The sequence below is a fragment of the Xiphophorus maculatus genome, chromosome 18, assembly GCF_002775205.1.
Source record: "Xiphophorus maculatus strain JP 163 A chromosome 18, X_maculatus-5.0-male, whole genome shotgun sequence".
Classification (NCBI taxonomy): domain Eukaryota; kingdom Metazoa; phylum Chordata; class Actinopteri; order Cyprinodontiformes; family Poeciliidae; genus Xiphophorus; species Xiphophorus maculatus.
In genome coordinates, this window is record NC_036460.1 from 2,896,748 (window position 1) to 3,016,852 (window position 120,105).

Genomic DNA, 120,105 nt, shown 5'->3' on the forward strand with positions numbered 1-120,105 from the left:
GGGGTGCACAAACTTTATTCACCTCGCCAACAATAAACTGAGGATTAGATTTGTTGTTGGAAAGCGTCTAGATTAAAAAACCTTTGTAGAAATCAAAATGATTTAGCAGGTTTTCTAGGTGTAAATTGGAAAAACAGAACTAAATTTAGTCAATTCTGGACAGTAAAATCTGGATGTTTGACCAGGTTTAGTAAATGGATTAAAAGGAGATTAAGTTAAAGTCACTGGACTGATGTGGAGCTTAAAGACAAGGAAAAAGTTTACAGATAAATCATTTATATTGTTAATAATTTCTGTAGTAAGATTTGACTCTGTAATTTTAATCTACCTAAAAATGGAAAGTCTTTTTTTTAAAATAAAATAACAAAATTAAGAGTTTTAAAAAAAACCTATAATAATAAAATGTTTTAAATACAATAAAATAATACAGTTAAATACTTTCTAAATAACAATAATATTGATAATACATATGATTATTAATAAAAATATTTACTAATACATAATAAATATTTAAATAATATTTAAACATTTATTTACTTGTTTACTTGACGAAATAATGTTTAACTACGTAAATATTATTTAAATATCTATTTAAATAAATACATTTTAAATCTTTAAATGTTATTTATACATTTAAATAAATAAATCGTTTCCGTCTACATATCTGTAAAGTTGCATCATGCTTGAGTTGAAGTCAGGGGCCAGACGCAATTAGTCCAGGGGCCACAAATGGCCCCCGCTCCCCCCTTTGGGAACCTCTGCACTATACTGCCTGCCGGCCTGCAGGACGCTGTCAGCAGAGTAAACCCAAATAAAGCCGTTACAAAACATCTAACGAGTTGGGATTTTACTATAACGACTTTCAGGATAAAAAAAATCAATTTATTTTGATTCTTCACTAGTTAAATCCGATGATTTTTTAAAAAAGTTTCATTTAATGTGAATAAAAAAGTTATATCAGCTGATATTCCAAGCAGTGCCGGTCCAAACTTATTAGAGGCCCGAAGAAAATTTCATTTGGGGGCCAACTTTTATTTAAACCCACCGAAAACCACAGTCTTTCCAAAATTTCAGTTGTTTTGTGATTTTGTTGTTGTTGTTGCAATAAAACAGCAAAAACATTCAACCTTTCCAAGTATTTCTGGTCTAGTTTGTAGTGTAAATATTTTATTTAAACGTTAAATAAGGCAAACCTAACTTACAAGTAACCTTTCAGCAAGATATAGGAACTTGTTTTAAGTTAATAGTTTCTTAATATTCATAAGAAATGATCAGTTTCACTTTCAGATTATTTCATTTATAACATTTTGTTCATGTTATATTTTAATCAATATTAAGGAATTATTTACTGAAAACAAGCTCCTGTATCTTTATGAAAAGATATGTAAATTAGTTTTATTTTATTTTAAGTGCACAAAGATATTTGTAATAAAAACTATATCAAAAATACTTTGTGTTTTTGCAGTAAATTCCTAATTTTATTGAAGTATTTTGTGATATTTTTGCAATAATTTGTCCCAACTCTAGTGGAGAACAGAGGATTATCGATTGCTGTGTTGTTTGTGTTTATTTGTGACGGTTAATGTGACTTTTTGTTACTCACCATATTGATCATGGATAATAACTTAACAACTAGTAAAACTGAGGCAGCAGCAGGAGAAGAAAGAAATACTGCCCCCAGCTGGTGGGAGTTAGCATCAATAACTGAGTGATTTTGACAATGTTTTGCTGATAAACTCAAAAATCACAACTCAAAACGTTTCCTGAGACCAGATAGGATATTTTTTAATCCTTCTTTGTTTTTAATTCATGACCATATAATTACACAGAAAAAAAAACATTCAGCAAATTTATTGACAAATTAATGGAATCATGCAAATCCAAGTTTGCATGAATACAGGAAAACTTGGATTCAGTTTGCATGTTTGTTTCTACATGTGCACATGATTTGATTTTATTCAGTTGTTTGTTTCTTTATTGCTCCTCAGTTTTCCAGACTTTTCTGGTCACAAAGTTTTCCTTACACTGCAAAAACAAAACAATCTTGCCAAATATTTGTAGTTTAGCTTCTGGTGCAAATTTCTTAATACACTTGAAAATAAGACAAAACTAACTTACAAGTAGCTTTTCAGTAAGAAATAGGAGCTTGTTTTCAGTCAATAGTTCCTTAATATTGATGAAAAAATATTAGAATGATCCACTGCGCCGTTACCTAGCAACCCCAGAAAACGCCCAGCCCGTAACCTAGCAACCCAGTTCTAGTTCCACTGGCAGATTATTTCACTTATAAGTGAAATCCTTAATATTGTCATCAGTATTCAGGAGTTATTGACTTGAAACAAGCTCCTAAATGTTTCTGAAAAGTTACTTGTCAGTTAGTTTTGTTTAAATTCAAGTGAACTAGAAACTAGACCAAAAATACTTGGTAAGATTCTGTGTTTTTGCAGTGTACCTCATCACAAGTTAATTAAATCAACACATCTGTCCCTGACTCATTTCTTAATTTCTGCTGTAGTTTATTTTTATAAAATTTTTTGTTATGTTTTGGCTGCTGATTTCTCATCAGTCCCATGGAAACAATGGGGAGATGCTGGGATCTCAGACGCGCTGGCCCTTTAAGAGTGTCTCTGTGGACTGTGTTGTGTTCCCAGGGTCTTTAATGGAAACACAGAGGGACTGAGAAAGACCCCATTGTATATTTTCTTCCTTTCATGAGGAGCCGGAGCCGCGCTTTCTGATAGGAGCCCGGAGACAGAGCCGGGGCGGGGGGAAGGGTCGCGGAGGGGCTCCCGTCCCAGAAAAGAGGGCTCCTCCACTCAGAAACACAAACTTTGAAGCTGAACGCGGCTGCAGGCAGGAGTAGATGTCTGGCTTTGGGAAGAGGGGGATGGGCATCAGAATCACCAGAATCCAGCTTACCTGTCTGCAACCCGGCAGGTCAAGGTCAATCAGATAAACACACTGCAAAAACACGAAATCTTACCAAGTAGTTTTGGTTCACTTAAAATAAGACAAAACTAACTTACAAGTAACTTTTGTGCAACCCGTTAGGAGCTTGTTTTAAGTAAATAACTCATTAATATTGATGAAAAAGTGTAAGTATAACTGGATAAAATGTATATAAGTGAAAAAATTGGCCAGTGAAAGTAGAACTTTAAAAAAAAATCAATATGAAGGAATTATTGACTTAAAACAAGCTCCTATATGTTGCTGAAAAGTTACTTGTAAGTTTGTTTTTACTTATTTCAAGTGTACTAGGATATTTCCACTAGAAACTAGACCACAAATACTTGGTAAAATTTGTGTTTTTGCAGTAAAGGAAATAACCAAGTGTCTTAAAATATCTACAAACTAAGCCTACACTGCAAAAACACAAAATCTCACTAAGTATTTTTGGTTTAGTTTCTAGTGGAAATATCTTCATTCACTTGAAGACAAAACTAACTTACAAGTAATTTTTCGGCAACACAAAAAAATAAAAATAAAGCAGGAGCTTGTTTTATGTAAATAATTACTCAATATTCATTAAAAAGTTCTAGTTCCTCTAGATGATTATTTCACTTTTAGCAAGAGATTTTCCCCCATATTATAAGGATAATAATCTGCCAACTTTTTAAAATCAATATAAAAAACTTACTGACTTAAACCAAGCCGCTGAAAAGTCACTTGTAAGTTAGTTTTGTCTTATTTCAAACGTAATAAGATATTTACACCAGAAACTAGACAAAAACATCTTGGTGAGATTTAAAATCCTGCTCTGTCAGGATCAAGTTCAGGTGGATTTTTGGAAGCAAACAAAGAAATACTTTGTTGTTGTTAAACAGTAGATTCCCCGATTCAGCGTGCGCTGCTGCCCTCTGCTGGTCATACAACAGAACTGTAAGAGAGAGAAAATGGCGATCAGAATAAAATAATGTAAAAATAAAGAACTTTATTATTAATATTGGCATAAAATTTTATAAAAACTGTATTTATTTATTTATTACTCTTAATTGAGTACAATTTTAGGTACTCTGTCCTGATTGTTACTTATTAACTCTTTTTTTTAAGTTGGCTCACTTGGTTTATTTTTTTCAGTGCATTGTAGAGATTTAGTTGTTTAAATAGGAACAATTTAAGGTAATTTAGCTTAATTTTAACATGAACATGAATAAAAATGTCCTTTTAGTACAACATAATTAACATGAGTTTATTGAGTCTTTAGAATCTAAAATAAAATATAAAATAGTTTTTGTTATAAACCTTTAAATCAACTGGTGCAGTCGGTTTCCATTTAACTTAACTTGTCCGGTTTTACAGTGCTCATATTCAGAAGCTCATTGGTTATCATCGCTTTTATTTATCGCTATTGTTCTCCATTTCCCCGTCTGTCTGAATGCAATTATCCTCCAACCCATTTAGGAGTGAGCATGACACTTGTCGGACTGACGCATGAATGCGCCTCACTAACTCTCATCCGCTTACGTAACGCAGTTTTAGCGCCATTTTACTCAACAATTCAACGCGACGCGCTGCGATTAATCGATCGCTGGGAAATAGGACATCTCTTTAGAGCTAACATGTGAAATGATGCACTCAGATTTGAAAACAATAACTTGTCTATCCGCAGTTTTGGGGCAGCAGACGTGCAGTCCAGCTGCGCGGGAATAATAATCCCTGTTTTAATCTGCTTTAGCAGGAGGTAATCCGAACCTCTGGTTCTGAGGCCAACCGAGGCCAGGAGGCGTGACACAGTCCACCTTTGATTTATTTATTCAAATCTATCGTCCCCTTCTGTGTAGTGAAAAATATATCCTTAAATTTGCGTATTATGCGCTGTGAGAAAAGAAAGTGACGCAGTTTGTCCAGCTGTGATTACTGGAGCCTCTTGTGCTTATATGTTGTTCCTGTGAGGAGAGGCAGGCTGGGTTTAGGTGATGAAGGCCTAAATAGTGCGGATTATTGCCCCACTCTCCCTCTCTTAGCCTATTTTCCAGCTTCAGCCTCGTTTCGTTTCAGTCTCTGCTGCGGAAAACATGAGCACAGCGGGCGTTCACCGAGGATTCCTCCGGAAATATGGTACGATTCCCACCGTTTCCATTACTTTCTGTTTAATTTGATGCATTTTTCCTTTAATCGATTTAACTCTCATTTACGATGCCGCTGGTTTATTTAAATACAGACACATATTGTAGCTGAAGTGCGTACTGCTTACCAAATCCAGCAGCATTTTTTTCTAAGACTCTGCTGATACAGAGTTGGTTGGTTGGTTGGTTGGTTGGTTGGATGGATGGATGGATGGATGGATGGATGGTTGGTTATTTTTCTTTTAGGGATTTAAAAAGGAGGAATAGGATCAAATTTCTGACAAAATATCTACAAAATGTTGAGATATCTCAGAAATTGTCTAGAAAAATCCTTGGAAATGTTTAAGTTTGAAGAGTCAAAAATTGGTAAAAATTATTTATTTTTTATATTTCTGAGTTTTCAAAGTATAAAATTTGCCAGCAAAAATTCAGAAAGTTTGAGATGAAACGTGGAGATTTCTGAGTTTAAAAAGCTTGGATTTTGTTTACTTTTGGTTCTTAAAAGTTGAAAATTGTAGACAATTTTGGAAAAGTTTGTTTTTCTACAAAATTTCAGAGATTAATTTTGTTCTGTGTGCATCTTTTTATTTGATATATTTCTCTTTCATGGATTTAAGTCATAGAAAAAAAAGAGGAATAGGAGCAAATTTCCAACAAATATCTAAAAAAAACCATTTAGATTAATCTCAGAAAATTTCTAGAAAAGTCTTGACTCCTGTGGGAAGTCAAAAATTAGCTAGACATTTTTAGAGTAATCTAGGAAATTTTCTAGAAAAAACAGTGACATATTTTGGAGATTTGAACCTCAGATAGCAGTTTGTATCCGGTTTGTGTCGCTGTCCCTCTGCAGGAGGCTTCATGTTCAAGCAGTGGAAGGAGAAGTACCTTGTGCTCACCATGGAGGGGAGCCTGCTGGTGTGCCGGGACGCTGAGTCTCCACCGGACCAGGTGGTGGCGCTACAGTCCAACTGTGAGTCGATCGCGGAGGGACGGGAAATCCTGGACCTGCCCAGGCTGCCCCCGGGGGGCAGAAGGGACTGCTGCTTTGCCCTCATCCTGCCCCAGAACAAGTTCCTGCTGCTTCTGTCGGACAACCCCGACGACTGCATGTGGGTGCCAGATGTTCTTTGTCCCACTTTTTATCAGACCTTATCTCCACATGCAGGAACATCGATAAACTGAGGTTCTCTCCTCCTTTGTCCCACTGACTATCAGACTCTGTTTTTATTGCACATGTTTGTCAGACTGACACAGTTCCACCTCTGTGAATGTTTTCCAGCCTGGATGTGTGTCAGAGTTAATAACACGTCTTTTCTTGCCTTTCACAGTCTTTGGCTGAAGCTAATCAGGAAAGTGAGAGAGGTCAGTCGCTGTAAAGTTTTATTTGTCCTGTTTCCTCATTAAACCGGTTTTATGGCAGGTTTGATTATAAGATGTAGACGTCCAAAAAATAATGAAAACACGGGAGGGTAGAGAAGCCAAAACTTTTGCTAAACTAAAAGTAGCAACATATTTTTTACTTAAGTAAAAGTGAGAAGTAGCCGTCCAAGTATTTGGTAAGAAGGCGACTCAATTAACTGACCAAATCATCAATCATTTAATATTTAAGAATTATATCATAAGACTGACCAAAATATAAAGTTATGTGGAAATTTTGATATTTAAAAAATCAAAATGAAAGCAATTAGTATAAAAAATATAAAACTACAAGAATGGATTCATAATATCATAATAAAGTCGTACAAGAATAACGTCAAAATAATGCAAGAATAAACTAATCAAATAATTCACTCATTCTTTGTTACCTAGCAACAACTTTTTTGAGTAACTTGTGGTTACCTAGCAACGATGTGTTGAGTAACTTGCGCAGCAGTTTACGGTTCCTCATAACTGCTTAAAAACAAAAACGTCGTCGTGAAAAAACCCATAAAAGGTCATAAAATCAAGTTTGGCAGCATGTCAGTTATTTAAAACAAAAAACTCACTAATAATTACAGATACAGACTGACATGAAATGTTTACATTGTAATGCGTTTTCCAGTCGTAACATAAGGGGTGAGCATGAAATACATTTGCTGATTAGTGGATACTAAAATATTAAACGTGAACTGGACTCTATACTTTAGCATTTTGAACTTCACAGGGTCAAATCTGATTATTAACTATCTGGTTTTATCCTTTTTCACTTTAACAAAGTTTGTAAGTTGCATAGCTCTACTTTTCTTAATATAAGTAATGTTTATTTTCTTTCATTTCTAGGGTGTGATGTCACCTTTGACCCTTCAGAGACAACAAAGCCTCACTCCTTGCATCACAGACAGAGAGCCGCTGCCGGACTCTTCCAGTGATAAGGAGCCCGGATCACCCAGGGTTGCTGGTGCGCCGCCGCCTCTGAGCCGCGTCATTGAGAGAGGAGGCTCGTTCAGAGACAGACAGACAGGTCAGCGACCTCTGAAAAACAGAAAAAATATCAAAATAACAGCTGAAGAGCTCAAATCAGCCATTTCTTCTACAAATAAATGAATAAAAATAAAGGAGTAACAGCAGACATTTAGACACTCCACCAAGCCGAAAAACTGTTCATTCATCCAGCCACCGGGGGCGCTATTACAAAAGTAACTGTCTTTGTCCGGGTTTTCCAGGGTTAAAGTACTATGGAGCATAAGGATCACACTAAAAAAATACAATTATGAAAATAAAGTTGAAATATTACGAGACAGTTTTAATGTTATAACTTTATTCTCATAATGTTTAAACTTTATTCTCTTGAAATATTATAACTTTATTCTTGAAATATTATGACTTTATTCTCATAATTTATTTATTTATTCTTAGCAGAAATAAATAAATAAATAAGAGCTCTAATCCTCCTTAAGAAACAGTTCTAGATTTTATTTTTATAATTCAGATGTCTTGTCGTTTTGTGTTTTGCAGCGCCCGGACCGAGGCAGCCTCTGCGGAGCAACTCCGTCGCCCCGCCTCATCGCGTGTCTGACTGCCTGCGCCATGGCAACAGCAGCGATGCGCGGGCGGTGCGGGCGGTGTGTCTGCTGATGGGCGGGGCAGCGGCCTCCTCCGCGTTGGGCTACCTCAGCTCCTGCTCCCCGTCCTCGCCGCTGGCCAGCAGGGCCCCGGACGTGGCCCCAGGCTCCGGGGCCTTCTCCGATCTCCCCGCCGGCGGCTCCTTCCACGCCTGCAGCCAGGACGTCGACTCCCCGCATTTCAACACCTTCGACTTTGAAGGAGACTCCGACTTTGACGCATTTGACTGCGGAGGATTTGCCTTTTAAAAGGAACTGCAGTGACTGGTTCTCTTAGCACACTGCAAAAACAAACTGGTCTTTTATCTGGTTTCTAGTGGAAGCATGTTAGTACATGTGAAATAAGACAGAACTTACAAGTTACTTTTCAGCAAGATTTAGAAGCTTATTTTAGATAAATAATTCCTAGTATTACTGGCAGGTTAGTTCACTTATGAGGGAAATATCTTGCTTTAAAGTTGAACTTTTTCAATCAATATTGAAGGAATATTGACTTAAAGCAATCTCCTAAAGATTTACCCATAAGTTACTTTTGTCTTATTTCATGAGTACAAAAACATTTGCAGTAAAAACCAGACAGAAACACATGGTCAAATTTTGTTCTTCACTGCAAAAACACAAAATCTTAGAAAGTATTTTTGTTCTACTTTCTAGAAAACTAACTTAGAAGTTACTTTTTACGAACTCGTTTTAAGTCAATAACTTCTTAATATTGATAAAAGGTACTAATTCAACTGACTGATTATTTAATTTCTAACAAGACATTTTTCCCACGTTATGAGTGAAATAATCTGCCAGTGGAACCAGAAGTGGGTCGCTAGGTAACGGGTCGGGGTTGCTAGGTAACAGCGCAGTGGAATATTCTACCAGTGGAACTAGAAACTTTTTCATCAGAAACGAGTTGTTATATCTTGCTTAAAAGTTACTTGTTTATTAGTTTTGTCTTATTTCAAATGTAATAAAACATTTCCACTACAAACTAGACAAACATATTTTGTGTTTTTGCAGTGCAGAATCTCTTCATCAGTGTTCTTTTGTTATAAAAGGTCGTTGCTAATGAATTATTAAGTCATCTATACATCTGATGTATGAATGAATGAAGGCGTTCTTCCTGGCTTCATGCCCGCACTCCCACAGTGAATAACTGATCACCTTGACTCCTCTGAACATAAACTGTGTTTGTTGTTCCACAGTTTCCACGCCACAGGATGGCCTGACAGTAACTGCACTGCAAAAACACAAAATATTACCAAGTATTTCTGGTGTCGTTTCTAGTGCAAATATCTTAGTGCACATGAAATGAGACAAAACTAACTTACAAGGAACTTTTCAGTAACATATTGTTTTAAGTAAACAATTCCTTAATATTGATGAAAAAATAAGTACTAGTTCCACTGGCAGATTAATACATGTATAATGTAGGAAAAATATCTTGTTATAAGTGAAATAATCCGCCAGTGAAACTGGAACTTTTTTTCCCATCAACAATAAGAAATTATTTACTTAAAACAAACTCCTATATTTTGTTTTATTTCATGTGTAGTAAGACATTTGCACTACAAACTCCATCAAAAATACTTGGTAATATTTTGTATTTTGCAGTGTGGGATCATTTTATCTCACATTTCTGTCCTTTTTCCTCTTGTTTTCTTGTAACTGTGCTAATGTTCCTCTGTGTTGATGTAATGTAAAAACTTTGATTTACATTTTCACCTGATCTGAGAAGACGAGCCTTTTCCTACACTTGGCACAGAGATTTATGACTGATTGTTAAAGAACTGTAAATAAATCCTGCAGTGACTCTGTGGCTTTTACTCCAGTTCAATGTTTGCTCTGTTTGCGTCGGATCAGAGCAAAGAGACAGCGGTTAGGTAATCGGAGCGCAGGGATGATGCTGCAGATTTACACATAAGAGTCCTATCTAAATGAGCCATACATTTTTTTTAACAAGGCACTTTGGGATCGAGATCAAAGTAGAGATATTTACCCACAATTCATGGCGCATCTCAGAACTAGTTACTCATTCAAACTGTTATGCATGATGGTAGAGGAGTGATGATACGGGGTTTCTGCAGCACTGGCAGCTGTGTACCTTTCAGTCACTCATCAGCTTCACTGTGAAAGCAGTAAAATACTAAAATAAGCAAATTAAACAGTTATAGATTAGGAGTTAGCTTTGAAATAAGACAAAACTAACTTACAAGAAACTTTTCAGCAAGATATAAGAGCTTGTTTTAAGTCAATAACTCCTAAATACAGATTAAGAAGTTCCAGTTCCACTGGCAGATTATTTCATTTTCCCCTAAATTATAAGTGAAATAATCTGCCAGTGGAACTAGAAGTGGGTTGCTAGGTAACGGGCTTTCCTGGCGTTGCTAGGTAACGCCACAGAAGAATATTATACTAACTAGTGGAAATATAGTAACTTTTTCATAAAATAGATTCTCCAAATCCAGAACAACTAATGTCTTTTTTAAGTCTTACATGTGTAAGATTTCCCTTCTGTTCAATTCAAATGCAAACATGAAACTATACTTTAAAAAATGTTACAAACTCTGCAGGATTAATAATCTACAACTCTTATAAAGTTGCTTATGATTTTTGAGTGTTAAAAGTCATTTATGAAGAGACTAAACAGAAAATGGCCGAGTGTAGAGCCTTGTGGGATGCCCCCAGACATGTCTTCACTGCAAAAACACAAAATCTTAATTTTTGTCTAGTATCTTGTGTAAATATCTTAGCACACTTGTAATTAGACAAAATTAACTTACAAGTGTCTTTTCAACAAGAAATTAAAGTTTGTTGTAAGTCAATAATTCTTTAATATTGATGAAAAAGTTCTAGTTAAACTGGCAGATTAATTCATTTATAATGTAGGAAAAATTAGAAAAATCCTGCAGATTGAACTAGTTACTTTTTCATATTGTTAAGGAATTGTTTGCTTAAAACAAGCTCCCATTTCTTGTTGAAAAGCTACTTGTAAGTTACTTTTGTTTTATTTGTGGAAACGAGACCAAAATATTTGGTAGAATTTTGTGTTATGAAGCCTAGGCGTAAATTGGACTCTCCAGCCCCACCTGCAACATCCAATCGGTGCGTCCCGCTCATCATGGACGACCTGTCAACGTTGGACCAAGCCACGTCACGGCCAATCACCGACCAAGCCCCTGTTGATAAGGAACTCCATCCTTGGCATCTTCCGCTTTCTGGCTGCACTCAACCCACCTCCACCCCTTCTCCACCTGTCTCTGCCTGAGTCTCTCCAGATTAATTTTGCAGTGTAGTGTTGGTTCCAAACCTGCTTCTCTTGAAATCCACCATCAACACTTGGAAAGAAACTAACATTCCCTCAGTTTTAACTCACCATAAATAGAAAACAATCTTCTTCTATTGTAGCATTTTTTCTAGTCAGGAACTCAACAAAAATCTGCCCAAACTTCATCATTTGTGACAAAATCCTTTTGTTTACTGAGCATTTTGAGCGCGTTTGTCTAGGCAAAACTGCCAAACAGCTTGTCACTGATAATCAGGTGAAAGTACACTCTGTGGGATCACATGGGCCTCACCGCTCCCTGTTAAATATAAACAACGTATCAGACAGGAAAACCAATCGGTTTGATCCAGAGAGACGCCTGCTAACCACAGAGAGAGTTATGGAGTTTTATGCAACTCTGCTGCTGGCAGGGCTGATCGGTCTGCTTTGGTTCATCTCTGTTAGAAACAACCAGAAGTACCGTCTGCCCCCAGGGCCCAATCCGCTGCCGCTCATAGGAAACCTGCTGCAAATAAACAAGAATGCACCTTTTAAAAGCTTCCTGGAGGTGAGTTGGCTGAGTAGTGGGGCAAGGAAGTGACCGGAGTGATTTAGTAAAAAAACGCAAAAACATAAATTTTTACCAGGTTTCTAGTGCAAATATCTTGGCTCACTGAAACAAGACAAAACTACCTTACAAGTCAGGGCCGGCCCAAGCCTCCATGGGGCCCTAAACAAAATTTGGTTTTGAGGCCCTCTAGTTCTGCTAACAATGTAAATTGCTTTAATCAACAGTCAGATGATTGGATCATTCACACACCTGCTTTAAACTTATTGCTTCGCTGATAGTGCTGTTTATCTTACATCCTATGCATGTATAATATAGGTTATATTTATCGGCCAGTCAATTTCTAGACGCCAATTTTGGTCGCTCACTGCTCGACAGCTCATGTAACCGGCGAAGCGTTCGGTGAAATTCTGTGTTTTTGTTATTATAATGAAGTAGAAATCGTTACTAAAAAACTAAATTAAAAAAAATCTGCTCCATTGAGGGGGCCCTTTGGTGGCCATGGGGCCCAAGTGGCTGCTTAGTTTGCTTATGCCTTAGGGCGGCCCTGTTACAAGTAACATTTTAGCAAGAAATAGATAATTATTTCACTTATAACAAGAGAAAATATCTTGATAAATGAAATAATCTGCCAATATTAAGGAATTATTTATGTAAAACAAGCTCTAGATTTTTCTGAAACGTTTCTGTGAAGTACATTTTGTTTTATTTCAAGTGAACTAAAATGTTTGCAGTACAAAGAAGACCAAAGATTTTGGTAAGATTTTGTGTTTTTGCAGCTAAATGTGGTTGAAACATGTCTGTTGTAACCAAAGACATTCTGCATGCAGGTTTTGTGTATTCTGTTCTTTAAAACTAATTTGTTATTAAAATGAATACTTACTTTAAAACACTGATTTATTTGGTAGTGCAAATTATGATGGTACACTGCAAAACATTTGAATTAATAAAAAAATACCTTTCACTTAACTTTTCATCCAGATAGGAGGTCATTTAAAGTCTGTAAGCCTTAAATATTGATTTAAAAAGTACAAGTTTCACTGGCAGATTATTTCACTCACTGCATCACGTTTTTCCATGTTCTAAGTCAAGTAATCTGGGAATGAAACTAGAACCTTTTCATCAATATTAAGGAAATATTTACTTGAAACAAGCTGTTGTATCTTTCTGAAAAGTTACTTGTAAGTTAGTTTTGTCTTATTTCAAGTGTACTGAGATATTTGCCCTAGAAATTAGATCAAAAATACTCTAATATTTGGTTTCTGAAACAAATCCACAGTTTCTGTTGACTTCTGCACAAAGTTAAATTAGTTTTCCTGGAATTTTCTCAAATGTTTTGTTTTGCTGTTTAAATAATCATCTGTTTTTACATTCAGTTCAGTAAAACCTACGGTCCTGTGATGACCTTTAACCTGGGCTGGCAGCGGGTCGTTGTTCTGGTCGGATACGACGCGGTGAAGGAAGCTTTGGTGGACCAAGCAGACGACTTCACAGGCAGAGCGCCGCTGGCATTTTTGTACAAAGTCACCAGAGGATACGGTAACCGCTAACATCCGCTGCTGATGGTCTTCCTGCCTGTCGCAAAAACCAATTAATCAATTAATCGCATGATAGCTAAAAATGAGCCAGAATTTCCACACCACGAAAACACTGAATTTGACCAAGTATTTTTTGTCTCGTTTCTAGTGAAAATATCTTAGTACACTTGCAATAAGACTTTTCAGCACAATGTAGGAGTTTGTTTTAAGTCAATAATTGATGAAAAAGTTCTAGTTCCGCCAGCAGAATGTTCCACTGAGCCGTTACCTAGCAACCCCAGCCAAGCCCAACCCGTAACCTAGCAACCCAATTGTAGTTCCACTGGCAGGTTATTTCACTTGTAATATTGCTAAAATGTCTTGTTATAAGTGAAATAATCTGGCAATGGAACTAGTACTTTCTTACTTGTAAGAGTTTTGACTTATTTCAGCAGTAAGAAGATACATGCACTAGAAACTATACAAAAATACTTGGTAAAATATTGTGTTTTTGCAGTGCATTCTGATGAGTAATATTTTTTAAAGGCAATTTTGTTGACAGCGACTTCATAATCCATTTCAGTTAAGGTTTTGGTTGTGTTTGGCTTTAAATTCCATTTTCTTCATGTTTTTTTTTTATTTAGGATATTTAGAAGATCTTCCAGGTTCAGTGTTCTTTACAAAATTGAGGTTTATTGGTTTTTGAGAAGAGGAATTTGAATTTTCATGCCATTATTACAAAATTATTTACAATTTGCCTGGATGTCTGCTTCTGTTTGGCAGGCATTGGGATCAGTAGGCCTGTCACGATAGCAAATTTCGCTGAGCGATTAATTGTCTCAAAAATTATTGCGATAAACGATAATATTGTTTGAAGACCTTTTTACACTGATGTAATGGAAATGACGTAATAATGCATGTGATTTCCTGCCAAAGTTAGATACACTTTATTTTCAAAAGAACACTAAACACTGGAACTGATAAACAAAATAAACAAAACAACCAAAAATGAAAATAAAATGGTCTCCATTAACAAAAAACGCACTTGAAAAAAAAACTAAACAACATAAAGTAAAAGTGGAAATAAATACTGCCTTCAACCAAAAGAGTGCAGGTTATGAAGTCTGTATATTATGTTGCCCTTCAGTAATAATTAGATTTAAATAGAGAAGATGGGCACATCGACTACCTGATGCAATAATTCACACTACATGATTTTTTGCTGCTATTTTTCCCCTTACAACAATCTTAGAACGTTGGTCTTTCTAAGATTGTGTGGTGTGTTACGGTAGATTGTCTTGGCCGCTCCGATCCAAATCAGGGTTTCCCCACTGGGAGTTTAACGCAGCCTGTTGAATGTGACAGGTAGCCAATCAGAAAGCGAGGATTCTCCTCCGAGATTTCTGAGGGGAAATTATGGAGGGGAATCCCAAACAGCTGACACGGCGCAACCCGAAGTCCAGCGGACATCGGAGATGATATGTGGAAACAACATTAATGTTTATTCAACATGCAAAGAATAGAAATGACAAGGGGAGGAGTTGGAGTGAAATTGCTACCGCAGTTGATAAACCCGGTAACTTTTCAGCTGTTCTTCGTTAACGTGACGTAAACAGGTTCTAATGATTTTCATTCAGTCAGGACTTTACGCTGACACTAGCCACATGCATTGCAGGTAGATTGTAGTAAAGCATTGATTAATGCCTGGTTTTAAAATTAGTTAACTGAACTTGTAGCCATTATTTTGTGCCCATTGTTGGACACCACACGGCAGGACCGAACCCGATAGAACCGTTATACCTAGGATTTCTGTCGGCTAATGTGTGGTCTGTCAGGTTTTGAAAATGGGCCGATAATCGGCCGACAGCTCTAAGATCGTGTCGTGTGCGCTGGGCTTTACACTAAGGAAATGAGGAAGGAGGGTCAGTGGAGAGCACCGGAGTTGAGCCTTTTTTCATTCAGTGTCATTAACAGAAAGAGAAAAAGGCCGGAAGAGATAATGCCGATAATTAAAATGATGTCCATAGTTTTAATTTATCGTACGATTAATTGATTTATCAGGCCTAGGGATCAGCAATGGGAACCGCTGGCGTCAGCTGCGGCGCTTCACTCTGTCGACTCTACGAGACTTTGGGATGGGAAGGAAAGGGATGGAGGAGTGGATCCAGGAGGAGAGCAAACACCTGAGGACTCGCATCCGCAGTTTCAAAGGTAAGGTGTCTACTTATTGAAATGAGGGCTAAAACATTTATTTACACATTTTTACATTTAAATATTCCTTCTTCACTGCAAAAACACAATCTTACCATGTATTTTTGGTCTAGTTCCTACTAAAAATATCTTGGTATAATTAAAATAAGACAAATTTAACTTTCAAGTAACTTTTCAGCAAGATATAGAAGCTTCTTTGAGTCAATAATTTCTTCATATTGATAAGAAGTATTAGTTCCTGACAGTTTTTTTTCAATTAAAAGATGTGTGTCAAAGTTAATTTAAAAGAAATTCTAGCAAATTTGCAACTTTTCCCACTCAAAAGCTTACTTCTTTTTCTAGAAAACTTCTGAGACATTCTGGGAGAAAATTACACCTTCATTTCTCAGTAATATATAGGAGCTTAATTTAAGTTAATTATTTAAAGTGTACTAAGATATTTGACTAGAAACTAGACCAAAAATACATTTTATGTGTACACATGAAAACTCAGTGCAAAAATCTAAAAGTAAATAAAATAAATTCAGCAAAAATTAACAGGCTAAAAGCTATTGTGAGATCTTGGAAATATCTGCAGTTCGAATATATTTCTGTCAAATCATGAATGTGAGGTCAGTTTTTCTGAAGTCATAAAGTGAACCAAAACCACATCTGAAATTTGCGTATATTTAAATTTTCTATTGCTATCGAATCAATAACTTAATCCATCAGATTGAAAATCTTGTCATAATTTAGAGACATGAAGGAGTTTGAATGAAATGCAGTTTTATAATCTAGTGTAAGTTAATGATTTATTATAATCCTGACTGTTTTGGCACAACGACTGGTGCAACATGAAACTGAATGATGGTGTAAACAGGTTTTTTTGTGCCACACCTCAAACGCACAAGTCCAGAGTCTGCAGGATAAAACCTGCTCCGCTGTTCAAGCAGTTAAAAACTGAGCAAACGTTTTACATAATGCGCCTTTTTGAGAACCTTTGTAAAACAAGTCTATTGTGTTGCTGTTTCTGCCTCCAGGCAAACCTTTTGACCCCACAATCCTTCTGAGTCGCACCGTGTCAAACATAGTCTGCTGCCTGGTGTTCGGCCAACGCTTCAGCTATGAAGACAAGCAGTTTCTGGAGCTTCTCAACGTCATTTCCAGCTTCATCAGGTTCAACAGCAGCCCTATGGGTGCGGTAAGTGGGAGGCGGCCCTCTACACTGCACAAAAACAAAATCTAACCAAGTTGTTTTTATTCTAGCTTCTAGAGCATCCATCCATCTTCTTCCACTTATCCGGGGTCGGGTCGCGGGGGTAGCAGCTTCAGAAGGGAGGCCCAGACTTCCCTCTCCCCGGCCACTTCTTCCAGCTCCTCCGGGGGAATCCCGAGGCGTTCCCAGGCCAGCCGAGAGACATAGTCCCTCCAGCGTGTCCTGGGTCTTCCCCGGGGCCTCCTCCCGGTGGGACGTGCCCGGAACACCTCACCAGGGAGGCGTCCAGGAGGCGTCCTGACCAGATGCCCGAGCCACCTCAACTGGCTCCTCTCGATGTGAAGGAGCAGCGGCTCTACTCTGAGTCCCTCCCGGATGACTGAGCTTCTCACCCTATCTCTAAGGGAGAGCCCAGCCACCCTACGGAGAAAACCCATTTCGGACTCATGTATCCGCGTGCATAGCAGGAGTGGTCTCTAAGGCAGGAGCTCGGCTTCAGTCAGGCAAAAATTAATCAATCAACGTTAGAAATGGATGTGGAAGTTAAAGCACAACATTGTTCAACGAAGTATTGGTTTAAGATTTGTATATTTATGCAAAATAATGTCTTTCTCTGTAAAACTTTCACAATGTTAGTTTACTATATTCTGGGAAACAAAGATGCAGTTTTTTCTTCCACAGATGTACAGCATCTTTCCGTGGGCCATGGAGCAGCTTCCTGGACAGCATCACACTGTCTTCAACAAGTTCGAAGAGATCCGAGATTTTGTGGAGATGAAGATCCAGGAGCACAGAAAGACGGTGGATCCCAGCTCACCGAGAGATTTCATCGACTGCTTCCTCATCCGAGCTCATCAGGTTGGGGACATTATCAAGATTACTTGTTCTTATTAAATGAAATCAGCAAAAGAATTAACATACAGATTGTCTTATTGATGAAAATGTTACAAGTTCCACTGGCATAATATTCTACTGCACCGTTACCTAGCAACCCCAGCCAAGCCCAGCCCGTTACCTAGCAACCCAGTTCTAGTTCCACTGGCAGATTATTTCATTCATAACATGGGAAACATTTCTTGTTATAAGTGAAATAATTTGCCAGTAGAACGAGTACTTTTTCATGAAAATAAAATCATTTATTGACTTAAAACAAGCTCCTGCATTTTGCTGAAAAGTTACTTATAAGTTAGTTTTCTCTTATTTCAAGGGTACCAAGATATTTTCACTAGAAACTATAGTAAAGTTTCTTGGTAAGAATTTGTATTTTTGCAGTGCAGCACCCCTACCACTGGGTTGAGCAGGTTTTCTGGTGGAAACAATGAAATATTTTTGAATTAATATTAAAAATCTGCCCTTTTTTCTCTCAGGAAAAAGACAATCCCTCCACTGAGTTCCACTATGACAACCTGTTTGCTACCGTGATTAATTTATTTGTAGCAGGAACAGAAACCACCAGCTCCACCATCAGATACGCTCTCAGTGTGCTGATCAAGCACAAGAACATTCAGGGTCTGTAGATATACACTATAAATACAGTTTGTTGCTGACACAACAAACTGAGTTTAACAGGCGTCCATTTTGCATCGTCTTCTCCAGAAAAAATGCAGGAGGAGATTGACTCTGTGGTTGGACGGGAGCGGTGCCCCAACATGGAGGATCGGAAATCCATGCCGTTCTCGGACGCCGTCATTCATGAAATTCAGCGTTTTCTGGACATCGTCCCCTTCAGTCTCCCTCGCTACGCTCTGGAAGACGTCTCATTCAGGGGTTACACGATTCCCGAGGTACTGTTTTGAAAACGCCAAGTTTTTTCCTCAGTAAATGTGTTTGTAAAAAGTCTTTAGTAGGCAGAGGATGTCAGAGTACTGAAAATTGTACTCAAGTAGGATTTAGTAGGAACTAGGTAAAATATAAAGTAGCTGTCCAAGAAATTAAAGTAAAAAAGTATTTGGTAAAAAGGTTATTCAAGTACTGATCAAAACATTGACCATTTAATATTTAAAAATTACATAAACAGACCAAAATCTAAAGTTATGTGGAAATATTGGCTTTTTAAAGATCAAAATTCAAATAATTCATATAAATAACCAACAAAATCAAAGAAAATCGAATCAACTTCTTTCAAAATAAAATGCATGGAACTGTAGATTCTGTGTCTGGTGAGTAACGCTTCAGGATTTATTCAGAAAAGAGCGCTAAACATTTTCAAAATTAGCAAATTAGCGCTAAATAAAAACTCTGCTAGAGGAGGTTTGTATCAAAGATTTAGCAAGGAACACTTGGTTGTGGCTTGTTTATAACTTATTTTCCCTCTATAGACAATACAGTCTACTGTACACCATAACAGTGACGATATATTCTTCAGATTCTGGTTGTACTGTTCTTGAATATTGCTTCTGCTGTTGTGTCTATGTAGGGAACGTCGATTATACCGCTGCTGCACTCCGTTCTTAAAGACGAGAAGCAATGGGCGACTCCGTATTCCTTCAACCCGCAGCACTTTCTAGACCAGAATGGCAACTTTAAGAAAAACCCAGCATTCTTCCCTTTTTCTGCAGGTAAATCCGTCACCTCAGAGTTCATTAAACACGTGTTTTTCATAGAGGGCGGCAGGGGGCGCTGTAGAGGCCTCAGAAAGTTGGAGGGGAAATAAAACAAAAAACAAAAAATAAAAGAATCCCATGAATATTTAATCTTACATTTTTCATTATTATTTTTTTTACTTTTATTCAATTTTTTTTTTAAATGCAAGTTAAAAATAATTGTTTTACATATTTAACTGTCAGTCAAATTGATCCAGCTGCTGAGCTTGTCAAGTTTCTGGGAAGAAACAGTACAGCTGCAAAAAACATAAGAAATGTGGGTCTAAAATAAAATTTGACGTGATTAATATAAAATATTACACATTTCTTATCATCAAAAAGTTGATTTTGCTGGAAAATTGTATTATCTGGTGTTAAATTCATGGTCACCTACAATCTGAAGGTATGACGTAGCATTTAAGCTAAATTAATGAAACAATTAAGGAAAAGTGAATAAAAGACATTCTGAAAGTTGACATTTGTTTACATATTTTCTATAATTTTATGTAGATTTGCAGGGTTAATGCTCTTTGGGGGGGATCATGCACGGAGAAGTTTAGGATTTCCTGGATTAAACATTCAGTTAGCATTCACTATAACATCACTGAATGCTTATATTCTGTTTCCTCAGGGAAAAGAGCCTGTGTGGGCGAGTCTCTGGCTCGTATGGAGCTTTTTATCTTCATAGTGACTCTCCTGCAGGACTTCACCTTTACCTGCCCTGAAGGTCCCGACAGCATCAACCTCATTCCAGAGTACAGCAGCTTTGCCAACCTGCCTCGTTCTCACAAAATCATCGCGACGCCAAGATGAAAGGGAACAGCTGCTCTGAGGCAAACTGAAAATATCTCAATTCAACTTCAATGATAATTAAATTTTAACTGCATTCATTTCACTAATATGTTGATCCAACTTACAAGATTGAAACAATGATCTATGTCATTTTTTGTCAAAAGTGGTTTTGACAAAAAAACAAACAGCAACACCTCTTTCCTTCCAAAAAATGAATGAATAAATAAATAAATAGGTTTTGCCAAAAAATGACTTGGGTACTTATTTTAGGAAGGTGATGATGTTGGAAAACCATGTTATGATTACTATATATTTTTTATGCCTGTTTTTCTGTAAATATTAATTCTTTTTTGTTACAAAATTGTTAGGATAAATATTAAAAATAAAGAATTTATACTGTGATTATGTGCCATAATTGTCATCTTTTTTTAAGTGATTTTCATCAAATAAAACCAAGGAAGTTAATATTCTGAGGAACCCCCACAAAAACACAACATCAAATCTTAAAATCTGACCATGGCGTGGTATTAGTACCAAATTAATATGTTTGTGCATCCAGCGGTGGCTACTTCCTTGTTGCAGGAGGCTAACTCTATTCTGTTTAGTGTGTTCACAATTAAGAAGGTAGAAGGAAACAAACACTGCAAACAATCAGATCAAACACAGCAGCTGCCTTTGCTTGTTAATCACAGCAGGACGCTGAACTGACAAGCAAAAAATAAATAAATAACAATCGAGCTACCACATCTACCATTAGCATAACTTTGGATCAATAACATTAATCATTTAGCAAATAATATATTAATCTAATACTTAGGTTTAGGTAATAACACAAAATAAACGTATATAAAGTAGTATTAATTGTTAGAAAAAAATCAAATACAAGGTTTCCTCCAGAAAACTTGCTAAGCCTGGTGGTTGGGCGCTAGGTCAGTCATTTATCCGGCGGCCCGTCGTCTTTTGGAGTAAAAAAATGTTTAAAGTTGACAGGGAATTTGAAAATATCACTTGATAACGATGTGTTATTGGAAGATTAATACCTGAACACCAACTATAAAGTCTTTAAAAAATGCAAACATTTAAAAAAAGACTTAAATACATAAGTAATGGTTAGCCTGGTGGGTGCACAAGTAAAGCCTGGAGGCCCGCAGGGCTTATAATACACTGGGGGAAACCCTGAATTAAAATAAAACCACTTTTTAAAATCCACAGCACTATTAGCATATCTGCCTTAGTATTTGCTACAGAGCATGCTCACTACCCCTAGCAACAGTTGCCATGGTGCAGACACTAAGGCTTCTATGCCAAGTGGAATTAATTTATGTTTGAGGCCAATCAAAGGGCGATTGGTGATGTCACAGAGTCTGTGACAGAGTCTGTGACATCACAAACTCCGACTCCTAGAATAGAGCAGAATATACTTTATGACTAGCTGCTAACTGCTTGCAATCTTTGGACACAGAATCCATTATCAGAGTTCACGTCAGAGACACAGACATGGCTGAGTTAACCTGGATTGAGAAATTAGCTAACGCTTGTGAATCTGTTGGTAAAAAAATCGCAAAACGCTACAGAAAAAAACAACCCTGGAGCCCTGATTATTCAAAGAAGAGATTTGTCAGTGACCTTCTTTGGAAGGTGATTGAGAAGGTTGCAGATGAATCGACTCTGTATATTGTCAGAGACACCTTTGAGGTGGCCCACATTCAGCTAGTACGCCAAATTATGAAAAAAACTGGGAAACTAGAGATGTCCCTTGTGATAGAAATGTCAGACGAGCTAAGCGAAAGGATCTTCCAAAGCATCGCCAGCGATTCTTTCCACATTGCTAGCGAGTTGCATTTGTTCGCGATACTTTTCTACCCAGATACGTATCCGAGGATTGTGAAAGAATTCAAGTATCACCTAGAGAACCCCATTCTTCCAGAGCCTACAAAAAAGGAGAGATTTCTCTCATCTGTAAGAACAGTGCTCAAAGATGCTTTGTTTGACACTGAGAGCTTGTATTCAGATGAAAACTGTCTGACCGACACTCAGACCATTGCTAGTAAAAGGAAAAAATCACTGATAGGGGAAGTAGAAGTCATCAAGCATGGAACAGAAGAGGAACGTCACAAAATGGTCAATCTAGTTCTTTGGAAACTGATTTGTAAGGCTAGTTATAGATCTGTCACCCAGTACAAACTTAAACACACTATACCAGTCTACAAAAGGCTTTCTGTCATACTGTGGGAGGAACTAAAGGAACAGGATTTTCTAATTTTCTACCATATGGAGAAAAAACTCAGCAAAGACATCTTCCAACTGCTAACTGGAAACGAGGATGTGACAAGGGATAGACTTTTCTATCTCATGAGAATGGACCACCCAATTGTAGATTACAAGGTTATATGTTGTTTCAAAAGAGTCTTCACACATCCCAGAAAAGTGAATCTCCCACAATCCACTCTGAAAACTGCTTGGAAAAACACCAAAAGCTCTGTCTATAAGTTGTGCTGTCGTGGAGTTAAAGTTCATCCAGTCCCACAAAGTTCGGAGAATGAAGAAAGTGAGGAAGAAGGCGAAGGCGCAATTGAACCCCCATCTTCTCGCAGACAGTCTGAAGACGTAGGGGGTTCAGATTTCCGTCGACAGTCTGCAGACGTAGGGGGTTCGGATTTCCGTCGACAGTCTGCAGACGTAGGGGGTTCAGATTTCCGTCGACAGTCTGCAGACGTAAGGGGTTCAGATTTCCGTCGACAGTCTGCAGACGTAGGGGGTTCAGATTTCCGTCGCCAGTCTGTAGACGTAGGGGGTTCAGATTTCCGTCGACAGTCTGTAGACGTAGGGGGTTCAGATTTCCGTCGACAGTCTGTAGACGTAGGGGGTTCAGATTTCCGTCGCCAGTCTGTAGACGTAGGGGGTTCAGATTTCCGTCGCCAGTCTGTAGACGTAGGGGGTTCAGATTTCCGTCGACAGTCTGCAGACGTAGGGGGCTCAGATTTCCGTCGACAGTCTGTAGATGTAGGGGGTTCAGATTTCCGTCGACAGTCTGAAGACGTAGGGGGTTCAGATTTCCGGCGACAGTCTGTAGATGTAGGGGGTTCAGATTTCCGTCGACAGTCTGAAGACGTAGGGGGCTCAGATTTCCGTCGACAGTCTGTAGACGTAGGGGGTTCAGATTTCCGTCGACAGTCTGTAGACGTAGAGGGTTCAGACGTAGGGGGTTCAGACGTAGGGGGTTCAGACGCCCATCGACAGTCTTTAGATGTAGAGGGTTTGGTTTGTTGCACAGACATGTCCCCTTGTGATCTAATTTCAGAAGGTGAATCAGTCGAACAGGAAGACCAGGGTGCAACTCAACCGCCAGTCAGTGAAGACACAACCCCAGAGTTAATACGGAAAACATACACAGAATTTCGACAGTCATCTATGACACCTGTGGAGTGTTTTACACAATCATCAGTAAAAAGCGCAGTCTCCAAGATGTCCTACAAAGTGTATTCTGACCAAACTGTAGAGATGGCTGAGTGCCATCCAGTTTTTGTACAGGTGCATTCTTACAATCTTGTGTCGGAAGATCAGAAACCAGAGAACCCTGGAAGCCAACAGCCAGATAAACACCTGACAAATGTGAACCTCTGATCTGGTTTTGGAAGATCTGGAATGAAGCACGCAATGCTAATCCGCTGACTGGTGCTTCATTTTGACGTTTGGCAAACGTCTGCAAACATTCACTGAACTTTCTGGACAACGTTCAATTAAATTTAAAGCTTTATTGTCATTTCACTAAAACAGTGAAACTAAATTAGGAATGCAACTCATTGGGACTAGTTAAAACACTAAAAGAAATTGGGTCAGTAAAAGGGATGTTGTCTGAATATTCCTTGCCAGCAAAGCCCAAAATCACAAATTCGGTTCAAATGATTACTCCAAATTCCCCCTACACGGATGGATGGATGAACTGATGGATGGACGGTTAAAAAGTAGGGCCGCACAGTGGGGCATTTCTTCATTACACAAATGTTTTGCTCCCTGTGCATGTGTGGGTTCCTCCTGGAGACAGGCTTCCCCCACAAGATCCAAAATCTCACATGTTAGTTCAATTGATTACTGTAAATTGCCCCAAATGGATGGATGGTTGGTTAAAAAGTAGGGCTGCACGGTGGGGTCTTTCTGCATTAGATCTGCATTTTGTCCCTTGTGCATGCGCGGGTTCACTCCGGGTCCTCCGGCTTCCCCCGCAACCCAGCTAGCAAGCGAACGTTCAGACGACGTTCAATGAACGTCAAATCAGGAGTTCAGGAACAGACGTTCCCTGAACGATGACAAAATATTTAAATGTTGCGGAAAACAAAATTAAATCAGTTTTTATATTTTATAATTCTTTATGGCTGTTATTATTTTTATTTTTTTTTACCAAATCTTTATGTGTTTGTCTTGTTATAAATTGTGTGGTCTTCGTCTGTTGGACACTGTGACTACTACTTCCCATCAGGGCTGGACAATATGACCTAAAATAAGTATAATTTGATAAATTGAGCAGTCTACCTATATAACGATAAATGGATGATAAAAGTGTTAATGTGGAGTTTTGGGGGACATTGGCCACCCATTGGCCAAAAAAGCTGTTTCTTTGGTGACTGTATGTTGTTTTCATGACTTATTTTTATGTTTTTATGATGTAAGGAACTTTAAACTGCCTTGTTGCTAAAATGTGCTATAAAAATAAACTTAATTGATTGTTTTTACCTATCAATGGTCAACTTCCTATTATTCCTATATTGATTCGTAGCAATAGGAGCTTCTGCACTTCCTGTATCCTTGTCCTCTGTCTTTTGCACTTTATTTCCACCGTTAAAACAGTTTAATCTGTTAACATGTCATAATGAGTTTTTCCAAGCTGCCTATAAACGCAACATGATCACGAAGCTCCCACCGGTTTTACAGCTGTGAGGCAGAGAAACGTTGCTGCTCGCCATGTGTTAGACTCGTAGCAGCAAACTAGCAAAAGGCAAAGAACTTTGTAAGTAATTTGAGTAACGCTATTTGATCAAGATAAATAAAAATAAAAGTAAAAGTAATTTTATTTATATAGCACATTTTCAGCAACAAGGCAATACAAAGTGCTTAAACATGAAAATATAAACTAAATGGTTACATCCAGGCCAACATGATTTCCCCTTGTGTTTTATAAGCCTGGTGGGCCACCAGGCTTTATTTGCACCACACCAGACTAAGTATTGTTAGTTTATTTAATATAGTTTTTTTTATATGCCAGTAACAGTGATAGCAAAGTCGGACTGAAAAGTCTCTTTGTCCTGATACTGGTTTTTCTCTGAGTTTCTTGTTAATTTCCTCTCCCTTTGGTGTGAAGTATTATCCTTTACTGCTGCAGCTGTTTTTGGTTTCTTGATTTTCTCCCCTTGTGTATTTAAATTCACCTGTGTTTCTTTGTTTCCGTGGGATCCTTCTGTCACGAGACACCATTGGTAGGACGAGGAAGAGCAGACAGATGAGCTGGTAAGTCAGAAAGGTTCTTCTTTAATGAAACCAGGACTGTTAGCACCACCATGTGGGAGAGTTCTGGTTTCATTGAAAAAGAATCTTTTAGACTTACCTGGTCGTCCATCTGCTCTTCCTCATCCTACCAATGGCGTCTTGTGACACTCTTTGGTGAAACATAGTATTGTCAGCATGTGAACACAAGCTAACAACTTCGTAGAACAAAGTGACAATTCGTGGATGAAGAATGAAAACATCTTGGACGCTTTAATTAGGATGAAACATCTGAAGTGCAAAAAAATTTACTGAATGAAAAACCTGAATTGTATTTTTTTTAGGACTCTTAATGTCTTCCAGTAACAAGTTGAATTGTCAACTTTAAAAAACAAAATTCACATAAAAACATGGTAGGACGCTGGACAATTATCCGAGGGACATCCTGCACCATATATCATGTTACGCTTGTTAGGCAACTAATTTTGTTGTTTTTTATGTTGGTATTTGTGATTACATTTACTTGACTAACTTTTTGGGGGGGAAAAGTATGCATAGGAGTACTTTTACTGCATTGTACTTTTTAATTTTACTTCAATAATATTATGAACCATTGCTATTCTGACTTTAGCAGATTTATTTTGCATTGAAAGAAACAGACTTCAAAGATCTTATCGATTTCTGCAACCAATGAGCTGATATTTATGCTAATCTTAGCTACTCGACATTTTCTACACGTCACTGTTTACATCATTATTTATTATTTTGAATTAATTAACATGGCTATTTTATTTGAAAGGTCACAAGTAAAACCTTTTGCTTATGCCCTCCTAGCTTCCTCTGGTCTGGCTAACACTAGTTTTAGCAGTTAAAAGTTATTGAATTAATAAGTTAAACTGAACAAACTTAGAAGTATAAAACAACTTAACTTCCGTTGCTGATTCAACAAGCCAAACAACTGATGACGATGAACTTCTCCTCTTCCTCCTGGACCGAGATGGTCATCTCATGATGGCCGCTCCTTAATTTAAGCCACGCCCCCCCGTCCATTTACTTTTCAAAAATAAAAACTGACGTCATGTATTATCATAATCTCGTGTTTCTCCTTTCCTCGGGTGACGAAATGTCCGGTTTTTAACTATTCCTCACAGAAGTCATTGGTTAAACAGACTTGCCGTTTGCAAACGTCGCTTCTTCTTTCACTTCCTGTTACAGACTAGATAAGGGTCACGTGACTACAGTCTGTACACGTAACGCAGCGTCTTAAAGGGACATGAGCATAGCCTAACGTTACGTAGTCAGCGCAGAGAAAAACGACGTTTCTTTCCATTATTTTAAACACCGAAAATATGATACATGTCAGTTATGGTTGATATATATGATGTTTAATAATAATAATTTTTAAAAAACAGCCTCAGATTACTGCACAAAAAACTCTTCATGAAGGGGTAATTAACATTTGTTTAAAATTTATAGTCTATAATAGTTCAATAATGTCTTATAACAAGTCAATTTCCCCATGTTATGCGTGAAATAATTTGCAAAATATATATATATTAATTTACGTAACAAAAGCTTCTACATCTTGCTGAAGAGTTATGAGCTGGTTTAGTCTTATTTCAAAGTGTAATAATTACACTAGAATCTAGGTCAAAAGTACTTGGTAATATATTGTTTTCGCAGTGAAGGAAGTGTCTTAAATAGTTACAAATTAAGCTGCAAAGACACAGAATCTTACCAAGTATTTTGGTCTAGTTGCTGAAATATTGCAATGTACTTGAAATAAGATAAAACTGACTTACATTGATTTAAGTCAATTTTATTGATTAAAAAGTACTAGTTCCATATAGGAAATACATTTTTAACATGTTATAAGTGAAATAATCTAGGAACTAGTACTTTTCCTTCTATTTCAAATAGTTATTTATCAGTTTTGTCTTATTTCAAGTGTCAGATATTTGAAGCTGCTAGAGCAAAACTAGGCAATACTTTGTGTTTTGAAGTGAAAATGGGTTTTTGTTCGGACTAGAAATGAACAGGACTGTCCAGGTGAACGTGCGCTGTGCTAAAGGTGAATCACGTGGTTCAGTGTGGAAAACAAAAACCCCACTCTGCTATAAAAACCCCTCAGAGAGGCAGAGCTCAGAGTCTTGGCTGCAGGTGTTGCAGAGAGTCATGGAGGTTTCTGCAACATTTCTCCTGTCGGTGCTGATCGTGGCTCTCCTCTGGTTCTTCTCTGGTAAAAACACCCAGAAGTACCGTTTGCCTCCTGGACCCAGTCCGCTGCCTCTCATAGGAAATCTGCTGCAAATGAAAAAGACGGCGCCGTTCAAAAGCTTCCTGGAGGTGAGTTAGTGATTAAAAATCTCCTGCACTGCGCGCACAGGGCTTGTAAAAGCGTTCGGGTTTTTTCCACAGTTGCAACATAAAAATGTTCATGTATTCTGTTGGGAGTTTAACTAGTGTCGTATAATCAGTTAGGACATTCCCATAGGTTTCCGTAATGGATTGCGAAAACCACGCAACTATTTCTACAAACAGCGCACAAACTGCAACACTTAGATTAAAAATGGGACACTTTGCACTTAACAGCAATATAAAAATGTCAATAATGTGCAGGAAAAGAGACAAAAGATCATATTATTCTAGTTTGTGGATAGAAAGGAGATTAATATTGGAGGAATTTGGAAAAGAAATGACATTTAATTTAATTTTATAAGTATTTCACAGGGAAATTCAGATGATAAAATTGTCCACATTTTAATTAGTGTTTTAGAAACTCTACCTTGTCAGTAGGTTTCTGGCAGTAATGCAACATTATCGTTTCTCCCCAAACGCAGAAACAAATCAAGAAAACGAAGAAGAACTGCAACAGTTCGAGCATCGGTCAAAGTTCATCCTCTGTGTTTGGAGTCATTTTTTAAAATCTATTTTCCAAGTAAACAACACAAGAATGACTTCAGTGAACTGCTGAATCATGTTGCATATTTATTTATTAATACCCTGGTGAAATACACACTTATTTTGTCATATAATGTTATTTTAACCAAAAATAGTTTCATTTAAATATTTGAATCAACAAATTGCAATTTTACAAGTTGTCCAGCTACAAGCACAATAAACGGTTATAGCTCCAAGCAAAGATTTCAGTATTCTGAGAAAGAGTCAGAAATGTGGGATTAAAATGTCATCAAAAATACATATTACACACTGCAAAAATACAAAAAGCATTCTGATAATAAGTAATAAATTTCAAGAGGAGAAGTTACCAGTACCAGAGAAGTCAGCGCTGGAGTGCAAGGGTCACGTTAACAGCTAAAAAGAGTCAAACCACAATAAGAATGTATAATTTATATGTCGTTTTTTTATTCAGTTCAGTAAAACCTACGGTCCTGTGATGACCGTCTACCTGGGCTGGCAGCGGGTCGTTGTTCTGGTCGGATACGACGCGGTGAAGGAAGCTTTGGTGGAACAAGCAGACGACTTCACAGGCAGAGCGCCGGTGCCGTTTCTGCACAAAGCCACCAGAGGATACGGTAACACCTTCAAAAATCATCTTAAATCGCACGTAAAGGCTCTGGCAGCATTTTGCGCGACTTTTCAGCTGAACATTTCTGTTTGACAGGAATTGGTATCAGTAACGGTGACCGCTGGCGTCAGCTGCGGCGCTTCACTCTGTCGACTCTACGAGACTTTGGGATGGGAAGGAAAGGGATGGAGGAGTGGATCCAGGAGGAGAGCAAACACCTGAGGGCTCGCATCCGCACCTATAGAGGTCTTTATTGATCACATTAATTAAAAAATGATCAAGAGAACGGAAATGTCACCAAAAATACATATGACACACTGCAAAATCACAAAATCTTTCCAAGCACTACCAAGTGTCTTAGTGCACTTGAAATAAGTTACAAATAACTTTTTAACAAGATATAGGACCGTTACCTAGCAACCCGGTTCTAGTTCCACTGGTAGATTTATAACATGGAAAAATGTGTTGTTATATGTGAAATAATCTACCCATGAAACAACGGAATCAAAAGATTAAAAGTCAGAGCTCTGAGAAAAAAAAAGATAATTTTAAAATTAAAAATCTTTTTCTGAGAAAAAAACCTTCAAATTGTGGGCTTAAAATCTGAATGATTGGTTATCAGTCAGAATTATGACTGAGAATAAAGTTACATTTCTGAAATTAAGCCTTATTCTTAGAAAAATGTCAGAATTGTCAGAATAAAACTCAGAATTCAAAGAAAAAAAGTCACAATTCTGAGATTAGAAGTCTTATTTTGGAGGAAAAGTCAAAACAGTGGGATTAAATTCAAGAATTCTGAGAAAAAAATGCATAAATTCAATCAGCAAAATTAAATCTGAGAAAAATATTGTAATTGTGGGATTAAACATCAGAATTCTGAAAAAAACAGTAATAATTCTGAAATTAAGTCTTATTTTGAGGAAAAAGTCAGAATTGTGGGGCTGAACTCCAGAATTCTGAGGAAAAAATTTAAATTCTGAGACTGAAAGTTTAAAATCTCAGATTAAATGTCAGAATTCTGAGAAAAAAGTCAACAGTTTGAGATTAAAGTCTGAAATCTGAGGACAAACTGTCAGAATTTGACCTTTTTCCAATTACCATAATCCTGACATTTTCTGTCACTGCAAAACAAAACAACTTAAAAAAAACTCTGATAAAACTGGTTACAGAAAGAAATGGTGGAAATCATTTTAAGCAAAAAAAAAAAAAATTGTTTGGCACTGTTTTTATTTTCGCCTGCAGGTGAATCTTTTGACCCAACCATCTTGCTGAGCCGCACCGTGTCCAACGTGGTCTGCTGCCTGGTGTTCGGACAGCGCTTCAGCTACGAAGACAAGCAGTTTGTGAATCTGCTGGCCGTCATAACTAAGATCGTCAGGTTCAATAGCAGCCCTAAGGGCATGGTACGAGCAGGCGCCTCCATAAAGTCAGCATTTAACTCCTGATAGTCTGGACTAAGTGTTAGAATTTTAAGAAAAAAAGTCAGAATTTTGGGATTAAATTCTGAATTTTGAGGGGAAAGTCATAATTCTTTCATTAAAACTCAGCATTTTTGGGGAAAAAAGTCAGAACTTTGTAAGTAAAAGGCAGAATTATGAGAATAAATATTTAGACGGATCCCTTTAATCCTCTCTAATCCCATTATTCCCACTTTTTTTTCTCAGAATGCTGATTTCTGATCTCAGAACTCAAACTTTTTTCTCTGCATTCTGACATTTAATCCCAGAATTTGGAGAAAAATGTTGAAATTCTAGGATTAAATGTCAGAAATCCTGAAGGAATTTGAGAATTTTGAGGTAAAATCTGAATTATCAGAGAAAATGTTTGAATTTTGGGGTTAACAGTCAGCATTGTGAGAAAAATCATCTGAATTGCGGTGTTAAACTTCAGAATTATGAGAAACGGGTCAGAAATTTGGGATTAAAATCTGACATCTGAGAAAAAAGTTAGAATTTGAAAATAAAAAAATCTGAGATTAAAAGTCAGAGTTATGGGATTATAGGGAAAAGTTAAAATTATGAGATTTAAATGTCTGAATTCAGAGAAAAAAAACTTGATTTCTGAGATTAAAAATCAGCATCCTGTTGTTGAAAGTCAAAATCCACTAAACACAACAACAGCATCATCTTCTACACTCGTTTTATAATCTAATACCATCATAAAGAATCAAGTTCTAACTTTATTCTGCTAAACTTTCCCATTTGTGATGAGTTGTGGGTGAAATCTGCTGCGTTTCTCCCTCAGATGTACAACATCTTCCCGTGGCTCATGGAGCGACTTCCTGGCAAGCAGCACGCCGTTTTTGCAAAGGTGGAGGAGATCCGAGACTTTGTCAAGACGAAGATCCAAGAGCACAGAGACACACTGGATCCCAGCTCTCCCAGAGACTTCATCGACTGCTTCCTGATCCGAGGTCAAGAGGTCGGGAAGACGGGGAAGATTTCCTGTTTCTATAAACCAAAAGCAACATAGAAAATTTTACTTCTGACGTTTATTTCCTTCCAAACGTCTTTGTGTATTAAACCTGACTTTAGAAATATTACCACTGTTATCATATTATCTCGACTTTATTCTTGTAATATTACTAGTTTATTTTCAATCTATAGACTTTTATTCTGAAAATGTTTTGACTTTATTCTCAAACGACTTTATGCTCATATTATTAATTTATTCTCAAGCTACTACAACTTTATAGTCATACAACTATTCTCAAAGTATTATTTTATTCTCGAAATACTGACAATTTTTATATTATAACTTTGTCCTAAATTTTTACTTTATTGTTTCGACTTTATTCTTTTATGACTTTATTTTTGTAGAATTATTACTTTATTCTTGTACCATCTTGACTTTATTCTCAAAATAAAGTCATAATATGAAGGATGGAATGAGTTTTAACACACTAATCACCTTGTTGTCTCGAGAAAACTGTCAGGAAATTAATTCATCTTGAGAAAACTATTAAAATAGTCAGTTATAAGTTACAAGTGTTTTCATAGGGCTTCCCAGTATTGGTGGATTTTAGCCATTTGCTGCTAAAAGCATCTTCTTAGTGTCATCAGAGCTTCTTTTAAGTTCATAACATTCTGGATCTACTTTTTCCTCCAGGAAAAAGAAAATCCCTCCACTGAGTTCCACCACGACAACTTGGTGGCCACCGTGATGAATTTGTTCCTGGCGGGAACAGAAACCACCAGCTCCACCATCAGACACGCTCTCAGTGTGCTGATCAAGCACAGAAACATTCAGGGTAAACAGAGACTTTACTAACTAAATATCATGACTTTATTATTCATGGTTTTGACTCTATAATCAAAATATTATCATTTTATTACAGAAATATTAGGAGCTTGTTTAAAGTGAACAATTCCTTAATATTGATAAAAAAAAAATACTACTGGCAGATTATTTTTTTCCATGTTATAAGTGAAATAATCTGGCAGTGGAACTAGAATTTGGTTGCTAGGAGACAGACCGGGTTTTGCTTGGGTTGCTAGGCAACGGCAAAGTGCCCGTTGTTAGCGAAAAAAGTGGAACTCGAACTTCTTCATCAATACTGAGGAATTATGGACTTAAAAACAAGCTGCTATATCTCGCTGAAAGTTACTTACAAGTTAGTTTTCTCTAATTTCAAGTACATTAAGACATTTCCACTAGAAACTAGACCGGAAATACTTGGTCATCTCTGTGTTTTTGACACTGTGGCGGTTACTCTTTCCTCTTCTCCAGACAAAATGCAGGAGGAGATTGACTCTGTGATTGGACGGGAGCGGTGCCCCAACATGGAGGATCGGAAATCCCTGCCGTTCTCGGACGCCGTCATTCATGAAATCCAGCGTTTTCTGGACATCGTCCCCTTCAGCGTCCCTCACTACGCGCTGCAGGACGTCTCGTTCAGGGGTTACACCATCCCAAAGGTGAGCCAAGGTTCAGCGGTTTGCTCTGATCCTTGGTTGTAACTCTGCGTCCCGCTGTTTCCCCGTAGGACACTGTGGTCGTGCCGCTGCTGCACTCTGTGCTTAAAGAGGAGAAGCAATGGGCAACTCCGCATTGCTTCAACCCGCAGCACTTTCTGGACCAGAACGGCAACTTTAAGAAAAACCCAGCATTCCTCCCTTTTTCTGCAGGTAAATCTGTCACCTCAAAACTACAAGAGCTTTAAGATCATAGCAGGAATAAATAAATAAATACATTTCCGAGAATGACGTCAGGAAATTATGACGATAAATTCATAAAATTATAATAAAATTGTACGTGAATAAAGTCAAATAAGAGGGTAAAATCGTAATATTTTTTGTTACAAAATAATCCAATAAACTCATAATAATATGTCACAATATTAACATAATAAACTCGTACTAATGCCAGAATAAAGTCGAAATAATCCGAAAATAAAGTCAGAATATTTAGAGATTAAAGTCTTATGAGAATAAAGTCGAATAAGAGACTTTATTCGACTTTACGGAGAATAAAGTTGTATTATTACGAGAATTAAGTCGGAGTAATACGCAAAAAAAAAAAAAAAATCATAATAACATGACAATAAAGTCGAAATAATGAGCATATAATAAACGACTGAACGCGTAATTTTATGTTTTATTTTCTTTAGTTGCCCTAATGTGTAATAAACATTCAGTTAGCATTCACTATAACATCACTGAATGCTTATATTCTGTGTCCTCAGGGAAAAGAGCCTGTGTGGGCGAGTCTCTGGCTCGTATGGAGCTTTTTATCTTCATAGTGACTCTCCTGCAGGACTTCACCTTTACCTGCCCTGAAGGTCCCGACAGCATCAACCTCATTCCAGAGTACAGCAGCTTTGCCAACCTGCCTCGTTCTCACAAAATCATCGCGACGCCAAGATGAAAGAGGAAAAGCTGTTTCCATCAGAATGAGAGCAAAACTTTGTTTAAAAAAAAAATTAAAAAATCACGACTCTTTTTGATTTTATTGGTGGTTGGCAAAAATGTCAGATAAGCATTACCGCCACCTAGTGGTATGGAGTGTGGTTCTCTAAAGTATTAGGGCCATACCAATAAAAAATAAAATGATGTGAATAAAGTCATAATATTACCAGAACAAAGCTGAAATATGAGAATAAAGTCATATTATTTTAACTTTATCCTTGTAATTTCTTTTTATTTTCTTAGCATAAAACTCTGTAAGATACTGTACATCTGTTGGGATCTTTTGTGAGTAAAAAATTGTTACTGTATTATAACTTGCTGTAAAAACACCTAACTATTAACTACTGTGTTGTTTTTAAACTTGACAAGGTGAAGTTGTCAAGTTTCACCTTGAACATTTTTACTTTCTCTAGTGGAGCATTGCAGCTTTCACTATGATTTATAGGTACGTAAAACTTAGAAAAATTAGAAATTGCTTCAGTTTTATTTCAATTGTAATGGAGACAGAAAAGAGCGAACACAAGAAGTCTGTTGAAAGAGAAAAAACAAAACCGAGAAACCATAGCAACAAACAGCATATGCATAAATAACAACAATTATAGAATCGCAGGAAAATACAGGGAACAAGTCGATATGAGACGTATTCAGTGGCAACAGCAGCCCAACGTAGAGTTTACATATAGATTTTACTCTCTCTGGTCTCATTATATTTCTAGACAGGACCAAAGTCTATGATGAACACTGCAAAAACACAAAATCTTACAATATTTTTGATCTGGTTTCTAGTGCAAATATCTTACTACACTTGAAATAAAGCAAAACCAAATTATAAGCCAGTTTTCAGTAAGACATACTGTAGGAGCCTGTTTTAAGTCAGTAATTCCTTAAAGATCATTTCACTTATAACATGGGACAATGTTTGGTTATAATTTAAACAATCTGCTAGTGAAACTGCTACTTTCTCAACAATATTAAGGAATTAAACTACTTGTAAGTTGGTTTTGTCTTATTTCAAGTGTACTGTCAAATATTTGCACCAGAAACTAGACAAATAATACTTGGTAAGATGTTGTTTTTGCAGTGCAGTGTGATATTACTTATTCCTGCAGAATTCCAACAATTAAAACATGAAATCAGATAATATCTATGTCCCCAAAACATCTGTTCTCAGTAAAACCTGCACACTGCAAAAACACAAAATTTTACCAATATTTTTGATCTGGTTTCTGGTGCAAATATCTTATTACACTTGAAATAAGACAAAACTATCATACAAACAACTTTCAAGCAGGATAAAGGAGGTTGTTTTGAGTCAATAATTCCTTAATATAGACGAAAACGTTCTCCATTGGCAGCTTATTTCCAGACATTTTCCTCATGCTATAAGTGAAATAATCTGGAAAATAGAACTAGAATTTGGTTGCTAGGTGACGAGGCTTGGCTGGGGTTGCTAGGTAACGGTGCAGTGGAGTATTCTACCAGTGTTCTACTAGAACCTTTTCATCAAAATAAGAAATTACTGACTTACATAGTGCTGAAAAGTTACTTATAAAGTTAGTTCTGTCTTATTTCAGGTGTTCTAACAATGTTTCTTTTATTTTTGCAGTGCAGTTTAACAGGCAGTCACACAGAGCGGCATACTGATGAGCTGCATGTGTAAGACGATAAGTTGAGGTCAGGTGATCCTGTGGAGCCGGGCGTCACGCTGTCAGGCTGTGACCCCTGTGACCCCTGTGTCTGTGTCGGACGGCGGGGATCGCTGTCCCGGCGGCTGAAGGCTTGTTAAAAATCCATCAACTTGCTTAGAGGATCAGCTGTCATGGCAGGTTTTATTTAACCTTAATCAAGACTTCAACAGGTCAGCAACAAGTTAAACATGTAGTTCACATCATTCTGTACTGCTTCATATTCTATGTGTTCTTGATTAACAATACAAAGTCTCACATTTTTCTAGAGTAAAAGACTCAGAACAATAAGAACAATGTTTTACGTGAACCTGCCAGGATGCAGCAGAAAACAGGAACACGGAGTATCAGTTTATAAACGGCTGAAGATAAAGTTGTGGATGTTTTATTTTAAATGTTGGGCAGGTGATATTTATGTTTTACTAGTTTCTTGACATCTGGGGCCGGTGAGACGTTACTGTTAGGTAACTGAGGAAAATACTGGACCTACGAAAAGAGAGAAAACAGAGAAAAGTGCATTTTAACTGGACAAAGTGACCAGTAGGCAGAAACACAGCACTTTTACTTGAGTACTGTACTTAAGTACATTTCCTGAGTATCTTTACTTCACTTGAGTATTTATTTTTTGGGAAACTTATAACTTTTGACTCCACTTCAGTTCTGGGAAGCTCATCGGTTCTGGTTCCTTTTGGCTCAGCATAATACAACTGCGTCTCCCCCAAAAAACTTTTTCTAGAACAATTAAGGAAATTTTTACAGAATAAAATTGCTCAGAAATTTTGGATTAATCTAAAAAAATTTGGAGAAAAAAAAACTTTTGTTTATTCTGAGTTTTGATGAGTTGAAAGGTTGAAAAAACTCAAATCTAAAAAAAACAAAGAAATTAATCTGACAAATTAGAGAAAGAATTTCCATGTTTTTTTTCTTGAAAATCTCTGAGATATTTTGCAGAAATTTACTCAGTTTTTATATCTACAATGGTCCTAAAATGTCTCTCCTCTTTTTCCTTTTTTGGGGCTTCAGTAAGTAAAAAAAAAACCATTTTTATACTGAATGTTTTCCAGGTGGTGTAGATGTTTTTAGCAGAGTCGTCCTCTGTGTCAGTACATCACCAGGTAGTTTCAGCAAGATTCAGTGAAAGCATTCAGAAAACAATACAACAAAGTATTGATATAAGAAAATATAATTTGTGCTTGGGCTGGACTATCTGGCTGAAACACATATCACGATATAAAAGTTTCCTGTTAGTCCATATCAAAAATTATTGATGAGTTTTTTTGCTTTAAATATGTTTAAAAACTGGCAAACTGGTGGAGTTATCTTTCCCGTTTAATCCAGATTTTACTCCACGTTGTTGTTGTTTTCAGCAGCTATAAGGTGGCAAAACATTAAACCGCTGCTGCGCAAGATACTGGACAGGTTGTTGCTAGGTAACTGAAGAATGAGTGAGTTGCTAGGTAACCAAAGAGTGAGAGAGTTAGTTGATTCCATCAACCTAGCTTAGCTAGCCGTGAAAGGCTGAGTGGCTAAAGCGTTTCCTCTGCCTGCATCTCCCAGAATGCTGTGCGGTTCTGGATCTGAGTTCAGTGAAATTATTTAAAATTCTTTCAGAAGCATTATTTATTGATATTGATTACGCATCTATCACAATATGCCAATATTGGTTTATCGCTCAGCCCTGATTAACACTTTTGAATACTTGAGTATTTTCAAAAGTAAGTACTTCAGTACTTTAACTTGGGTAAACTTTTGACCGAGCAACTTTTACTTGCAGTTGAGTTGAATTTTACAATGAGTATCAATACTTTTACTGAAGTACTCGAGCTGAGTGCTTTGTCCACCACTGAAGTTTGATGAAGGTGTCTTTACCCCAGCTTGTCTGCGCCGGGACGCTTTGTCATGTCTTCTCCCAGGGCGCTCCACTTCACGGCCCCAGTTGGCCCCGCCCTCACCCTGAAAGTATGGCAGCTCCAGCAGCTCCTCACAGGACAGCCGCAGGGACGGGTCCATCACCAGGCAGGACTGGACGCAAAAACACCAAACATCCGCCTCAACACCGACTGCATGGACAGCTTTCAGGGAAGGTTACATTAGAAACGAGGTTGTGCTAGTAAAGAGTTCAGTCTGAGAGATAAATAGTTACTATAAAGCAGGGGGGTCAAAAGTGCGGCCCAGGGGCCGGTTGTGGCCCGTGGGCTGATTTTGTGTGGCCCTCAACTGCAATTCGAAATTCGATACGGAGACTTTTAATTTGTAATTTTCTTAAAAATGGAAAATGTAGTGTACAGCACACAATGCTTATATTTTTATAACCAAGATTTAACAAAAGGTAGGAGAGACTTTTACTAAAATGATGCACCCAAACAGCTTTTATTTAATTTAATGGACTTGATTAAATATAGTAAACATTTTGAAAGAAAGTGACCCAAGCCTGGTCTTTACCACTGAAAATAAATTTATTTAGTGAGCCAAAAAAAAAAAAAAACTGCAAACATGCAAAATTTACAAATGCATATTTTAGCCATTGGAGATAGTAAAACTAAAGTCAAATAAAAAAATAGTAGTAGTAAATTTCCACAATAAAACTCGTACATTTTCTTCAATAAATTTGGAAATTTCAGAGTTTTAAAAGTTTAACATTTCCAACACTTTTTCTAGAAGATTTCTGAGATGAATCTCAATTTCTGAGTCTTTAGGTAAAAAGTCCCATTCGATTTTTGGAACTAGAATAAATATCCATTTTTTTTAAAAAAATCAGCTACTTTACTTGCCTGATTTTAGGTTTTGTTTTTCTTTGGCCTGTGAATCCTTTTGATTTGATGATTTTGGCAAAAGGTTTGGACACTAAAGCATAAGAGCAAACATTCAAAATCTCAGTTTGCAGCCATCTTTGATAAATTAAACAGCGTTTTTACAGGAGAATCTGTGCTCTCCTGTCCTAGTTGAGCTCTGCTTACTTTCACCTGATTACATGAAACAAAGACGGCTCATTAAACTCGAGTGCCAGGCCTTCAGTCCAAATCAAGCCTCAGGTTTTTAGAGGACAAAAACCTGAGAGAGTCATTGTGTTTTCGTTCGATTCAGGACCAAAGTTGCAACATTTGTTACATTTTCACCTGCTGTGGTTCTCTTTCACACTGCATTGCATAAAATGATCCAAACTAAATGAAAACCTGTCCACCTTCTCGCCTGTGGGGGCGCTGCACCAAGAACTACTGAAGGAAACGACATGAAAACCTCCGAACAAGACATGAGTGCAACAACATGTAAACAAAAATGGAGTGGTGTCACATTTTAGCAGTTGCAGGATTTCTTCGTTGTTTTGGTAAAACATCATGACACATTTCTCAAGCTAGCGCTAGGCTAAGCTAGGTTTTGGTTGTATTTCCCCAGAGTTCATATAAGGAGGACTAAACAGGGCTTGGTGAATGCACCCTTAAAGAGACAGAGGCCCAATTTCAAGGCGTTAAGTCACAAAGTCTAATTTCATTAATATGATGTTTGATATAAGCAGCATTTTCATGACAACTGAAGCTAACATAGTTACTTGACTGTGCTAAAAAATAGCACTATGTGCCAGGAAAATACATAACACTGTCCCTTTAAATACCGCCTTCGTCAAAACCAATGTAACCACTTTTCAATAAAATATATGAAATTTAAACCGCATGATGGCGTACGGTCACCACACCCCGCCTAATAAAATGTAATGTTTTTGCAGCTGTTACTATAGAATAGAATAGAATAGAATAGAAGTACTTTATTCATCCCAGCAGGGAAATTACTTTGCAGTTACAGCATAGAGACAAGACACAATAACAACTACCACTGAGTAGTAGTTGTAGATAAAATAAAAAATAAAAATAAAATATAAAATGCTATAAATTGTAAAAATATAAAATGCTGTTAATATAAAAAAAGCAAAAATAAACTCGATCGATTGATATTTTCTAAGGATGCAATTTTGTCTTGAAAGAGCTGCTGAAAATAAGTTTCCTGTCAATAATATCTAAATAAAAAGTGAGTAAATTATTAATATGAATAAAATGTATAGTTTCAGTACGTAAAATTTTATTTTGGTAATTTTACACCTGTGCGCATGTAGAAACATTTAAACGCTGGACTAAATTGATCACAAACATGATGCAGATTAAAATAATTTTCTGCAGAAAGCTGAATTTAAAGTAATCTGAGATAATCTGAAAATGTTTAAGCAATCCTGATCTTGAGGGATTATTGATCGATTATGTTATAAATAAATGTTTCTTACCTTCATGACCATGAGAGCTTGGAGAGGCGCGCCATAGAATCGCCTTTCCAACGGTTCCTGGAACAAAACAAGAAAAGTGAATGAATATTTTGACCAAACGTGGTAATCTTTTGGTTCAGCGTGTCTGTTTACCGTTGTGTCGGGTTCAGGAATACTGACTCCAGAAAAGAAAACATTGGAACGGAAAATCTGTTGGTGGTGAGGGATCAAGTCACCTGGAGGACGAAATGTGATTAGAAAACCATTTTTGGACTTAATTTCTTTCCAACAAGTTAAAAAAACAAATAAGCAGGTTGCACAGAGATGAAACATATTTTCCAAACAGTCTTCTTTTAATTTGAAACAGTTTTACATTGCAGCAAGGCTCAATCAATTAATCAATCAATTATTCTGACCATTAATCGATTAATCAGATATAAAAATTAGGACAATATGCAGATTTTTTGAATTCAAGCCTTCGTTTAATACAATATTAGAAATACATTAAAAGACGCATACAGACAATTAATTCAATTTCTTTTTTAAATAAAAAAATAAACATTTTATTGTTAATATGTAGTGACAGCTTTTGTTTAGTGAATCCTTGATCATTTGTAGCAAAATAAATACTTCTAACATCAACATGTGAAAATCTCAACCCTTATATAACTGATTATTATATTCTGATTAATATTTGGATAAATTTCTATGTACATTTTGCACAATTACTCCTTCGAGAGTGTTGTTCTTTCAGCAATTAGTCTTTTTCTGAGTCTTACAAGATTAGGTGCCAATTATTTCAATAATTGATTAATCACAATTATTTGGATTAATCAGATTAATCAGCCCTAATGCTAATAAAATACATCTAAGTTTGGGGAAATAAAAGTTTAAAGGGTGTGAATACTTCAGAAAAGCGAGTGCCATTCTTTTAGCAATTAGCCTTTTTTGAGTCTTACTAACTTAGTTGACGATTACTTCAATAATCAATTAATCATGATTAGTCTGATCAATCATTTCAGCCTTGATGCTAATAAATATATTTAAATTCATGGTAAACAAAAGTTCAAAGGTGTAAATACTTTTTAAAGGAAAGTGTTGTTCCAGTAAATGGTCTTTTGTTCAGTCTTACTAAATTATTTGACAATCATTTCAATAATTGATTAATCACAATTAATCTGATTAATCGTTTCAGCCTTAGTGCTAACAAAATGCATTTAAGTTTGTAGTAATAAAAGTTTAAAGGGTGTGAATACTTCAGAAAGGCATTGTACATTCACAACTCTGTGAAGGGAATCTATTTTTCAAAGCGTTGTTCTGAGTACCGAGAGTTTTTCGGATGAGATACAGCTGGTCCACATCAGACTTCCCGGGCCAGAGAGGATTCCCGCTTAGAAGCTCTGCAAAGACGCATCCAACAGCCCAAACATCCACAGGGGGTCCATACTGAGTGTCCCCAACCAGCAGCTCCGGGGCCCGGTACCAGCGGGTCGCCACGTAGTCTGTGTAGTCATCCTCTGGTCCCGCTGCGTAAACAAAGCAGATAAAAAACACTCAAGCAATTAATCAAGAATTAATTGATGCTTTAGTAGATTAAAATGAGCTCCAATTGATTAGCTAATAATGTCAAATTAGACATTATTTTAGTGTTGCAGTTTGGCCGCCGACCAGCAGAGGACGCCACTGGTCTTTCTTAACCGGAACAAGTTGATACAAGATGGCAGCCGTACCAGAACGGTAAACAGTCTGATGTTGGACGTAAAATGCACTTTATGCGGATCTGTTTTCCAATATAGACCCTCGACAAGCTCCGTAAGTTTCACTTCAGTTTCAGGCTCATTCAGCCAAAGACGGAGCTGCGGCAGGTTCTCAGGACAATAAGTTGATTTGCTACGAAGGAGAAGATAATATAACAAAAGCGGAGTAAATAATAGAGAAAAATTGTAACATAAAGCCAATAAGCAAGGTTGATTTTTGAGAGAAGTTGTGAGTTGAACATTCCTTCAAGAGCAACCACAGATACTTCTGTACGGAAGTCAGAGTATCACTACATATTTTAGCTGTCCAAGAAATTACTGAAGAAAGAATAAAAAAGTACTTGGTAAAAAGTTTACTCAAGTACTGAGCAACTGTTAAATTATAAAATGATTGATTAAATGTAATTAGTTACTACTCAAATCTGTATAAATATGTCGAAGTTTAATGTTAAAAAATAACATTTTCTGCTTATTATCAGTATTTAATACAACTGACAGGCAACAATGTTAACATTTAATAACTTTTTAAATAAAATTCAACACATTGATTTTTAATGAAAAATTAATTCCATCAATAACAATAAAATTACGACTTTATTTGTGTGATTTTACTTTAATTTTTATTGTCTCAGCCCGCCAGTACTTCTACCTGAACAATTCTGGCCGTTCCTATAAACATTTACTCAAGATACTGAGCACTAACTAACGTAGAGGAAAGGATTACACGGCATGTTGACATGTGGATGTATGGTAACGTTACCCTGAAACCTGAAGCAGGAGACACACACACACACACACACACACACACACACCGACTGACTGAATGCTCCTTTTGTGCAAAGGAGTCATTCAAACACAAGAAAGTGAGGAGGCTATCAGCAAAGACCTGCTCCATGTTCCATGCTGAATAAGTCATTAGAGCTGCATTAACACTAACTGCACATAAACACGCTGGCCTCTGAATAACCTTACTCAGAATGCGGGCGAAGCCAAAGTCACACAGCTTGATGACGCCACTTTTAGTGAGGAGGATGTTCTCTGGCTTTACATCACGGTGGATGCACTGAAAGAATAAATAAATAAATGAAAAAACGAGGCAGGGCGTCAGAAACTATCATAGAAAGTAGGTTTACAACAGAGAAATAAGGTTACAGTGTGTTATGGACAACAAAATACAAAATATATGAGAAAGAAAGAAAACTACAGACAGTTAAAAGACTTTAAGACAAAAGTGCCATATATATATATTTACATATGTATGTATATGGGTCCATAAAAATGTGACCCATCCAGTTGATGGTTGATTTGTGTAAAATTATTACCGATATAATTTTCTTAGAATGGAAAATGTTAAGTACAACAAAAACTATTTGTCTTCTTCTAATCCACGTCGATTCAGAGACTTTTACCAAACAGCCGACTTTTCTGCACCCAAATCAGCTTTTGTTGAATTTATTAAAGTGTTTTTGAAAGATCTTGTTCTTATAACTGAGGATAAATTTGTTAAATCGAGCCAGGACAACTTTCTTTTAGTGCAGCAAAATCCTTTTTCTGTTTGGCTCAACAATACAATTAGCCAACTTTATTTGTGTGATTTTGGTTTAATTTTTATTTTCTCGGCCCGCAATGAACAATTTTGACTCGTGGCAAAAAGTTTGGACACCCCTGCTCTAATTAAAAATACTTCAAATACAAAAGTGTGTCTGTTACAGAAGAATGTTTCTATTGAAGTAAAAAATCCACTGACATTGTGTTTGTGACAGAAGTTCACAGCTTGCAGAGTCTGCCACACGATGCTTTTCAGCTGAGCCTCCGGGACCCTGCAGACAAACGAACACCGACTCACTCCTGTACAAGGAACTAAATATTTTTCTCATATAATACTTTAGGTATTAAAAACGACACCCAGGTAACCTCAGGCCATCTCAAACAGCAGCAGCACCTTTGTTTCCACGAGCAGCTAGACTTTCTGCTGCACTGCCTTACGGGAAAATAACCCAGACAACAAGTCGTTGTGGTTTGGTTTTCTGTCTGAGGGCAAAGAAAAATTCATAACTTGATGTTCTGATTAAAAACTCTGAGTGGAGTTGTAAAGTAAAAAAGTAAAAGTACTTTGTTACTGTACTTAATTAGAGTTGAAGAACTGTTGGCAGCAAAGCACTGCGTACATTTAGGATTCAGCTTTTATTTTAACATAAATACATAAATATACCTTTATGTAACCTGTCAAATAAAATAAACATGTTTATTAGTATGAAATAAACAATAAGGATGTAATGACGCGTGTTGGATAGGGCACCACTAAGCCCAGGGGCCCTCAACCTTGGAAACCCGGCCCTGTTGACGATGCATGAAAACAGATTTCTCTGCAGAAGAAGGACGCTCCACAGAAGGAAATGTTTGGTCAGATTTAATCCCAGACAATTATCTAAAACAATTAAATGTCTTCTTATACAGTTTATGTAAATACCTGATTTAAAATGTATTTAAAATCTTGTTACAGGAATGTTCATTTCTGCTACTATTCTTCTTCAATCAATCTGTTTGACAGATACATTGAAAATCAAACCATATGGTTGAATTATAAGTATCCTAACATCACTTCTACAAATAATTATCTCTACAATTTAGGATTTACTGTATGATAAATAAAATGACTTAATCACATTTTTTCCAAAAGAACGTACTTTGTATGTGTTTTAAGATGAATGATCTGAATGAGGGGAGAAAATAATGCTTTCATGCACAAATGGGAGATTAATTAAAAATTTCCTGTGTAATCAAAACAGCGATTTAAAAAAAAAAATTATTTTATTTTCCTCCTTTGCATAGACTGATTTTTTTTCTTTTCTTGGCAAGCATGAAATGACGCAAAAGAATCCAAATCAGCCAGGAAAATTAGGATTGGTGCAAATCTAGTAATCTCCTTTAGAAAATTCAAACAAAAAGCACTTTTGCATCCAGTAAACACATATTTCCCTGGACCTTAGCAGATCTTATTGCAACTACAGCTGTCACAATAACACACTTTGCTGGAGGTTATTATTGCCTGGAGGTTATTGTTATTATTGCAGACATTATTGCAATAAACGATAACGTTGTTATGAGACCATTTTCAAGTAAGGTAATGGCCATAACGGCATAATAATGCAAGAACACATTGTCAAAGATCAATAAACTTTAAATTCTGGTGAACATTTAACACTGGAACTGGAAGACATTTTAAATATCCAAAATAAATAAACAAAATAACAGAAACAATGAATAAATTTATTCATGAAGTAAAAACAGCCAGTTATGACCACAGCACCGAATTAAATACTTTTATCATCCAGTTTTTGGTAGAAAGAGGGAAACAATAAATTATGCAAACGGTAATTATTGAGCCCATTTTAATTTATCCTGCAATTAATTGATTTATTGTGACAGCGCCTTTGATGGTGTGTTTATCTTACCCTTGGGGGTGTTTGTCCAGCTCATTGAGGACCGTCTGTTCACAGAACTCAAACACCAAATGCAGCCGTCTTTTTCTCCTGAAGACTTCCAACAGGTTGACCAAATTCACATGTTTAAGCTGCTGTAAAACCAACAGGTGAAAAACAAAACAAAAGCTATAAGTTAAGGCTTCGTGTTTTACATCAAACCTGATACTTTAAGGAGACTCTACCCCTCTCACCTTAAGCATACGCGTTTCTCGCTGTGCAATCTTTTTGATGACGGGATCCTCTTCAGACTCCACAAACTTCTTGATGGCAACTATCTGGCCCGTTTCTCTGTGCCTGCACTTGAACACCACACCGTAGGAGCCCTCGCCAATTTTGGCCAGTTTTTCATATTTCTCCATCGAGCAATTTCAAGTTACTATCTGCAAAATAGGCAAGAAAAAAAAAATAGGACTCAGTTTTCAGCAGACTGACCGGATGATTGCTTGTAAAGTCAATAATTCGTGCAGACCTAATGTTTTCAAATTGTCTTCTAGATGTTGAAAATGAGCTCGCATATACTCACGTCCAGAATCTAAATTAGCCTCCAAAACAGCAAAGGTTTTCTACAGATAAAAGTAGAAACAGGTCTTTGTACCGTCATTGTCAATGCTTCACTAAGGAGGTCACTGTGCCGTCTGCTCTTTTACTGCGTCATTACTATGGTAACCGCCTGAGGATTGTTTTCCCTCTTTGGGGCTCCGTTTTCTAATTTATAAACATTTCAAATTACAGTAAATGTTTAGCTGGCGCCTCTGGTCTTCGTTTAGGCGCAAAGTGGTCAGATAGGGAACTTAACTTACCTCTAATAACAAACGTGGGGGTTAAAATAAGCAAGAATACAAAAACACATGGCAATTCACAAAGCTACGTAAGCTAAAAGCTCTTACGTGGGAATACGTACGCCGTAACCAGGGAGAAAAGCAGTGGGAAACGGCTTCAGTAGGCAGACAGTAAAATACACCATATTCAGTTCGGTTAGTGTTGAATTCATGGACTTACTAGACAGTAGAGTTAATGTGGAGAAGTTGCCCAACGTTATATAAAATCCTGACAAATCGGAGACAGTTTCTTTTGGCTATTTAAAAACGTTTTACAATTAGCATAAAAGGTTAAACAAGCGCACCAAGATTTCTACGTGAACGTAAACAAGTACGTAAGTACACGTTCTGTAACCATGGAGAAAATAAGTGGCTAACCATAGTGGCTAACAGTAAACTATACCTAATCCAGCCGATTTGGTTTTATTTCAATATATTTAAATCGTTTAAGTAGACACAACATAATCATCCATATATTACGAACGTAGGAAATATTTTTATTTAAGTTCTATGATCGTCTTTGTCTACTTAAAGTTTCGTTGGTTGTAACCATGGAGACAAGAAATGGCTAACACCATACTGTTAGCTAGCTGTTATTATTTTTTGTAACATTGAATCTCCGGTAAAACCTTCTTTCCCCCCAAATGAGTCACTAATTTCATATGTTTTTGTATTTTATTTTAGGTTCAAGTACTTCTCTACTTCTCTCAATAGCCTCCTCTCATTTTAAAGTAGGCTACTGCGGTTTACAACTATCCGAATAAGTTCAGTTACTGTTAAGTAAATAGTCAAAGAAATTGATCGGAACGCGGCCTGTCACCCGAAGAGACCAAACATTAGAATAAAAGATACAAGACGCAAATTCAGATTAGACTTAGAATAATGACAAGTAATCATTTTTTATCTCAAAATATAAGAAAACTTGTGTTTTACTTAAAAATATGAAAATGTGGCTGTATGCAACCTCTGCCTCCAACTGGGTAAAAATGTTGTAAAGTTTGCCTCAGAATGTTTTATTGTTTTATTTGCAAATGTAATTTAAAAAAATGACAAGGAACTAAATATTCAGAGTTGATCACAATTTTTTAAATAGTCTGAAACTAAGAATAACGTAAGTTTATAAGTGTATTGATTGAGAAAAGACATCCTAAAAGCGCACAGCTTATTATTCTTTTCCAATGTTTTCTTGAAAGTTGTAACATTTTCAGTTGAGATTATTTCTGTTTTTATTCATATCAATTGTAAGACATAAAGTGCCAAAAACATAAACTGTATTATATTTTAGCCTTGATGACGTATCGTCAACACTGAAAGCACATCAGAGCGCTTCAGAGAAGCTACAGCTCTATGTGAAAGGTCAGCTCTGATGTGGTTAGATGATTTATTGACTGTCATTTCTGTGTTGACTGAAAACACCTTCTCCTGTCATCCCTCTTCAGAGACTTTGCCGTTTTCCCACAACTTCACTGTGAATGATGGGAAAGCAGAATATGAAGCCCTCCTGACACAGGCAGGCACCTTGAGGTTCTGGCATGGAGACCTAGTGGTAAAACACAGAAGGTATGAAATGCCTCAGGGTAGCTTGGTCAACATCGCTGCTTCTGGAGACACAGTTGCTGTTTTCAGAAGCCCATCCATCCAAACTGTGGTTGTTATTACAAAATTTGGTGCGTCTTTTTTGACGTGTTGTTTTCTATTATTACAAATTCCTATTGCTTTTGCTGATCGTACTGATGACAAACAGTGTTTTTACTTTCTGGGAACATTGCTCAATCAGACACCATTTCATAAACACTGCATTGTAAATTTGTTTGTATAAATCCATCAGACACATGACTGGATGCTGACCAAAACAGAAGGGGAAAGTACTGGGTTACATGAATTGTTCCTTGTCTGACTCCTCTGTTTAGATTTTTATCTCTGTTTTGATTTTTATCTGTTGTGCGTGCCTCTTCCTTTACTCACCATGTTTCCTGTTGTTTTGCTAAATCATAAACACCCATTTGATCAAAAATAAGACCTTTGAGTTAAGAGTGAGAACCCTAAACCTGTTGGTGCCTCTTTTTGAGGCCTATACATTTGGTCCACCAGATGGCAGTATTCACCAATTTAAACTCAGATTTTAAAACAATAGCTGCTGACAGTTAAAAACATCCCCCTAGGTAGTTTCAAGCTACCAGTGAAGGTAATCGGACGTGAAGAGGCACAAACATTAACCGTAGTTTCCTTTCCTGAATGAACATTGTTATATGGGAAACTTTTAGGGGATTTTTTTCTGTTTGAGTGTCCTCTTGTTAAATGCCATCATTCAATGAATAGCTCTTTCTTTAAAGAAGCAATTGGAAGCGCATTTAGAGCAAACACCTCAAAACAAGACAATGCACTTTCAGTTTGTTTCCACTGACAGACAGAGCTGCAGTAGCTGAAACCTTCACTGGTTTGTTTTAGTCTTGCCGTCTTTTAGAAAATACACAATCCAACCTCTAAAGAGCACTTAGACCCGGGAGAGGGCACCACACAACCCTGCCCTGCTGGCTCTTCACCTCATCAAATTCACATTTCTACTCTCTAAACCTGCTTCCTTGAGCTGGCTCTCTTCTTTCGTCTGGCATTGAATTGGTTGCGGCCCTTGTACCGTGCCTGACTTGTTCACGTCGGTCTACTGAGGCAGAGTAAAGCGGGATCTTGATAAAAACACAAGCACAAGGCAGCAGAACTCAGGCAGATGTTGCCGTTAGCTTCATTTCCTGGGCGGAGAACTTCTCGCTCTATTAGACGACTAACAGGAACAAGAGAAAAAAATAGAGGGGAGAGAGAGCGAGAGGGTGTACAAGTTATCTGAGCTCGGAGCTCTCACAAATCACTTTTTTGAACAGCAAGCTCTGACAGGCAGCCGGGGGAAACAGAGCAGAGACAAAAGAAAGGTGTGAGTAGGGACCTGTGTCAGAGGAGACTCCAAGGGAGAAGGTGTGAAGGAGCAGTAAAGGGCATAAACGAGGTGACACCAGTGGATGGACGGAGGAAAAGCTGCGCTCCAGTTCCTCCTGCTACTGCCGGAGTTTTCTGCTGCTGTGTCCGGATGGTTCTGTCTCGTAAGGAGAAGGTGTGTCTGATTCCTGAGAACTTTCCCTCCGGGACAGGGTTACCTTGAGACTGACACTCTTGAGCTTCGGATCGTAGGCCTGTTTGCACTTCTTTTATCTCTGACGCAGTGTGCACTTGTAGATGATTCCTTTGCGTTATCATGAGAGCAGATAGAGAGGCAGCTGGCGTGACATTGAGCCGGACGCGTTGAAAGCTGGTTTAATGCAGCTGCGCTCAGATCACATGCTATTATTTGTAAAAAGAGGTAGTCAGAGCTGAGAGTAATCCATGTTTGTCACATGTTTTTCTGCATAAACAACCCTACTGCTACTTTAGGGTGTGTATTTCTCTTTTAAAAGTCTTTTGAGAATACTTATTTGATATTTAATCCACCCAGAAAAGTAATTTGTTGACTTTTGGATGGTACAGAAAGGACAAAAGGCTGTGGCAGGTTAATAGCCTCTAGGCACAGAAAGTGAGTAAGTCAGTGTCTGCCAGCACTCGTAATCATTTTCACTCATTGGGCCTCAGCTCTACTCACATTTGCTCCCTTTGCCTCCGGGGACATGTAATAAGAGACTGCTTACTGAGCAATACGGCACAGAGCTGACACGTGGAGAGGTATAAACTTGCTCTGAGTAAGACAGGATTACGCTAAATATTGCAGGTGGAGGACCGAAAATCACGATCTGGTCTGCTAATACAGAAGCAAAGACTACTGAGCTGTCAGACTGTTTCTGACGGATGGGTGTTGGAGAAGTCATGCGAGTGTTTGCGGGGCTTTCTATGCTTGGATGAGCTTTATTTAGCTTTTGACAGCTCTGCTCTGGACTGGCTTCACAGTGCGGATCGTCATTGGGTTACCTCTGTAGCTGACTCAGAGACTGGCTTAACTCTCGCCGTCTGCCTGCCCACTCTGATTCTCTCTACCTGCCTTTATGCAAACAAGGCGAGTGTTAGGTGGTTTTCTCTGCAGTATAGGGACAGCCGGGGCACTTTTTGGACTCTCCACACTGCTGTAATTGTTCTGTTGTGTGTAAACACCTTGCGTCAGTCACACCTCTCCTCTGGAGTGATTCACTATTCCCAAAGCATCCCTGACTGGAGGCAGGCAGCAAAAGAAAAAGGTGAGGCAGGATTTGCTAATGCTCAAAGTGCAGAAGGTGCTGAGTTGTAAAGTTGTTACAATGAAGCTGGGATTCTTGCTGCTGATGGCCCTGCACATGCTGGAGAACGTGTCCAGTATGTCCACATGTAAGACTGTGGACTTGGAGATAGTGAGGCAAAAACGCATCGAGGCTATTAGGAGCCAGATCCTCAGCAAACTGCGTTTGCCTAAAGCTCCTGAGCCAGAAGAAGCTGGAGACAAGGAGGATATCCCCACCACCCTGCTGTCCCTCTACAACAGCACCAAGGACATGCTGGAGGAGCAACAGATCGAGGTCCAGAATACCATCTCCCCAGAGCAGGAGGAGGAAGAGTACTTCGCCAAAGTGCTGAACAAGTTCAACATGACGCGTAAGTACAAGTTAGAAGGCAAGAAGACATAAATCATGAATCCTAGAGCACTCTTACCCATTTTCAAGAATGAGGGCAATTGTTGACGGCCTAAGGATGGCTGTAAGAATGTCAGATAATTATATGGCTATGATTTATGGTCCTGCATTCACCGGCACTCGCAGCATGTTGCACAACACGTCGAACACAGAGCAGAGTTTGGAGAGCCAAAATCTCTTTGCTTGAAAAAAGAGATCCATGACCTTCAAACTGCCAAACAAGTAACTCAACTTTTAGTGGAGTTCAGACAATCTGGAGCAAGACGAGCATCAGCTGCCAAATTGATGAGTCGTTCATTGAAGTTTGCTTTGTCATAAACGTCCAAAACTCACAGAGGAACTAAAGTGTCTGATAGTGGATGAGGACATGGGAATGATATCTAACCACACTTCATCATATTCCTAGCCTAGCTTAGCCTTCCTATATAAAATTCCGCTCAACTCTCATCCCCCTTCATCTGGGATTTCTCCCATTCAACTCGATTTGTCTGGTTGAATTTCAACCAATCAGGAAATGACGTTGATTTTCTGAGCTGTTTTAGAATTACAGTCCTCCTCTATCTTTAGCAACATCAGCGGACGGCGTGAATGAAGCCGTTCAGTCCCTGTTGGTCACACTTCCAAATATTGAATTAACATTAACAGCCATTTTTTCAGCTTGGCACTTCATTTGTCGCAGTGGAGGATGGTTGTTTACACCACAGGCTATTTCCCGTGAGCTTCAGAGTCAAACCGCCATATTACATGTGTGTCGGGCAAACGTTAGCGGTTGTACGCATTAATACATACATTTGAAATTGTCTTGGCACTACAGCAGAAGCTAACATCTTCAGTCTTCTTTATTTCCGATCTTGGTCAAACAGCCAATCAGCAGCAAGGAAAATGAACAATGCTCCTGGATTGGTAGTAATAGCGTCACATAGCATTACATCCAGATATTCCTGCTTTAAAGCTACATTTTCTTTTAAATATTTTAGATATAATATATGAAAAAAAACACAAATTGGGGGACATTTTGCTAAAATTTTGAAGTTTTGAATCAAAGAAAAAATTGACCACTAATTGGCAGTGCAAGCTAATAGTAGCATACTTCTTTGTGTTTTGTACTTTCAAGCATGGTAGCAACTTATTCACTGAGGTTGTTTATAGAGCGACAGTATTAATGAAATGTAAGTATCCAGTCTCACAGGGGGTTTAAATGAAAACGGGGTTAGTAAACTGCTTTTGTGGCGATTTCTGAGTGTAAGATACTGGGAATCCATTTTGGATTTTGAGGTTGGGGAGTTCTGACTTTAGCAAACAAATTTTTCCATCCTGACATTTAAAAAGATCAACTTTTAGGTAAAAATGGGATCCATAATCAAACCTTGAATAATATTTTCTTAAAACTTACAAAGTCTTTGTAGTACTACATGGAAAACATACAACATTGTAATTTGTTATTAAATGAAACGCTGGTTCAGATCATGTAAAGTTGCTAAAAGAACAGGAAAAAGTGAACATTTTGACACAGAGGTGGTAAAAATCCAGATTTACCTCATCAGAAAGGCACCAAATGACCAAAGCGATCTATAAATTCTTTCACCATGCACACATCTTCTGATCTGCGCTCAACATCGTTTCTGGCAGCTTTATTAGATCAGAGATCACACAAGTTACAAGTTGGCTGCACATGATTTGATGCGCTCCGCTGCTTTCATGATATCCACCTCTCTTTTTTTTGTTTTTTACGACTTCATTAACACACTTGGCGTGGCTGCATCTGCTGTTTGCACAGCCAAATGGTGTTGGGCTGTAATTGTGCAATGGCTCCCAAGCTATTATGATAAACATAATTTTTTAGTTTGGTTTCAATGCCCCATTGTTCTCTGCATGCCTGCACGCCCCACTTTATCAGGCAGGCATACACATCCCCCCCTTCGCCTTTATCCGCCACATCAAAAGAAAGGCTTGAAGTGGATGGACCATGCTCAGGACCAGAAGGGAGAACAAAGACACTCTCAAAACGAAGGGCACAATTTTTTTCTGCTCAAATGACAACCAAAGACCAAAACTGTAAACAAAACACTGCAAAAAAACTTATTTGTGCCAAGTATTTTTGGTCTAGTTTCTGGCGCAAATATCTTGGTACAAACAAAACTAACTTAAAGTAGCTTTTCAGCAATAAACAGCAGTTTGTTTTAAATCAATAATTCCTTAATATTGATGAAAAAGTTCTAGTTCAACTGGCAGATTATTTCACTTATAACAAGGGAAAATGTCTTGTTATAAGTAGTGATGCATCAATCCGATATTAATATCTGTATCGGTCCTGATATTTAAAAAAAAAATCTAGATCAGGTGACAATGTGCCCAATCCATGAGGGCGGATCTATTCAGTCTAATTCCGTTTGGTTCTCTGAGTGACACCATGCTCAAATATGTATCTTACATTATATTTAAAGGTCTGAATTGGACTTTCTGAACCATTTGAAAGAAGATTTGTTTCCGTTTATTTTTTAACAGGTTTGACCAAATTTCAGTTTCTTTATTAATTATTTTGCTTTAGCTGTTATAATCCTAATTGATTAAACTCCTTTTTACATGTTTGACCAGTAGCTTCTGAAGCTGTTGGTGTATTCCAGCGTGGCGTACTGGTGCAGCGGTATGAAATAAATTTGTAATTCAGTATATGTCCCTGTGTTTAAAGAAAGAAGTGTTTTAAGCTCCGTTTTTCTGTATCGGATCAATATTTGCCGATACTAAACCTAAGATATCGGTAGTGAAAAAGTGGATCGGTGCATCCCTTGTTATAAGGAAATAATCTGCCAGTGGAACTAGCCATTTTTCTTTGATATTAAGGAATTATTTACTTAAAACAAGCTCTTATGTCTTTCTAAAAGTTATTTATAAGTTAGTTTTGTTTTGTTTTAAGTACAATAAGATATTTGCACCAGAAAAAAGACGAATATACTTGGTGAGATTTTGTGTGCGGCCCCTCTCTCTGCTGTTTTCTCTTTTGCTTTCCGTTTTTCACACTGTTGCGTTGTCCCCCAGGGATTGGGAATTTCCAACACTGTAACTTGAGAAATTGACATCTTGTTTGCTTATCGTGTCACTCGCACTCCATCATGTCTCTCCCCAAGTGATTTCCCTTGAATTCCCAGATCTCTTTAGCAGCGATTAACCTTTTTCTGTCCCTCTTTCGGCCTCTAATGCGCCCATCTCTCGGTCTCTCTGCTTCCTGAGCGTATTATCAGAGCGTTTGCAGCGTGTTTGTGACGAGGCAGCTTGGCAGGAAGGAAGGCAGGCTGATGGTCACTCAGATGCGGAGTGACTCAGGTCCGGTGCGAGCGTTGCGTTTCCTCTGAATGCCAGAGAGAGAACATCCGCCGGTCTCTTGCCTTGCACCCCAGTCGAATCTCCAGATCTGTGAATACTTCTTATGCTTACTCCAAAAGGTAGAGGAAATAGTCCCACTTCTCCTTTTTGACTGAATTGCCACATTGTGGTTCAAGTTTACGGACCTTTGGTTTTATTGGTACTTCTGGTAAACTCATGCAAACAAAACAACAACTTTTAAAATTAGGTCACAGTTTGTCTTCTTTTAAATATTGTAATTATTGTGGCTCTTATGAAGACTAAAACATATTTAGCATGCTTTAACAGTATGTTCTCTTGTCTTTCCCATGTTGAAGAAATGCTAGAGGAAATAGATCTGCGTCATGCTGTTTGTATCCCACAGAAAATGGAAGTAATTGATTATTAAATGTGATTTGATTCACTTCACATTAAATAAATGTCATTAATCCCAAAGGGAAATAAAATAAAATAATTAAATTTAATTAAATACATCATAGTTTATTTATTTATGCTATATTAGTATAATATAATAATTACTAAAAATATTTAAGAATGACTAATTATTTAATTATTAAATACAATATTCTATTTATTAATTAAAATAATTCAATTTAATAAAATAAATAATGGTTCCTAGACACTTATTGGCATGAAAAGCAGAGCATAAATAAATAGAAGGCATTCATTTATTTTAGATGCAATTCTATGGATACACAACTAAAAATAAATGTATTAAATAATTCAGAACATGTTTTCTGATGAAGTTCATTTGCCACATTTAAGCCGGTCTTCAGCGTACGTTTCATTAAACCCAAATTAAATAAAATGTTTTTTTACAGGTCTGATGTAATATTCTAACTATCATGTTTTTATTTCTGTAAGCAGAAAATCATCAAGATTAACAAACAATAACGGCTGAAGAATAAAGGTCCAGGGCTGGACTAAGCCTTTTTGGGACCCTAAACATGTTTTCATTTGGGCCCCCCAAACCCCCCGCCATACCAACATGTCAACACCAGATTTGTCAACAAGTCTCGTCTTTTCCAGCCACTGTTTCTGTTAACTATAATGACTTATGGTAAAGGTGTGTAAAAAAACAAATACTTTTTTGTGATCAAATGTTGCCAAATTTTGCACGTTTGGTTACCAGGGGTTCCATTGAATATAGAAATGCATTTTAGTTTTTCACTATCAAATCTGCCGAATGACTCACTGTTTCCAAAGATCTGAAACCGCTGGAGGCAAAGCATATTTGTGTGCAGAGCATTTTAAAACGCAATCGTTTTAAAGCTTTATTGCGGTAATCTCATCATGGATTAGGCTAAATTTCTCCAGCCACGTCCGTCCGTCAGAAGACCACACAAATTCACCTCTCCCATAATTCTGCTCTTAAGTTATTCTCCAAGAGCTCAGCAGCAACCACAAAAGGACAGTTTGTCCAGAAATTAATTCTCTGACCTAGAATGAGCGTCTTTTTGTTATATAAAGCAGGAGAAATGGCGGCGCGTCATCAGTGCATCAGTGAAGGAAGTATAAAGGCGGCAGACATTTGGCCAGCTGCTGGAATCTGATTCCTCCCACTTGTAATTACAGAGCTGTCTCCCAACCTGTCACAACAGCTGTCCCTGGCTTACCTGCGGATAGGCGCTAGTTCAACACACAAATCCCTCCCCTGCACCCATGTGTGGCAGGACGCTTTTCCTGAAGCAGGCTTCATTGTTACAGTCCAGCATAAAGCCATAGAACCTGAATAAATTGGGAATTCAGGAAACAGGAGGTATTCACCGTTCCTGGTGTCAGCGCGCTGGAGAAGCTCTGGACTGTCATTGAGATTCTTTCTCTTTTTCAAACTTTCATTCCTGCCTTTTTTCGGAGAAAAATATCTTTTTTATGGACAACTGGTCCTTCTTGTTTTGGATACTGTGCAGTTCGGCTGATTTTTGGCAATATCTTTCAGATTTCTGCTGTTTTGCTATGATGCGTAACCATAGCAACAGGGTGGTTTAGGACAGGGAGCAGCTGACTAACATCATTTCCCTTCGGGATCAATAAAGTAGTTTTGAATTTGAAAGAGTAGCTCTATTTTAACGTATTCTTACTCGAGTAAAAGTAAAAGGTGGCCGTCCAAGAAATGACTCGGAGTAAAAAAATGTATTTGGTAAAAACTCAAGTACTGATAAAAAAATTTTTAAAAATCATTTAATATTTAAGAATTACACCAAAATACAAAGTTATGTTGAAATGTTGGCATTTTAAAGACCAATAATATAATTACAAATTCAGGCAAAAGAAAATAAAATCCAAATCAGTTTCTTTCAGTATAAAACTTATAAAACTTAAAGAAAATAAAAACAAAATTATGAAAATAATGTCATAATAAAATGAGAAGAGAGTCGTAGCATCACAATAATAAAGTCACAATATTGCAAATCTATTCTCAAAATATTACAACTTTATTCTTGTAATTTTATGACTTATTTTTTATTGTTATGGTTCTAGTCCATAGAAAAATTACTTAAGTAAAAGTAAAAAGTTTTTTTTTTCCAAAAAGCAACTGAAGAAAATGTAACTAGTTACTATTCAACAAGGTGTAACAGAAGCAGCAAAATAAATATGTTCACACCAAAGATTCAAAAGTTTTAGAAATTTGTATATAATAAACAAAATTAACAATAATTATACTGTACAAGATTATGACATAAATCTGAAATAAAAATATCATACTCATGTAGATATGCACATTGAATAATCATTTAGTATTTTAAAATTATCACATGCACCAAAGTATTATGAAAATATTGGTATTTTAAAGACCAAAATTTAAATAATTCATTTAAACAACATAATTACTATGCAAAAGCATTTTTTATTCAAAAATTAATTTCTTTCAATCTAAAACTTGCTCTTATTTTGCTGAAAAGTTACATCTAAGCTAGTTTTGTCTTATCTGCAGCAGAAATGTAAATAAAAAGGATTAAAAACGGTGCAGATGCCAGCAGGGATGTAAGCACCGAGTCGGTTGGAGGCAGTGATGGTTTCTGGGAGGAAGGATCTGCAGTGACGCTGCTTTGTGCACCAAGGACAGGCCTGTCAAACTCCAGTGTCCTGCAACTTTTAGATGTGCCTCTGCTGCAGCACCTGAATAGGTGATGCAGCCTATTAAGGATCTGGAGAACTGATCTACACAAGGAGGAGGTGATGAAGCCGTTTCATTCCAGTGTTTTGTACCTGTGGCTCATCTAAAACCTGCAGGACAGCGATTGGAGGACTGGAGTTTGGCACCTCTGACCTAGGATGTGGCAGTTTGACTCCGCAGGAGAACAAAGTCCAATATTGAATTTTTATTGTTCACAATAGTTTGACAGAAAGTTGTGTCCAAAGTTTTTTCTATGAGGGCCAAAATTGTAACTTTTAAAGAACTTTTTGTGTCTTTTTAAAAGTTTATCTGCTCAATAATAAACTAAAGTAAAACGTTTTGGTGATTGTAGATACAAGAAGAAAATTTTCCACGATTGCGTGATAAAACAGGCGCATAGATTCAAACGTTTTGGGGTTGATGATTTTCTTATGTGGGCTGAATGCTTTGTGTTTGATTAAAAGTAGGTCGATGTTTGTGGTTCTACTTACTCCAAAGCTAAGAATAATGTCATAAAGACAAGGGGGCCAAAAATCCCTGAGAGGGCCGCAAATGGCCCCCGAGCCGCACTTTGGACACCCCTCCACCAAGCCGTGTGAAAGTAGAAGCGAGGATAAAGTTTAGCTGTAAACACGCTGCAGCAGCCAATATTGTTCTTAAGGGAAGTGACTTAGTTTCCTGTTTCTGAAGAAGTTCTGTTAACTTTTAACCCAGTTCACTTCAACTTGCTGTCGCCATACTTTGATTTAAAGCCTCATGCACTGCAAAAACACAAAACTATTTCTGGTCTGGTTTCTAGTGCAAATGTCTTAGTACACTTGAAATAAGACAAAACAAACTCATAAGTAGCTCTTCAGAAAGAAATAGCAGCTTGTTTTAAGTAAATAATTCCTTAATATTGATGAAAAGGTTCCAGCACCACTTACAGATTATATAATTTAAAAACAAGACATTTTTTCCATGTTTTCAGTGAAATAATCTGCCAGAGGAACTAGATCTGGGGTTGCTAGGTAACAGGGTGGGCTTGGCTGGGGTTGCTAGGTAACAGCGGAGTGGAATATTCTACCAGTGGAACTAGAACTTTTTCATCAATATTAATGAATTATTTGCCTAAAATAAGCACCTATTTCTGGCTGAAAAGTAACTTGTTCGTTTGTTTTGTATTGTTTTAACTGTAATAAGGTAATGGCAGCAGAAACTAGATCAAAAACACAAAATCTTATCTAATCTAATTTAAGCTGGTAATTTTTCATGAACATTAAGGAATTATTGACTTTAGACAAGCTCCTGTTTCTTGCTTACAAATAGCTTTGCCGCAAGACATAGAGGTTGTTTTAAGTCAATAATTACTTAATAATCATTAAAAATTACTGGCAGATTATTTCACTTACAACAGGGAAAATGTCTTGTTACAAGTGAAATAATCTTGAACTTTATCAACATTAAGGAATTACTGACTTTAAAAAAAGCTCCAATGTCTTGCTGAAAAGTAACTTGCAAGTCAGTTTTGTCTCATTTCAAGTGTGATAAGACATTTGCACTAGATACTAAGCCAGAGATACTTGGAAACGTTTTGTGTTTTTGCAGTGCGCTTCCATTTTCGCGCTCTGATCATTTCGCCTGCATCCTGGGTGGGACAGACCTGCAGAATGTCAAAATCTCATTTCCCGTTGCACTCCACATCAGCGCCTTTTCACTTTCACTTTGGGCCCCTTTACCAACGTCTGAAGCGAAGCATTAGCAGCGCCGACGGGGAGAATGGCGGTGCAGCTCGGGTCGAGCGTGTACAGTAAGTACGTGGAGATGGGTTGGGTTCGTGCCGGAGAGCTCCCGGCTTTGGCAGGCTCAGGCAGAGCAGAGGATATGGTCCAGCGCCAGACATTGCATTGATATATGTACAACTCCAATTTCTTCACACTCCCTATCACACCCTATATGTGTTCACCCTGTTCCTGCATGCTTTCACTGCAAAAACACTAAATCTTACCAAGTTTTTTCTGTCTAGTTTCTACTGCAAATATCATGCTTCACTTGAAATAAGACAATACTAACCTAAAAGTGACTTTTTAGTAAGATATAGCAGCTTGTTTTAAGTCAATAATTCCTTAATATTGATGAAAAAGTTCTAGTTCCTCCAAATTATTTCACTAATAATTATTGACTGTGCGTCTATGACTTTGTATTTTTTGTGTTTTTATGATGTAAAGCATTTTGAAGTGCCTTGTTGCCTTGTAGTGCTGTCAATCATCCTCACGTATGTGCTGTTTAGTATACTAATGGTGGAGAAACAACTTACTGATACAAGAAAACTATTTATTAGCCAGTAATACCGCAGGCTATGCTAGCTGTAGCAGTAGCAGAGAGGACTGTGGGGGAAAGAAGCGCCACACGGAGGGTGATTGGCAGCAATAAGACCCTCCTCCTGCCTCTGATTGGTTGTTTTTACTGGAAGAAGGCAGAAGAGCGTGATTTTTTTTTCAGATTTTCTGTCTCGTATTATACTGACATGGTGACAGTTTTAACAAATATATGAAAATATTTTTTACAAACATTGCACACTGCAGCTTTAAAACAAGCTCCTACATTTTGATGAAAAGTAACTAGAAAAGTTTGTTTTGTATTATTTCAAATATACTGAGACATTTGCACCAGAAACAGACAAAAAATACTTGATAAGATTTTGTGTTTTTGCAGTGTTTACTGCGTCATCTTTATGGTTTTTTACACTTCTGATAATCTTTCTTTCCTTCGGCTCCTATCTGTGTATTCCTCCGTCTGGTTATCTCCGTATGAACTGCATGAAACGTGCAGATCAGTGTTGGTGGATCCATCAGTAGCTTCTGATCAAACATTCCCCCTAATGTTCCCGCTTGTCGTGTTGGAGGAAGACGCGGGATTACAGTTGCTGCTGCGCTTTGAGAAAACAAAACTCTCAGCTGTAGCAGCTGGAACAGATAAATGTTTGGCTTTAGCTAAGATCATTGTGTAACACTGTGAAATCTGCAGATGGCCATTGATGGCTGGATTATGAGGGAAGTATTTCAGTAACAAAAACAACGTCTCTAAGATATGCAGACTTGCAGGATGCAAATGTTGGAACAAAGGCTTAAATTCCTCCAATTTGACACAAGAAGTGTGGAAAGCACCAAATGCAGGAGGTAAAAATGCTTTAAACCTGTAAATAAACATGTTTGCAGAAACTAGATGCTCCAACACCTGAATGCAAATCGGCGTTTGCAAAAGAGCACGCCTTGTTAAATAATATTTGACTTTAAACTGGGTGAACTTGCTGTCTAATGAATTAATCAGATCCATGAAGCACAACCTGCAGATCTAATGCTCAGAATGAAAAGTAAAAATATTTATTTTACAGGAAAGTAAGTCACTTATGTTTGGTTTATTTTAACTTTTTTGTTTTCTTGGAGTGAAAATCTTGATAAAAGTCAGAGTTACTGTATTTGCAGTAATAGTGAAACTGTTTTACAGCACATTGCACAAATATTGTAAATCTCTAATTGATTAATATTTTGGCTCCTCCACCTTGCAGTTCACACACATATAAACTTTAATTTACTGTTTAGACAACTGGCTTTTTTTCTGCATTACTTAAATGGTCTCTTGTCTTTCCCGTTTTGCAGAGTGGCCAGTAGCAACGGGGCTCTGTTTTATTTTCACTTTGGCGAGCAAAGTGAAAATGTTCCAGCTACATTTCATAGGAATATTAGGGGTTCTAGTAATTGTGATAAAACATAAATAAATGTGATTTCCCCCCCCCCAGTAATATAATAAGATTTTAGGTTAAAATTTTTTAAAAACTCCTCAAAAAATGTTTGAGATTGTGCCGTAGTTACGGGAAAGTTTAGGTGACTAGTTCTTTTATTTTAGCATTTTTCTGCTATCAGTGAAAACTTTTCTTACAAAAAATTTTTTTCTATCTTTCCCATGTTGAATATGATCAAAAATATATATATTTTTTTACATCATATTAATCCTCCTCTGACACAGAAACAAATTAATTAATAGAAAGTTATGAATTTAAAAAGAGATTACATTCATTTAATGGAATCTTAGCTAATTGGAGCAACAGATTGTTTATAAAGCTGAGATGATTAATCAAAATTATTGTGATTAATCAACTAATTAATCAATTAATAACTGGAGTACAGGGACTCAAGAAGGTCATATGCTGACAGAACCACACAGTCAGATCAGTAATTAAAACAAAACTGCATCAAATTTGAATTAAGTTATCTGTTTATAATGGATATCTAATACTATATAAGAAAACCTTAAGTGCTTAAAAGAAAGATCTGTAGAATATGCCAATTTTTAATACTATTAATCGATTAGTCATGAGAATAATTGAAAGATAATCGACTACTAACATAATCAATGGCTGCAGGCCAATTTGTATTTTAATGTTAATTTATTATCCTTCCCTTCTCACTTATAAATGAGTTTATTTTAGGAATTTTAATTTATTTTTGCCAGAGATGCCAATAACTTAGTTGGGCGATGAGTAATTTCAGCATAATCTATGTAAAGCACTCTTAAATAACAAATTCACCATCACTTTCCAGGCAAAGCTGCAACCGTTTTGACTTTATATGTGATTATAATAATATATGTGAGGACAAACTGACAGAATAACTAGTCTAGTTAAAAAAGGCCATGCATGGAGAGAGACTGCAGCTATGGCGAATCCATCTGGTGTTTGATGAATGGGTTTCGGCAGACGCTTCAGTTTCCACGGAATATTTTACAGACGGTGTCGAACCGTCCAGAACCGGCTGAAGAGATTAAACCAAGCCAAGATAAGCATGAACTAGTTTGGTATAATACTTAAAGACTACGCTTTTTTATTTTTGTTTTGAAAGGAGCTTAAAGAAAAACTATGATGGCGTATTGGGGCTGCTGGAGACAGAAGGAAAAAAAGAGCAAATTTCCACCAGAACCAAAAATCTCTGAGATTAATCCCAAAAATTACCTAGGAAAAAATAAAAAGTTTTTATTTATGCGTTTGAAAAGTTGTACATTTGCTAGAAAAATTGGGAAATTTTGAGATTAATCTCAGAAATTTTCTAGCCAAGTGAGTTCTGAGTTTGAAAAGTAAAAAACTTGCTAGAAAAAAAACTCTGAATTTTTTTTAGATTTGATGTAAAATGTTTTTGAGAAAGAAAACAGAAATGCATGAGTTGAAAGTTGAACATTTGCTAGAAAAAACTTTTTAGATTAAAAGTACAAGTAATTTCTGGGGCGTGCCGTGGTGGCGTAGCGGTTAGCGCGACCCGTGTTTGGAGGCCTTGAGGACCCGGCGACGTTTGCCGCGTGTCTTTCCCCCTCTGCTTCCCCGTTTCCTGTCAGCCTACTATCATTTAAGGGACACTAGAGCCCACAAAAATACCCCCTGGAGGGGTAAAAAAAAAAAAAGTACAAGTAATTTCTGAATTTGAAAAGTTGTTAATTTGCTTGAAAGAACTCAAAAAGTTTTTGTTTAATCTAAAAAATTGTCTAGAAAAAAGGAAATTTCAGAGTTTGAAAAGTTGAAATTTTTTAATCTTTGAAATTGAAAATCTGCCAAAGTTTTTCTAGAAAATTTCTGAGATTAATCCTAATATTTCTGAGTTTTTTTTCCATGCAAATATTTGACTTTTCAAACTCTGAAATTTCCTTTTTTTTCGTCTAGAAAATTTCTGCATTTTTTGCGCCTTTCCCCCCCGATCCAATACGCCTAATATGCCATCTTAAAAAACAGCAAACAATCCAGTTAAGTGACGTTTTTCCTCCTGAAATCCAGAATGAAGCTGGCAGTCTTGAGTATTTCAACCATTATTTTCAATCCAGAAGTCCAAATCAGCCTTTGAAAAGCTTCTTCTTATTGGACCAAGCTGGTTTAAAACGCCTGCCAAACAATTAATGACCTGTGTGTGTTTTTTTTTTTATCACAGGCTCAAATGAAATGGAGAGGACCAGAACGATGTTCTTCAACATTACAGAGATCCGTGACAGTGTGGGGGATTCCCACCTGCTCACCACTGCAGAGCTGCGGATGCTCATCCAGAAGACGTCCATAGAGAAAGAGCAGCGCGTGGAGCTGTACTACAGCGCCGGAGCCTCGTTCCGTTACCACGCCTCCCGCTTCCTGAGCAACGCGTTCAACGATAAATGGCTCTCCTTTGACGTCACCGAGCCTCTGCAGCAGTGGCTCAAGGACAAAGGTGAGGCGACCGTTCTTCTCAACTCGTGTTCCTGGTCAAGCCCCGGGTTAGGCTGAGCGCTTTGCCGACATATTTGTTTTCCAGAGGATGAGCAGAAGTTCGAACTACGCGTGTTCTGTGAATGCGAGCAGCAGACAGCCGCCACGTTCAACTTCTTCGTGTCGGGATTGAGGAGTATGCGAGGAGACAAAGCGACCTTGGAGACGATAGTCAAGCAGCCGCCGTACATCCTGACGATGTCCATCCCGAAGAACATGAGCAGCCACCTCACGTCGCGCAAGAAGCGCTCCACCAGCGGACAGGAGACCTGCACAGCGTAAGCAACGCCGCAGATTTCACATAACCGCTTGTGGACAACACTTGAATCAACTTTAACAGCTTTGAAGAGGATCTATTATCCAAAACTCACATGTTGAATGTTTTCTGCTTCCATTTGGGTTTCTACTGATTCTAAAAACACTCAGCTGGATTTTGGCAGCAAGTTAATGTTTTATGGTGTCTGGAAAATGACCCGTTTCAAAAATGCCAGCGAAGCCCACCCCGTTACCTAGGTGAGGCAAGAGTTCTGCCCGTTACCTAGCAACCAAAGCAGAACTCGGTCCGTTACCTACCAGCTGAAGCGGAGCTCCTGCAGGCCTGGTCAGCTGGTTTTACTGCTGTATAATGTCTGCTGGAAAAGGAAAGTGTTTTATGGTTGACTTACCATCCAGAAACCACTCCCTGCATTCTTGTTGGTTGTGCAGGAGGCTCCACTTCTATTTTTCAAAGATGTATGGTTCACTGCAAAAAAAAAAACTAAACTAATTTTTTTGGTCTACTTTCTAATGCAAATATCTTAAAATAACAAAAACTAACGTACAAGTAACTTTTCAGCACGATACAGGAGCTATTGTGTTAAGTCAATAACTCCTTAATATTGATGAAAAATTGCTGGTTCCATTGGCATTAATTTTCTTAACATATGTTGGATTGCGAGGTGTGGGAAGCAGCAGCCTATTAGGATTTAAAGTCACAAGATGCCCTAAAACATGTCACTGACAAACTGGTGTGACTCCAAAAAAACCATCCTAGCGCAAAAACAATTTTTTAGCCGAAGTTGTTGTTTTTCCCTGAAGCAAATTTATTTACTTAATTCCAATTTGCACAATTTTATGGAGAATGGAAACAAAGCTAGAGAAAAAACAAAAACTTTTACCCTTCAACTAAGTATTAAGATCACTGGGGCTCCACAAAGTCGTGTGTTTAGACCACTGCTGTTTACGTTGGTGCCTCCACTCAGGATGTGGAACATTGATGAACAAGTGGGACAAGGAGGCAGTCAGGCAGCTGGAGGGCTCCTACATGGGAACAAAATGTAGGAGGTCACGAAAGGTCACAACCTGAACCCAGGTTGTTCAGTATTAACAGAAAGAGGGCGCTCTTATCTCTAGTGACTCCACTGGTATCATGATACAAACCCGTCAGAGAAGTTCTGTGGAAACTGAAACAAGCGTCACATCCAAATTCCCCACAGCTTTCCACAGAGCCTCGGCGTGACAAGCTGGATTTTACTGGGTTACTCCAGCTTCAATATGGGAGGGGACCACTGCACTGCAAAAACACAAATCTTCACAAGTAACTTTGGTCCAAATATCTTGAAACTATTTTAGTACAAATAAGACAAAACTGACTCATAAGCAACTTTTCAACAAGACATAGGAGCTTATTAAGTGAATAATTCCTCGATATTGTGAAAAATTATTGGACCGTTAGCAGATTATTTCATTTATAACATTTTGTAAGTAAAATAATCTGCCAGTAGAACTCGTATTTTTACACGATATTAAGGAATTATTAACTTAAAACAAGCTCCAATATCGTGTTAAAAAGTTCCTTATGTTAGTTTTGTCTTATTTATTTGTACTAGATTTTGTGCTTTTGCAGTGCATATTTTGATTTTTCTGTGATTAGAAATAAAAATGAAATAAACTTCAGATAAAGGAAAAATTACTTTAAAGTCTCCTTAAATAATAATAGAAATAATTACAATGAATGAACGGCACATCGGTATCAACATTTGGATCGGCAATGTTAGTCTTTTTTATACTTTTATAAATAGATAAATTTTAAATGTATTCACCGAGTAATGCATACTGATCTACAAAAGAGGCAACAGATAAATAAAACAAACAAACAAACAAACAAACAGAAAAGAGGATATTTTCAGGATAAACACATAACCAAATGTTCATGTGGGCTAGAATATGTTTTCTCTTTTAGTCTTATCAGTTATTTTCTGATTATTAATATTTCGGCCGATTTTGATGTCCGATACTAACCCTGCTGTTATGGCCAATATTTTATCAAATGTTTTATTCAATTACTCAATTAATCGTCAGAATAACTGATAGATTATTGATATCCAGGGGAAGTAATGTGGTTCTTCTGAGCGGTTCCGTTGGTTCTGTTAAGCTCATCCACTTTCTATTAATGTGTAAAATAATATACTGCTTTTTGTCTCGCTTATATTCTTCAGCTCATTAAACCAATTATGTAAAGCGAAAAAACTCGCTGGGTAAATCCAAATAAAGGTTTTTAAATGATGACTGGGTTTATTAGGGCATCTTAAAGCTTCGTCAGAAAAAGTTATTGCCCTCTAATCCTGCAACAGCTCCTGATATCCGCAGACGCAAAACATCGGCTAATAAATGTTTGTGACGACTGCGGAGACGTTTCAGCCGCTTCTGCTGCAAAACAGCTTTAGTTCAACCAGGTTCGCTTCCTGGGAGTCGGATATCGGCCCAGTTATGATTTGAGTTTTAGGTCACAAACGCGTTTTGTGACCTTTCATTTTGACTCATTTTCCAAAAGGCTTAGTTAATTATTAATGTGAGCAGCGTAGCCAAAATTATAACCAGCTAAGAGCAGCACAACTTCAACATATTTTTACACAAGTAAGAGTAAAAAGTATCTGGTAAAAAGTTCTGCACAAGTACTGAGTAACTGATCAAATTATCAATCATTTAATATTTAAAAATTACATCATCAGACGGAGCAAAATATAAAGTTAACTGGAAATTTTGGTATTTTAAGAACCAACATGACAATAATTCATATAAAAAGCATAAAATGATAAAATCAGGCAAAAAGAAAATGTTTCCAAATCAGTTTCTTTGAATAAAAACCTTCATAAACTTTAACAGAAGCTGCAGGTTTGTGTCTGTCTGGTGGGTTTCTGGTTAAAACATGTTTGTTTTTCATTCAGTGGGGAGAAAATCCAGAAATTTTACTCAAGTAAAAGCAGAAATACTTTAAAATAAAAGTAAAAATACTCCTAAAAGTAAATTTTTTCAAAAAAAGTTACTCAAGTACATGTAACTAGTTACTATCTAACTCTGTTTTCCGCATTCGGTATCCAGCAACTTTGAGTTTACAAAATGTAGAGGAGTAAAAGAATAAACATAGTTACATAGATTTTAACACAATTTTAAAAAGAGAACAGCAGTAAAATATATTTAAAGGTAGAAGTCTGAACGTGTTTTTACTCTTCTTACATCTACAGCATCATTTAATACATTACTATTCATGTTATTCTGTTTTTAGCATTCTATTTTAGTTGTATTTTCTATATCCATAACCACATTTACATGCCATTATCAGTAAACATTTCACACCTTTAAGGTTTTACCTCAGCAGTCGTGTTTTAGTTTTGGTTTTTCCTCCTTTGGTTGCCGTATCTCCGGCCCTCTGTATCGTTTTTATTCCTGAATGAACGCAGACCTTTTACTGCCCCATAAAGTGGCACCAAGCTGGCGTTGCTTGGTGCCACTTTATGGGGCAGTAAAAGAGGCGGCAGTGGCGTCCTGCAGTGTGCGGCCCCTTAAGGTTCACCGCCGCGCCATGCTTCCTCCATCTGCGGCTCTCGCTGCGGTTCGCTGGAGTCCCAAACCCTCAGAAACGACTTTATACGCCGTTCCAGACTGATGGGTGGCGGCGACTCTGCTCCTCGTCTGTTCTGGAGTTGCTTTAGATCAGACGACAAGCTGCTGTTTGAAATATTTGTAGCTTTTTAAGGGATTTGTTTTGGTTCTCATAGTAATGAGACACTGAACTCTTTCTACATTAACATGCAGTTAATCACAGCTAATTAAGACAGATTTATATGGAGGAGTATTAGGGCCATAAAAAAATAAAATAAATTAGATTACGAGAGTAGAGTTATAATATTACGAGACTATAACTTCATTCTATTTTATTTTGACTTTATTCTTATAGTATTTTGATTTTATTCTCTTAATATTCAGACTTTATTCTCATAATTTTACAACTTTATTCACGTAATTTTACAAATTTATTCTCGTAATATCCCGCCTTTATTCTTGTAATTTTATTACTTTATTGTCTTTACAGTCTGACTGTTCTTGTAATATTTTTTTCAGTGTGGTCCTAATCCTCCGTGGTAAATTTAGTAACGGCGTCAGTCACATTTTCTATATTTACTTACAGGCTCTTGTTGGTGTACGTAAATACAGAAATATGCAAAAATGCATCAAAGCTGCAGGCAAATCAGCATCAAATGCTCAATTTCTCATTTTCTCAGTTCTGTAGAGTTAATGAGCGCCATCAGAATGGTGCACTGAGCGCCATCAAAATGGTGCACTGAGCGCCATCAGAGCGAAATGAAACATAAAAAAAGAGCATCAGTCAGAAGATTTTTCAAATTTGCTGTAACACAGACTGCTACAGGAGGCTCACAAACATCCGCATCTCTGACAAGTTACAACATTTAATTTTCTTTAGCGGAATATTTTTAAATTAAATTGAATTAAATCTGCTAGTAGGAAAAAGCCTAGTTTAACTGCACCACTGGTTCATATTTACTGCTGGGCAATAAATCAACTGTAAATACAAGAGCAGAGATAGCAGCGTTTATTACTTTATAGTTCAGTTTCTGTTTCACTACAAAATAATTTATGTAAAACAGCAGAAACTGGAACCCACTCAAATTACAATCCAGTTCAACTGATTTCAAAGTCATTTGTTAAAGAGTAAGCTTTGAATCTGCATTGTTTTAACTAAATTATTTCTGCAGTAAAGGTCTTTTCTCATCTAAATGTATCATTTAAGACCATATAAATGTTTTCCTCCTGCGTTTGGTGATGCAGGCAAACGGAGAACTGCTGCGTCAGGAGTTTGTACATCGACTTCAGGAAAGATCTGGGCTGGAAATGGATACACAAGCCCACAGGCTACCTGGCTAACTACTGCATGGGGTCATGCACGTACATCTGGAACGCCGAAAACAAATATTCCCAGGTAGGAATTAAATGTGAAAATCACAAGAACAATCCTTTGTAGGCTTATATACGGGTTTTACATGAGCCAATGTTCGGTTTATAAGCTGCTCAGAGTAAATCAGATGACAAACGGCAGTGGCCCATCTGGCTGGTTCTTGTTGATTCATTCATTTTCTTCTTCAAACTGATCAGATTTATTCACATTTTATTAATTTTTTTATTAAACTTTACAGGGTAGCTTTGCAAAGAAATTAAAGCCTTAATAAAGTGCTTTTGTTAAGAAAGTTTGGATTTCTTCTGATTTCAAAGCTAATTCCCAAAACTTGTTTGTTTACATGTTGAAATGTTTTAGTTTGATCTAAGGATAAATCAGCCACAATTTTATTAATTTTTGGATATCGGCATTTAGTGAATTGGTAAAAATCAGGACCGGCGGGTCGGGCTTTTTAAAGCTCAGCGATCGGCCAGAAAGCTGCGGCCAGCAGGGAGAGGCAGACGGACACTTCTTCATCTTTTAGAGTAAAATATTTTACAGATAAATAAAAAAATATGAGGTACAAAGAACAGACTTATTAACAATGACTCTGCATTCTTCCTACCTTCGCAGTAACTACGACCATATTTATCAACCTACTTTTACTCAAATAAGAAATTGTCTTGTAACACATTCGTGCAAAACCTACAATCATTAAACGTTACTTCTGTTTATTATTGAGCAGATTAACTTAAAAAAGTACACAAAAAGTTTTTTTTTATTATTATTATTTTTGTGGCCCTCAAGTTCTTTAATTTGGCCCCCATGGCAAACAGTTTGGACACCCCTGGATTAAATCACAGTTTGGTTTAACAGGAGCTTCCAGCTGTTAATCAATCAGCCCATGTTTTTGTGTCCAGCAGTTTAATTTAAACATTTTTGTCGGATTCCTGAGATTTTCTGTTTGTTTTGCAGATTTTGGCTCTGTATAAACATCACAACCCGGGAGCGTCCGCCCAGCCGTGCTGCGTTCCCCAGACGCTGGAGCCGCTGCCGATCCTCTACTACGTGGGAAGGCAACACCGGGTATCAACACCGCGGGTATTTTTAGATGTTTACGGGAAAGTTACGAGGTGATTTACGGTTTATTTCTGCCTACAGGTGGACCAGCTGTCCAACATGATTGTTAAGTCCTGCAAGTGCAGCTAAAGACACCCGGTGGCACAACGCTCTGCGTCTTCTGGAAACAAACAACAATGGAGAAGATTGTTTTGATGCCACAGAAAGGACAATGTGATCGTTTGAAGTGGATCTCCAGCGCTTTTTTTTTTTTTTTTTGGAAGACTGTCCATTAAAATAATCAATATTTTTTATGTATTTCTATTCAGAAATACCCCCACCATAAAAAAAAAAGATTTCCCCTAGCATAATTTAATTTATTTGTTGTAGAACTGTCTCAGCTGGAGATGAAAAATGACTTCTTACTCAAAGTTTGAACAGGAAAAACAAAAACAAAAAAAGCGCAGAAGGACCAAAAATAACCCTGATGGAAGAAGTTCTGTTTTCACAGATGGGATATTTCCATTTGTCACAGCAGCTTCTAGAGAGGTAACGGCAAGACGTGCCAAATCCCAGGTGGAAAGCAGAGATTGTTTGGGAATTTCCTGGAAGATAATACTGCTGCCAGTGCTTTCCATAAAAGAGAAGAAAAACCCAAAGGGCCTGTCCATCCTGGGAAAACCGCCTGTGCCTGAAAGGCCGGACCAGGCAGATGGAGCTGCCCATCTGCTACGTCATGATATTTGTTTTTTCAACATGTACAGCATTTCCACCACCTCTCTGCGTTGTCAGGAAGTTGGTGGTAATAACTTCCTGGTCCGTGAAGGTGACGGGTATGAGATCGATGACAGCGTGTGGCGCAGCGGGTAAAGACTCACAGTCTGCATGTTAGCTTTAGATAAAGAGGCTCAGGTTAGAGAAGCCGTGCAGGCTTGTTTTGGTGATTTTTCTACCAGTTGTCAAGGTAAATTATTGCCTTTTTGTAGCTTTAAAAAGGAAGTTTTCATGTTCTTCTGAAATGTAAGTGTTTTTAAAGTTTATTCTCTGTTTTGATTTGATTTAGCGATAAAGCCAACATATTTTTCACTTTTCTGTGTTTTTACATATGAAAAACTGTTTGCAAATAATAATTGAAAAAGCAAATAAACTTTTTAAATTATGGCATTGACTATATGAGAATTTTGTAAAAACTTCATCATATTCCAGTCATGTGTAAACATGTACATATCACATGTTTATCAGAATTCTGAGATGAAAAATCTGAATTTTGAGGGGAAAAAACATGATGAAAAGTCTGAATTGTAAGGAAAAACATCAGAATACTAAAGAAAAAAAATTCTGAGGAAAAATATTACAATTCTTAGAAAAAAGTCAGAATTCTGGGGTGAAAAAATCAGAATAAAACAACAACCCCCGAAAAAAACAACACAATTCTGAGGAAAAAAAGTCAGAAATATGATTTTTTTTTTTTTAAATCAGAATTCTGAGAAAAAAAAGTCCAACATTTGAGAAAAAAGTTAATTCTTTTTAGTGGCACTACAATGAAAAAAAAAAGGATTTCCAACTTAAAAAATTTAGTTAATTTTAATACACCTAATCAAATTAAATTCATCAAACTTAATTCATCCATGTTTATTGAACATGACAATAAACTTTACATTTACCTGGACACATTTAATTTGATTACTTGTAACAAATTAACTCACTTTTTAAGTTGAATCAACCGTTTTCTTTTTTCAGTGTAATCCTCTTCTGTACTCTAATGTGAACACGAATGCTGTCAACAATTAGAAATGCAGTTCAGTGTTGCACTGCAACTTTTAATCTGGTTAGTTTGCGATAATGATTCTAATAATCTTTAATCAGAACAAAGTGAACTTTATAAATATAGTTTCTTTAAGAACCATTTTATTAGCTCTTACTGTCCTTAAAATGCCCTCGATGTTTCTTGGAAATACAAAACCAAATCGCTGACACTGAATCTAATGTGTTGCATCGGAAAATCCGATTCTGACTTCTTTTCAGGAAACTTCAGCATTGCTTTGGAAACGTTGGATTTACTTAGTGTTGTTGGACAGAAGCGAACTGAGAAAAACAAAACGTGCAGCTCAGTTCCTGGCACTGCCTCTCCCCGAAGGGATTCATGCCATCCCAACATTTTTTCCTCCCCATCCGTGCATCTCTTCCACCCCCGCCCTGCCAGCCTCGCCCCCCCAACCTTCTGCCTCTGTACTCAGAGGATTACTGTCAGCCCATGGAGCTGGATTGGGAAAGAAGCGAGCAGGTCCAGACCCGTTTGTAAGTCCCAGACTTAAAGGCAGTGACTGCATGGAAAATTAAACACTCACACTGTACACATGAAAACACAGAACCCACTGACACGCAGCCGCGCCTCCACCACCGCACCATTAAAAGGTGTTACATGTCAGCCAGTAGCTGCCTGTCCATCGGCCGTAAAATCTCGCAAGTTCGAATTACAGAGATAAATTCACTTAATGGAAACACGGCAATTTAAAAAAAACAAAAAAAAATTAAATAAGTTTTTATGATGATGTGATTTTTCAACTGTATTTAAATTGGTGTATTTTGCAAAACTGCAATGGAAGCACTTCGCATCACACGAGTCACATGTTCAACAACCGGATGTTGCTACTGGTGGAAACGACAAAGAAAATAAAAGGAAGTAATAAGAGGAGGATGGGCCAGTATAAACAAACTTGAACAAACTTATTAATTTGACATTTTGAATGCTTTTCTTATTTAATGGAAACATTACAATTGCAAAATTGTGTTTTTTTTGTGAAATATGTCCAAGGTTTATAACTGTCCAAGGTTTTGGACAGTTATAAAGTAAATGCAGCAGCTAGCAAGTGGCATTAGATGTAGCATTAGTCTTTGAGAAATATTTATTTTAATGTAAAAAATTATACTGCAATGATACTGCAGGCTGTTTAGTTTTTATATATTTAAATAAAATATTCTCACATGGACGTCGCCATGTTGCTTACGCTACTGGGTAAATCAAGTATGCTAGCTCCGTCCAGCCACAACGAGCAACGTCATTAAACCTTTTCAAATTGAACTGGAGCTTGATGAAAATTGATGGGAATGTAGACAAAAGAAGAAATGAAGAGGAAGAGGACCAAACGGAGGAAGAGGAAAGAGCTGGCCTAAGAAGTTGCAGGTGTTTGTGCTGCTGCTGCTAACTTCAGCGTCATAATTAAAACAATGAATGATGGTACCTCTGGTCGGGCTGCGTGATCCGGTAAGTGGTTCCGTAGCTCTGTGTCCGGTTCGGTAAAAGCTGTTATGGTTTCACATTCAACACCAGCGGTAGTAGCATTAGCTCCGTTAGCATTTCAAAGAGCTCCCAGTCTTTCGCCCACTCCGGTGTTTCGGCGAAACATCGGTTTGCGCATGCGCATGTCCACAAGGTAGGACGGATTGTTGGGTAGCACAGGTAGTCAGAACAACGGTGGCGGGTTTAGGAGCTTTGTCGGCGCGGCGCGGTTAGCTCGTTAAGGTAACGGTCACCTGTTAGATCCTGCATCGGTTCTGTACCTACAAATGATTCAAAGTTTTCTGGAGAGAAATGTTGAGAGCTCAAATAGGCTCTTCGGAAGGTGTGTCTTTCCCACTGCACACGTCACTATTTATTTTTTATTTACAGCCAACAGCGACACAGTGTGGCATTATCTAAAATTACACCAGTCAAATGCAATATAAGTAATAACTCAAAAAGTTAGCCTTTCTGTGTTTACTCTGTAGATCCAAGTAAGGCGCAAAAAAAGATAAATAAGTAATTCTGAGTTTTTAGTTAAAAGGAAAAATACAATATATTTAGGCCAACATGTTCAACTCATTGTGGATCCTGTTAAGCTGAGTTTCCACTGACCATTTTGAAAATTGGAATTATGGACATAAATATGCTTAATGGAAACAAAGCCACGTTTTTTGATAAAAGGTTTTTGTGCTAGCATGGGGTGTTTTTTTGGTTGTATTGAAAAAGTGCAATGGAAGATGAAGAGGACAGGAAGTGGTAGGAGGATGATGGCGCTGCATGATTTTTAATGACTTATCGCATGAATAAACATATTCACATGTGAATATTAATTGCGTGTCTTATTCAATGGAAACAACACAATTAAAAAATATTTTTTCAACATTTGCATAATGTTAGCTGCGTCTCCATTTCAAATGTGCACAATTTTTTTTTGCATTATTCTGATAATGTCTAAGAAACACAATTTTGCAATTGTGATGTTTCCATTAAATATAAAACACAATTAAGATGTGAATAAGTTTGTTCGTGTGATAAGCCATTAAAGCCACGCAGTGCCATCATCCTTCAACCACTTCCTGTCGTCCTCTTCGTATTTTCCGGCAGGAGTAATATCCGGTTTTGATCATGTGACTTGTGTGATGCGAAACACATTTACATTTCAGTTTAGCTTAATAAACTAATTTTCATACAGCAGAAAAACCACCTGATCCAAGAGCAAAATCAGTTTTTTTAAATTGGTGTGTTTCCATTAATCTAATTTATTTAAATTTGGTATTTTTAAGTGAAACCAAAGTGTTGTACATATGGAAACGCAACTAGAGGGTGTCATGGAGGTCGCTTTGTGTTGCTAAGAGTTGATCCTGTATCTTTGGGGTCATGTTACCACTAAATTAGGGTAATTTTCCTCCCACTCGGTGCTTGTGGTGAATGTGTCTTGTGGGCAGATAAATGAAGGCGGATGAAACAATTTTCTTATTTTTTTTTTTGACAGATGGGTTGCCAGTTCTAGATTTGTTATTGTTGTAAAAGCACACTGTGTGCTGCCATCTTGACGAGCGGGATGTAATTGGTGAGATAAAGAGTTGTTTTTCCAAGAAAACAGAATCATTACCAAACCCCTAACAAGGAAAACACCAGTTTGATAGGAAGACCACAGGATTACAGTTTTAAAACTGGCTACACGCCCCCTCTCCACTCCTCTTCCCACCCCCACCCTCCCTTCTCTGAGAGAAAAAAGGCAGAGCATAAAGGACAGGAGGGTCGTAAATCTTTCATGTTGTTCATCGTGCGCTCCCCGAGGGAAGGTAAACTCGAGTTGGCTCGTCCTTCCGACCAGTGTTCGTCTCTCAGCAGCTGCTTCCTCCCAGGCCCTGCAGCATTTCATGGGACCAAAACGAAATGCTGACTTGACATCTCCTGCCAGAAAAACGCATTCCGTCCAAAGAGAAATAAAAGCAACACTTGCATTCACTAAAAACAAGAGTAAGAGGTGAAGTACAGGGATCTGAGGTCAAGCAGGTGTTTTTCACCGCTAACACAATCCACGTGGCAACTTTATACGACTGCATGAGTAACCAGAAAATTATTCTGTTGTTGCTTTTCATCACTTTTGACATAATTGGTGCTTTAATTACCACCATGTGGCGCGTTTCATCTGGTTCTACCTACAAAACCTGAAGGGTTCAGTTCTCATAATGACCCCTGCACTGTAAAAACACAAAATATCGCAAAGTATTTTTGTCCGGTTTCTAGTTCAAACATGTTAGTGCATTTGAAACAAGACAAAACCGACTTACTTAAGTAGCTTTTCAGCAAGATATAGGAGCGTGTTTCTAAGTGCATAATTACTTAATATTGATGAAAAAGCACTAGTTCCACTGGTAGAATATTCCACTGTTACCTAGCAACCTCAGCCAAGCCCAGTCCGTAACCTAGCAACCCAGTTCTAGTTCCACTGGCAGATTATTTCACTGATAACATGGGAAAAATGTCTTGTTATAAGTCAAATACTTTGGTACTTTTTCATCAATTATTGACTTAAAACAAGCTCCAATATCGCTCAGAAGTTATTTGTAAGTTAGGACCCTTGACATAAGAGAAATCCCAGATATTTACTCTAGAAACTAGACCAAAATTACTTGGTAAGATTTTGTGTTTTTTCAGTGCGAGTGTGTTTTTGTTTGGTTTTGTTGCAGTGTGGCTCTTTTGCTCGTCGACTCAGCAGCCCGGTTCGGTTGCATGTAACCTGATTCGGTTTGTCAAACGCTGTTTTGGGTTCGGTCTTATTGCACTGTGCGTGACATTTGCGGTGACACGTCCGCGGGTCTGGTGTAATTCCTGACTGATTTAATAACAGACGCTGATGTCCTGCTGCTGCGCGGCTTGAAACACACACAGCTGCTCCAATCCATTGTTGTTCCAGGTGCAGAGCGTCAACAAACACACGTTTCTGCTCCCAGTGACAACAGTCGCACTAGGAGGAATCTTTAGAGAACTTCTTTTAATATTTTTTAAACAAAGCACACAAAATTTTAGACAAGAAAGCTTTTAGTTTGTGTTTTTAGTAGCACTGGATTACTATTAGTATTCATTATATTATCAGATGAAGCGCAGGCTTGTGTTAACTGGTCAGAGGGCCGTTCATTTTGAGATGTTTTCATGACATCAGGGTGTGGCATCACTTTGCACCTGGATTCTGTCCAGGTGTACACCTGTACTTCAAAATACAGCAGGTAAAATACTGGGTCAGAATTACAGCATTATATTAGGGCCAGAAAAAAAAACACAAGAGGAGTAAATTTCCGTGAAAAAACATGAACATTTTTAGACTAACTTCAAAAAATTTGCAAGAAAAAAACTGGAACTTTGTTAGTTGGAAAAGTGTAACATTGGCGAGAAAAAAATTCAGAAATTTTGTAGAAAAAAGGAAATTCCTGAGGCTGAAAAGGCGAAAATTTGCAATGAAAAAACTCAAGAAATCTTCAGAAAAATTAAGTCAATCTTCAGGATTTGCAAGAAAAAAACTCAGAAATTTTGTAGAAAAAAAGGGAATTTCTGAGGTTGAAAAGTTGCAAATTTGATTCCTCTTAAGTCAAGTGTACTAAAATATTTGCACTAGGAACTAGACCAAAAATACTTGGTGATATTTTGTGTTTTTGCAAAATATGCGCAAGGAACGCTCCTTGCTTTATGAACTCTCCCACACAGGTGAGCCACAGAGGAAACAACAGAAATTCACTTCGGAATCCATATTTAAAGTTTGAAAGGAGCGGGCAGGTACTCTGCTCTGCACCTGCAGCTTCGCTGCTGTCTCGCAGCTGCAGGTTAAACTCAGATTTTATCACAATCTGAACCAGCCGAGCGGATCTCTTCTTTGTGTCTTTCCTTCTCGCTCCCGTGTTTTACTAACCCTGCCAGCGCTTTGAAGATTTCCCCCCTTATTTTAGTTATAATCCTGAAATAAACATGCAACATGAAAGGGGAAGAAAATAACCAGGCGACATGTTAAACTGCTGTTTCTACCTTGTGATCGAATGTGAAGCACATACTGATCAGAAATAAAAAATGTAAAAATGAAATTATGAAGACTAAAGTTGTACATGAAAAAAGTCATAGTAATATGAAAAAAACCCATTGAAATAAATACTACAAATAAATTCAGATATTATTACAGGAATGAAGTAGAAATATGACAAGAATAAAACCAAAATAATTTGAGAATAAAGTCGTACAAAATAGTACTACAACTTTATTCTTGTATAACTCTGACTTTATTCTCGTAATTTAATCTGTTTCATATCTTCACATGGCTCTAATACTCCGTCACGTGACCTTAAACATGCTGGGGAAAAAAATCATGTCCAAATTGAGAATCTAAGGGGGGAAAACCCAGCAGTGAATTGTTCATTTCCTCTTTGCCAGGTGGCGTCCGCGGCCTTTTGTCGTGGAAATAACCAGTAGCTAACATCACAGCTTTAAAAGGCGCAGATCAAAGGCGGACGGGGAAACTTAAGAAGCCCTTCAAAGTAAAAAACTACAAAGAGAAAGTATGATGCACCATGTGAGAGTGTCTGACTGTGGTTAAAAAGCACACGGCCTGACTCATGTTCTGGCCCTCTCTGAGAAATGTTTTCTAAAAAAAGAAAGGTACCAATTAAACCCCAGGACCGGCTCCTTCTCACGATAAGGCCCCACCGTTTCCTTCCTTCTCCGACTTTCTCCGAATCCCCGGACCCAGAGGGACGGATCCGACCCGGTAAACAGCTCCCTCGGTAATAAACAGAGCACACAACAGGCTAAATGCTGCTTGCTCTCCCTCAGACAAATATGCCTCTAAATGACTGTTTAATTCAAGAGCGCAGTGGGAAACGACGACAGGGGTTCGAGTTAAAACTGCTTCACTGGAAACACAATCAGGAGCTTCTTCTTCTTCTTGCATGTGTGTTTTGTTAAAACTCATTTTATGTCACTCGAAGTTGTAAAAATTAAAGTCAAGAAAAGCAGTTTTATATAAATGGCAGTAAAAAACTTCTGCTGCTAAATCTAACACAAACAAGGTGGAGATTTGGGATTGTTTCCACTTATGTTAGCGAGAAGAAAAATTAGAGTTTAACCGAATTAAAGCAAACTCTTAAGTCAGCTTTGTTTTTATCGGAGGCAGGTAGAGTAGCCAAAACGTTTACTGAAGAGTAAAAAAGTATTTTTACTCAAGTACTGAGTAACTGATCAGATGATCAATCATTTAATATTTAAAAATTACATCATCAGACGGACCAAAATGTTAGGTTAAGTGGAAATTTTGGTATTTTAAGAACCAAAATGACAATAATAGAGTTGAGTTTGACTTTATGTAATAAAGAATAAACAAAGTCATACAAACAATACATTTGAAACAAAAGAAAACAATTTATCTAAATAACATTATTACAAAATTGTGACAGTAGTAGAACAGTAGGGTCATGCTAAGAAAATAAAATTCTTTAATTGCGAGAATAAAGTCGTAATATTACGAGAATAAACTCTAACAAAAATAAAGTGATAATATTCTGACTTTTTTCTCTGATTATTTAAAGTTTATTTTCGTAATTTTACTTTTTGTTGTTTTTTTTTTAGAATTTCTTACTATGGCCCTAATACTCCATTGAACAAAATAATGTAATGAGGCAAAGGAAAACATTTTCCAAATTAATTTCTTTCTATATGAAAGTATAAAGTAAGTAAGAGTAACAATACTTCATAAAATTACTCAAGTAAAAGTAGAAAGTACAGCATAGTAAAAATACTCCTCTAAAAGTACTTTTCCCCCCTAAAAGTTACTAAAGTAAATGTAACTATGTAAATGTAACTAGTTACAATCCATCTCTGGTTTGGATTCAGCCTGAAAAGTTTCTCCTTTTTAGATCTTGTTGATTCTGTTGCAAAAACAGTGAATTTATTGTTTTTGAATTCACCGATAAGATGTGCTAAAGTTGAGAGTTGGAAGCACGAAGGCAGTAATTTGCAACCATTGACAAGAATCTGGCGGCTGAAGTGCGTTCCTGCTGCTGCTATCTGCCAGGTTGTGTCATATCTTTTATTTTGGCAGGAAAAAACATTGAAAGGAGAATAAAGTGATGTGGAAATAAAAGTATTAAATGACAGATATGAAGCCTAGGCGCAAATTCAAACTGGAAGACTCTTTAGCCACACCCGCATCATCCAATCGGCGCGTATCGCCGCCGACCTATCAACGCCGGACCAAGCCACGCCTCGCCTAATCACCGACCAAGACCCAGCTGATAAGGACCTCCATCCACGGCATCTTCCGCTTTCCAGCCACGCTCAACCCTCCTCCACCCCTTCTCCACCTCGGTTCTCCTGACTCTCCAGGCACTCATCATCCACTGACCTCCACCACCAGTGTCGGGCCCCGGGGGGATGACATTCCTAATCTACATCGGGAATGCTCATCCGAGCCTACCACAATACACAGCTCGATGTCCACAGCCGGGGCCCGAGCACCAAAGAACTTTTAAATCTGTGTGTCAATAAACCTCTTAATCGCTGTTTTTCTCCGTCTGAGTCTCTCCAGATTGAATAGAAACAAAACCGTTATGGAACAACAAACTGTGGGAAACAACAAGAAACAATGGGAAAATGTACGGAAGACAATTATGGCCAGAATTGTACAACGGAATACAAGAAAAAATATGAGGAGTAAATTTTTGCAAAAGAATCTCTTAAATTTTGATGAAAAAGATTTCTGAGTTTGAAAACTCACATTGGCTAGAAACTTGGCAAGAGCAGAAGATGTGATAATTACAACTGCATATCAGGGCCACTACAAACAGAAACAAAAGGAGGAGGAGCATGTTCCTGTCAAAAAATACGAGACTAATCTCAGAAATATTTTATACAAAACAAGACAATTCCCGAGTTTGAAAAGCCAAAAATTTGCTAGAAAGAATTCTGGAATTTGCTTTCCGCTCCCCCCACCCCTTTTCCCCCGTTCCGTGTAAGTCCGCTCGGCGGTCCGTTCCCCAGCATTAACAGCCTCATGCCCAAACCTCCCTTCTCTCTCTTCTACGCCTCGGTCGACCATGCTATTCCCATCATTAAAGTAGCAGGGCGTGGCGCCTGGCTAGCCAAGGCCGACATCACTGACGCCTTTAAAGTTTTGCCGGTCCATCCCTCCGACTGGCATCTGCTAGGTGCCATGTGGGATGGTTTCCTCTATTTCGCCATAAGGCTTACTTTCGGCTGTAGAAGTACAGTACTTTCCGAGGTGCTGTGCTGGATACTTCTTAACGTCTCCAGGCTACCCGCGGTCCTTCATCCACTCGACTTTCTCCTTGTCGACCCCCCCTCTCCCTCACCAAGTTCATCTTTAGCGAAACTCCGTCAGCTTTTCCTCTTTCTGACGAAAAGACAATCGGCCCAGCCACGGCGCTCGAATTCCTGGGGATTACACTCGATTCAGTCTCGATGGTCGCCTCGTTGCCGGCAGATAAGTTTCCCCTTATCCGCGAAGTCTCTCGCGCTTTCGCATCAGAATCAGCAGTCTCAAAACGCCAGCTCCTCTCGCTGCTGGGCCACCTTAACTTCGCCATGCGAATCATCCCCCAGGGCCAGTCCTTCATCTCGCGCCTACTCGATCTGGCCAACTCGGTCCCCTCTCTACTGGCGCGTGTCGTCCTGGATGACGGCTGCTGCTCAGACCTCGCGTTCTGGTCGAAGCTGCTCTCGGACTGGAACGGCATCTCCTTCTTGTATGATGACGTCATCCTTTCGGCCAATTCGCTTCAGTTTTTCACGGACACTGAGCCATCCTCCGATTTTTTTTTTTTTTTTAAAGGTAAATGGTTCGCCGGAAAGTGGCCCCCCACATTTCCCCAGTCCGAGTCCACGGCCTTCTACGAAATAGTCCCCATCGCCGAAGCATGCTGCCTCTGGGGCCGTTTCTGGAATAGGATGCGGCCCTCTGCGATAATGCCGCCATGGTCCAGGCCATCAACAAAGGCTACTCTTCCTCTAGATTGATTATGCCTTTCATTCGCCGCATCACATGGCAGGCCGTACCTAACAATTTCATTATTACAGCTCAGCACGTTCCCGGCTTTTCCAATGCCATCGCCGATGTTTTGTCCCTCTCAAAATTTCAGGTTTTTCGCCGCTTGTGCCCCGCTGCCGATGCTCACCCCGAGCCGATCCCAGCCTTCAAAGACCTGGTTCTGAATTAAGCTGCTCACTTCACTCCCTCCTGCGATCAGCCCGATATTACATCAAGTCGGGTCTCGTCCCTTCTACGCTCTCTTCATACACTTTTGCCTGGCCAACCTTTGCCAAATTCTGCTCAGCTATCAATGCGCCCCCTTACCCTGTCAGTATCCCCGCAGTTCTCACCTTTATCACTCATTGTTTCAACCACCGTCGATTCAAACTAACCTACATCCTCAGTCTGCTCGCGGGGATTAGTTTCCATGCCAAATTTCATCAGCCTAGCACATCATCCAGTCTCTTCTCGAACCCTGCAGTGAGACTTCTTCTCAAAGGGATCTCTAAACACTGCTCCTCTAATCCCGATAGCAGAAAACCTATCACTCTCCCCTTACTTAGAAATCTCGTCACTACGCTCTGCACAGGTCCTTTCTCCCCCTACGTTAAAGCGCTCCTGTCTTGCGCTTTCCTCCTCGCCTTCTACGGATTTCTAAGACGCATCTGCATCTAAAGCGTTTAATCCGTCCAGAGATTTATCTATCTCCGATCTAAAATTCTACCCCGACCACTACAACCTCCTTATTAAGCACTCTAAAGCGAAAGGCCTTTGCACCATCTCCATTGCACGCACAGACGGTCCATTTTGCCCCTTCCGTTCGATGTTTAAAAAGGCATGAACTCAGCCCCGAATCCAAACCCCTGTTTCTTACTCCTGAAGGCTTCCCCATGACTGGTTCATCCGCCATCTCAGACTGACTCTAGCATCATGCGGTCTTCCCCCTAGTCACTTCTCGGGCCATTCTTTTAGAATAGGCGCAGCCACATCAGCTGCCATTCGGGGCGTCCCTACAGCTTCCCTCGTACAGCTCGGCCGCTGGTCATCCTCGGCCTTCTCTTCTTACATCAGACCGGATCTTCCAGCCGTGCTCGAAGCTCGACGTTCAATGTCTGCAGGTGAGCATCTCATCAAATGACTGGTGGTGGAGCATCTCGCCATCTTTAACATCTATTTTATATCCAGGAGATCCGGCTGGGCCCAGCAGGCCCCTCAGCTCAGCCAGCGGCCGTTTCATCCACCGCAGGCCCATCCATGCAGCCGCGCCTAACAAGTCTCATCAGACTGCAGACCCAGCTAGGCCTCGACCCGGCACCCTCTTTTGGGGGGAAGACTATCCTGAGCTTCGCCCGAGCCAATCTCCTGCTCACGGTGATCCTCAGCACACAGGTCTTCTGCCGGGTCCGAGCGCCAAAGAACTTTGAACCAAATAAAATCTTTCTAACTGATTACTTTTCTCTGTGTGAGTCTCTCCAGCTTGAATTCCTATTTTAATCTTCTGAGATCAAAAGTCAGAATTCTTTGAGGGTTTTTTTGTTTTTCATTGGCCCATTGAAAATCCTTTTTCGTAAGAATCCCACATGGAGCGAGCGTTGAAAATATAAAGTGTATTAAGCTGAATGTGCTGCAGATGTGTGGAGATCTTGACTTGAGAGCTGAGGACAAATCATGTCAAAAGGAAAACAAACCCGGATCACTAACTGAAGTCAGACTTCATAGGATCGGGTCAATCGGGCATAATGAGCAGATTACCAGCAGGTGTTTGGAAGCGGGCTCGGCTCCAAACACCAAGTTAGTGCATCATGGAAGGCAATCAGAGGTGCAGGTGTGAGACCTTCATGCCAAACTTCTGTTGGTCATGGACGCTCTGATCCTTTGGGTTTTATCTTAGGAAGTGGTGGGCGCTGCTAGCTAAACAGTTAGTTGTGCTAGTCATTAAACACTAATCATAAACATTTGTTTCCCTTACGCACAACAACAACAACTAACACTAAAGCTCTAGTTTCAACCCTGTTGATACCCAGCAAAGAGTCGATAACATAACATGTTTATTTAGAACAGACATTTCACTCTTAGTTTTAGTTTTATGGTTGTTGAATTTTGATAACTCTGTTGCTAATTTTGGCTAATTGAGCTCCGGTTACAAAGCACGCAAGACATCAGTAGACTTAAAGTAATTTTTTATTTTTTTTCAAGTCAGAAATTTTCACATTTTTTTCAAAAATTTTGAGTTTTTCTCTTGCAATTTTTTGACTGTTCAAGCTCCAAAATACTCAAGTTGTTTTCTTGAAAATGTCTGACATTAATCTCTTTTCTAGTAAATTTTCAGGTTCAGAAATTTTTCCCAAAACATTTCTGAATTTTTTCTAGTAAATTTTCAACTTCTCGAGCTCAAAAATGTTCACTTTTTTTGTAGAAGATTTCTGAGAATCTTCTGACTTTTCAAACTCAGAAATGTAATTTTTTTTCTACAAAGTTGGTATTTTGATGGAAATTTACTCCTTTTTTGACCCTAATATGCCCTCGTACTAACACAACCGATGCTTTCGCATAATATGGATTCCCCCAACCTTTGCTTGGCCCAACTACCACTTATTTTTTGCCCCATCATTTAATGGCCTCTTGGTTTTATTATGCGCTGAGTCCAGGCTTTTCCTCAGCACTCCATCCCTGCTGCAGTGTCTTCCTCATCTGGAGTAGCAACAGCATCAGAATCAACGTTCTGGTCACCAGCAGCACCAGTAGCTGCTTCCTCTTCCCCACCAGTAGCTGCAGTAGCTTCCTTGCCACTTACCTTCGGTTGCAGAGTTGCTCAGTGCCAGGTTCCTCTGCTCCATCTGCACATGCACAGCCCAAGTAGGACTCATTTGGGGTTTCTACCGATCCTGGTCCGGTGCCTAACTAGTTCTGGTGCTTATTCAGCTCCAATTTGATGGTTTCCACTGACTCATACTTTAGCTCTGGCGTTGTAAAACTTCGACTAACAAAGCGCATCAGCCTCTTTTGCAAAGGTCCACGACCTTTCTCTGCGGCTTCAAGGTCAGCCTCCACTGCTTCTCTACTGCTGAATTTAAATTAAATGTTTTCAAGATTTAGAAAGTGTTTGAACTCTGTATGAGGTCCTTGAAAGTGTTTGATATTCAAACTGTACATTTTCTAGACTTTGATTAAAAGCCTAAAATTGGAAAACATTATTTACAGTCGAAACCGGATATTTTCACACACTTAATTGAATTACGCTTTTTTTCACTGACTGAAGTGAAATCAGACAAAAGTTAGAATTACAAAACTTATTTCTATTTGCTAAATGCCAAAACTTTGCAAAGACATTTTTTAGAGATTTTTTTTATTTTGTGTTTTAGCATTTAATTTGATCTATTTAAATTTAATATTTAATATTCCGAATTGTGACATATGGATGGTAATTTTTTTTTGTTAAATTAAAGTTTTGTTCAAGGTTGAGTCAGGTGTCTAGGATGTTTGACAGACATTTTAAAACATAAAATTTATATTTTAATTTACCTTGTCTCTGCTGTAGAACAAAAATTAACAACAATAATAAATATTATATAATATTCATAACATTTAGGATATTCTACACACAAACGTTATTTCCACAAAACACAAAATTGTGCAAATTCAAATTACAAAAATAAATTGTATTAAAGGAAACAAGCTAATTTAAAAAAAACACACACACACAACTTTGCCCTATGAAATACAAAACTCACGTTTTCAATCACGCGTATACACATGAGGCTAATATTGTCCGTCCAACATCGACCTCTAGTGGGGATTCAGAACAACGTCAATTTTGAAAAACACGTTTTTGCGCTGAGGTGGCGTTTCAGCGATATCAAAACACTTTATTCACATCACAAAAGTCACATGATCAACAGCCGAATATTACTTACTACTGGTGGAAACCACGAAGAAAACAACAGGAAGTGGTAGCAGATGATGGTTTGTTTTTGTTTTTTTCTGGCTCCATCAGAGTTCTCACAACAAAACAGTTCATAAAACGTTGTATAATTTCAAAATGTTGTGTCCATAGCTTTTCTGTAATATGGCAGACTACAATTTCCCCAAAATATATAAAACCGCTCCCAAGTAGGCGTTGTCCTTCCAACACCTGAATGAGACGCTGACATTTCCTCTGGTGGCTGATAGATGATGAGATTCAGCTCAGAAATTTTTAAGAACTGAAATTTTTAAATTAAATTTTCATCTTTTCAAGCTCAGAAATGTACTTGTTTTTTTGGGTTTTTTTGCTAGAAAATTTCTGCGGGTGTAGCTGCGTTTCCTTTACAAATGTGTGCAAACCTTTATTGATATTCCCCTGATGTCGGAAAAACAAATGTCACAATTGCGGTGTTTCCATTAAATAAGAAACGCAATTAAAATCACACACATTAAAAAACACGCCGTGCCATCATCCTCCCACCACTTCCTGTTGTCTTCTTTGTGGTTTCCAGCAGTAGTAACATCCTGTTGTTAATCATGTGACTCCTCTGATGTGAAAAGAAGTGCTTCGATTGCAGTTTTGGGAACTACATCTATTTCAATGAGGCTGATTTAGCACAAAATCTGAAAAAAATGTGAGTTTTTATTTTTTTTAGAAATTAGCGTGTTTCAATCAATCAAATGTATTTTTGTAATTTCAAACCTGCAGAATTTTATGATTAATTTAACGCAGGTTGTGTCACTAGTCATTGAACGCTGAAGGTAGACTTTAACACACAGCACAGGCATGCAGTTGCCTCACATGTTGACACCTAATATTCAGGTTTTGGGGGTTTGAGGGAGCTCAGGGTCTGTTTTACGTTAGTCAGCCGTGATCTGTGGCCTCCGGTGTCAGCGGCGCTCCCTGCCGTATTGATGGGTGAAAGGGTTATGACAGCAGAGAGAAAGCCTCTCCTTCCCTGCCTTCATTCAGAGGGACATTAGGGTCATCAGAGCCCTCCCTTTCTTCCCCTCCACCAGCTCTGAATTCCCAAATGAACAACACATTCCTCCCTCCCAGTCCTGTTTATGACATCCATCCTTTGAAGCCGCATGTGAGTTTTTTTGGGGTTTTTTGTGTACGTGCACGGCTGCATGAGTGTGTGTGCTGTCTTCGAGTAAATTAACACCAAAGTTTCAGCGCCGCACACGTGCGCCGGAGCATCGCCTGCGATCGTGCACACCTGTGTGGATTTGATAAGGATGCACAGCTGTGTGGCAGCTGTGTCTCGCTTTGCAAAAATCAAGGCTATTTGGGTTGCAGAGAGGGTGGAGGAGAAAGCTGTGACTCATCCGCAAAACTTGGGATGCACTCCTAAAAAATTACAGAGAAAGGGTGTTGAGACAAAGGAAAAAGTGTATGTTTTCTTTGTAATTAAAGTTGACCTAAAGAGGGTGGGGGTTTGTTGCGCTGCAAAAACACAAAATCTTACCAAATATTTTTTGGTCCAGTTTCAACTGCAAGTATCTTAGCATGCTTGAAATAAGACAAAAATGACATACAAGTAACTTTTCAGCAAGAGAGTGCAGCTTGTTTTAAGTCAATAACTCCTTAAAACTGATAAAAAGGTTCTAGTTCCACTGGCAGATTATTCGCTTAAAACATGAAAGAAATGTCTTGCTATAAGTGAAATGATGGGCCAATATTGATTTTTAAATCAATATTAAAGGGCAGATATGCCAAATTCACATTCTGCACGTTTTTGTGTTTCAATTTGGGTTTCTACTGATTCTAAAAACACAAAGTGCTTGAAAAACACACAGCCGTTTTTGGAGATAAATTTATGTTTTTTGGTGCCTTAAAAATGAGCCATTAAAAAACCTTCAGATTTTAAAGTTACAAGTCAGCAGGCACAGCCCCGTTACCTGGCAACCCCAGCAGAGCTCCAGCACGTTTGGTCAGCTGGTTTTATGTGCTGTACAACGGCTGCTGGAAAAGACAAATGTTTCATCGTTGAATTATGATTCGGAAACCACTTGCTGCATTCTTTTTGGCGGTGCAGAAGGCTACACTAATGCTTTTGAAAGATGTACGTTTGTATAATAGTCCATCTGTTTCCATCCATTTTCAGGTGTGAGTGTCAACAATGAGTTGGGGGGCGTGGCCACAATGCAGCATATTTGGATTTAAAGTGACAAGGCGCCCTAAAACAGCTGAAAATAGGCAGAGATGAGCAGATTAAAATCTCATTATCTAAGAATGATTATGGTGCCAAAAATGTAATAAACACATTTTTTATAACCCATAGATCTATTCTAACCTGCTCAAGGAAGTATAATAAGTCACGTACTTAAGACAAGCTCCTATGTCTTGCTGAAAAGTTACTTAAAAGTCAGTTTTGTCTTCTTTCAAGTGTTCTAAGATGTTTTTAATAGAAACTAGACAAAAATATTTGGTAATATTTATGTGCTTTTGCAGGGTGGGGAGGTGTAGCAGTGGCAGAGGTCAAAGCTAGCTGAGTCATTCCTTTACACCCATTTCCTGTGACTGGGCCATGTTGGGTGAAGTTCTGGGTTTGGTTTATGTAATCCTTCTGATGCACGCCCTTCCTACAGAGGCACGCATTGTTATGCATATGTATGTCGCATGAACTCATCAACCTGCTGTTTATTTCAATTTAAAATAAATCAGTGAGGCTATGTCAAAAACAGAAAGATAAGTCTAAATCAAACATCTTGTGTGTCAAAAATAAAAACCCACACCCCTTTGTAGTGAATAAAAGATATACTGTAATTCTGTGTTTGGTGATGGATTTAATAAGATTTAAACTGTCTAAATATTCTTCCTTACAATTTTTCCTGCATATTTATATTGAATGTAGCCCTGCGGTCAATTCAACATGCAGAGGCCTCCGACTTTCCATGTAGGAGTTCTGACTTCAGGGGATGTTCCATTAATTTTTTCCAACTTGGGATTCGGAAAAAAATCATATCTTCCCCCGTTTGGAGTTGCCAGCTAAAATATTTTTGGGAGTGATCACTTTAATGGGGGAAAAAGAGCAATAAAAATGTCAACTTCCTGTTTGCAGGCATGCTAACAACAGCCACTGCACAACTTGCTGCTACTTTTAAATTTGCAGTGAAAACAACTGAGAGTCCAAATGATAAAAAGATCTTTCCACTGATATCTCCATCATCCAGATTGCAGAAATAAAAATAAAGTTATCAAGTGTTTGCTGAGGGAATTAACTTTGATCTGATTAAAAATCCAAATTATGATTTGAAAACTTACCAAATGAAAAACCAGAACATCATGGTGTAAAATAAGGCATTTAACTGAGAAGCAAGTTCAAACGAGGTAGAAATAAAATGAGTTAAAATCAAATTAGATTCAAACAAGTGAAATTAACTTTGATTCACTAAATTAATTCTGATTTCTTTCACTAGAGTTGATAGTTTCAACATTTTGCTGTTTGAGTTTTGCTGGAAGGAGATGAAGATCTGTGGCACAGACTAACAGTTGTCTTAATTAGTTAGCATTAGCTTCAGCTAGTTTTTTATGTGCTTAGCAATTTAGCATTTGCAGAGCTAAGAGTCATGTTTAGCCAACAAGTGGTTACTGAACCTAACTGTTTGATTAGCAGTGTCTACCCTTAGTAGTAAATTCAGCTGATTTTATTGCCATTGCAATCATGGCGGCCATTTTCAAAAATCAAAACATTATTAGTAATTGTCTGATTTTCATCTTTAGAAATGGCGGCCATCTTGTGGCTAACAGGTTTTCTGTTGTTGTTGTTGTTGTTTTTAACAAAGCAAACCCCTGGGAACAATAAATGGTATTTCTATTGTATTCTAGTCTGTCCTAACTGGAAAAACGTGGAATTTTGAAAAGGAAAACGGAGCAATATTGCCACAACATTGATTTATAACCGTCAACTTTTATGACAAACAGTGGTTAGCCAGAGAATTATCACTAAAAAAAAACTACCAAATGGATCAGGCAGTTGTTTCTGGATGGCTCACAAAAAACAATCATCATCATCATCATCATCATCATCATCATCCAGTAGCATTAGCCCATGTAACAGCAGTGTTTTTCTGAAATAAGTGATGGTGGATACAGAAAGAGGGAACAATCCTCCGTGCGTCAGGGAAAAGGCACGCTTTGGTCTGGCATTCAGAATCCTGAAGGCATGATTTGTAGCCGTAACTGAATGTTTTGCTAATGTGGTTTTGCTGCTTTAATTTAGATCAATCATCTTAAATACTTTCTCAACCACTGATTTTCATCATGCTTATTTTCCGTATGTAATAGTTTTGCTTTCGGGTTCTTTTTCCTGCGCTTCAAGGCTTCGAACAGATAAATCAGACTTGACAACAGCTTCCACATGGATTTTAAAAAAGGAGGGAATGGTAAAACAAAACCTGGATTTTGACAGTATAATTAACTCACTAATTAGCTTTTTCCCTTTAAAACCAGAGTCAGTTAAGTTGGATGTTTGCCACTGTGGTCCAGTGAAACAAAAAAGGGTGATATCTGTTTCTTTTTTTTTGTAGTAACACCTGAAGAACAGATGTTTCATCACCTCGTGTGGTCCTCGTTTTCGCCGCACCTACGCGTAGATCTGGAGCTTTCTCCTCAGCCTGGCCACCCAGGAGAGCAGGATATGAACTAATACTTTACAGTAAGGAACTCCACTCCCTAGAGATAAAAAAAACCGAGGCGCCCGGTGATGAGTCTGGAAGGTACCCAAAGGTCTACCAACAGTCAGTGCTAACCTGCAGGAAAGTCCACCAGCAAAAGCAACAGGAAAAGGAAACTCTCCCCCCACAACATCCTGGATGTATTTGTGCTCCACAGCTAGTACTGGCACGCTTCGTTTAGGACACAAAAGCATCTGCGTTCCAGTTTCTCCAAGTGTGAAATTATTTGGCGGTTGGGAAAATAATGGCTTCAAAAACACAAAATCTTACCAAGTATTTTTGTCTAGTTTCTGGTGCAAATGTTTTAACTTGAAATCAGATTAAACTGACATGCAAGTGACTTTTCAGCAAGATATAGTAGCTAATTTCTTAATATTAAAACACTTACAACATGAGAAAAATGTCTTGGTATAAGTAAAATAATCTACCAGTGAATCATTGATTAAAACAAGCTCCAGTATCCTGCTGATTAGTTGGGATTAGTTATTTTCATAAACATTGACTTTTTAAAAATAAACATTAAGGAATTATTGTCTTATTATTATTGTATTTTCATCAATTCAGATGAAACAAAAACGTTTTTATCAATATTAAGGAATTATTTACTTAAAACAAGCTCCTATATCTTACTGAAATTTTGATTTAAAAGTAAGTTTTGTCTTATTTCAAGTGTAATAAAATATTTGTGATGGAAACCAGACCAAAAATAGTTGGTCACATTTTGTGTTTTACACATGCAGTTGAAGAATTGTATGTTTGTACGCAAACAAATTTTTTAATGTAGATTTTGTTCCTGTAAAATGTTTGATTCTGAGATTTTTGCTTTTCTTACTTAAAAACGTTGAGACTTTCATTCTACAAATTCCTTCGGTATAACGCAAAAACTAAAAATGTTACCGAGTATTTTTAGTCTAGTTTTAAGTGCAAACATCTTAATACACTTCAGATTAGGGACGGACAAAATGGCTGAAAAATGGATTACAATACAAGCATTTCAAATCAGTCGATATCAATAAATATTTATTAATTTTTTTGTTTTAAATATCTGAAATACTGCCAAACCTTTCCTGTTTTATCCACAGTTTTCACTCCACACCGTTGTTTTTTTACTTTTAAGAGGCACAGTGGGGAAACATTAAACTGCTTCTGCGTCAGTTACTCAACAGGCTGTTGCTAGGTAACCAAAGAGTGAGTGAGTTGCTAGGTAACCAAAGAGTGAGTGAATTAGTTGGTGTCAACCAACCTAGTTTATCTATCTAGCCATGAGAGGCTGAGCTGCTAAAGTACATCTACCGGTTCTGAATCGGAGTTCAGTGGATATTCTATGTATTGAATATTCTATCAGATCTATTACATATTGATATTGATCACACTGTCTATCGCTATAGATATTGTGATTGATTTATTGCCCAGTCCTACTTGAAATAAGACAAAACTAACCTACAGGTAAGTTTTCAGGAAATATAAGAGCTTGTTTTAAGTTACCAATTCCTTAATATTGATGAAAAAATAACTAGTTTTACTGTCAGATTTTTTCCCCACTTATAGCAAGACATTTTCCCCATGTTCTAAGTGAAACAATCTTCCATATTTTCATCACTATTAAGGAATTACTAACTTAAAACAAGATCCATATTTTGCTGAAAACTTACTTACACTGTAAGTTAATACACTTGAAAAATGACAAAACTAAGACATTGTCACTGGAAACTGGACAAACATAATTAGTAAAATGTCGTGTTTTGTTGTGTAAAGCTTGTTTCGAACCCTAGTCTGGCCTGCTGATGTCTCACCACTTCGTATTTGAGCTTCTCACACTATTTCAGACGATTTTTCCTGCCATCGTTCTCTCAATAACCTAACCTCTAAGCTGCCTGCAGGGTCGTATTTTTCTTTCATGTCCTACAGTCATGAAATGGTCAGAGTGTGTCGAACCAGACAGCCTGAGTCACTCATGATGCTGTGTTTGCTTTTTGTGGGAAATCTTGACCATGTGTCGTTCATTGGTCATAAACAGGAGAAACAGAGGCTGTGAAGTCAAATAAACTGGCCGCAACATGTCGCCGCTACCGTCAACTGCTAAACGGGGAAAAAAAACAACATGCCAGATGAAAGGAGAGCAGCTTCTCTGCAGACTCAAGGTGGGCGTTTCTAAAGAGCAAACACTGATTGGATTGTTCCAGCAGCTGAAATCTGGCAGAAATCACTCATCTGCAGTGGCTGCAATAAAAAGTTAAGGTTATGGATACACTTTATTTGTCTCATGGCAAGTGTAAGAGACTTTAGTTTTGTACTTGTGTATATTTTTATCTCGTTTTTGTTCCTTTTCAACTACTTATTTCAGTCTTATATTATTTCAATAACCAAAACTGACTTTGTTTTAAACGTAATGGTAAAGTATCAACATTTAGGCCTCCTTATAAGCCTCTAGATATTCAAACAGTACAACAAAGTATTAGGGGAAAACTAACAAAATAAAATGTAAAAAATATTACGAGAATGAAGTCGAAATAATAAAAGAATAAAGTCATGGTTTTATGAGAATAAAGGCTTCATATTATGACTTTATTCTTACAATATTAAGACATTTTGCTCATATTATTACAACTCATATTAGGAATTTATTTTTGTAATCCTATGACTTTATACTTTTTCTTAGTATGGTCCTAATACTTTGTCATAAAACAGTGTTATTTACACTGATGCTTTTGTTTTGAAATGTAACCAGACATTCTCTGGTGTATGCCAAAAAACTCCAAAAGTTTAAAGTTTGTGAGAGAAAAAAAAGAGAGATTAATTTCATATATTTTCTAGAAAGTACTTGGAGATGTTTGACTTTTAGAAATGTTCTGAGTTTCAGAAATCAAAAATGTCCATCCTTTTGAGCTCAGAAATTTCCAAGTTGTTTCTAGAAAAGTTCAAAAGTTTAAATAATACAAGAATAAAGTCGTAATATTACGACTTTATTCTTGTGACTTTATTCATATATTATTACAACTTTATATTTGCATTATTTCGACATTATTCTCATATTACATTATTTTTGTAAAATTCTGTATTTATTTTCGCAATACTATTACTTTATTTTTTATTTTATTTTGTTAGTGTTACCCTAATCCTTCGTCGTACCTAAAATCCCACCGCAAAATAGTGTTATTTATGTTGATGCTTTTATTCTGAAATGTAACCGGACGTTCTCTGTTTAGAAAGGCGGTAAGAGAAGTTAGCTTGTCCGCTAATGTCGGACAAGCTAACACGATCTGCCTGCCGTTATTATATCTACGTTTAAATTACCCACAAGTGTTCCTACACCCTTTGTTACAACAGCAAGAGCAAAAACATAAAATAAAAGTTTGATGTCGTATGAGAGAGCTAGCAGTATTTAAAAAGAGAAAGAATCGAATGACAGACGCAGGCGCACAGTTCACTGCGGCTCTGCTTACGTGCCGCTGTCACTGATAAATAATCCTCCTGATTGATGGGCTCAGCCGGTGGACGGGTCTGCCTCTCTAGCATGCTAGCACAGCTGTAGGATGTGGGAGTGACAGAGTTTACCTCCAGGTGAGGTTAACACAGCTTTAGAGAAGCACTGAATACAAAACTATCAATCAAGAGCCTGTAAATGTTGGAGCTGAAAAGGATAGAAAGAACATCTTGGGTTACACAACAGCGGCCACCCATGACGCAGCTTTTTATTGCTTTCTGGCAAAAATAAATAAATCACAAATTAATCCAAAAATTACTGACACTTCCATCTGATCTAACATCGTAAATCATAATGGATACAAAGTGCTGCCAAAAAGTGTAAAAACCTCTCTAACTTTCATTTAATGCATTTTATTGGGATTTTATGTGATGGAACAACACAAGTAGCGTATACAGATGCCTTTTTGGCTAACTTTTGAATATTTTGTACTATGTATTGTACATTTTGAAATACATAAACAATAACGCCAACAAGCATGCAGATGATGAAAAGGAGAGGACTTAGGATGGAACCTTGAGGAACTCCACAGATAATTTTATTCAGCCTAGATGTGCAGTTACCTATGGACACAGAAAAGGGTATTTTTTTTAAAGGTTTTTTCTTTTTTTTACAGTGAAACACCACAAAACCACCATCATTTCACTGCAAAACAGAATCCTACCAAGTATTTTTGGTTTCTAGTTCAAGTATCTTACTACACGTGATATAAGACAAAACTTACATACAAATAACTTTTCAGCAAGATACAGTAACTGTTTGAAATCAATAATTTCTTAGTACTTATTCCACTCGCAGATTATTTGACTTATAACAAAATGTCTAGTTGTAAGTGAAATAATCTTCTAATGAAACCAGTACTTTCTTCATCAATATTAAAAAATTATTGACTTATAATAGGTTAGTATTTCTTACTGAAAATTATTTGTAAGTTAGTTTTGCTTTATTTCAAGTGTACTAAGATATTTACACTAGAAACAAGAGTACAATATTTGGTAAGATTTTGTGTTTTTGCAGTGCTGTCCGTACAACATGTTTAATGTTGTCCTTACACTGCAAAAACACAAAAACGTAGCAAGAATTTTTAGTCTCATTTCTATTGCAAGTATCTTATGACACTTGAAATAAGACAAAACTAACTGACCAAGAATCCTTTCAGCAAGATAAAGATAAAAAGTAAATTTTTAAGTTTTTAAGTAAATAATTCATTAATATTGACATCTTCATGGCAGGAGTGGCCATGAAGATGGATCATGTTACCAGGTGGGAGGATGAATAGGTGGGAACCAAACACTGAACCTTGGGGAACACCCTGGTGTAGAGGGGCTACAGTTTACATAGATAAACTGTTACCAGTTTATGAGGTTGTACTAATATGGAGCTAAATTGGGGCCATAAAATTTGTTCAAAAGAAAAAAAGAATCGAAACTTTAAAATTATTTTGAAACAGGAAAAAAAAAATGATCAGAAAAGTAGTTTTGAAAATTTTTCTCAGTTTCCAAACTTTTTTTTTGTTTCATTCTTTTCAGTTTCAAAATAATTTTCAGATAAATTTTTTTTTCTTCTTTTGATTAAACTTCATGGCCACAATGTAGCTCCATAAACTAAAACAAAGACAGTAGTTTGAAATATAAAAGTTCTAGTTCCACTGGCTTATTATAAGTGCCAACAGAACTAGAACTTTTTCATCAATATTAAGGAATTACTGACTGAAACCAAGCTCCTATCTCTTTCTGAAAAGTAATTTTTAATTTGGTTTTGTCTTATTTCACGTTTACTTAGATATTTGCAAAAATATCTTGTAAAATTTTGTGTTTTTGCTGTGAATTTCTAGATTAAGATTAAACTACACGCAATTGGACTCTACTTACTAATTAGACAACTTTAAAAGGAAGTTGGTTGGACTAGATTTTATTAGAGGAATCTGGTTAAATGCATGCTGCACTTTTTTTTTTAGATCGGTCTGTCTCAGGGATTCCCAACTCCAGTTCTTTGATTCTCCAACACACCTGAATTAAATGGCTGAATTCATTCGTTCAGCTTTGTTGACGCCGTGTAACGAGCCGTTCATTTGATTCATGTTCTCATAAAATTCTGACAAAATACATCGAGGTGTGGGCGTGCCGTGGTGGCGTAGTGGTTAGCGCGACCCATATTTGGAGGCCTTGAGTCCTCGACGCGGCCGTCGCGGGTTCGACTCCCGGACCTGACGACATTTGCCGCATGTCTTTCCCCGTTTCCTGTCAGCCTACTATCATATAAGGGACTCTAGAGCCCAACCCTGGAGGGATAAAAAAAAAAAATACATCGAGGTGTGTGATTGTAATGTGACAAATTGTAGAAAAGTTCCACACTTTTTGGAAGGGAGTGTACAAGCGGTTCTGGAAAACAATGTGAGATCATTGGAAATGTTTGCTATTCTTGGATTAATTCGGGTGTTTGTTGTCGCAGGGAAATGAAGAGTTGCATCGTGGGTGGCCGCTGTCTATTAATACATCCCGGATGTCACCATCTTTCTTTCCTTGTGCCCACACACGTCAACCTTTTCAACTTGAACGTTCACAGCCTCTTGATTCATGGCGTCTATTTCACATCTTCCAGTTCCGTCTATCTGTTGTCCTTCGTAAAAGTTTCTGTCGCTCTCTCTCCAACCGCACAGGCATGGGTTTGTTTGCCTGAATTTCTCATTTCCTGTTTGGGGCGTGTATCCCATCCCTTGCTCTTGTGCCCAGCATACATCAAACACCAAACTGCTGCTGGAAAAAAAGGAGAAGAAGAAAGAAAAAGGGAGGCAGGGGATATGCTAAAGGCATATAGCTCTGAGAATGATGGCTAAATAAGATGTGAAGGTGAGTGGTGGATCGGAAAATCTTGACCGATGACACGCGGAAAAACCCCCCAAAAGAAAGTGGAAAAAAGGAGGTTGTAAATGCAAGGTGGTTATTTACTTAGAAAGTCCAAATAAGGCAAAAAAAAAATCCTCAGAAAGATGAGCTCATCCTGCAAGATGGCTTTTTTATCCTTATCTAACTTTTGAGGAATGTGAGCTGATTTCACTTCCCATTGTAATCTGCTTTTATTTCGTGTAATTATCTGTTCAGCCGGTTCTTTTTTTAAATTTCCTGTGGTGCCAGTCAGTTGAATGAGAGAGCTGCTTGAAGTTAAACAGCCCAGAAACTTTGTCCTCCGGTCTGCTTCACATTTTCACCACGAAGAATCAATTACAGTCAGGCTGTGTGTGGGCTCAGAATCAAATATGGAGTCATGGTTTAAGAGGCTAACATAATTATTCTTACTTTATTAGTTCAAGAGTCCTACTTGACTACTTCTTGGGGAGAAAAATAGATTTTTAAAGCATTTAATCATGCTAGTGACTAAATAAACTGAATGAAATCTACTTGAATTGATTTATAAGAAATGTATTAAAATGTAGAATAATATGCAGTTATGTGTCTAAATAAACTGAATTATAAAGTGCTGGTTTTGAATAAATTTATAGTGCTGGATCATAAGTTTACATGCAACAAATACATTTTTTTTTCTAACTATCTGAAGTTAATTCAAACTAAACTTCTCTTGTTTTCAGTTAGTTAAAATCACCAAAATTATCTCTATTTGGAGGCCTTGAGTCCTCGACGCGGCCGTCGCGGGTTCGACTCCCGGACCCGACGACATTTGCCGCATGTCTTCCCCCCTCTTCGTCCCCGTTTCCTGTCAGCCTACTGTCATATAAGGGAGACTAGAGCCCACAAAAGACCCCCTGGAGGGGTAAAAAAAAAAAAAAAAAATCTCTATTTGCTAATTGCCAGAAAACCTTGCAAAAGGATTTTTTATAGAGATTATTATCAGGGATAATTTTCTTTTAAACTGTATGACTGGGGACAAACCTCTACTCTAATAAAGTGACTAGTTGTCCATCACAAATGTGCGCAAAACTTTGTCAATATTCCGGTGAAATAAACACAATTGCACAATTGCGGTGTTCCCATTAAACAGGAAATGCAATTAAAAATCACATAGAAATAAGTTCACACAAGAAATTATTAAAAAACATGAAGCTCCATCATTCTCCAACTACTTCCTGTCGTCTTCTTCTTTGTGGTTTCCACCAGTGGCAACACCCGGTTGTTTATCATGTGACTTCTGTAATGCGAAAAAAAGGTGTTTCCATTGCATTTTTGAAAAAAAACAACAAAAAACTCCTCAACCTACTGCCAATTTTTTTTAAATCTAAAAATGTACGTTTTTTACGAAATTGCTGTGTTTCCTTTAGGCAAATTTATTTCCGAAATGTCAAATTGTGCAATTATATGGTCAATAGAAATACGTTTGAGTTAATTGGTTACGCAAGAACATTGAATTTGCTGTCTATTCACCTGTTGCATGAGAAAAATGACTTGTTATAAATGAAATAATCAGCCAGTGGAACTAGAACTGAGTTGCTAGGTAACGGGCTTGGCTTGGCTGGGGTTGCTAGGTAACGGTGCAGTGGAATATTCTACCAGTCAAACAATATTTAGGGATCACTGACTAAAAGCAAGTTCATTTTTTTGCTTAAAAGTTACTTTTGAGTTAGTTTTGTCTCATTTCAAGTGTACTAAGATAGCTAGACTAAAACTACTTTGTAAGATTTTGTGTTTTTGCAGCGCTGTTTTTCCAATATGATACTATTGATTCTCTCCTTATGCTGCAAAAACACAAATATTTTTTGTCTAATTTGTATTGCAAGTATATTAGTAAACTAGCTTACAAATAACTTTTCATCAAGATATAGGATCTTGTTTTAAGTGAATAATTCCTTAATATTGATAAAAACTTACTTCCACTGGGACATAATTTCCCTTAAAGCAAGACATTTCCCTATAAGTCAGATAAGCTGCCAATGGATTTGCACTAGGAAGTAGGTCAAAAATATGTGAGATTTTCTGTTTTTAATATCAGTAAAAAAATAAACATTTCCAGTTTCAGTTAGAGGTTTTTATTGCGTGAACTCGAGGTAACAACCTTATTTAAACCCCCAACAGCCCTGCAAGAAATGTAAACAGAAGCTGAGCAAAACATAAACATGAATGCTTTCTATACGCTCGTCCCATCCCCACCCTGACCGCTCTGCTTCCAAGACACACAGAGCTTTTAATGTGGAAAGGTAAATCGGCAGCAGGTATGCATCGCATTTCTTTTTCCACTGACTTAAAGATTCCAGCTCCTCGTTCTGCTGACTGAACCCCTCCGTGTGTCGTGTCAACGCCGGCGGATGGCTAACGCCGATCGCTGGAACACAGACATGGGATTTTGTAACAACCCATATCTTGAGCAACCGCTGCAATTTGTGAGTCAGAAACAATTGGACGTAAACGCTGGATTACTTTTGAACTTGTAAATGCAGTAAAGAAGAGGGTGGAGTCCTTCTTTTTTTAATTCACAATTTATCTTTCGTTTGGCTTTGAAATCTCTGCCCTGCCCCTAAGAAAAACATGTGGTTCAGATAAGTGCAACCCCCCCACATACAGATTCCCTGAAGTCAAACACTCATTAGTGAATTACTTGGACAGTTGGGAGGGAGGCAGAGGAGATTGTTGCTATCTCTGCCAGGATGAAGCAACATTTAAAAGGGTGGAGGAAAAGAATTAGGGTCCGTTTCCTCATTACTGAGAACTTAAAACTTTTACAGATCCTTGCAAAAGTCTTCATGCTAATAAAACTTTTTCAAATGTTGCCAAAACAACAAACTTCACCGTATTTTATTGGGATTTATTGAAGCAGATATGTGGTTTGAAAAGGATTTTAAAAGTGAAATAATTGATTCAGACTTTTGTTTGTCTTAAACGGAATCAAATCTAGAAGTACACTGCAAAAACACAAACTCTTAGCAAGTATTTTTGGTCCATTTTCAAGTGCAAATATCTTAGTACACTTGAAATAAGACAAAATTAACTTACAAATAACTTTTTAGCAACATATACAAGCTTGTTTTAAGTCAATAATTCCTGAATATTGATTAAAAAAATAAGTATTAGTTCCACTTTCAGGTTATTTCAGTTATGATATGGGAAAAATTTATTTTTATATCACCATTTTTTGGACCAGTTTTCATAGTGTAAAAAAACTTCATCCAGATTTTAATGTTAGTTTGTTGTCAGTTTGGCAGTGGCTGAGGAGAGGATATTAGGGTTTATGTGTTTATCATCTGCATCTCGAGTGCTCTCTACTTGACAGTTTTGTTCCCAATGGCCACAAGTTTGGACACCACTGATTTAAGGGACAGAATACAAAAGCACTCCGCACTTTTCAGTATCGTTTTCATAATTCTGTGTTCTCACGCAAAAGTCCCAATAAAATTAATGCAAGTTTGTGGTTCTAACATGACAAAATGTGTAAAAGTTCAAGGGTCATGAATACTTTGCAACCTACAGTAAAGCCTGTAAGATAATAAATAGTAGAAAGGTCTGGAACAAGCCCATGTAACCAAATCCTCCAGTCTCTCTGAGACTTCATCATTCACTGGCGCTGGAATGCCACTCACGTTCACCCTGACCTTCATCTGCTTCTTTCTCCGGTTGCTCGTATATCTCCGTTCGAGTTTGTTTTAACTTTCTCAGGACCCCTCCAAGGCTCATGCATTGCCCCCCACGTGAGGACAGCCCTCCCCGGAGCCTCTCTGCTTGCTCTCCGTGAGCCAAATTTCCTCTGCCAATCCCCCTCCCACACCGTCTCACCCACTCACTGTCTGCGTTTACCGAGGCTGGAACGCCGGCTCGTTCCCAGTCGGCCTTGTTCTGTTTTCCTTCCTCCCACCGCCTCCCTCTGCGCTCTATGGCAGGCCGTTATGACATAAAATATGCTGCACTGCGCTTACGTTCTTATGGCGGTGCATTAGGGACATACTAGACAGAAGAAAACAGGAGAGGTAAGTTTATGTCAAACGAGATTAATCTCAGAAATTTTCTAGAAAAAAACTTGAAAATTTCTGGTCTTCAAAGTTGAAAATTTGAAAGAAATCATAGAAAATTTCAGATAAATCTCAGAAATAAAATTGGGGATTTCAGAGTTTAAAAAGCTGAAAATTTTCTTTAAAAGAAAAAGACACAAAGAAACCTCATTGCTTTTAGATTAATCCAACAATCTAAAGACAATTCCACAATTTTTCTGGAAAAGAAAAATTGGTCTGATTCGTTTCGATTAATCACATAAATTTTCTAGGAAAAGGAAGTGGAAGTTTGCAAGAAAAACTCAAGAAATTTCTAGAAAAACCTCAAAAATCTCTAAGTTGGAAAAGTTTACATTTTTTGACTTTTGAAATGCATATAATTTTAATATCTGGAATGAAACTACCACAACAGAGTATTAGGGCCACGCTAAGAATATTAAAAGCATAATAAAAGTACGAGAATAAAATCACGATATTTCAAGAATAAAGTCATAGCATTACGATTTTATTCTCATTATTTTGACTTTATTTTCATAATATTATGACTAATATTGTAATTCTTCGTTGGTTTTACAAGTAGCCATATATGGCAGGCCGTTTTAATATACAATCAGTTTTGTCGGACTGTCCGTAATTTACGATGCAGTATTAGGGCCATACTAAGAAAAAACATTTTTTAAGATAATAAAGTCATAATATAGACCTTCTTCTCATATTATTCCAACTCTATTCTTGTGATACTGTAGCTCTATTTTCAGAATATTATGATTTTATTCTCATATTGTTTCAACTTTTTTCTCGTAATAATGTGGCTTTCTTTTTGTAATACTATGACTTTATTCTTGCATTATTCACTCCTTTTCTTGCAAAGCTTTGCCTTTATTCTCATATTAATTTGACTGTAATCTTGTAATTTTATTTTATTTTATTTTCCTGGTGTGGCCCTAATATTCTGTCATAATTATGTTATTCAGATAAATTACTTTCATTTTGGTCTCTAAAATACCAAAAAAAAAAAAAAACGTTGTAAATTACGGATAGCTAGACAAAACCAATTTTATGTTCAAACAGCCTGCCATACAATGGCTACTAGTAAAACCATGGCAGAATTACAAGCTGCACGGCTCAGAAAGAGTGACGAGTCAGGGGGTCACTCGCAGCGAGAGAAAGTGGACTTGCTCTCTGGGGTAAGCTTTCATACGACAGGTCTCGTAGTGAGTCACTCCAGTTTTCGCTGTTTACACAGTGACATCTCACTGGTGAGTCACTGGACGAGACTGGACTGGACAGCATCCTCTGTGACACACACACACACACTCCTCTGGAGTGTGTTTCATCATTTGAACTTCTAACCCTAATCACAAAAATATACCAAAACCACAAAACCCCAAATCTGCAGAAGGCATGTCTGGATGCCTTCCAGCCACAGAATGTTTGACAACAATATCTGAGGGCTAAGAAATAAGAAGCAGCTTTTCAAGGCTGAATGTGTTTCTTCTTAAGGTTGCGTGATGTTTTTGCAAACCAGTAATGAGAGGCTGGATGTGCGTCAGATGCCATGGTTGGGTGAGTAAAGTCGTGCACCTGTGCCACGGTCACGTTCTGGTTTCATTTGTGGCCGTCGCTTACGGCGGGAAATTTCCACGCAAACGTCTTACAACCTTGAAGGTTTTTAAAAGACGAACAAAGTGAAACTGAGACCCGGTGTGACATGAAACACAATATTTAGTAGCGAAAATCTGTGGCTCTTGGCCTGATTTTATGCGGTTAGTCCAGGGGTGTCCAAACTTTTTGCCACACGGGCCAAAAATGTTCAGGCGAAAGCAGTGCCAGGCCGAGAAAATAGAAATGAACCAAAATCCATCCATCCATCCATTTTCTGTTCACCTTTTGTCCCTAATGGGGTCGGGAGGGGTGCTGGCGCCTATCTCCAGCTACATTCCAGGCGGGAGGCGGGGTTCACCCTGGACAGGTCGCCAGTCTGTCGCAGGGCAACACAAAGACATACAGGACAAACAACCATTCACACACACACACACACACACACACACACACTCATCTCTAGGGAGAATTTAGATAGACCAATTAACCTAACAGTCATGTTTTTGGACTGTGGGAGGAAGCCGGAGTACCCGGAGAGAACCCACACATGCACAGGGAGAACATGCAAACTCCATGCAGAAAGACCCCGGCCGGGAATCGAACCCAGGACCTTCTTGCTGCAAGGCAACAGTGCTACCAACTGCGCCACTGTGCAGCCCCTGAACCAAAATCATACAAATAAATTCGTCTAACTTTATTTATTTATTTTTTTTAGGAAATGGATTTTATTCATAGTAGAGCCAAACAGAAAAAGATTTTTCTGTATCAAAAGAAAGAAATTTAGTTTTTTATTCTTGGTTATAAGAACAGAATTTTTGAGAAGCTTTAATAATTTCAATAAAAGCAGATTTGGGTGCTGCAAAGTCACTTCTTATTATAAAAATTATAATTGTTTTTGTAATGGAAATTGTATCGGTAATAATTTTACACAGATCAACCATCAACTGGACATGCCACATTTGTATCATTCTTAAGCTACAGTTTGGAGCCACAAAAGAAATCAGTCCAAGGCCCACAAATGGCCCCCGGGCCACACTTTGGACACAGGCTAACCCGTCTGCAGTATAGGATTATGGTTATGGGTGCCAAAAATCCAGGGGCGCCATATAAGAGGCAGGCAAGAAAAAAAAGTAACTTTAACTATTCTTTTAGTTTTCTAACATGAACGATTTTACACTAACTTAGCAAAGAATATTAAATATTATTTTTAATAATATTCATATTGAATTTAGCTTCCCTCCTTCTTTTCCACTAAATGGTTGGTTCCTTCCAACTAAGCTAATGCTATAACTTAAAATTTAAGTTGCTGCAGCTAGTTAGTTAATAAGGTGACAGTGGTTTGTACAGATAAATTAATTAATATAATCATAAAATGGAAATAGGGAGAGAATAATTGAGAAGCACTGGTCTAGCTGCTTCCAATTGTGGTTTATTTGTTTGGTTTTATATTTCTTTGTTGCTCAGTAGATGTAATTAAAATTTCCAAACCTTTTCTATGTGTCCCATCACTATTTTATGCTGTTAGCCAAATAAAATCTCACCTATTGCTCCAAAGAGATGCAGATTGAGACTTTTGATTTGTAATCAAAGTAAAATGATAATTTCCCTACCATTGAACATATTAAGTACAACACAAAGTAATTGTCATTTTATAACCAAGCTTTTATAATCAGGAGACTTTAATTGAAAAGTACTTTCTAATTTATTAAACGTGGCTAAATATAGCAAGCATTTTGAAAAAAGGAACCAAATCCTGTTTTATACTGCTGATAAACTTGTTCAAATTGAGAACTAGATGCCTTTCTTTTATCACACCAAATGTACAAAATCATTTTGGATCTAAACGGATAACATCCTTTAAAAAAAACAAACATAAAATACAATCTGAACTGAAATTTGTTGCTGAAAAGGTGCTATATAAATAAAACTTCTCCTTCTACAATCAGACAACTTTATTTACTCAATTTTATTTTTATTTTCTTGGCCTGCTAATACTTGTCGATCTTGCAAAGTTTGGACACCCGACACCCCTGTTCTAGAATATACTTGGAGAAAATCAAAGGTGTAATTCCAGACATGCCTGTTCATAATTCACTTCAGCTCATAATCGGCTGCTAATGATGAACACGTAACATTTAATAGTATGTGTCATTGCCTTTATCTTTTCCTAGTAACTTACCATGAATGCAGTTTACTTTATAAGGATGACTAAAAGCTTAAACAGCTTGGCTACACGGGTATTTCCAGGGACTTTGTTAGGCTATAAATAATCGCCTTACGCCTTTATAGTGGGGTGTATACTGACCCCTGGTGGTTGAAAAATGTTTTTTCAAATGGAAAATAATTGAGCAAATTTGTTGCTTTGTTGAGCAAATTTAACCCAACACATTTGTTTTTCTTCTTGAATTAGGTCTTTGTATGAATAAACAGAAAATGTTTTTAAAAATGTAACGTAAACAGATACAGACTTACACAAGCATATCACTAATAGTAAAAAATAAAGTAAAGGATGTAGAACTGCAAACAATATCTGTGATAATCTGCAGCATTGTTTTGTCATCCTTGTGTTGATGTTTTTATTATTTATTTGTTTCCATTGGTAATCATTTAATTTAGGACTTACATAACTATAAATAATATGTTTTGGCGAAGATTTCTCCTGTTGTAGTTATTTTTTTTTTGTATAATAATGTACTATGAAGATTTGTGTTCTGTTTCGACCTTAATATTTACAGTTTCTGTCAGAAGTTTGTCATCAATTTATCATCCAGTGGTGGTTTTTGAACTATTTGGGCAGCGGTTAGAAAATTAATGTTTACTTATGATTTTGAAGACATTCATTAAATACTATTTTTGTCATTTAGCAAATAGAAATAATTTTGTTAATTCCAACTGACCTAAAACATAAGTTTGGTCTTATTTAAGTGGGGCAAAAAGGTGTTTGTTACTTTTTATTCGGTGCCTTCTGTAACCAACAGTACCTTTTATTTACAGTTGAATTTGTTTTATTTACGCAGCTTTTCCATATACACGTTTGTATTAATAAAAGTGTCCTGCCCACATTTTATAACTTTCTTTTTTTACAGCTGAGAAAGTTTAGATCACACGGGAAAAAAATAGAAACAAACGCCTTCGTTTACGACCTTTGCGACCATCGGAATACGGCAGTGAGAAGAAGATGGCGGAGGTAACAAATGAAGCAGAGCTACTCAAGGAGAAGGCAAATAAGTTCTTCAAAGGTAAATCACAGGACCTGTCAAGTCTGGGATTTATTACAGGAGATTCCCACCGACTACCACGTCACAATTATTTATTTTTCTGCTCTAATTTTACGTCATTTCCCCTCAATCGCAGCAGGGTTCAGATGTTACGCAGAGCTAACGCTCACTTTAAACTCCATTCATTCGAACAGCGGTTAGCCGTTAGCTCCGTAGCTGTCAGCGTGTTCTGGTGAAACACGCCGCAACCGGGTCAGATTTAGAGCCTGAAGGGAAGTGATGCTCGCCTCTGACTTGGGGTTTGGAGCAGTGAATGGAGGCAGCGTTGCGGGGTTCAGTTGCGTATACAGGGAGACAAAAAGGTAGAACTGCTAGAATGTTCTGGTAGCGTGTTTATAAAGCGGGGGATTGCCGAGCCTTCCTAACTTCTTGCCAGTACTCTCTTGTCAATGAAGCATTGTTATTTTCTTAAAATGTAAGCTTTAATTAGGCTAATTTGTCATTAATACACTGTAGTAGAGAGAATGTCAGTGTGGACATTGCTTCTAAGTCATAGATTTCTGATTTCCTGATTATCAGAGTTGGTTTTTGCTCTTTAACTTGCTTATAAAGTGGCTTCTTTGACTAACAAAACAAGTCAAAGTCCTACACTTAATCCTTGAACTGCTGACACTTTTCTGCAACTTTACTTAAAAACATAGTTGGGTAATAATTAGTGACATTTACCTGAATAAAAAAGTACTAATATGAGTGGATTTACTACCATGTTTTACTTCAGTAACATTGTATCGCTGCTCTTACTTTAGTAACATTTCTAAACACTTTACCCACTGTGAGTAACTCCTCTGAATGAAAAACAAATATGTTTGAACCAGACAAAAGCATACAATTAATATTAAAGTTTATGCTATTTTCTATCTGCTCAGCCATGTGAAAGTCAATAAGGTACAGTTTACATATTGTCATAAAAAGTACTTTATCCTGTTATAACACACACATATATATAAAATCTACTAGAGAATATGGTTTCGTAAGTGTTATGCAAAAGAAAAATTATTTCATTTGGAAAAGTATATTGCACATGACCTACTTCAGTTATGAGTCACCTTTTTTTTTTTTTTTTTTTTTTTACAAAATACTTGAGCATTTTATTAGAGGAATACATTTTACTTGGGTAAAAAAATCTATGTGCTAGGTTTTCTGCTGCTTTGTACCAGTTTATATCATGATTTAGAGCAGTAATTCTTCATGTTTAAAGTCTTTCATTTGACTTTGGACTGATTATAATTCCTCATCACCAGCTTGAGTGTTTTTGTTTTTAACTTAATCAACCTCCAGAGTAACTTTAACTCAAAAGATCACCCTAACACACACAAAAACGCTGTTCAGTGGGTAGAGAATCCAGAAGTTTTACTCAAGTAAAAGTAAAAAGTACAGAGTAGTAAAAATACTCCTAAAAGTAAATTTTTTTCAAAAAAGTTACTCAAGTTAATGCAGTTGAGTAAATGTAGCTAGTTACTAACCCATCTCTGCAATTATTTCATTGCAAACAATCTTTTGTTGTTTGAATATTGCACACACTGATATTGCATTGCTGGCATATTTGTTATGTATCCATTGAAAACAACCCACTACTACATTTACATCAGACTTTTAAGAGATCCCATCACAATTTCATTCTGTTTTGAAGCTAATATTGGCTGTGTTTACCATGAACAACATTTTTTTCTCTCATTGTTTATCTAACCAACATTACGATTCCTGTTTTTTCCAGAAAAAGACTATGAAAATGCTATCAAGTACTACTCAGAGGCCCTGGAGCTCAATCCATCCAACGCCATCTACTACAGCAACCGCAGCTTGGCGTACCTGCGTACGGAGTGTTATGGCTACGCCCTGGCAGACGCTACGAAGGCCCTGGAGGTGGACAAGAACTACATAAAGGGATATTACCGCCGCGCCACCTCCAACATGGCGCTGGGCAAATTCAAAGCTGCACTTAAGGACTACGAAACGGTAAGAAACTAAACATTATTATTATGTTAAGGTCCCAGACGTTATTGTGAGAAATGATAATATTGTTGTTTTGAGACCATTTCAATAATGTAATGGAATAATTCAAGAACACATTCTCAAATATCAGTAAATATTATCTCCTAATGAACATTTAACACCGGAGACATTTAACATTTTTAAAATAAAGAAACAGAACAGCAAATAAAAGGAATTATGAAGTCAAAGTTGGCTTTCAACAAAAGGGATAAACACTGAAGACTTTTGTCCTTTTGGCAGAAAAAGAGAAAAGCAGTAAATCATGGAAATTATTGAACTTGTCAATGTAAATAAAAATGTAAATAAATCAATATAATTGATTTATTCCAGCAGGGCTAAGGTTTGTACACAATAACAGATTTCGACTGACGATAAATTGTCCCAGAAATATTATTGTTGCGTAAATAATCATATTTTTGCTTTGAGGCCATTTTCAAGTAATATAATGGTAATAATGCCATAATAATGCAAGAACATGTTTTCGTAGTTCAATAAACTTCAAATTCTAGCAAACATTTAACACTGGAACTGCAAGACGTTTTAAATATTGAAAATAAATAAATAAAACAACTGAAAAAGCAAAATTAGTTGAGACGAAAACACCAGGTTGAAGACTTTTATCATCAGGTTTTTGTAGAGAAAGAGAATAATGATGAATAATGCAAATACAAATGTTTGAGTTTGTTTTAATTTACCTTGCCATTAATTGATTTATTGCTTATTGTGGCAGGCATATCTTTAAATCTATAGGATATGTATTTTTACTCACTATTAGGATCTTATTTTGTTTTCAGTGATAGGTTCAGGTTTGCTGTAATAGATTGAAACACAAATTTTATACAAAGACCTCAGTAAATAGAAGATACATTTTTTAACACTAATTTTATTTATTAAAACAAAAACTTAACAAACCAACTAATTTTTAATGAAAGTTTTAATTTTCATTAAAAACTTTTTAATGAAAGTTTTACATTGCTGTGGAGGAATTTCGACCCACTCTGCTTCGCAAAGTTATTCTGATTCAGCCACATTGAACAGCCTGTTTGTGGCCACACCACAGAATCTCTATCGGATGTAAATCCAGACTTTGACTACACCACTCCCGAAGCTTTATACCTTTGAGCCCCTCAGAGCTGGGCTTGTTGACGTGCTTCATGAGTTTATGGTTGACAATCATGTATGCCAATGCACAGCTTCAGTTATTACAGCTAGACTCAGACCTGAACATTCAGAGACACAAAGAGACAGTTACAAAAGTCAGCCTTCTGTCACCTGAAGAAGACTTTTAGGATTAAGGGAGTATGGTCTAGAAAAACTCATCCGTGCATTTCTGAAATCCCTACAGCTCAGAGAATAGACTTTAAAATACTGTTGCCAGTTAATAAATAACTGAACGGTTTAGCATCACAATGCATTAAAGATCTGCTGTTGCTGTATCAACCTTCCAGACCTCTCAGGTCTTCTAGTCCTAGGTCTGCTCTGCATCCAGAACCAGAACCAAACATGGAAAAGCAGCATTCTGCTTCTATGAACCACAAATCTGGAGCAAACTCCCAGAAAACTGCAAAACAGCCGAAACACTGAGTTCCTTTAAATCCAGACTGAAAACCCACCTGTTTAGAGTTGCTTTTGAACCAAAATAAATAAAAGATTTACCAACTTATTCGATGTGTATGGATGATTTTGATGATGGCACTCGTCAAAATGTAATAATTGTCACAATTGTTGAATGTTTTGATTTTATGATTGATTATTCTTGTGTTTTTATGATGTAATGCACTTAAAACTGCTTTGTTGCTGAAATAAACTTGATTAACTGATTGATTGAACTTCCAGAGAACTGCAAAAAAGCCAAAACAGAGTTCCTTTAAATTAACTGAAATTGAGATCAATGAGAGAAATCCAAAACTGCACTCTGAGGGGAGATGAGAATTGAATGGAATTGCATATGAAGGCAACCGCCAACCTAAAACAAGTTAATAATGGAAAATGATAAATATTTGATATAATTTCCCTGTTTTAATGACAGGTAGTGAGGGTTCGACCGAATGACAAGGATGCAAGAATGAAGTACCAAGAATGCAACAAGATTGTGAAGCAGAAGGCGTTCGAGAGAGCCATCGCAAGTGATGACAAAAAGAAATCAGTCGTTGACTCTCTGGACATAGAAAGCATGAGTAAGTTTTCAGTCCCGAAATGCGAAATGGATCCAACATTTAAAATGATGAACAAGTCAGTCAAAGCTGATTTTACTCCTGCAGCCATCGAGGACGACTATGTAGGGCCCAAACTGGAAGATGGGAAGGTGACGTTGCAGTTCATGAAAGACATGATGGATTGGTTCAAAGATCAGAAGAAGCTGCATAGAAAATGTGCTTATCAGGTAAACGCACTCGTTCACTGATACCAAACAGCGCTCAGCCTGGATTTAACTCATCCCCCTCACCTTCACTGTATTCCTACAGATTTTAATACAAGTAAAGGATGTTCTCTCAAAGCTACCAAGTCTGGTTGAAATCACAATAAAAGAGGTAAGATTAGGCTGATTTAACTTCACAGGGAGCATAGAGGATTAGGGCCACTAAAAAGATTTACTTTAATCTCAGAATTCTGACTTTTTTCTCAAATGTTTAAATTTAATCTGACTTGAATCTCAGAATTTGGGCTTTAACCTCAGATTTCTGTCTTTTTTCCAGAATTCTGAATTTGTTTCTCAGAATTCTGATTTTAATCTCAGAATTTGAACTTTAATCCTATAATTCTGACATTAATCTCATAATCTTGAGTTTATTCACATAATTCTGACTTGAATCTCAGAATTTCAACATGGAGTAAGAGAGAAGTTTGAAGTCACAATTCTGAGAAGAAAGTAACAGTTCTAAGATTTGAGACACAATTCTGAGAAAAAAGTCAAACTTCTTTTTGGTAGTGACCCTAATCCTCCTCCTTAGTCGTGTGTTATTTGGTGTCTACATAATATTTTGCTTTTCCACCAACAGACAGACAAACTAACGATTTGTGGGGACACCCACGGTCAGTACTATGACCTCCTCAACATCTTTGAGTTGAACGGTTTACCCTCAGAGGCCAACCCTTACGTATCCTTTCCTTTTTTTAAAAAAAAAGAAAACCACAAACACGTCATGTTTTCTATTCATACCCTGTACAGTCGTTTTTCCTGGTTTGATCTATTTTAGTCGAAAATGCGTCAGGAGCCTCAGTTGTTGTGCGTCACTGACCTTAACCACAGCTTCCAGCTCTTCAATGGCGACTTTGTGGACCGAGGCTCCTTCTCCGTTGAGGTCATTCTCACCCTGTTTGGCTTCAAGCTGCTCTACCCAGACCACTTCCACTTGCTCCGAGGTGACAGCAGCTGCAGTAACAACTCAGCCGCTTTAATGGCTGCGTCCAATATTCAAGTGTTTAAAGCAGCATTTTTCAAACTTTTTCAGGCTAAGAACCACTTAACCCATTTAGCAAACAATCACAGACCACCTAACTTGAAATTGCAATAACACAGCATGATAATATGTACAACCTGAAATGAAAATATTAGCCTCTTAACTCCCTTATTGTTGTTTTCTTTATTCATCAATGCTCTACTGGCCACAGCAAAGCAATGAACACGTTCATTTGGTGCATTTTAAGTTGTTTACAGATTCTGAAAGTGTGGATCCTAAAAACATTAATAACATTTTAGGGCTATTTGTAATTTAGAAGCACATTAGAAGTAACATATAATCGAGTTGCTCTGCCAGAAACAAAAAAAACTCTTCTGTACTATTAAATATGAAATAATCCACCCATTTGTATCAATTGTATTTATCTGTCGTATTTAATTAATTTAATTGAAGTATTTTAGTTAATAAAATAACAATAGCTGTTGAAGTGTGAGCAGAGCATTATAAGCAAGCAAAATCGTAAGAAACAAAGAACAGTTCTCACCAGCTGAGACTGGAACCGTTCACGACATAGAGCCGTTGAAAAGAATCGACTCTCTTGTGAACGACTCAATACTCTCAGTAGGTCTGACTCGGCTTCCTCTGATATAAATAGTCCTGACGTTGTTTTCTTTCCTCTGGTATGTTCAATTTTTCTTTATAGTCACCCGGTTTTAAGCCACGTAGCCATTATTATTTTTAGCTAAGCTAACTTGTAGCGTCGCGCTTTGAGCTCAAGTCTCGGCAATTAAACGGTCGTTTACATGCAGTACCCTCCGGACCACTAGGGGGAGCAGGGTTCTCACAGCTTGAGAAAGGCTGGTTTAAGGTGAAAACAGGAAATGAACCGATGTGTGTACCTGCAGGGAACCACGAGACGGACAACATGAACCAGATGTACGGGTTTGAAGGCGAGGTCAAAGCCAAATACACAGCCCAGATGTTCCAGCTGTTCAGTGAGGTCTTCCAGTGGCTTCCTCTTGCTCAGTGCATCAACAACAAAGTTCTGGTAGGTGGTCATAAATGTTTCCGTTTCACTGGATTATTATTATTATTCAGTTTGATTTAGGCTTATTTTATGTTTTAATTAAGTGTGTCTGAGGTTCACAGTGCTTTTTGGTGTTAAGTTGTTTCTTATTATTCATTTTAGAAAAGTTAACTCACTACAAAAAAAAAAAACAACACAAAATGTTACCAAGTATTTTGGTGGAGTTTCTAGTTCTAGTTCTACTGGTAGGATATTCTGCTGTGCTGTTTCCTAGCAACCCCAGAAAAGCCAAGCCCGTAACCTAGCAACCCATTTCAAGTTCCATTGGCAACTTGAAATGGGAAAAATGTCTTGTTATAAGTAAAATAATCTGCCAGTGGAACTGGAACTTTTTCATCAATATAAAGGAATTATTTACTTTAACCAAGCTCCTATATATTTCTTAAAGGTTGCTTGTAAGTTAGTTTTCTCTTATTTCAGGTGAAATAAGATATTTGCAGTAGAAACCAGACCAAAAATACTTGACAAGATTTTGTGTTTTTGCAGGGATGTAGTCAAAGTTTGCCGTACGTCGCCAAACCAGATAAATTTCTCAGTCAGTAACAGAAATTAAATCTAACTCCTAATCATTTGTTGCTATTCTCATCCTTTAACTGTTGTCTGGTGATGAAATCAAAATATTCCAGGTGTTTAAAAACAGATACTGGAGGATTTGATGCAAAAATAACTTTAAAATAACTCTGACACTTTGCTTTTAAAACTCCCAGGGTTGGAATAATTTTTAAACTAATTTAAATTAACAACTTAATGCTTATGTTTGATAACTAGGATCAGTTGGGATGTATTTATGACTGAATTGAAATTATAATTTTTTTTCTAAATTAATGCAATATAAATTAACTGAATTGAATACAGTAGCCACAACTTGCAGACAATTGATAATAACTATTCTCTACTGCACCCTTCTGTCCAAACTGGGCAGCCTGGTATATTTTAACGCCACATTAATTATAGGAAACAAGCAAAAACACTTTCTTTTTAGTTTGTTGCATAAAAACTGCAAGAAAACTGCAATTGGTGTGCCTCTAATTTAGATAATAATGTGTCATTTAATTTTAAATATTCAGTGAAACAACTGAACTTTAAATCAATCTCCTATTTTAAATTAATTCAGAATTTTAACAGTAGTTTAAAAGAACACATTTTAAACAGTGTTCATGTGAAGACATCGTCAGCTTTTAGGTCCCAATATATTAATAAAAAAACCCTAATACCTGCTAATGTTTTGATAATGTTGCTCTGTGTCTCAGGTCATGCATGGAGGACTTTTCAGCGAAGACGGTGTCACATTGGAGGATCTCAGGAAGATTGATAGGAACAGACAGCCGCCAGACTCGGGTTCGGCCAAACTCCAACATTATAAAACGTCTAAAACAAAACACCTCAGAAAGTTATCTACGACGGCGTATCAGAGCCATTGTAGATGGAACAGAAAAGGAGTACAAAATTCAGAGTTTTTTCTTGCATATTTTCTACTTTTCAAACGCAGAAATTTCCAATTTTTATCTAGAAAATTTCTGTGATGAATTTAAAAATTTCTGTTTCTTCTTGCAAATTTTTGACTTTTGAAACTTAGTCATTTTTAAGATTGATCTAAAATTTTCTGAGCTTTTCTCCCAAATTTTTGATTGTTCAAACTCAGAAATTTCCAAGATTTTTTCTAGAAAATTTCTGAGCTCAATCTCAAAATCCTTTGGCAGAAATTAACTCCTCCTTTTTGTCTTTTTGTCCGTCTACCACTGCCCTAACGCTGCCATAATTATCATACCTTCTGCTCTCCTTTCACCAGGTCCGATGTGCGACCTTCTGTGGTCCGATCCACAGCCTCAGGTGAGTTTGTCTCCGTTGCTTAACACGGACTCTTCCCTTCTCTCCTGTTATCGAGTTATCATGTTGTCCTCTGTGTCTGGAGCAGAACGGCCGGTCGATCAGCAAGCGAGGCGTGAGCTGTCAGTTTGGTCCCGATGTGACGCAGCACTTCCTGGAGCAGAACAAGTTGGACTACATCGTGCGAAGTCATGAGGTCAAAGCTGAGGGTTATGAGGTCACTCACTCAGGGAAGTGCATCACCGTGTTCTCAGCACCCAACTACTGGTACGTTATGGAACATTTAGCCTTTCATACTGGACATGCCGCTGCAGATATTTGAGGGTTTGATAATGCGAGAAAAGCTTAATAACACAAAATAATCCTAGAAATAATATATAGAAAATTAGCTAAATTATTTTTACTAAGTGCAGATCTGCAGACACTTTTTAAGTTTTGAATCTAGAATAATTTACACATCCTTTTCAAATCTCACTTCTTTATTTGTTTATTTAAGTATTGCATGTTTAGGTTATTGTTGAGATGGTAGAAACATTTTTTCGGTCATTTTGACTTGAGATGTGACAAAAAGTTTGGCCAGCCCTGGAATAAACACTGCTGCTTGCTTCATTTGTCTGTTTCCCCGCTTTCCAACAGTGATCAGATGGGAAACAAAGGCGCATACATCCACCTCAGGGGATCAGACCTCAAACCTGAATTTCACCAGTTCACTGCTGTGGTCAGTATATTCTCTGACTGTTATGTTTTCTACAATACAATCATCAATTCTTCTTGTTGTCAGAACTTTCCGCAGGATTTACCTTTCTGATTCTCTGCCTCCACAGCCTCATCCGAATGTCAAGCCGATGGCGTACGCCAACACGCTAATGCAGCTGGGGATGATGTAGAGGCCGCGCGGCGATGACCTGCAGTCGCTCCCTTCCCTCCCAGCTCAGCCGCTCCGGGGCTTGGTCATGTCGTCGTTCCTGCTTAGTCTAAGGGGTTTCTCTCCCACACAAACGTCAGCTAGTTGTGGCGCAGAAACCGAGGCGTAGTTCTGATGGGAAGAGAGCGACCTTAGACGAGCCCAGTCCAGATTTCCTTTTTATTCCATCACGTTGTTTTTTTTCTTTTTCCTGGAGAATTTCTGTTGTCCATTTGCCTGCTTCATGCGTGCCATTACTGAGTTACGAAACCAACACTGCAAAAACACCAAATATTACCAAGTATTTTTGTCTAGTTTCAAGTGAAAATATCTTATTACAGTTGAATTAAGACTAAACTAACTTGCAAAATTATCTTTTCATAAGATATAGAAGCTTGTTTTAAGTAAATAATTCCTTAATTTAGATTAAAAGTACCAATTCCACGGCAGATTATTTCACTTTTATCACAGTAAAAATGTCTTGTTATATGTAAATTTATCTGAAAATGGAACTAGTATTTTTCATTGATAAAGGAATTATTTTCCTAAAACAAGCTTCTATATCTTGCTGAAAAGTTACTTGTAAATTAGTTTTCTTATTTCTAGTGTACTAAGATATTTGCACTAGAGTAGATGAAAAAGACTTGGTAAGATTTAGCATTTTTGCAGTGAAGACCTGTGGTTTTTAAAACTCCTGATTCGCTCAGCAGATGGCTCGAATTAGCTGGTTTGTACCAAAGATACGTAATGAAAATGATTGTTCGGTTTTAGCAAGAGGAACTTGTGACTCTGGATATTAGCATCCCCACGTTGGCCTGCATTCACAGTTAAGCAGTTTGCAAAACGGTTTATGGAGCCGCATGTCTGTCAGTGTTTCTCAAACCAACTTACAGTATGTTCGACTTTTATTTCAAGAATACAAAATCGAACTCTTTGTGATCTAAAAAAAAAAAAACCCACTCTGGGTACACTTTTAAAGGTGCTGTTTGCCATTAGTGATGTATTTTGCTGGTACAGTTTATTTTGCACTTCTGCATTGCTTCCTGTTGGGGAAGGTACCGCCGCTCCATGTTTTCATCCTTCGTCGTTGTCGTGCCACAGACTCGGCAGCTCCTGCACAGTCCGCTCATCCAACTAGCTAGCTAGCGAACACTGTTGGCATTCATATTCAGGCTTATTATCCCATGTGTGAATTTCTGCATTACACAAAAACATCCAGAATACAATCCTGTCGTGAAACGCACAGCTATACTGTCTAACGGCCCTGAACTTTTTAGATAAATGAATACACTTTAGTGTATGTATATATACTGTATCATTTAAAGATTCTGTGTAATGTTTGGAGAAAATTATTGAATTAAAAAAAAAAGACAGTCCAGTGATTTTAGAAACAAACTGGTGTTTTTGTTTATAGGATGCTCGTTTTCCGTGTTAGGAATGTTTGTAGGGCTGCAGAGTGGAGCAGGTTCAGCAACACCACAAGGAAAACCAGGTACAGTGGATGGATGAAAAAAGATATTTACACATGTTGTTTAAAACATTGTGTTTCCTGATGACTTGGTGTCATTTTGACAGGAAGACATAATCAAAGTCTGGCATTAGATTCACAATGAGCTTAAGATGAAACTGACTGTAAATATTTGGAAAAACAACTGAAAGAACCTGCAAACTGCTTTATCAACAGCTGATTTGGTTTATTAAAGGGGCAGCTTCATGTAAAATCGACTTTTTTTGAGCTTTAAGTAATGTTATAATGTTATTCCCTCGTCAAAAGCATACCTGGAGTGTATCAGGCATGTCTGAGAAATCCTTTAATCGCCATGGCAGCTGTGCAAAACGCCTCAGTGGGCCTAGCTCCGCCTTCAAGAAATGGCTCCTCCCTCCTCAGACTAGCCAGCAGCAATTAGCAAACACCTGGTGGAACAGCATATCAGCTGAGCTCATTGTAGGAGCTACATCTTTTTGAAATGCTGGTAAAAAAAAAAAAAATTTTAAAGGGTTAATGGAGGAGCCATGTTTTTGATGACTCCCTGAAGGCAGAGTTTCAGGAAGAGGAGTTTTTAAAGAGACAGACGCCCAATTTCAAGGCGTTAAATTAAAATGTCAAATTTCTTTTAAGTCATATTTGATTTGTAAAGCATTTTACATATATTTTGTAAGCATTTGCACAGTTACTCGATTATTGTAAAATTGCACTATAGGCCTGGAAAATACATGATACTGCCCCTTTAATGATTCGATATTTAAATCTTTTATTAAATATCTTATCCACAAAACACCACTTTAGAAATCAAATATACTATCAGATTTAGGTTCAAAACTTGTATTTTTTTGTTTACATACAGAGGTGGTTAGAATATCTACAGATTTTTCTCAAGAAAGAGTTGCACTACCTTTACACGTTTCCTCAAGTAACAGAATAACTAAACAGAAGAATTTAAATTTAATATTTAAGAGTTTTCATCAGACAAAAATGCTACAAGTAACTGTATATGCTAGCATAAGGTAAAGTGATATATTTATTCCTTCAAATGGCGCAATATAGAAAATGACAGATCAAAGCTTGTGAATGAACAAGAGGTCTCACTTCAACATAAACGGTTAAGTAAAGGTAAGCAATTTCCCCGAAGAAAGTTACTCAAGTAACTGTAACTAGTTAGTATTTATGTCTGTTAGCATCTCAAACTAATGCCTCAATACACTTTCGTTTTAGCCGTTTTCAAAATTTTCTGTTAGACAAGATTAAAACATTTGAACGAGATGCGTATTTTAAACGCTTTGCTGTTAAAATGACACTAAACAGTGTTCGTTGTTTTTAGAATTTTGTCTCTATTCATTTTAAAGCAGATAACGGCTTATTCAATCGAGGTTTGAAATCCATTAGAGCGTTTTGAACCGATTTCACTACATGTAAACGAGCGCCGCTTCGTCTTGTTTACGAACCGACATTTTCGAACCTTCGTGACGTCACCGGTCGCGGAGGAACCAATCAGAGTCGAGCGGAGCGTCTCGCAACGTGACAGGTCGCAGGTATTTGACGTGTCCCGTTTTGTCAACCAGCTGATCGGTCGTTCGTCAGTCCAGCGCCGTGAGTTGACGATACGCGCGACACGAGTTACAGCGGACGTATCACTATAGGAAGGACTTTGGTTTCACCTTGTCATGAATCCGGCTGGGTAGGAGGAGAAGAATCCCGGGAGCGATGCCGAAGTACTGCTCGGTTCCGAAGTGCAGGAGCGACTCCGGGAACAGCAGCGAGAGGAAGAGCTTTTACAAGTCAGTAAGCGTCGTTTGTTTTCTCGTTTTTAACCTCCGAAAACGGTTGATTCAAGTTCACCGGTAGAGATGGCGTCTACACTTACATTTAGCGAAGACATGGGTAAAAATCACGCTGGACAGAAATAAACCCTGTCCTTTATGAAATAATGTAACTGAAAAAACAGCTTCTGCCTTGAGAAAATGATCTGATCTATAACAGAGAACGTGCTACAACTAAGCAATGAGGATCTATTACACACTTGTAGGCTTTTGTGTTTAGAAATAATAGATTTTTGTAGATCAGTTTATTTTAAAAAATGGCCACAGAGTTGTAAAATACACCCCCCAGAATAACATTTAATTTCACGTATTTATAATATAAAAACTTGGATATTAACAGTTATAAAGTATTATTTTTCCACAACTAATATTAAAACCAGGATATTCTGAGATTATGAAGTGATTATATTGTTGTTTAAATATTGTAAATGTTTGCCTTTAAATTTAATTGTGAAAAATTTTATTTGTATCTCTACTTAAGCGCCTTCATTTTGCTGGGTTTATAAAATGATCAAATCCAATCTCAAGACATTAAAACGAGGGTGCTCAAAGTGTGGTTCGGGGGCCGTTTATGGTACTTGAAATGGTTTTGTTCGGCCTCAGAAAACAAGTCAAAAATGATAAAACTTTGGCCAACAAAATGGAAAACAACTGATGATCCAAATAATTGTTTGTTTGTCTTTTAATAAGGCAACCTTTTATGTTTTGGATCATGCAGATTTTGTAGTTTATAAATGTAGTTTATTGTTGAGCAGCTAAAACTAAAAATATTGCAAACTAATTTTTTGCATTTTTAATTTAATAAATGTTGTGGCCTGACGGTTGTTTAAATTTGCTGGTGCTTCACACAGAGGCCTTTTCACAATAACAAACTTAAAAACTAAATTGTCCCAGAAAGTATTGCGATAAATGACAATATTGTTGTTTTGGAATCCTTTTCAAATAATCTAACATTAATTTTATAGAGAACATTTATCTTAAGATATTTTAAATATCCAAAAATAAAACACAACTACCAAAAACATTGTTAATAAAAACCATGTGCAACATTTTTTTTTTTTTTACATAAACAAGAATGTAAAATGCATTTATATAGCAGCAATCAGACATTACAATCCAAAAGTTCTTCAAAGACTTAAACATGAAAACAAAAACTTACATAAAATGTTGCAGTTTAAGTCTCTGCAAACAAAATTGCCCTTTAAAAAATATTAAATTTAAATGATTTTTCTTTATGATTATCATGTGATTTGTTGATTAATTGCTTATTATGACAGGCTCCTCCATAAAACCTCGCTATATATAATAAATGCCTGCTTCATATTTTCCTCTTTGTGTCATTAAAACATAATTAGTCTTCTGCTAACTTCTGTTTTCGGCAGAAGTTGTTTTAATCAGCGCAGCAACCTGCAGCTGAGAAAGTAGTCGGATCAAATTACAGCTTATAGAAACCGAGGGCACAAGCTAAAACTTGATGACTCTGTTTGTTTTGTTTTTAGCTCTGATTCTTTCTGCTTCCATGAACCGCTGTGAGGTTTTCTGTAAACCCGAGCCGTGTTTCCCCAGGTTCCCGCTCCAGGACTCGGCGCGGCTGCAGCGGTGGGTGAGGAACATGGGCCGGGAGAACTGGACTCCTTCCCGACACCAGTACATCTGCCACGAACATTTCGCCCCGTCGTGCTTCAAGGTGCGCTGGGGGATCCGCTACCTGGACGCTGACGCCGTGCCGACGGTCTTCCCGGATACCGAGGTAACGGAAATAAAAACCCTTCGTCAATTAGATTCACTTTTTTCACATTTTCGTTCTTCCATTTGGGTTTATGCCACTTCTAAAAACAAGCACTTAAAAAAACAAAAACAAGTCAATGTTCTTTGGTGTTTGGACAACAATCTGTGGGCACTTCCCTCGTTACCTAGCAACCCAAGCGGAGCTCCGCCCACTTTATTATTAGAAGACGAGGACTATTGTCCATCTGGTTTTATCCACCAAGTGTTTTGTTGTTGACTTTCCATTCAGAAACCACTCGCTGCATTCTTGCTGGTTGTGCAGGAGGCTCCACTTCTGCTTTTCAAAGCTGCACGGCTGTATAGTTGTGCATCTGTTTGTAGCCATTAAGAGTACTATGTCTCAGCAACACATAGGAGTTTGTTTTAAGGAAATAATTTCTTAATATTGATAAAAAAAAAAACATTTGTTCCATCGGCAGATAAACTTATAAAAAACATTTTTATCATGATAAAAGTGAAATAATTCAACAATATTCAGAAATTATTGACTTAAAACAAGCTCCTATATTTTGCTGAAAAGTTACTGGTAATTTAGTTTAGTTTTATTTCAAGATATTTGCTCTAAAACTGAATAAGAATGCTCAAGATTTCTTTTTTTTCATTGTAGGTAGCTGAAATATCATTATCTGAGAATAATTTTGAAGCAAAAAAAACAGTTTTATGTTCCATAGATTTATGATGACTTGTTAAAAAGAAAGCTTAAAGTATGTACACTTTAATGCAACAACCTCTTCCGGTGCTTATATCAGAGGGTCTT

General features: G+C 37.4%; 7 protein-coding genes and 1 long non-coding RNA gene across 14 annotated transcripts in view; 6 read left to right on the forward strand and 2 right to left on the reverse strand.

Moving 5' to 3' along the window:
- The first annotated feature begins 3,949 nt into the window (after positions 1 to 3,949).
- LOC111612024 lies at positions 3,950 to 8,701 on the forward strand. The gene is made up of 5 exons (XM_023351702.1): positions 3,950 to 5,058; positions 5,917 to 6,175; positions 6,395 to 6,428; positions 7,326 to 7,506; positions 8,001 to 8,701. Exons 1-5 carry the CDS (start codon positions 5,016 to 5,018, stop codon positions 8,354 to 8,356), a joined length of 873 nt encoding a protein of 290 aa, XP_023207470.1. The 5' UTR covers positions 3,950 to 5,015; the 3' UTR covers positions 8,357 to 8,701.
- LOC111612025 lies at positions 7,431 to 11,322 on the reverse strand. The gene is made up of 3 exons (XR_002754366.1): positions 11,185 to 11,322; positions 10,095 to 10,222; positions 7,431 to 7,517 (listed from the first exon to the last, which is right to left on the reverse strand). It is a non-coding gene; the product is annotated as an uncharacterized LOC111612025 (long non-coding RNA).
- A 378-nt stretch (positions 11,323 to 11,700) lies between these two features.
- LOC102230326 (cytochrome P450 2G1-like) lies at positions 11,701 to 34,143 on the forward strand. Of its 2 annotated transcripts, XM_023351694.1 has the most exons (10): positions 11,704 to 11,928; positions 13,305 to 13,467; positions 15,507 to 15,656; positions 16,676 to 16,836; positions 17,533 to 17,709; positions 18,219 to 18,360; positions 18,448 to 18,635; positions 19,268 to 19,409; positions 20,065 to 20,242; positions 34,095 to 34,143. In XM_023351694.1, the coding sequence occupies exons 1-10, from the start codon at positions 11,761 to 11,763 to the stop codon at positions 34,096 to 34,098; spliced, it is 1,473 nt and encodes a 490-aa protein (XP_023207462.1). In that variant the 5' UTR covers positions 11,704 to 11,760; the 3' UTR covers positions 34,099 to 34,143. The 2 variants fall into 2 exon arrangements, with proteins under 2 accessions (XP_005813061.1, XP_023207462.1); XM_005813004.3 differs by lacking the exon at positions 34,095 to 34,143 and having other exon boundaries at positions 11,701 to 11,928; positions 20,065 to 20,627.
- On the forward strand, positions 27,832 to 34,354 carry LOC102230594 (cytochrome P450 2G1-like). Its single transcript, XM_005813005.3, has 9 exons — positions 27,832 to 28,049; positions 29,077 to 29,239; positions 29,329 to 29,478; positions 30,475 to 30,635; positions 31,477 to 31,653; positions 32,341 to 32,482; positions 32,962 to 33,149; positions 33,218 to 33,359; positions 33,917 to 34,354. Exons 1-9 carry the CDS (start codon positions 27,879 to 27,881, stop codon positions 34,096 to 34,098), a joined length of 1,476 nt encoding a protein of 491 aa, XP_005813062.1. The 5' UTR covers positions 27,832 to 27,878; the 3' UTR covers positions 34,099 to 34,354.
- A 1,587-nt stretch (positions 34,355 to 35,941) lies between these two features.
- Positions 35,942 to 46,461, reverse strand: LOC102217129 (cyclin-dependent kinase-like 1). Of its 6 annotated transcripts, XM_023351701.1 has the most exons (10): positions 45,839 to 45,935; positions 45,507 to 45,695; positions 45,286 to 45,407; positions 43,578 to 43,650; positions 42,803 to 42,893; positions 41,399 to 41,599; positions 40,227 to 40,309; positions 40,095 to 40,151; positions 37,694 to 37,846; positions 35,942 to 36,310 (listed from the first exon to the last, which is right to left on the reverse strand). In XM_023351701.1, exons 2-10 carry the CDS (start codon positions 45,672 to 45,674, stop codon positions 36,215 to 36,217), a joined length of 1,044 nt encoding a protein of 347 aa, XP_023207469.1. In that variant the 5' UTR covers positions 45,675 to 45,695; positions 45,839 to 45,935; the 3' UTR covers positions 35,942 to 36,214. The 6 variants fall into 6 exon arrangements, with proteins under 6 accessions (XP_023207469.1, XP_023207467.1, XP_023207468.1 ...); XM_023351699.1 differs by lacking the exons at positions 35,942 to 36,310; positions 45,839 to 45,935 and adding an exon at positions 46,315 to 46,461 and having other exon boundaries at positions 37,589 to 37,846; XM_023351700.1 differs by lacking the exon at positions 35,942 to 36,310 and having other exon boundaries at positions 37,589 to 37,846; positions 45,911 to 45,935.
- Positions 46,462 to 48,945: 2,484 nt separating this feature from the next.
- Positions 48,946 to 70,939, forward strand: LOC102216881 (transforming growth factor beta-1-like). Its single transcript, XM_005814988.2, has 6 exons — positions 48,946 to 50,735; positions 63,200 to 63,469; positions 63,554 to 63,785; positions 68,614 to 68,764; positions 69,695 to 69,805; positions 69,881 to 70,939. The coding sequence occupies exons 1-6, from the start codon at positions 50,363 to 50,365 to the stop codon at positions 69,926 to 69,928; spliced, it is 1,185 nt and encodes a 394-aa protein (XP_005815045.2). The 5' UTR covers positions 48,946 to 50,362; the 3' UTR covers positions 69,929 to 70,939.
- Positions 70,940 to 104,890: 33,951 nt separating this feature from the next.
- Positions 104,891 to 114,588, forward strand: ppp5c (protein phosphatase 5 catalytic subunit). The gene is made up of 13 exons (XM_005813017.2): positions 104,891 to 104,992; positions 106,746 to 106,987; positions 109,053 to 109,200; positions 109,285 to 109,406; positions 109,489 to 109,554; positions 110,023 to 110,121; positions 110,281 to 110,386; positions 111,330 to 111,472; positions 112,762 to 112,849; positions 113,301 to 113,341; positions 113,427 to 113,605; positions 113,975 to 114,056; positions 114,163 to 114,588. Exons 1-13 carry the CDS (start codon positions 104,932 to 104,934, stop codon positions 114,223 to 114,225), a joined length of 1,440 nt encoding a protein of 479 aa, XP_005813074.1. The 5' UTR covers positions 104,891 to 104,931; the 3' UTR covers positions 114,226 to 114,588.
- A 2,712-nt stretch (positions 114,589 to 117,300) lies between these two features.
- LOC106700091 (THAP domain-containing protein 5-like) overlaps positions 117,301 to 120,105 on the forward strand; it is a 7,188-nt gene continuing 4,383 nt past the window's right edge. The window contains exons 1-2 of the mRNA XM_023350774.1: positions 117,301 to 117,518; positions 119,127 to 119,310. Coding sequence (XP_023206542.1) covers positions 117,445 to 117,518; positions 119,127 to 119,310 — 258 coding nt within the window. The 5' untranslated portion in view covers positions 117,301 to 117,444. The remainder of the gene's footprint in view (positions 117,519 to 119,126; positions 119,311 to 120,105) is intronic.

Coding starts and splice junctions, on each gene's coding strand:
- LOC102230326 (XM_005813004.3), top strand. CDS start 11,761: ATGGAGTTTTATGCAACTCTGCTGCTGGCAGGGCTGATCGGTCTGCTT. Junction 16,837..17,532: donor ACAGCAGCCCTATGGGTGCG/GTAAGTGGGAGG, acceptor TTTCTTCCACAG/ATGTACAGCATCTTTCCGTG. Junction 19,410..20,064: donor ATTCTTCCCTTTTTCTGCAG/GTAAATCCGTCA, acceptor CTGTTTCCTCAG/GGAAAAGAGCCTGTGTGGGC.
- LOC111612024 (XM_023351702.1), top strand. CDS start 5,016: ATGAGCACAGCGGGCGTTCACCGAGGATTCCTCCGGAAATATG. Junction 6,176..6,394: donor GACAACCCCGACGACTGCAT/GTGGGTGCCAGA, acceptor TGCCTTTCACAG/TCTTTGGCTGAAGCTAATCA. Junction 7,507..8,000: donor GTTCAGAGACAGACAGACAG/GTCAGCGACCTC, acceptor TGTGTTTTGCAG/CGCCCGGACCGAGGCAGCCT.
- LOC102216881 (XM_005814988.2), top strand. CDS start 50,363: ATGCTCAAAGTGCAGAAGGTGCTGAGTTGTAAAGTTGTTACAATGAAG. Junction 50,736..63,199: donor GAACAAGTTCAACATGACGC/GTAAGTACAAGT, acceptor TTTTTATCACAG/GCTCAAATGAAATGGAGAGG. Junction 63,786..68,613: donor GGACAGGAGACCTGCACAGC/GTAAGCAACGCC, acceptor TTGGTGATGCAG/GCAAACGGAGAACTGCTGCG.
- LOC102217129 (XM_023351699.1), bottom strand. CDS start 45,674: ATGGAGAAATATGAAAAACTGGCCAAAATTGGCGAGGGCTCCTACGGT. Junction 45,408..45,506: donor GAGAAACGCGTATGCTTAAG/GTGAGAGGGGTA, acceptor TTGGTTTTACAG/CAGCTTAAACATGTGAATTT. Junction 43,651..45,285: donor CTGGACAAACACCCCCAAGG/GTAAGATAAACA, acceptor GTTTGTCTGCAG/GGTCCCGGAGGCTCAGCTGA.
- ppp5c (XM_005813017.2), top strand. CDS start 104,932: ATGGCGGAGGTAACAAATGAAGCAGAGCTACTCAAGGAGAAGGCAAAT. Junction 112,850..113,300: donor CAGACAGCCGCCAGACTCGG/GTTCGGCCAAAC, acceptor TCCTTTCACCAG/GTCCGATGTGCGACCTTCTG. Junction 114,057..114,162: donor TTCACCAGTTCACTGCTGTG/GTCAGTATATTC, acceptor CTGCCTCCACAG/CCTCATCCGAATGTCAAGCC.
- LOC102230594 (XM_005813005.3), top strand. CDS start 27,879: ATGGAGGTTTCTGCAACATTTCTCCTGTCGGTGCTGATCGTGGCTCTC. Junction 29,479..30,474: donor TCGCATCCGCACCTATAGAG/GTCTTTATTGAT, acceptor TTTCGCCTGCAG/GTGAATCTTTTGACCCAACC. Junction 33,150..33,217: donor GGGGTTACACCATCCCAAAG/GTGAGCCAAGGT, acceptor GTTTCCCCGTAG/GACACTGTGGTCGTGCCGCT.